Source organism: Callorhinus ursinus, unplaced genomic scaffold, assembly GCF_003265705.2.
Source record: "Callorhinus ursinus isolate GAN/ISIS: 27379988/994484 unplaced genomic scaffold, GSC_fseal_2.0 scaffold25, whole genome shotgun sequence".
In the NCBI taxonomy this organism is placed as follows: domain Eukaryota; kingdom Metazoa; phylum Chordata; class Mammalia; order Carnivora; family Otariidae; genus Callorhinus; species Callorhinus ursinus.
The window spans coordinates 29,999,185-30,127,363 of NW_027397087.1; the positions used below are offsets into that span (position 1 = coordinate 29,999,185).

General features: G+C 46.5%; 6 protein-coding genes and 1 long non-coding RNA gene across 15 annotated transcripts; 3 read left to right on the forward strand and 4 right to left on the reverse strand.

The window, feature by feature from the left end:
* Positions 1–5,609: 5,609 nt before the first annotated feature.
* Positions 5,610–28,250, reverse strand: MTFMT (mitochondrial methionyl-tRNA formyltransferase). The gene is given in 10 exon segments (XM_025884370.2): positions 5,610–6,269; positions 6,272–6,433; positions 7,594–7,676; positions 8,542–8,620; positions 15,788–15,879; positions 20,384–20,459; positions 21,615–21,717; positions 23,328–23,450; positions 25,537–25,746; positions 28,006–28,250. Coding segments are annotated over 10 exon segments (1,185 nt in total). The 5' UTR covers positions 28,227–28,250; the 3' UTR covers positions 5,610–6,233.
* Positions 28,251–31,039: 2,789 nt separating this feature from the next.
* Positions 31,040–62,085, reverse strand: RASL12 (RAS like family 12). Of its 3 annotated transcripts, none has more exons than XM_073877195.1 (5): positions 61,699–62,085; positions 59,531–59,587; positions 53,944–54,017; positions 53,055–53,245; positions 31,040–31,814 (listed from the first exon to the last, which is right to left on the reverse strand). In XM_073877195.1, the coding sequence occupies exons 1-5, from the start codon at positions 61,799–61,801 to the stop codon at positions 31,523–31,525; spliced, it is 717 nt and encodes a 238-aa protein (XP_073733296.1). In that variant the 5' UTR covers positions 61,802–62,085; the 3' UTR covers positions 31,040–31,522. The 3 variants fall into 3 exon arrangements, with proteins under 3 accessions (XP_073733296.1, XP_025739882.1, XP_073733295.1); XM_025884097.2 differs by lacking the exon at positions 31,040–31,814 and adding an exon at positions 48,201–50,407 and having other exon boundaries at positions 61,699–62,073; XM_073877194.1 differs by lacking the exons at positions 31,040–31,814; positions 59,531–59,587 and adding an exon at positions 48,201–50,407 and having other exon boundaries at positions 61,699–62,079.
* Positions 40,758–48,435, forward strand: SLC51B (SLC51 subunit beta). 2 transcript variants are annotated; one of them, XM_073877196.1, is made up of 5 exons: positions 40,758–40,895; positions 45,466–45,586; positions 45,673–45,885; positions 46,803–46,893; positions 48,222–48,435. In XM_073877196.1, the coding sequence occupies exons 2-5, from the start codon at positions 45,526–45,528 to the stop codon at positions 48,418–48,420; spliced, it is 564 nt and encodes a 187-aa protein (XP_073733297.1). In that variant the 5' UTR covers positions 40,758–40,895; positions 45,466–45,525; the 3' UTR covers positions 48,421–48,435. The 2 variants fall into 2 exon arrangements, with proteins under 2 accessions (XP_073733297.1, XP_025739884.1); XM_025884099.2 differs by lacking the exon at positions 45,466–45,586.
* On the forward strand, positions 50,945–55,346 carry LOC141370011 (uncharacterized). Its single transcript, XR_012373667.1, has 2 exons — positions 50,945–51,098; positions 51,636–55,346. It is a non-coding gene; the product is annotated as an uncharacterized lncRNA (long non-coding RNA).
* A 6,092-nt stretch (positions 62,086–68,177) lies between the features above and the next one.
* KBTBD13 (kelch repeat and BTB domain containing 13) lies at positions 68,178–71,201 on the forward strand. Its single transcript, XM_025883727.2, has one exon. It carries the CDS (start codon positions 68,178–68,180, stop codon positions 69,555–69,557), a length of 1,380 nt encoding a protein of 459 aa, XP_025739512.1. The 3' UTR covers positions 69,558–71,201.
* Positions 71,202–86,529: 15,328 nt separating this feature from the next.
* Positions 86,530–112,109, reverse strand: UBAP1L (ubiquitin associated protein 1 like). 4 transcript variants are annotated; one of them, XM_073877199.1, is made up of 6 exons: positions 112,035–112,109; positions 100,606–100,772; positions 94,596–95,195; positions 92,429–92,635; positions 87,810–87,911; positions 86,530–86,884 (listed from the first exon to the last, which is right to left on the reverse strand). In XM_073877199.1, exons 2-6 carry the CDS (start codon positions 100,723–100,725, stop codon positions 86,750–86,752), a joined length of 1,164 nt encoding a protein of 387 aa, XP_073733300.1. In that variant the 5' UTR covers positions 100,726–100,772; positions 112,035–112,109; the 3' UTR covers positions 86,530–86,749. The 4 variants fall into 4 exon arrangements, with proteins under 4 accessions (XP_073733300.1, XP_073733302.1, XP_073733303.1 ...); XM_073877201.1 differs by lacking the exon at positions 112,035–112,109 and adding an exon at positions 106,182–106,203 and having other exon boundaries at positions 100,606–100,769; XM_073877202.1 differs by lacking the exon at positions 112,035–112,109 and adding an exon at positions 101,445–106,149 and having other exon boundaries at positions 86,530–86,830; positions 100,606–100,773.
* PDCD7 (programmed cell death 7) lies at positions 101,445–121,362 on the reverse strand. 3 transcript variants are annotated; one of them, XM_073877197.1, is made up of 6 exons: positions 120,437–121,362; positions 118,397–118,535; positions 112,389–112,625; positions 112,036–112,123; positions 106,186–106,209; positions 101,445–101,559 (listed from the first exon to the last, which is right to left on the reverse strand). In XM_073877197.1, the coding sequence occupies exons 1-6, from the start codon at positions 121,307–121,309 to the stop codon at positions 101,535–101,537; spliced, it is 1,386 nt and encodes a 461-aa protein (XP_073733298.1). In that variant the 5' UTR covers positions 121,310–121,362; the 3' UTR covers positions 101,445–101,534. The 3 variants fall into 3 exon arrangements, with proteins under 3 accessions (XP_073733298.1, XP_025740180.1, XP_073733299.1); XM_025884395.2 differs by lacking the exons at positions 101,445–101,559; positions 106,186–106,209 and adding an exon at positions 109,193–110,324; XM_073877198.1 differs by lacking the exons at positions 101,445–101,559; positions 106,186–106,209; positions 112,389–112,625 and adding an exon at positions 109,193–110,324.
* Positions 121,363–128,179: the final 6,817 nt, after the last annotated feature.

A 128,179-nucleotide genomic window follows, 5' to 3' on the forward strand; every position in this document is an offset into this window, starting at 1 on the left:
AAATCACTGGTTGTATGTAAAGACCATTATGGATACTCATTATTTATGTCTCCCCAGGTGGGCTGTGAACTTTAATTTAGGGCAAGGGGAACAGAGTAATCAACCAGTGTCTTAGTACATGATTTGGCTCATAGTAGGTACTAAATGTATATTATTAATGAGAGAATAAATAAATCTATCCACACGTATACCTAACAGTGGATTCCTTATTTCCCACACCTCTTCACCTCGCTTTAGGAACAGCCCTAATGAGATTTAAGCTATGGATATGCCTAAATATGTATATTGTTAGTTTGGTAGTAATTTTTAACTTGACTGTTGATTTCATTACGTAGATTTTTTGTTGCATGTGAACTTTTATTACAATGTAAAAGATCAAACCCAAAGTCATGAAGGTTTTCTTTCCCTGAGAAAAGGACCCCGTGGTCATGTTTGGATCTTCAGTTGTCCTATAACACATGGCGGGCACATTATCCATTCCCTAATGTGAACAAAGAACATTTAATCTCTGTGAATTCCAGCTGTCCTGTAATTGCACAACTGCAGGGAGCAAACTTTTGACCCAGTGCAGGCAATGGTGCAGGCAGACCTGGCGGATATGGCTGTGAGGGTTTGCAGCTGTCATGGTCGGGGTCTTCCAGATGGTTCCCACAGCACCAATCCCTGTGTGAGAACCTCACTTAAAAGCTGGAATGTCCACAAAATACTCTGTGCACACCAGGCAAAGTAAACAGATAGCCAGCTGGTTCTCAGAATTGCCCAAACCCAAGCTCTATCCTTCAAACTGATCTTTCAATAGGATAATATTTGTTTTGAAACACACATGCAAGGGGGGCCTGGCTGGCTCAGTCGTTAGGCGACTGCCTTCGGCTCGGGTCATGATCCCGGAGTCCTGGGATCGAGTCCCGCATCAGGCTCCCTGCTCAGCGGGGAGCCTCCTTCGCTCTCTGACCCTCTCCCCTGTCATGCTGTTTCTCTCTCTGTCTCTCTCTCAAATAAATAAATAAAATCTATTAAAAAAACACACATGCAAAATAATCTTAGCTGTATCTCTTATGCGTGTACATACACCAAATGGAATAGCGGTTACCTCTGAGGAGAAACTGGAGGATGGAGGGCGGTGAAGAACTCTGGCTTTAGATTTAGTATTTGAATTTATATAAGAATGTATTCATATATTATTGTATGATTTAATAATTAAAAGCAACTAGGGCGCCTGGGTGGCTCAGTTGGTTAAGCGACTGCCTTCAGCTCAGGTCATGATCCTGGAGTCCCTGGATCGAGTCCCGCATCAGGCTCCCTACTCAGCAGGGAGTCTGCTTCTCCCTCTGACCCTAACCCCTCTCATGTGCTCTCATTCTCTCTCTCTCTCAAATAAATAAATAAATTCTTTAAAAATAAAAAAATAAATAAAAGCAACTATATTCATGCTCTAAACACTGCTCCTTCTTTACTAGCTCCCTACTGGGGGCGCCTCGGTGGCTCAGTCTGTTAAGCATCTGCCTTCAGCTCAGGTCATGATCCCAGGGTCCAGGGACGAAGCCTTCCCATCACTGGGCTCCCTGCTCAGCGGGGAGCCTGCTTCTCCCTCTCCCTTGGCCTGCTGCTCCCCCTGCTCTGCTTGTGTTCTCTCTCTCTCTGTCAAATGGATAGATGCAATCTTAAACAAACAAACAAAAAAATAGCTCCCTACTGCCTACAAGCTAAAGTCCCAGGTCCACAGGCAAGAGCAGATCCGGCTCTCTCAAAGGGCGCCCAATACTCTACGAGGTCTCAAACCTCTAAGTGTTTATATATACTCTTCCCTCCACTTAGAATGCCTCTTCCACCTGACCCACCAGAGTGAATTACCTCTATTTTACCCCCAGACACCATCGATGTGTGAAAAAGTGAAAGAGAAATGAAACACTTAGTTTTTCACAGTAATACCAGTTCTTGGAACACCATCCTTTAAAGCTGCCCGGGATACATTTGACTACGACATTATATATCAAAGTATGCTGAGACCCAAGACTGAAAATGAAGGCTGTTTCCTTACTGCCAGACCCAGTCTGTGTCACAGACATGCCACACTGGATTATAGGGATCAGACACAGAGGGGGGATTTTGGAACTGCCCAAGAAAGATGCTGACATGTGTATTCTGTAGCTTACTACCTATCAAACAAAGGTCCTATCAAACAAGTTATATAGTCATTTATTTTTTAGAACTTGTTCTGTTTTTTAAGATTTTTATTTATTTATTTGAGAGAGAGAGCTTGAACAGGACAGGGGAAGGGCAGAGGGCAAGGGAGAAGCAGACTCCCTGCTGAGCAGGGCCCCAGACATGGGTCTTAATCCCAGGACCCTGGGATCATGACCTGAGCTGAAGGCAGACACTTAACCAACTGAGCCACCCAGGCACCCCCCAATCAAACTTTAAAAGCAGCCTGCACACAAAAATGTCTCTCTATGGAAACAATATTTTACCTTCTTAGTTAAGTTAATGTTTATCCATTGTTAACTTTTTAATATAAAAGTTCCTAAGCAAAGGTAACACATCTTTTTTTATCATCTGACAATTTAGCATCTCATTAATGTTTCTTCTGTAAGTAACAATGTGATAATCTATCTTCTGGAAGAAAAATTACAATAAAGAATCCTGGAAAACAAGAACAGTTTATATTACAGTTTATATTACATACATACATATATACAGTTTATATTACAAAATAAAGCAGCTTTTCTCTGTAGGGTTCTAGAAAACTTTATGAATTCTTAGAGCTAATAAAGACCATGAATAAATAGTAACTGAAATGAGAAAATCTTTTTGAAAGAAATTGTGTAGCATAGTGCCTGCGTATTAAAAGGCACTCAATTAGCATGGGCTCCCACTTCTTTGTCTCTGAGCACCAAAGCCTAACACATTAAATTCCCTGATCAAGGATAAAAACATTTGCAAATAGAGGCAGGGTAGAAGTGGTTCGGCCCACAGACTGGTGTCAGACCAGTGGAGTGTGAACTCCATTATCTACCACTTACTAGCTATTTAATGTTCTTGGAAAATGAGGATGGAGAACAATATCTGCCTCACAAGGTTATTTGTAATGATAAAATGAGATAGTTCAGGTCAAGTCCTTGGAAATGTGGCTAGCACTCAGTAAATATTTAGCTAATAACAATGCTTTTGAGAACCTACTGTGTTCCTGGCACTGTGCAAGGTGCATTACATATATATATTCCTCATGACATCCCTTGCAAAGTAGGTACAATTTTCATTTCATAGATAAGGAAATGGATTTAGAGAGGGTGAGTAAGCAGCTTAGACTTAGGGTCAGTGGCAGGGCCAGGGCTCATGCCATGTTTGTTGAAATAAGTGTCCACTTTCAAAATCTTCTATCTTCACTTTGAAATTGTTTGATGAATATTAAGAAAAGTGGTGAAAAGTTTGTACTGTCTTAAATACAAAGTATAAAACAATAAACATCTTTCGGCAGCCATTCTCAAGAGCTCGACTTTATGCTCAGGCAAACTTTTGTCACCCAAACCAAACCACGAGTAAAATTCTTTTTTTTAACAGAATTTACTGTGGTCTTGAGGTTCTAATCCTAGTATTGTCACTAGCTAGCTTTTGCTAAGTCCCTGTTTCATCTCTTAAATGAAATTTTGAGTTACTAAAATCATAGGACCTTTCCTACTCTAAAATTCTTTTCTTCCCGTTGGTCTGAAGGCATCTCAGCAAGCTCTTGCTGCCATCCAGAGGAGAAAATATTGTTGCAGGCTCAAAGAAGGCATTTGAGCAATATTAGACTGTGCTGACAATAATGTCTAGGACTTACTGAGTATCTACTATGTGCCAGGCAGTTCCTTGGGCATATTCTATGTGTATTTCTATTCTGCAAGGTAGGTATTACCCATGTTTTAAATTGAGAAATAATTAAAGAATTTAAGTAACTTGTCATAGGTCACCCAAGTTTTAATAAGTAACTGAATTCCGTTTTGAGTCTGATTTTTTTCTGCAATGACAGGAACCAAAATAGAAGCATCTTGCCTAAGGAGGCAATGTTTTTGCAAATCCATCCTTTCAGCCAGAGCACAGAATAACCCGTGTTCCTGGGAGGACCCTGGACTTAGGGGTCAGCCCCGTAACTGTGGCTATAGTTCAGATCCTCAGATTCCTAACTTCCCACCAGTTTTTACCACTCTACCTTCCACCGCACTACCAAAGTTACCTCTCCGAAATGCCAGTCTGGTCGTGACTTCCCTGATTATTGCATGGAAGACAAAAGACCTAAAGTCTCATGGTTTTCCAAGTCCTTGGTGATGTGGCCCTCCTGTCTTGCTCTTCCAGTCTTGTCTCCATCCACCCTATTCCATACATGTCACTTCTTCCATTTGCTCCCAAACACTGCTCTTTTTCCCCATGTTTAACATACTGTTTGCTGCTCTTCAATGATCCACTGTTAGCTTTTTCCCAGCCAGGAGCATATATATCTGTAGGCATGTAACTAGCTCATATGTTGAAGAGAAAGCATAACAAATTTGTGGATTAAAGAATAATAAAAGGCTAACATGCTCCCACCATCCAGTTAAGAAACACATTTCCATAACCCCCTGTGAGATAGTGTTCTTTTATGCCTCTATGCCTGTGTACACGCTAGAATGCTTTAGTCTGCATGGTGAACTATCATCATTTGGAACCTCAGATTCAGCTTTACCTCCTCTAGAAAGCCTCCACTGAATCCCTTATGGGAGACTTAATGTTTCCATTATGGCATTCATAACAGTATTATATTTGCTTACATGTTTGCCTCCCCAGTAAATTGAAGATACCAAATATTATTTAATCTTTGAATCTCCAGCAAGCAGCATAAAGGCTGGTAGCACAGCAAGTGTTCAGTAAATAGGATAGATGTCTATACAACCTGGTTTGCCTGAGAGAGTCCTGTTTTGTTTTGTTTTTTAAGATTTTATTTATTTGAGAGAGAGAATGAGAGAGAGAGAGCACATGAGAGGAGGGAGGGTCAGAGGGAGAAGCAGACTGCCTGCTGAGCAGGGAGCCCGATGCAGGACCCGATCCTGGAACTCCAGGATCATGACCTGAGCCGAAGGCAGTTGCCCAACCAACTGAACCACCCAGGCGCCCTGTTTTTTTTTTGTTTTTTTTTTTAAGATTTTATTTATTTTTTTGACAGAGACACAGCAAGAGAGGGAACACAAGCAGGGGGAGTAGAAGAGAAGCAGGCTTCCTGCAGAGCAGGGAGCCCGATGCGGGGCTCGATCCCAGGACCCTGGGATCATGACCTGAGCTGAAGGCAGACGCTTAACGACTGAGCCACCCAGGTGCCCCAGAGAGTCCTGGTTTATGCCTGTTGTGCAGGAGTAATTATTATAAGTGCTTCCTTTACTCATGAATGTGCCTAATTTAGATGACCAATTATAAGATCACCCTATCAATAAATGTGGAGTGGATGAATTAATGAATGGAAAAAGATTTTTACTGATAGAATCTAGGAAGGAAGAGCCGATATGTAAAGATTTTCAAAAATTCAACAGCTGGCCACTAATGCCTTTCCTTCCCCAGAAGTGCTTGAGTCTCTTGGAGACAGAGATGAGTTTGCACAGACCAGATGCTCAATAACCTTTATTGCACAATTAAGTTGAAAAATGTTAGCATATCCCTACATTAAGAAAACCTAGATGTAAAATATGAATTTATAGTACAGATTCATGTGACAGAGATGATTAAATATTATGTATGTTTACTACTTTATGAGAACTAGATGGTAGATAAATTTAAGAGCTGACTTTACGGCTTGTTAAAAATCAGAAATGTAGATTAAATACTGCTGAAATGATAGCATAATCAATGGGGACATATGATCTAAAAACTTTCATAGATGCACTTTTTTAAAGGAACCTCTATTCAGTAGGGGTATGTGTGTGTGTGTGTCTACACACACACTAGTTACTAGTTAGTTGCATTTGCTTTTAGGGAAAGATAAAATCTCCTTGAGTTTCACATTATAAATAAAAAATTTATTTACAGTTCTTTTTGTTATTCAAATAAAAAAGTGGGTTTTAACTACTGTTAAACAAAAAATGGGAAGTGAGGTAATTCATCTTTTTGACAATAATCTTCTTTCCTGTCCCTCCAACAGTGTCATCTTCTTTGAAAGTCAAGGTAATTCCTTGTAAATGAGGCTTTTAATAAATTACAAATATGTAGTAGGTTCTTGTCCATCTACTTCCTAACTACTTAATGCACTGTTGCATAGCAACAATTTTTTTTTCTCCTGTTTCTTCTTTGTTGGAAGTCTGAGAGTCTGAAATCTGCACTGCCTTGGCTGAGCTTGGGAATCTTTCTGGTACCAAGGGTGCAGATAACCATTGTAGAAATCAGTAGCTGTTAGTGTTTTTTTGAGCATCACTGATCGAATACCAATCCAGCCATCCTAAGGGCAAAAGACAAACCGTGAACAGGCAGTGGTGGCAAAACTGGTGGTAAATTTTAACTTATACAACTTTTATCATGAAAACCTACAAATCTTTACCAAATGCCTAGCTGCAGATAGCACTGTACCAAGTGACATATATGATTCTTTGACTCTAAGTTTATTACTGAGTGATAACAAATGTACAGACCTGTATAAATTAAACCTATTTAAACATAAAGGGGGCAGAATAAAGAAGTGTGTCATACTGGCATGGTACTTTACAGTTTTCAGAATATGTCCCTGTATCTTATTATGACTGGTCATCAAAAATGTAACCATTCTAAAAGTAGGCAGATCCAATATCATCCCCAGCAGAAATTGATTTTAGAAGAGAAAACTGATGCCCAGGGAGGTGAGTGATTTGTCCGAGGTGACATAACTCGTGGGACTTAAACTCACATGTTCAGACAACCCCAGCTTCTTCTAGGACAGCAAACTGCAAATTTGCAATATAGACCCTATACCGTTTGAGAATAAGCTGAAGAAAGATGAAAAGAGGCTGATGTGGGAGCTCTTTATCTACAGTCTGTGTAGGTCAGATCACCCTATCACACATTTTAAACACGGCCTCTTGAGCACGAAACATCGCACATAAACACCATATGAAGGAAAATACCAGAAAATGGAAGAAATGTGGAACATTTCTCAGGCCATTGTCATAAAATAATAATGGTTCAAAAGTCATTTTAAATAGGTTAAAAAATCTCCTCTTTAACCACTATGGAACAATAAAAGCAAGTAGGATACGTGCACTGTAGTAGTTCAGCTAGATACTCCACTATGGCTATCTTCTATGATCATCATATTAACACGATGAGTTGCTAGTTAAACAAGACTTGCTAGTTATTAACAAGAACTTGCTAATTAAATTACTACTGAGAATATACAAGTTTCTTTTAAGAAAGCCTAAACTTACTGAATCTTCTTTCAGTAATAATGCCTTGGTAAAACTTCATCATTTTCAAAAATTACACTAGAGATTCTACTATTTCTTAAGAAAAATTAAACTGTCCAGTGGCTCACTCTGATGGATAAACAGTTGAGTGAAGTCTTAACTAAAAATGATAAACTATAAACTCAATAAAACGAGTATAATTTAAAACTAAAGGAAAATATACCTTGCAACAAACCAGCAGTATTTGTGACTGTTTGTGGTATATTACCGATCCTGGAATAACAGGTTGTTCTCTTAATTTTGAATCTAAAGAATTGGGGGGTGGGGAGAAGAAGAATATGAGAGAGAATAAATAATTAAGCAACTTCATGGTGCTTAAAAATAAAAAAACATCCCGGGAGGCAGTATTAATATTAGAGGACATACCTGCTGATGCCCTGACTCTGTAATCCAAACTTATGATGGAGCCACAGTGCTCTAATGCATCTCAAACCCAAAGGGAAGCTTTCCATACACATAGGAACTTACCTGTCCTTTACCCAGTCTCCCAAAGATCAACCTAAAAATGTCGAATTTAGAAGTTTTGACCATTTGGGGGAAATAACTAGCTACCAGTGGAGAGGTATACAGGAAGCTTAGGATCTAAGCTGGCCCTTCCATCCATGACCCAACAGATGAGATTCCTGGGGATCTCTGACTCCCTCTGAGCTGGACCAGCTCCTTCTGTGGCTCCCACTCCTTCAGCCCACCGTACTGGGAGGGCACTGATGCGCCTCAGAATGGACTGTGTCACGAAATGCTACACCCTGGCCTAGGATTTTCACTGAGCTGCCGAGGGATTTTCATTATGATATTCAGCAGAATGAAAATGACCAAGTCATTCTGCACTCCCTGAAAACCTTAGTGTAGGAAATCACAGAGCTTAAAATGGGATAGTAAGACTGCTTTGCCTACTTCCCACATTCTTAGGATGACTGAATGAAAAAAATATATGAGAATGGACACTGCAAAGAGTAAGATAATAAATGAGTATAAAGCATTATCATTACTGAACTGACACAAACTAAAAGAATCCTTATTTTTAGTAAATGTGACCTATGGTAAAACAGATACATTTTCAAATGGAGTAGAGTGAAAACATTTTCCACATCAGCTATTCAAAAGTTAGTACCAGTGAGGACTGAACTATTAACTTCTACCAAATCCAGAAGTTTAATGGTATTATCCATCCAGAGAGTCTGCAACGGAATCTGCAAATAAAATTAAAGAAGGTATGATAATGGAATACACTCAACCCCCAAACCCTTTTCAACTACTATTTTGCATTAATTTGGTCTGACTTCTCTCCCAGTTACAGAAGAATTGGGAACTGAGTCTCTAAATCTTATGCAACAGAACACAGATGCGACCCTCTACATCAGTCTCCAAGTTTGATAAGAACTTAAACACTATTTTAAAAATCAATGTTTATATCTTTATTAATATTTCTAATTTAAATTTATGCTCATTTAAAAAAATGCAAGCATTACAATTATGTTAAAAAAAATTTAGAAAGTAGGGATACCTGGCTGGCCCAGTCGGAGGAGGAGCTTGTGACTCTTGAACTCAGGGTTGTGAGTTTGAGTCCCATGTTGGGCATAGAGATACTTAAATTAATAAAACTTTTTAAAAAAGTTTTAAAAACAAACTGAGCGCTGCTGGAGTGGTGGGGGGTGGGAGGGATGGGGTGGCTGGGTGATAGACATTGGGTAGGGTATGTGCTATGGTGAGCTCTGTGAATTGTGCAAAACTGTTGAATCACAGATATGTACTTCTGAAACAATGCAACATATGTTAAGAAAAAAGAAAAAGAAGATAGCAGGAGGGGAAGAACGAAGGGGAGTAAGTCGGAGGGGGAGACGAACCAAGAGAGACGATGGACTCTGAAAAACAAACTGAGGGTTCTAGAGGGGAGGAGGGTGAGGGATGGGTTAGCCTGGTGATGGGTATTAAAGAGGGCACATTCTGCGTGGAGCACCGGGTGTTATGCACAAACAATGAATCATGGAACACTACATCAAAAACTAATGATGTGATGTATGGTGATTAACATAACAATAAAAAATTAAAAAAAAAAAAAAGAAGACCAGAAGAGGGGATTGTTCTCTTATGCCCTAAATTAACTAACCTCTTGCCAAGGTTTAAATAAACAGACATTTACTTCTTTTTGCTTTTAAGAGAGCAAATACAATTATTTCTTGCATAACTGAATGGCAATTTTAACTCTGAAATAAAATTTAGATCTGAATTGCAAAAAAAAAAAAAGTTTTAAAAAATTTAGAAATTATTCTGTATTCCCATCCTGAGAAGTAACCACTGTTAACAATTTGATGTGTATATCCTTGTATTTTTTTCCTGCAAATATTACAAAAATCTAGAACGTACTCTTACAAGGAACTTTTTTGCCTAACGACTGAAGCATGGACAACTTTCATCAGTGCATGCATGTCTATTTCCCTCTATATCTGTAGCACAGCACTTCCATCTTGACTATACCATAATTTGTGCAATCAATAGCTTTATGATGGACATTTCAATTATTTTCAATTTCTTGCTACTATTAATAGCCATTTTCGCCAGCGTATGGACTTTTAAACTAGAGTAATTTTTTTCCCGTGCATAAGTGTTTTTATTTTTATGGAGTAATATTAGCCAGTTTTTTTCTCTCCTGGCTCTAGTGGTTCACGTCAAGCTCAAAAAGGGCTATCCCACACTTTAAGATTATTAAATATTATAAAATTATTCAACTGTGCTTTTCCCTCTGTTCTTTGTGGTTTCACTCTTTTACATTTTAAATGCTTGATCCGTCTAGATATTATTGACTTTGAAAGGCAGGATTTGAGGGCCTCCCCCTCTAATATCTAACCAGTTCAGTTGTCCCAACCCTATTTACTGGATAATCCATCTCACCCTTCCCCACAATGTGAAATGCCACTTTCGTCACATTTTGATTTCAGACTAATAAAAATTAACATGTAACCAGGAAATAAGTTCTCTCAAATTTCTAAAGTAAATAAATTTATTTTCAGACTGTAGTTCAATCCTCTATTTCATAGACAAGGAAAAGTGAGGCCCAGAGAAATGCAGCTATCTTCCCAAGTTTAGACACAGGTAGAGCCTAGGACCAGAATCTAGGTTTTGTCCTTCTCGGCATTCAATGCTCTTTAGGACCTCCCCCAAAGAGGACATTTAATTTTTCAGAAGAGTTAGATTGTTTCAAAGATCTGAATGTGACATCAAAAAATTAAATAAATTTGAAGAAAAGTTCATAGACGTTCACGATCTTACATAAGATATGTTTTGGTACAATATCCTCTTCCATAATTTGCTGGCTTATTTTCCTTTCACCCATTTCCAGTAAAAGTTAGGAAACAATTTTCACATGTGTAACTTTTTTCTTTCAAAGAACTCAAAAGACTTTTGAAACATGCTGACTAAAGAAAGATTTGTATTTACTGAGAGTTATAAATATGCTAGGTATATAGTTCTTGTTCAGTATATATACTTCTTGTTCTTGAGGAAGGTAAAGCTCATCCTCACCTTATCATCACAGCATTGCAGAAAGGAAAGGGATGGTAACAATATAGTCATCTCAGTATCACCATCATTACTGTCAAAATCATATGTTTGCACGGATTTAATTCACAAGGTTTATCTCCTTTGATCTTGGCAGTTGTGGACATGGTTATTAACCCTGTTCTAGAAGTAAAAAAGCAGAAACCCAAAGATACGGATTTTGCTCTTGGGTGGTCATTGGCAGCTACAGGAATCAAATTTCACCTTCTGTTATAGCACAAGCTTTTTCTCAGTGAGGAGGAAAGGTGAATTGCAGAAGATAAGGATCATTTTATGTTAATGTGACTGTGTTTAACTTTTTCAAGATTTGATTTCTAAGTAATCTCTACACCCAGTGTGGGGACTGAACGCACAACCCCAAGATCAAGAGTTGCACGCTGTACCAACTGAACCAGCCAGGCACCCCTGTGTTTAACTTTTTGAGGAACTGTCGAACTGCTTTTCCATAGCAGCTGCACCAGCTTGCATTCCCACCAACGATGTATGAAGGTTCTAAATTTCTCCACATCCTTGTCAATACTTATTGTCTGTTTTTTAAATTATAGCTATCCTAGTGGGTGTGAAGTGGTATCTCTGTACAGTTTTGATTTGCATTTCCCTAATGACTAATGAAAATGATCATCTATTATTATAGATCTTCTTGGAAGAAATATCTATTTAGATGCTTTACCCATTTTCTAATCACATTTGTCTTTTCGTAGTAGAGTTGTAAGAGATGCTTATATATTCTAGATACTAGACCATTATCAGATATATGATTTGCAAATACTTTCTTCCCCTCTATAGGTTGTCTCTTTGTATTCTTGATAGTATTCTTTGAAGCCCCAACAGTTTTTGATTTTCAAGTCTAATTTCTGTATTTTTAGTTTGGTTGCTTAGGCTGTAGACAACATATCTAAGAACCATTGCCAAATTCAAGGTCATGAAGATTTACCCCTATGTTTTTTCTTCCAAGAGTCTTATCATTTAAGCTCTTATATTTAGGTCTCTGATCCATTTGGAGTTTGTAAGGTAGGAATCCAAAATCATTTCTTTTGATTGTGGATATCCAGCTGTCTAAGCACCATATGTTAAAAAAACTATTCTTTCCCCATCAAACTATGTTGGTACCCCTATCAAAAAGCGATTGACCGTAAACATGAAGGCTTATTTCTGGGCTCTCAATTCTATTCCACTGAGAAACAGGTCTATCCTTATGTCAGTATCCCACTGTCTTCATTACTGTAGCTTTGTAGTAAGTTTTGAAATTAGGAAGGGTGAGTTCTTTAACTCTGTCCTTTTTCAAGATTTTTTGGCAATTCGGGGTCTCTTGGGATTCCATATGAATTTTAGGATCAACTTGTCAATTTCTGCAAAGACGTCAACTGGGATTTTTATAGGAATTGTGTTGAATCTGTGGATCAATTTGGGGAATAGTGCCATCTTAACAACATTAAGTCTTTCAACCCATGAACAACAAGGTCTTTCCATTTACTTAGGTCTTCTTTACTGCTTATTAGCTCTAAAGTTTCTTTTGGATTCTTTATGATTTTCTGTATATAAGATCATGTCATCTGCACATAGAGTTTTACTTATTCCTTTGCAGTCTGATTCCGTATTCTTTCTTTTTTCTTGCCTAATAGCCCTGGCTAGAACTTCCAGCACAATGCTGAAGAGAACTGGTGAGAGTGGACATCTTTGTCTTGTTCCTGATCTTAGGTGGAAAGCTTTCAGGCTTTCACCATTAAATATGATGTTAGCTGTGGGTTTCTGTCAGGTTGAGGAAGTTCCTTTTTTTTTTTTTTTAAGATTTTATTTATTTGACAGAGAGATAGAGACAGCAAGAGAGGGAACACAAGCAGGGGGAGTGGGAGAGGGAGAAGCAGGCTTCCCACGGAGCAGGGAGCCTGATGTGGGGCTCGATCCCAGGATCCTGGCCGAAGGCAGACGCTTAACAACTGAGCCCCCCAGGCACCCCGAGGAAGTTCCCTTCTTAGTTTGTTGAACATTTTTATCATGAAAGGGTGTTGGATTTTTGTCAAGTGCTTTTTCTGCAACTACTGAGTAAATTATGTGGCTTTTGCCCTTTATTCTATTAATATGGCGTATTACATGGGTTGGTTTTTGTATGTTGATTCAACCTTGCATTCCTCATATAAACCCTACTTGGTCATGGTATATAATCCTTTTTTATATGTTGTTTAATATAGTTTGCTAATTCTGCTGAGAATTTTTGCCTCTCTATTCATAAGGGATACTGATGTGTGGCTTTTCTTTTCTTGTGAAGTCTTCATCTTGTTTAGTCCACCTTAGGTTTTGTACTAGCTGCTCCCTCTGCCTGGAATGCCATTTTCCTCATCTTGGCATGACTGGCTCCTTACTGTCTTTCAAATCAAAGCTGAAATGTCAGTTCAGAGATGCCTTCCCCATCTACCTAATCTAAAATAACGGCCAGTTAGTCTATCACGTTTTCCTATTTTAATTTTCATCAAAGAACTTACCACACTACCTGATATTTTTATTTATTTCCTTATTTGTTTCTGCCTTCTCACATCATCTTTATCTCTAATATCCGGTACAATGCCTGACACATAATAGGGCTCAGTCAGTTAAGCATCTGCCTTCGGCTCAGGTCATGATCCCAGGGTCCTGGGATCAAGCCTTGCGTTGGGCTCCCTGCTCAGCGGGGAGCCTGCTTCTCCCTCCACCTCTGCCTGCTGCTCCCCCTGCAGTACTCTGTCTCTCTGACAAATAAATAACATCTTTAAGAACAATTTTGCTTAATGAATGCATGAATAATAGCAGATAACATTTAATGAATACCAACTCTTTGCCAGATACTATACTAGATGCTTTATATACATTGTATCAACCCTAATTTTCAGATGAACAAACTAAAGCTCAGAGGTTAAATAATTTTCCCAAGTCTATCAAATTAGGAAGTGGCAGAGACATGAAACCCAGCTCTGCCTGGCTCTAAAGTCCATATTCCTTTCTCTATGCCATTCTGCTTTTCTGTGGGAAAAGTACCAGGTTTGAAGTCAGACAGATCTGGTTCAAAACCTGCCTCTCACTGACTGGCAATGTGACCTTTAGCAATATTCAGTAACCATGCATTCTCAAAGTATTAAGTCCAATTTCATCATCTTAAAATCAGATGATACCCACACATGAGGTTGAGATCCTCACTGAAGAACCTGGCATGCTAGAAATATGCAGTGGCAGGTCTCCATCTTAATCAATGTTAGTAATAGGTGGCCCATTAAAAACCCTACACTTGGTAGGCCCCAAGTTCAAACAACCCAAGAGGCTATCAAAATGAAGGGGAAAAAAACCCAATACATTTGTCAAAGAACTGAGAATTGAACTTGGGTTTTTTAATAAGTATCTTTTTTAATTTTTAAAAAAGATTTTAAGTAATCTCTACACCCTCAATGTGGGGCTTGAACTTACAACCCTGAGATCAAGAGTCATACGCTCCACCAACTGAGCCAGCCAGGTGCCCCAGGTATTTTAATAAGTATTTAATAAATACTAAAAGTATAAATAAAGAGCTATTTAATAAGTTACAGTTACAACTTCATTTTGTGTACCATCTGTAGAAATTGATGATTTAAGAGAATGCATGGTTACTGAATATTGCTAAAGGTCACACTGGCAGTTAGTGAGAGGCAGGTTTTGAACCAGATCTGTCTGACTTCAAACCTGGTACTTTTCCCACAGAAAAGCAGAATGGCATAGAGAAAGGAATATGGACTTTAGAGCCAGGCAGAGCTGGGTTTCATGTCTCTGCCACTTCCTAATTTGATAGACTTGGGAAAATTATTTAACCTCTGAGCTTTAGTTTGTTCATCTGAAAATTAGGGCTGATACAATGTATATTATAATTGTATACAATGTATATTGTATAAAAAATTGGCTACGGGCAGAAAGATATACTGGGAAAAGCACTGGATTAGGCATTTGAAAATTTAGATTCATTATTTTGTGATGGGGCACCCTGAAGTTCATTGCTTCACTTTCATTCCTCTCATCTATGAAATGGGTAATAAAACTTGGTTATTGGAAACTGCAGAATATATATGTATATTCAAAAATGCTTTGTGAATTCTAAGGCCCATATAAAAACTTGAAGTTTAAAGAATATTTAAAAAATGAATTTCATATACACAAAAGAATTTTTGAAAGGACTTCGAACATATTTGTACACCAGTGTTCACAGCAGCATTATTCACAATAGCCAAAAGGGGGAAATGACCCAAACCTCCGCTGACTGATAAACGGATAAACAAAATGTGGTATATACATACAATGGAATATTTTTCAGACTTAAAAAGAAATGACATTCTGATACATGGTACAGCATGGATGAACCTTAAGGACATTATGCTAGGTGAAATGAGCCAGACACAAAAGGACAAATATTGTATGATTCCACTTATATGAGGTACCTAGAATAAGCAAATTCTAAGAGGCAGAAAGTAGGATAGTGGTTACCAGGGACTGCGGGAAGGGGGATGGGGGAATTAGTGTTCAGTGGGTACAGAGTTTCAGTTTGGGATGATGAAAAAGTTCTGGAGATGGAGAGTAGCAATGGTTGCACAATGATATGAATGTACTGAATGCTACTTATTTATACACTTAAAAATTGTTAAAATGGTAAATTTATGTTATGTATATTTTATCTGATTAAAAGTTTTAAGAATAAAATGAATTTCAGGATTCTTAGGTTTAGTTCAGATTCATTCCTAAGTAAAAATATTTTGAAAATGAATTAAACACACACACAATTAGGTAAAACTGCAATCTGACTTCCAACTTACTATAGTTCCAATGGCACGATAAAGTCTGAATATTTGCTCTGAAGTTTGTTCCTCCCATTTTATACAGCTGGTACCAGCAGAAATCTTAGGGGCTACAAGATAAAGCCAAGAGCAAGACTAAATATCAGATTCTATGTCCATGAATTGATAACTATTTTTTTTAAGATTTTATTTATTTATTTGAGAGAGAGAGCACAAGCAGGGGGAGTGGGAGAGGGAGAAGCAGGCTTCCCACTGAGCAGGGAGCCTGATGTGGGGCTCGATACCAGGAGCCTGGGATCATGACCTGAGCTAAAGGTAGACGCTTAAGGACTGAGCCACCCAGGCGTCCCTGAACTGGCAACTACTGATGCTGAATGATACAAGAGAACTTGTATTATTTTTTCAACTTTTAAATATGTTTGAAATTTTCCATAATATAAAGTAAAAATAAATCAATCATACAAATACTAAAAGAAAAATGGGTGAATTTCTTTGTAACCTGGGAGTAGAAAAAGCCCTTCTAACAATGACTCAAAATCCAGAAGCAATTAAAGAATGACAAATATGACTACATAAAAATAAACTTTTAATAAAAATAAACTTTTAATAAAAATAAACTTCTGTAAGACAAAAAGAAAGGTCATAAATCAAGTCTAAAAACAAATGACAGGGGTGCCTGGCTGGCTCAGTTGGTAGAGCATGAGACTCTCAATATTGGGTTTGTAAATTCGAGCCCCATGCTGAGTGTAGAGATTACTTAAAAAACAACAACACAACAACAAAAAAACAAACCAGAAAGTATTTGTAATTTTTATCATAATACTTTAGATCTATTTATAACAAATATAAAATTTAGGGCGCCTGGGTGGCTCAGTTGGTTAAGCGACTGCCTTCGACTCAGGTCATGGTCCCGGAGTCCTGGGATCGAGTCCCACATTGGGCTCCCGGCTCAGCGGGGAGCCTGCTTCTCCCTCTGACCCTCTCCCCTCTCATGCTGTTTCTCTCTCTCTCTCTCAAATAAATAAATAAAATCTTTAAAAAAATTTTAAAAAAACAAATATAAAATTTATAATTACATGTTAATCTAAACATATATCTATGTAATAATAATGTAATATCTAGGACTACTTTATATCTATTATGTAGATTTATTTACATCTATCAAATAAAGTACTCCTAAAAACTGAGAAGAAAAAGCCCAAAAATGTGATAGAAAAATGGGCAAAAGATATAATGTTCCTTCCTGGAAAAAAGAAATGCCGAGCAGTCTTTAAACATACAAAAAGATCCTCAACCTCACTCACAGGAGTAATGTAAATTAAAACTACTCCAAGATGCAATTTCTCATCTATTGGATTTGGAAGTAACATATGCTTCAAGTTATTTATAATGGCATTATTTGAAATAGCAAAAGTTTGGAAACAAACAAAATGTCCATCAACAGGGGATCTGTTGAATTAGTTATGATACATCCACATAAGTAAGAACTATGCTGCCATCAAGAGGAACAAGGAAAATCTCTTTTTACTGATAGGAAAGGATTTCCAGGGTACACAGTTAAGTAAAAAAAACAAAAACAAAAACCAACCAACAAACCAACCCAAAAAACCAAAGGTACAAAAGAGTATATATTTTATGCCACCTTTTGTGACAGAATAAAGGAAAAATCAACTTAAAAATATGTGGTATTTGCTTATTTTGATAAAAGGAAACAACTGGAAGGCTAAAGCATAAACTCATAAAAATGACTCACTCATGGAGGGAAACAGGGAGGAGCAGCTAGGGATGGAAGTGAGACTTCTGTGAGTATACTTTTTCAAAAAGCTTAAATTTTTTAATCAAAGATGTTTTATATGATTCAAAAAATAAAGTTTAATCATAAAGAGAAAAAAAAGCAACTCTGAAAATTGAAAACAAACTGAAACAAATAAACCTAACTATATATCAAACTGGGTAACAAAACCACATGGGAAAAATAATCATCATCTCCAGTAAGTTTTGGACACAATACTCTGATTGCATACTCTTAGCAGGATATAGTCTATGGGCAAAAAAAACAAAAACAAAAAAAACCCTGCAGAGGAATATGAAATATTACTCAGCAATTTTACTGTTTTAATAACACTGGTGGTGTAATTTTGAAACTATTTTATGCCTAGCAATTAAATAAATAGGTCAGTATTAACTTTTGAAAAGATACTCAGTTTAAAAGAAAATATAAGAAAAACCCTGAAATTCAAAATTTGAATGGGGGGGGCTGGGTGGCTCAGTCAGCTGAGTGTCTGACCCTTGATTTCAGCTCAGGTCATGATCTCAGAGTTGTGGGATCGAGCTCTGCATTGGGCTCCATGCTCAGCCCAGAGTCTGCTTGTCCCTCTCCCTCTGCTCCTCCCCCTGCTCTCTCTCTCTCTCAAATAAATAAATAAAATCTTAAATAAATATTTGAATCAGTAATGGTATGAACTCAAATATTATTTAAAAAATATAATGCCTCACCTTGTCCACTGACACCTTATCTTGGTGCACACTGTTGTACCAGATGGCATCTAAATACCACCCCCCTCACTAAAACAAACAAGGGGGAGATGGTTCATTCCAACATGGGATGGAAAATTCATAAGGTGAGTCTGGGACATCTTATAAAAGAAAGCAAGGAAGCACTCAAAAACTAGTTAAGGTTGTCAAAAGGATTCAGGACCCAACTTTAGGGGGCTCCCACTGGCCAAATTTGGGATGACTTGAGCAGGACAAAGAATTATAATTAACTGTAAAACACAATAAGTGAAAATCCATGAGTCAAATCATAATTTAAAAAACTCATTTGCCACCATAACTGAAGGTGATTGTGGCACCAACTTCTTATCTAAAAATTGGTAGAGAAAGAATTAAGCATTGATCCTGCCATTTTAGGATGAACTAAGATTCATCTTCAATTAATGAGGAAAAGCTCTTCTTTACAGAATAATGCCAAATATTAAAGGTAAAAGGAGTTGGAAAATCACCATTTTGCAATCCCAAACGAAATAATTCATTCAGGGAAGAAGCACCAACCCATGCCAAAATCATTATGTGAAAGATTGTTAGAGAACAGGATGTTTGCATGGTGCCAAAGTGTTACCCCACAGATTACCTGCCAACTGCAAAGGGACAAACAAATCTTTACACTGGACTCAACCCAAGTGATCAAACTCAACTTCACCAGCCTTGATGCAACCTGGTATTATGGCTCACTGATGTGACATCCAAAGACTAGAGCAGAGAGAGGTGACACTTCTCTGAGTATATCCTTTTAAACAGTTTTGACTTTTGAATCATGTAAATGTTTTAAGTAGTCAAGAAATAAATCATAAGTAAAAATAAAAAGCAATCCTTAAAATTAAAAACAAACTGAAACAAATACCACTGGAACACAACATCATCTATGAAATACTCTTTCCAAAAACTTCAAGCCTAAGTCTCATCAAGCCTTTAGAATTTCCAATTCACAAGAAATATAAAGGCTAAAAAACAAGTTAAACAACACTGGAAGGAAATAGACAACTAGCCTATTCTCTTCAAAAAGTCAATGACATGAAGGGGGAAAATAATGGAGGAATTACTCTAGATTAAAGAAACATACCAACTAATTATAATTAGATACTAGTTTGAATAACTATACAGCTAAAAAATAAGTTTTTAGACAATTAGGAACATTTACGTACTGGATATTAGACACTATTAGGGAACTATTCATTTCTCTTAAGAGATACATGTTGAGGGATGCTTGGGTGGCTCAGTCAGGAAAGCATCGGCCTTCGGCTTGGGTCTTGATCTCAGGGTCCTGGGATCGAGTCCCGCACTGGGCTCCTTGCTGAGCAGGAGCCTGTTTCTCCCTCTGCCTGCGCTCCCCCTGCTTGTGCTCTCTCTCTCTCTCTCCCCCCCCGACAAATAAATAAATAAAATCTTAAAAAAAAAAAGAGATGCATGTTGAAGTATTTACGAATGAATGAAAGGTTATGATGCATACTTCCACAGGATTAAGCAGAAATTTAAAATATATATATATATACACTAAATATATACTAAACAAACACATACACAGAGAAACAGAAAATATGACCAAATGTTAATAATTAATAATTACTGAGTCTGGGTTAAACAGGTATTCATTTTTTTTAAATTAAAGATTTATTTATCTTATTACCTTAGAGATAGTGAGGGAGGGGCAAACGGAGAGGAAGAGAATCTTAAGCAGACTCCCCACTGAACGCAGAACCCGATGTGGGGTTCGATCTCACAACGCTGAGATCATGACCTGAGCCAAAACCAAGAGTCGGATGCTTAACTGACTGCGCCACCCAGGTGCCCTGGTATTCATCATCTTTTAACTTATCTCTGTGTTTGGTACTTTTCAATATAAAGAATAGGGAAAAAATTTCCAATCCTTCAAGAGACTACATGTTAAGAGGAGAAGGGAGATTATACCAGCCATTCTTTGGAAAGGGACATACAAATGGGCACTTGATCTTTAGTCAAAATGAAGGGCAATGTGCCAGTGAAGTCAGAGCGTTCAGGTGCTATCATGACAGACAAAAACCACATGAACGGATAAGGGTCTCTGCAGCCTTCACTCACCATGTGTCACTCCCTCAGTTGGCTGCTGCCTTCCATTGCTCAAACTCTCAGGCAAATTTTTCAAAACTGAAATAAGCTTAAAAAAAAAAAGGGAGAGCAACATATTCAAGATGAAAAGAACAAAAGCAGAGATACATTATAATTGAGTACCATGACATTATGGAAAGCTTTGAAGGAGCTGTGTGGGAGGGCAGGGTGGTAAACTAGAGCCTTAAGCTGTGACAAGACAGGTCTCCTCAATGGAGTCTCAGTGGTGATACTCTCTGCAGAGGACAGAGAGCAAAAATGTGCTTCCAGAGAAAGCTGAGCTCCATTGGCTATGCAAACTCTTCTTGTCAGGACAATGTGTGCTCAGGAATCCACACTCTAACTCCTAGGAGGGAAGGCAGTGGAGCCTCAAAGAAGGAAAGTGTACTCTGGAGCCACACAGTTCTGGGTTCAAATCCCAATTCCACCACCTACTCATGTGTCATTGTGGGAAAGTTATTTGACTTGTGTGGCCTTCAGTGTCATCATCTTTAAAAATTGGCGACAGTAACAGGCTACCTCAAGGTTTGTTTGTTGGGAAGGTAAAAAAAAAAAGAAATAAGTCTACAGAGGATCCAGAATAGTCCTGGCACACGAGCCCGTGCTCGAAAAACGAGAGCCACTATTATTACAATACCATTTCTGAGGCAAGTGCCCAGATTAGGAAGCACCACTAGATAGTTGGGGAAAAACTATCCTCTACAGAAAATTAACTAGTTCATATTAAGCACTGACTCAGACCTCCTGTATGCAGATTCGAGCTATACAAAGCCAAAGAGTTCATTTACAGTGAGGGGGTCAGCAGAACTCCAGGGCGTATGGAGGCGATGACCTCAGTGCAGGCGCAAAAGTGGAGGAATGCAGGGTCACTGAGGGGATGGCTGTTGGCCAGTTTGACAGGGGCGCCAGGCGAGTCTAGGAGCCGGAGGCTGAAACTGGGAAGCAGCATCTAATGGCCTCACTGGAACGTGGGGGGCCACAGAAGCTCGCGTGTTTCAGGAGAGCCTGTACTAAGTACCCACTCTGTACATTTCCCAAAGACTTACATGAGAAATGCCAACCTTGATTTTAGGAAGCAGGGAGAGAAATCAATTAAAAGAAACAAAAGCTGAAAATGACGCGTTGCCGAAGTGTTCTTTGCATCACTGACAGGCAGGAGACCCAGGAAATGAGCACAAAGCAGTGGGATGTTAGAGAACCATACCATGTTGGCCCCCAGTCTTGACAGCACTTCCTCCAGTTCCTTGGCAGTGCTCTTAGGTGGCACAGGAACCACCTCCTGTTTGAGAATTGGGCCGACATCAAACCTACCAAAAATCAAAAGCAAATAACAACATTACCGTTCCTTCAGATCAACAGGTTTATCTACATGAGTGTTTACATACCACAAAGATAGTTTAACCCTGGCTGTGGATTTGACTGTTTAGCAAAAGAGAAACGTCAGTTTAAGAGAAGGGAAAGCAAAATCTGGCCTGTACTCAGATTTTAAATCTATTTTTTTTCTAAAGGAGAAAAGTATGGGAGGTTGCATATCAGGGATTTAATTGCACCTGCAAATAATTCCACCTTTAGTAACAAACAGTATTATAAAAGCTTCTATTTATACAATGAGGGCATAGAGCAAAAAATTTATTTTCCAAGTAAGTACCATTAAAAAATTCATGATTTCTTTCTATATTTCCTTTCTCAAAGGACAAGAGGTTTTTTTAATTAATTAATTTATTTATTTATTTTTATAATGTATTATTTGTTTCAGGGGTACAGGTCTGTGATTCATCACTCTTACACAATTCACAGCGCTCACCATAGCACATACTCTCCCCAATAAAGGACAAGAGTTTTGCCTGGATTCTAATCATTGGTGATTATAAATAGGTACAAGTGTATTTGCATTCCCACAGTCTTACATTTTACATTAAGCTCCATAAATACTGGCTATCAGCTTTTATTAGAAATACGCTTCATTTTTTTTTATTTTTATTTTTTTAAAGATTTTTAATTTATTTATTTGACAGAGAGAGAGAGACAGTGAGAGAGGGAACACAAGCAGGGGGAATGGGAGAGGGAGAGGCAGGCTCCCCACTGAGCAGGGAGCCTGATGCAGGGCTTGATCCCAGGACCCCGGGATCATGACCGGAGCAGAAGGCAGACGCTTAACGACTAAGCCACTCAGGCGCCCCAGAAATACGCTTCATTTTAAATACTTAACTTTGTGGTTGTTAATTCTATTTCCAACCTAAGAGCTTGAATAAAATGCTTATTATTTTACAAACATCCACAAAAAACAGAGTGAATAGTCTCTTGAATCCCCATAACATCACCCAGAGTTTAGAATTATCAAAGTTTTACAACTCATTTCATCTGTCCCTCTTGTTTTCTGAAGTAAGTTAAAGCAAATCCCAGGTATGCAGTTGTTCTTGTGAAGTTGTGAATTATTTTCTATGGGGACATGAGGTGATAACAGATAGAAGCTTAATATAATCCTGTTTTAGACTATGGTAAGGATAAAAAAATCAAATGTTTAAGATAAATACACATTGGCATATACTGTAGTCTTCAGGTTCCAAAAATTTTTTGACCATAGAAACCAAGGCCAGCAGAACCACGATTCATTACAACTCATATACAAAAATCCATCTCTCATTTGCACAATGTTCTTTATAGAAATCCGGCTGTTAGTTATATAATTTACTCCAGTTAACAAGTCAAATATTTCACAAGGACTTACAGAGACACTACATAACGCCAAACCACATATAGTTTATATTAGAAACCAGGAAAAGACACAGAGGGAAGGCACTCTGGAGTTAGAGGAATTAGTGAGCACCATCCATTCATCCACTTTCACGTCTCCTCCAAACAGACTGACATCAACATTCAAAACTACAAAGTCTAGAGACAAGAAAATATCTTCTACCTTTTAGGCCTAATTTGCATAATCGTTACTCCAGTAACTGTGTCTCCGTGAAGCACGGTATGGATTATAGGGGCTGGACCACGCCACCTCGGGAGGCAACTGGGATGGACATTCAAGATGCCACTGAGTCAGAAAAGGCAGAAATTAGTGTGCAAGTGGGCTTTACCATTTAGTTCCTGCTACCTAAACAAATATGCGACTGTTCATCATTACACTTCCCTAGAAAGTTTGAAAAACAAAGTTGAATCTAGTCTTATACCACCTGTAAAAGGAGCCAGAGATTAAGTTTACTCTCTTATAAGAGACCAATGAAACTCAATTAAAAACAGAAAAAGAACAACTATTCACTGTCCCAAAGATGTTCCACAACATTCTGTGATATCTGGGAGTTTTTTAAAGATTTTATTTTTAAAGTAATCTCTACACCCAACATGGGGCTCAAATCCACAACCCCGAGATCAAGTCACACGCTCCACCAACTGAGCCAGCCAGGCATCCCTGGGGGTTTTTAAATAAAAGCAAAAAAATACCTTTTATACTGTAGGAGGAGAAGCACTCAAACCCTCCTGTGCATCTCATGGACAATGTGAATATTTATAGTTTAGTCCAATTACCCTGTTTCATTTAGTTTGCATAGAGAATGCCTAAAACAAGCTTCTTGAATCCCCATCCAATGATCTATTCACTTTTGCTGTTTATCCCAACACACCTATTGCCCATAGATGAGCAATTTAAATCATTTACTAAGTAAGCTGATTAGTTTGATGATGTCTCCACCGCAGGAATATGTACTTGAGAGTGCATGTATACGAGAGTCTTATATTCAAAATTCCACTGTTCAGACCCGCCTCATTCACCCAACAAATATTTACTGAGCACAGTCCATGTGCTGGGGATACAAGCGACACTGAACCAAAGGAGGAAAAATACTGCCCTCAGGGAGTTTACACGCCAAGAGCGGGAGATAAGCAATACAAACCTGTGTAAAAAGTTTCCCAGATGGTTCTAAGGGCTGTGGAGGAAAATAAAGCAGAGAAGGGGTAGGAGTTCTGGGTGGGAGACAAGAGTTTTCACAGGGGTCACAGAAAGTTTTACCAATAAGGAAACACTTGAACAAAGCCGTGGGGAGGTTAAGGGAATAAGCCATGCAGACATTCCAGGCAGAACAAACAGTAGTATCTTGAAGAAGATACAGCAAGTTCAAGGAATAGCAGAGAGGCTAGTGTGGCTGGAGTGGAGTGAACCTGAGGAGTAACACGAGGAGATGAGGCCAGACAGCCAGGAGGGGTCAAAACCCAGTAGGTAGGTCCTTATAGGCCCCTATAAGGACTTTGATGACTTCTGTGTAAGAACGTTGAGCAGAGTGACATGATCCAACCTCTGCTTTAAAAGGATCACTTTGGCTGCTGTGTTGGTAAAAGAACTGAGAAGGCCAAGGACAGCAGACATCAGGCAGGGGCTACTGCAGAACCTGACAGGTGAATTCTTTCTAGAATTCAAAGACAGAGCCAATAAGATTTCCTGATGGATTGGATGTATGGTGTGAGAGAAGGAATCATGAGCCACTGAAAGGTTTTGAGTCTGAACAACCAGAAGGGCAGAGTTGCCATTTACTGAGATTAAGATTTGGGGAGGTTTTGGGCAAAAGTTCAGGAATGTAGTTTAGGACATCTTAAATGTAAGGTGCCTATCAGACACCCAAGCAGAAGTGTGCAGGAGGTGGTGGGTATCAGGGGCCTGGATTTCAGGGAGAGATCTGAACTGGAGGGACACATTGGGGAACTGTCAGCATCTATACAGAATTTAAATGAGGGTGGGTGAGAGCCCAGAGATCAAGAGCATCACACATTTCAAAAATTCATGACACTAACAAAATTTTTCTATCTTAAGAGAAAATAGTAAAGAAAGCAGAATTAGAATTCAAATCTTGCACTTTAGACACCAGGCCCATATATAAAGACCAAGGCCTCTATACTGTATTCCCTTTAAAAAAAAAACTTACTAGGGGGCGCCTGGGTGGCTCAGTTGGTTAAGCGACTGCCTTCGGCTCAGGTCATGATCCTGGAGTCCCGGGATCGAGTCCCACATCGGGCTCCCTGCTCAGCGGGGAGTCTGCTTCTCCCTCTGACCCTCTTCCCTCTCGTGCTATCTCTCATTCTCTCTCTCTCAAATAAATAAAATCTTTAAAAAAGAATAAAAAAAAACTTACTAGGGAAATTTAAGAATAAGAGCCTCACTCAAAAGTCGGCCAAATGAAGCTACCACTCCAACGTCGTACTCTCCGGATCCCACATCTGGCCACTCATACACTGGAAGCTGAGACTGGACAGCATATTGCTTCACTGGTAGTCCTTTTGGGGATGGGGAGGGCAGTGTGACCACCTCCAATTTTTCGATTAACTCTTCCTCTTTGTTTTCTCTAAGTTGGAAAGATTAGAAGAAAATGGGAGTGTTAGGGCAATGACTCAAAGCTAAAGTACTTCACATACTTCCATAGTACTTTTATGGTTAAATTCATGAGACATTTAAGGGTAAATGATTGAAACTAGTACACTGAGAGGGCGCCTGGGTGGCTCAGTTGGTTAAGCGACTGCCTTCGGCTCAGGTCATGATCCCAGCGTCCTGGGATTGAGTCCCGCATCGGGCTCCCTGCTCAGCGGGGAGTCTGCTTCTCCCTCTGATCCTCTTCTCGCTTGTGCTATCTCTCATTCTCTCTCTCTCAAATAAATAAAATCTTAAAAAAAAAAAACTAGTACACTGAGAGACTGAGTTTTTGTTTTTTATTTAATTTTAATTATTTGTAATTTAAAGAGCCACATGTGGCTAATGGCTAGTTTGGATAGCATGGTTCTAGAAATTTCCTGCGCATACAGAAACATATGGTACATTATACACAAATAGGGTATTGCTTATACTGCTCTGCATTTTGGTTTTTCCCTCTTAACAACACTATATTACTATTATGTGAGTCTTTTTAAAAAGTGGGTCAAATATACATCTGCTTATATATCTAGCAAACATTTCTACAATAAGAAACTGAAAACAGTGGCTGTCTCTGAAGAGAGGAACTGGAAATGGAAGACAGAGGTGGAAGGAACTGACTTTTCACTGTATGTCCTTTGAACCTTTTGAATTTTGTACCACAACCATGTGTTAGCCAAACAAGAAATACTTTTATTTATTTTTAAAGATTATATTTATTAGAAAGAGAGAGAGAGAAAGAGTGCACACGTGAGGCAAGCAGGGAGGAGGGGCAGAGGGAGAGAGAGAAGCTGACTCCTCGCTGAGCAGAGAACCCAACATGGGGCTGGATCCCAGGATTCTGAGATCACAACCTGAGTAGAAGGCAGCCGCTTAACTGACTGAGCCACCCAGGCACCCCTCGATCCAATAAATACTTAAAAAAAAAAAAAAAAAAAATATATATATATATATATCTCCCATGGACATCGTTCCATAGCAGTACATGTAGTACTACCTCTTTCTTTTTACCTGCTGCATCGTAGTCCAGTGCCTAGAGGGTGTTAGTTTCTTTACCAGTTACTACATCACGTGTTGAGGAGTTATGAGAAAAGGAGTATATAGGAGGGCCCTAAAGACAAAGCACAGGAGTAATGGAGCTGCCAAGCAAAGCATCAGCAGAAAGGTCAGGACACATGCCATGAGATTCTGGAAACAATCTGCGGAAAGCATTTTGTGGAGAGTACATCATGGAGGGTGTGCAAAAAGAACATGTGTGAAGGGAGCGTTTCAGGGTGTGTGCACAGAGCAGAGTAGTGGAGGGAGGAATATGATAGGAGGGGATTGATGGGGTTGTCAATAGGAGGGGCTGCTGTGAAGAAGACTTGATAGAGACGACAAATAAGTGTTGGGGGTGCATCAGGAAAAAACGCTGTGGGAAAATAACAAATGGAGGTTGGGGGAAGGCAGACAGAGCAGTATAGCTGGGTCAAGCCACCATATAGCATGGACTCTCAGAACAGGTTGGATCTCAATTTCCCCCCCCAGTAAACGTCATTTGTTAAATCGTAGAAATACAAAATGAATACCTAAGAGTTCTGGTTTATGAATTTATTCAGTTGGAAATAGTTCGTTTTTGGACTGTGTCCTGATTTCAGGCCCAGAAAACTCGGTCCCGTTGTATACAGGGAGGAGATGGGGAGGAGAGCGGAGAAGTGAGACATGGGTCCGCATGTGCCCGGTGAGAAGGCCTGAGGATTGGAGGGTACAAATTAAATGAATAGGAGGCAGAAGGAGGAATTTGGAAGAGGAGGACTTCGAAGTCAGACCCCGTTTCAATGCCACACCTGCTCAGCTGATGACCCTGGACAATCGCTTAACCTCTCTGAGCTCCGGTTTCCTTACACACAAATGGGGCAAGGAGGTGGTAGCAGAGGACAGAGGTGATGTGTGCAAAGCGACTAGCGCCGGCTTGGCACGTGGGGCACGCGCTAGCGTTTGGAGAACCGAGAGACAGAGCCCGGAGAGGGAGTGCAGACCGGAGGGACCAGGCGGGTACCGTGCACCTTCCGGGCGCCTGGAGACGCGGAGATCTGGGCCCAGACCCTTCCGGCTCTGCTGCTTTCCCTGGCGAGGAGTGCAAACCCTCGGGGCCGGCCGCAGAGGCTCGGCATCAGCGCCTTGTGCAGCCGGGCCCCCCAAGCCCCGGCCCTGGTACCTGGCGGCGTGCAGCGCCCGCAGCGCCTCGCAGGCGAACTGGTCTGTGCCGAGGAAGAGCACCCGCCAGGGCGGCTTCTCGCGGACTCGGACGCCCCGGCCATCCTCCCCGGCAGGGGACCCGCCGAGCCCGGCCAGCGCTCGCCACTGGGGGCTCCGCTTACCGCCCGGACCGCCACCCACAGGCCGGGGCCCCCAGCAGTGCCGAACCAGCGCCCTCATGACCTCCGGGAGCGACCTATCCTGCGCAGGCGCGTCAGGGTAAAAGGGGGGTGCGCGTGCTCGGCCGGAGGGGCGGGGCCGGGGAGGAGAGCTGATGGGCGTGGTCTGCTAGCGACTTGAGGCGTGGTCTGTGTGGTTGGAGGTGTGGCCTGTGTGGTTGGAGGCGTGACCCGCCTATGTTGGAGCTCCGGTAGGAATTTGCTGGCGCGAGCCTCCCCATGATTTTTATTCCATTTGTTTGCACGATTTAGCCAATTTCCCCAAAAGAGCTCTCTTGGGAGCAAATCATGTGTTTTCAGACAATGAAATATCATTTATTACGTAATTATGATCATTAATATTTACTGAATATTTACTGTATGCCATGCTTTGACTAACCATTTTATTACTCATTATTTTAGTGAATCCTCATATCAAGCATACAAGGTAGATATTATCCAACCATTTTACTGAAGAGAATCCGAGGTTCAGTGAAGTGAAGGGAATTACCTACCTAAGGTCCTGACAGCTGGTTCATGTTGCTTCAAATCCTGCGATCCTTACCATTTGGTCTTCACGGCAATCTTTATGTACTAGGCAAGTCAAAGTTCCCATTTTGCACCGAGGAAACTGAGCTCAGTTATTTGCTCACAGTCATTCTGATGAATCTAAGGCCCCATTCTTGCCCCTATCTTGTGGGTTCCCTCCCACACAGAGGGATACCATAAGGGAGATTTTCAGGGGGAAAAAGCAGGGGAAGCTGTCCCCAAAAGAACTGCAAGGAACTTTAGTACTTAGATTCTGTATTCCAGAGACCCACACAATGACCTTCTCATGTATGGTCACACATCTTGTGTATGGTTACAGAGTGGAGACTAGATTTCCTTTCTAGTCTTACTCTTACCACATTTCCCCATCACACAGTCTTAGACCCAGTGACCACTGGGTCAGTACTTCTTCCCAAATTATGAGCTCTGCACATCCCTGCTTCTGTGCCTTTGCTTGCTGTTCTTTTCTTTTTTTAAAGATGTATTTATTTTTATCTTAGAGAGCGCGTGAACAGGGGGAGGGACAGAGGAGAGAGGGAGTCTCAAGCAGCCCATCATGGAGCCTGACACAGGTGCAGCTCCATCCCACCACCCAGAGATCATGACCTGAGCTGAAACCAGAGTCAGATGCTTAACCGACTGAGCCTCCTAGGCGCCCCTGCTTGCAGTTCTTTCTAGACTGTCCTCCTCATACCACTTCTCTAAATGATATCCCTTCTTCAGTGCCAAGTTCAGATATCTTCCCAGAAGCCTCGAGCTCTTGCCTGAATGGATTTAATGTGTTTTTCCATGTGGTGCCTCCTTAATGCTCTGTGGGAACTGCTGCTTCTCATAGTTTGGAATTATTGAGGAAAGTTGTCTGATTATGCATCGACATTGACAAATTCACCTGTGTGTTGAATAGAAAAGAGAGAGGCAAAGAGGAATTGAGAGACTGTATTTCAGTGATTCTGCTCATCTAAATGAAGAGGGGGAGATGAGACCCCAAACCTTCCATGCCTTCAATCAAGTTGTTCCATTATCCTCTGTAAGTAAGTGGAATAGGATTCTGATATATTTATTTATTTTAAAGACTTTATTTATTTATTTGAGAGAGACAGCACACACAGAGGGAGAGGGAGAGAGAGAAGCAGGCTCCCTACTGAGCAGGGAGCCTGACACGGGGCTCGATCCCAGGACCCCAGGATCATGACCTGAGCCGAAGGCAGACACTTAACCAATTGAACCACCCAGGCACCCCTGATTCTAATATATTTAAAAATGGTCATTTTCCATACAACGTGACCTATAAATGCAACCCAGTCATTTGAGTTTCCACCCTAGAGTCTGGCCACTGTCTAAAGTGTGACTCTTTATGTTTGTGTTTATGTCATTTCTCTCCTTGAGTTAGCCTGTGTTATACTGCATTTGATTTATTTTCAGCAGTCCACACCTCCACAGCTAGCCCAGCTCCCCAGAGCTGCTGGAGCTGCTCACAGCGCCCTCTGCCAACTGCTTCTTCTGAGGAGCCAAAGCCAATCTGTTTTCTTTCCTCCACAGGGTTGTCTCCTGCCATTGATGTCTTATTTTCTAGTGGATGGTCTTTTGATTTGCAGCACACTTCTTTTTAAAAAACTGAACATGATATTATTGTAACGGCTGAAGTTTTCCCAGGACGCTAAATAGGAAATATTTCTGAAGCTCATGGTAGTAAGTTAGGAATGTATGGGGAAGCCCATTTCCAAGCCCAGGAAGACCCATTACTGGAGCTACCACAAAACACACAGAGAGGATGAGGAAGCCAGCACCTCATGGCAAGGAGTTTTAGGTAATAAATTAAGAATGTCCAGAAAGCACATCCAAGAGGCCTATCATATTACTCTGGTGCTCCGGTTTCCAGAAATTTCTCTCTTCTGATGAATGGAATGTGTATGTATGCTGAATCCATGAACTTGCTCCAGGTTCTGAGTCTGGGTGACAAGACAAGAGCAGGGTCACTGACAGAGAGCAAGCCTGCTTGGTGGTAACTCTGATGATGTTTCAGCTTCAAATGCTTGGAAACTTAAAGTGCTGAGAATCAAGTGGAGATGTTCGGAGGAAATCTAGAATGTGGGAGTGACCTGAATGTCTGGAGGGTGAGAGAGCTGATCCAAAACGAGAGGAAGCAGGAAGCGTCTCCTCTCCCTGGTCCCCATCATCCCACCCTCACCCTGAATATGTGTGTATGATTTCTGAGGAACGCAGAGACCTGCCAGAGAGTCCATTTCCGTGTGTGTGTGTGTGTGTGTGTGTGTGTGTGTGTGTGTGTGTGAGCAGCTCTTTGGTGTTGAGAGTCAAAAAGATAGAGCAGCAAGAGCCCTGGGAAAGAGGGAGCAAGGGGCACAGGGAGGAAAATGGTCAGAGCTCTGATTGGTAAAATGCCCACTGCCTGAACCCACAAGAATTCCGGAATGTGGCCTGGGAGACAATGCCACATGTGACAGGAGAAGGTCTACCATAACCAGGTATTGGGCCAGGGCCAGGGTCAGGAACCGAACCACGGGGCGCCGCACAGGGAAATGTCTTTTGGGGTGGCGCACGTTGGTGGGAAGTTCCGTGTAGTACTATCTCCTGACTGTAGTTGCATCAGAAGTCCGCCAGGGTGTGCTGCTCACCAACATTTCCTGCCGTTGAGCGCGGTGGCCGATTCACCAGCTCCAGCACCTTTTGCTCGGAATGGGCTGTCAGTGTTGTTACTGCCTCATGTGGTCTCAGTAGATGTCCCTCCTTAAGCTGTCCAGCTGCTGCTCTCTAAAGCAGGACTGGGGCTGCAAGACCATCCGCTGGGGACAGACCGGGAGAGGCTGTCTCTCCACTAACCCATCCACCTCGTACAGGTGATGACACACAAATAGTTAGGAGGCTCTTCTGTGCAGCAGCCGACTGTCCCTCACTAGGAGCCCAGGTGTCTTCCCATCCCAGGTGAAAGCTTAGGAGGCAGCTTTCAGCCCGCAGGACTCGGTGTCCTTGAGGAGAGAGACTGGAGAGGTCAAATGTCATCTGATGGATGTCAGAGTCCCAGGAAGGGAAGGCAGATGTGGTACTACAGGAATGAGAAGCAGGAAGTTTTCCTTTGCTGCTGATAGTTAACCCCAGTAAACCAAGCGAAATATCAAAATGGATGTAAAGAGATCAAATCTTAAAATCTTTGGTTTCAGGCAAAAGAGCTGTACAATATTAACAAAGGGAAGGAATATTTCTTTTTTTAAATTTTTTATTGTTATGTTAATCACCATACATCATTAGTTTTTGATGTAGTGTTCCATGATTCACTGTTTGTGTACACATTGTGTACACATTGTTTGTGTACACATCCAGTGCTCCATGCAGAACGTGCCTTCTTTAATACCCATCACCAGGCTAACTCATCCCCCCACCCCCCTCCCCTCTAAGGAATATTTCTTTTTATAAAGTACATTTTCCTAGCTCTGCAAGGAAGTTGACAAGTAGTAATACCTTTCATGTTTAATGGAACTCATAATTTGACTGGTCTAGAGATTGGTAACCATTTACAAAAATTTAGAATAAGCGTCTCAAGAATTGCTGGGAAGGGGCACCTTCTGAGGGTGGCTCAGTCAGTTAAGCATGTGCCTTTGGCTCAGGACATGATCCCAGGATCCTGGCATCTGGCTCCCTCCCTCTGCCCCTTCCCCTGGCTCATTTTCTCACTCTCTCTCTCTCACAAATAAATAAAGTCTTAAAAAAAAAAAAAAATGCTGGGAAAATAAAAGGAGGAAAAAAGAAACAAGTGTTCAAAAGAGAACAATGGAGTTTTAGTTCATAGAAGGTGTCTGGTTACCAAGATAATGAAAGATATCAAAATAGATATTAGGGGGTGCCTGGGTGGCTCAGTCGTTAAGCGTCTGCCTTCGGCTCAGGTCATGATCCCAGTGTCCTGGGATCGAGCCCCGCATCGGGCTCCCTGCTCAGTGGGAAGCCTACTTCTCCCTCTCCCACTCCCCCTGCTTGTATTCTCTCTCTGGCTGTGTCTCTCTCTGTCAAATAAATAAACAAAATCTTTAAAAAAAAAATAGATATTAGGCCAGTCCTAAGAAATCTTTCTGTATATGACTTTTATTTTACTTTTTAAAAGATTTATTTATTTACTTATTTATTTGAGAGAGAGAGAGCAAGCACGGTGGGGAGGGGCAGAGGAAGAGGAGGAAAGAGTCTCAAGCGGACTCCGCACTGAGCGCAGAGCCCATGGGGCGGGGCTGGGGGCGCGGGGCTCAATCTCATGACCCTGAGATCGCAACTCCAGCTGAAACCAAGAGTGAGACGCTTAACTGATTGAGCCACCCAGGTGTCCCGGTATACTCCAATTTTTAAAAAGACTCTGATTTTTATCACAATGTGAATAAAATGCCAACGTAACATTTTAGCTCATGTAAGGCTTGGATTTATATTCTGATAAGCCTAATTAATTGAAATTTCCAAAGTCCTTATACTTGTCGTATAGGCCATTGAAATCATTACTTACACAAAAAAATAAGACTATGTAATATAACTATGGGGTCTCAACCAAATTTAATTATAATAATTAGTGTAAACTTCACACAATGTTGTAAACCATATGGAACCACAGAATTACGTTGCTTGCATTACTGAGTAAAATTTAGGGTGTGTATTTAATACCAACAGTGATTAATGTAATACTGAGTGTCAGTTTAAGTCATAATTCCAAGATAACCAATTAACTTTAAGAGTTTAGACATATTAATTTAAAATAATTAATAAATGACTTTGGTTATCTGAAAAAAAATTTAAGAAATTAAAAGGAGTAGTGTGAAACAGTACAAGTACCTGGAGATTGCACAATACTTTTTACAACCAGTCACAAAAGACCGCAAAAGACCAAATAAATGTAGGATTCCATCTATATGAAATGTCCATAATAGGCCAATCTATAGAGACAGAAAATAGGGCAGGGGTGTGTGTTGGTAAAAATGAGGGGTGCCTGGGGCGCCTGGGTGACTCAGTTGGTTAAGTGACCAACAATTTTGGCTCAGGTCATGATCTCAGGGTCATGGGATTGAGCCCCGCATGGAGCTCCACACTCAGTGGGGAATCTGCTTGAGATTCTCTTTCTCCCTCTCCGTCTCTGCCCCTCCCCCCCAACTTGTGCACGCACGCGCTTTCTGTCTCTCTCTCAAATAAATAAATAAATCTTAAAAAAAAAAAAAAAGAAAAAGAAATGAGGGGTGCTTGCCAATTGGCACAAAGTTCCTTTTGAAGTTGATGAAAATGCTCTGAAATTGATTGTGGTGATGTTTACATGACTCTATGAAGTGCATTTTAAATGACTGAATTGTATGTTATGTAAATTACGTCTCAATAAACCTGTTTAAAAGTTATGTTTTTAGTACTCTTATCCGTACAAAATGTACTTCTTTCCTCATATTCAAGTTACAAGAATAAAATTAATGCAGTAAAAAATGTCTTAAGGGGCGCCTGCGTGGCTCAGTTGTTAAGCATCTGCCTTCAGCTCAGGTCATGATCCCAGGGTCCTGGGATCAAGCCCCACATCAGGCTCCCTGCTCAGTGGGAAGCCTGCTTCTCCCTCTCCCACTTCCCCTGCTTGTGTTCTCTCTCTCGCTGTCTCTCTCTCTGTCAAATAAATAAATAAAATCTTTAAAAAAGAAAGAAAGAAAGAAAGAAAATAAAAAATGTCTTAAGATACACTTCACATGTCTAATTTTATTTTTTTATTTTTTAAATTTTATTTCTAAACCAAAATTCAAAGCTTTAAATCATGTTGTACCTATCATTATTTAGTATACTTATTTAAAATATATATGTAATGAGGTATATTCAAAATTAGTTAAGTAATTGGGAAGCATATGTATAATAGAGTATTAATAACCCCACTTAATACACTGATCACATGCCTGATTGAGTGTGTACAGTCTATAAGTCATTCTGAGGTAGTGAAATACATTTTTATTTTTCTTTTGCATAGATGACAGAAGTTTTTTGCTGTAACTTCCAAACTGTGGACTATTAAAAGAATCCATTAACTTCCAGGAAACTTTTGGAAATACATAATCTGCAAACAACTATAAGCAAATAAACAAAATGACAAGAGATTCCTCATTTCGTATACGCAAATACTACAAAGCCCTCCAAGGACACGGCTTATGGAATCATAGCCTTACAGGTAGAAAAGGCTGCTGCTTCCAGGCAGGCCAGAAACACTGACAAGTTTCAGGGAGCTGGAGAAGAGACTTGGAAATTGATGACCAAACCTGGTGAGGTGAATTAGATGGTGCTGGGTTTCTGGCCTCAGAGCGAACACACTGATAAGGTCAGTAGAAAGCATTTCTGGCACCATGGAAAGATTGGAAACTTTTCCCCAGGGCTTTATACAGTTTGCAGGGAAAAGTTAACTTTCTGCTTCTAATCTTATGGCTCTAATTTTGCTTACCGTTCCGCAAGGTCTTTGTGCAATTATACATGCCTCTTGTTGGACCTCTGAACTAAAACATGAGACATAGAATAACACTTACATGATTCAGGCTCATAAACTGCATGAAATTGTTACACCAGATTGAATCACCATATAATATTCGTTTGGAAATTCTTCCCAAATATAGGAAGCTGGTTGAAAGGAATACTATTAATGTGGGCATGACTCTTTCTGGTAATGATGATTGTGTATGTTTTGTATGTTAACTTGCTTCCCTTTAAAAAATGTAAAGGGTGCCTGGGTGGCTCGGTTGGTTAGGTGACTGCATTCGGCTCAGGTCATGATCCTGGAGTCCCTGAATCGAGTCTCGCGTTGGGCTCCCTGCTCGGCAGGGAGTCTGCTTCTCCCTTTGACCCTCCCCCCTCTCATGTGCTCTCTCTCTAGTTCTCTCTCTCTCAAATAAAGAAATAAAATCTTTAAAAAAATTAAAAAATAAAAAATAAAAAAATGTAAAAAGTGATCAACCAGGCAAGAAATTTAATCAACATAAAGAGAGAGCCCTATTTTTTTTTTGACCAAGACAGATCTTAAAAAAATAATCTGAACGAAAAGGAGAAGCTTCAAAAGAAAAATTGTCCCACACCTAATCAAGGACAGAACTTTTCTCCTTTTTCAATGATTTAATTCACAACTTCCTTCTGGAAAGAAATTATGATTCCTGGTCAAAATGCTTAGAAAAGTTTCTGCTAACATTAAGACAATTAAGACTTGTTCTAGAAAACTAGTCACCCACCCACCCAAATGACACTGGTCAAGAGTCTTAGTGACCTTTTAATCAAACATTCTTCTTTTAAAAAAATCTAGTCTAACATGATTATCTAACCTTTCACCAAAAGTGAATCTCTAAACTAGGACTGCCCAAGGCGTTTTCCCTCATAGCAAGATTGTAATAAAACTTAAATGGTCCTAACTAAATTGTCAGAAGTGTTTTCTTTAATGCTGGGGTCAGCTGTATGCTTCGGAGTTCCCCTCAAAGAATGCTTACTTGCTTGTGAAAGGTGATAACAACAAACTTCAGACAGATTAATACGAAATGCTGCCTTACCACGTGGTTAGATACTCCTCACGTTATTTGGCGATTCATCTTCAGAGGAAGCTACTCAGAGTGCTGTGTCTGGGCATGATTAAACGTCTTGTGTCTATTAAATTAAAATGAAAGGCTGAGAGACTCTGACTTGGTTCTACTCTTGGACTTTGATTTAGTCAGGAACTGAAGAAGATAATTGGTTATATTGTAACCAGGAGCAAAGGGTCAAAGACATAGAAGTGAGGATTATAAAGAAAGGTCAACAACATAGAAAGTCTCAAACGTGATAGCTAAGATGAAAGAGTGGTGGCAGAATGTCCTTTCTTGGAGAAAGTACATACTTTGTTCCATTGCTACCCACCAGTCTTCCAATACTTTGCAAAGTTCCTAAAATGCTTCCAGCAAGATGAGGGTCTGTTGAAAAAGGATTTGCTCCCTGAGATCATTTCATTTCAGCAAAAAGATGGTTTCCCTTTGGATACCCATCTCTCCTTTCAACTACCCTCTTGCAGATAGAGGCATCAAGTCAGTGCTTAAGCACCAATAATTTTGGACTTGATTGCCCCACCTTTTCCAAAAATGCCCCCACTGTCTCTACTCTGTGTTTCCATCCTCTGGGCTTAATATAAACATTGGCCCCTGGGAGGAATACGTGGTTCCGTTGGTACCATAATTTAACCCCTCCCCAGTTCTTGGACATTTATTTTTTTTATTAATTTTATTTATTTATTTGACAGAGAGAGAGAGCACAAGCAGGCAGAGAGGCAGGCAGAGGGAGAGGGAGAACCAGGCTCCCCGCTGAGCAGGGAGCCCGACGTGGGGCTCGATCCCAGGACCCTGGGATCATGACCTGAGCTGAAGGCAGGCGGTTGACCATCTGAGCCACCCAGGCGCCCCCAGTTCTTGGACATTTAGATATTCTTTTTTTACCATCTTAAGCAACGTTGCACTGTAGGTCCTCCTCCACCTATCTCTGCTCCCCTGTGTTGTCCTTTCCTTACATCACCACCTTTAGATTTCCTTTTGTTTTTTATGACGTTTTCTCTACTGAGAAGAGACTGTGCTATTGGGAACTTGCCAGAATTACTGTTCAAACTGAATTATTAAATTGGCTTCTGAGTGTAAGTGACATTTGTGAAAATGAAGGTAAGAACAGACGGCTAGCCAAGGGCTGGTCCGCCCCTCCTGGCATCAGCTGATGATGGACGGCCCACCCCAAGGCGCAGAAAAGCCTGAGCTGAAAGTCCGGAGCAGTCTCTGGAAGCCTCCCAGCAAGCACTGCGTCTTCAGTGTGGGAGGCAGGAGGCTGAGAAGCAGGAAGATGCTTATCCTTAGACCCTGGAGCTCAGGGCCAGGGACCCTACCTGGCACCTTAACCCCGAGCTGAGATTAAAGTGCCCTGAGCCGAGGGGTCAAGACCCTGGACAGCCCAGTGTCTATTTCCCTACCTTCATCACCCACTGCTCTTAGGAAAAGGGATCTCCCTCATGTTGGGATTTTTAACCCCCCGCCCCCTGTCTTCTTTTTTAAATAGGAAAACTAACTGGTTGAACCCAGGGGAATATCTCCTGAGCTTAAAGGGCCTGAGTTTTGTCAACACATAAATGGCCTCTCCTGATAATAATTTCTAAAATACCTTTCCTTTTTACTTCTCTTTGAAGCTTATATATAGTTGGATAAGAAAAAGAGGTCCAAGTGACTAGCTCAAAGGCATATGGCGGGTTGTAGCAAGGATGAAGAAGACTAGAACTTAGTTCTTCTGATGCTAGGTATTCCCTTATTCATCATACAAATAATGTATGTATCAGTTATAGTACTAGCTAAGTTTTTATAACAAAGAGATCCCAAACACAGTGCCTCGAATCATATCAAAGTTTACTTCTCTCACTTATAACGCTCCAGAGGTAGACAGCTGGTCCAGGGCAGATAGGCAGCTCTGCTCCATGAGGTCATTCAGGGACCCAGATTCCTTTATCTTGTTGCCGGGGTCACAAACTTTCTCCTTAAAGGGCCAAATAGTAAAAATTTAGGCTTTAGGTCTAAATTTCCAGGTCATTCAGATAAAGTATAAAAATAATCCAAACTAATCTATGGTATTAAAAGTCAGGCTAGTGATTGCCTTTGTGTGGGTTAGTGCCCAGAAGTGGACACAAGAGGACTTCTGAGTTCTGGGGATGTTCTATTTCTTGATCCTGGATGGTGTGGGTTTCACACATGGGTGTGTTCATGTGAAAATTCTCTAAGTCATAGCATAATATTCAAGTACTTTTCTGTATGTATGTTATACTTCAGTAAAAACATTTACATAAATTGCAAAAAAAAGCGATTCAGAAGTATCACACTATTTCTTCTCTCATTACTTGGGCTGGGGCAGGCTCTTCTTAAAGGGGACACAGTGCCCTTTAAGGGCCCCATGACACTCCTCTAAAGCAGACAGTGGGGATCAGGGAGGATTGGGGTCAAGGAGTCACTTCAGGGAACCCCACTGGAGTGGCTATCCAGTTCACAGCCATGGTTATCCCGTGGGCATGAGATTTGAGCCATCCATGGTACCTCACTTTCTGGCCATAATAACTGATCCAAAACATGGGTACATGATCCAGGCCAGGACAAATAGTCTTTTCCTAGGAATTGCCAAACTGGATCTGAGGAAAGGGACTCCTTTCCTTCCAGCTATAAAGATGTGAGCCTGGATTTCCTGCAGCCTGGTCCAGGTTCCTAGAAATGGCTAGCTTGTGGGAATGAGCCTGATACCCAGTGAGAAGCAGGGAGAGAGCAGGAGAGAGAAAGAGCTAAGGATCTTCAGGCTCTTGGTTCCAAACATCCCAAAGGTCAGCTCCACCCTGCTCTTCCCAGTTATATGAGCCAATAAATTCCTTTTGAATTCCTTTTGTGTTTAAAAGGACTAGTGTTGAGTTCCTCTCTCATGAAAACTATCAGCTGCCTTTCTCCTGCAAATGCACCCTGGATCAGACCACTTCTGATTATCTCCAGGGTCACAATCCCAACCCAACTACCACTGTCTCTTGCCTGGATGAATGCCTCTCTTCCTCTTTCACTATTCATTCTCCACACCAGCAAGCCAAGTGATCTTAGATAAATGTCAGTCAGACCCTGTCACTTCCTGCCTAGTGATTTTTCATTACATCCAAAATCATACTATTTTATAAGGCCCTGCATCATCTGCTTTTGTCCATCCTCCAATTTTCTCTCTTGTCACTTCCCCTTATCACTATCTTTTTCCCCCCAGATTTTATTTATTTATTTGCCAGAGAGAGAGAGAGTGAGAGAGCACACACACAAGCAGGGGGAATGGGAGAGGGAGAAGCAGGCTCCTCACCGAGCAGGGAGCGCAATGCGGAACTCGATGCCAGAATCTTGGGATCGTGACCCAAGCCGAAGGCAGATGCTTAACCGACTGAGCCACCCAGGCACCCCTCAAGTAATATTTATTGAGTGAATGAATAAGTTAACAAAATGAAAAGGGGCTGGAGTTCCATGCAGGACTTAGTTTCCCTGTGGGGTCTCCTTTCCTCTGCACCATAATGTCATCCACACTGTTAATTAGTATTAACTCATAGAGCAACTTGGACCTCTCACTTGACCTCCCTCAACCTGTTGGCTCCTTTGTGAAATGGGAACTCCTTGCTGACCCAACTCCAAAGGTTGCTGGAGATGCAAGGAGCCAGTAGGTGGAAAAGCCCAAAGCCCAGGAACAATCAGAATCGAATGAGTCTGGTCTTGCTCTGCTTCCCCACCAAGCCCTTCCCCCTACATGATCCCGTTCAACCTAGCCTAGCCCTTGAAAAGTCTTATTTTATAGCTCCTTGTAGAGAATTTACACAAGGCCATGACCTTCACTGTGAGAAACCACAGGCATTAAAGGCCAGGCTTGGCTCCCTGCTCTGTGGTTAAATATTGATAATAGCAGGAAATAGTGGCCTGGGATGGGCATACTGCATACCCCCCTGCAACAACGGAACACCCAGTCCAAGGGTCCTCCCCCACCCATTCCCTGGGGAGTCTAGATTTTTTTTTCTTTTTCTTTTTTTTAATATTTTATTTATTTATTTGACAGAGAGAGACACAGCGAGAGAGGGAACACAAGCAGGGGGAGTGGGAGAGGGAGAAGCAGGCTTCTCGCTGAGCAGGGAGCCCATTGAGGGGCTTGATCCCAGGACGCTGGGATCATGACCAGACCTGAAGGCAGACGCTTAACCCACTGAGCCACTCAGGCGCCCCTAGATATTTTTTCTTTACTCGAGGCCAACATATAAGAAGGAAAGCTTGGAGCTCCTGGTTCTTTGGGATCATGAAAGAAGGAAAGCATGGAGGTCCTGGTTCTTTCAGATCCTTAAAGTTAGGTGGAGCCAGTTTGCCATCCGGGGCCACTCATTCAAGAGGTCATTCACCCTGCAGTGACGGAGGAGGTTCCAGGCCTGGGCGTGTGCTAAGGGCAGAGCTCCCAGATGGGCCCCACTGCCACAGGCTCGTAGCACTGCCCCGCGGGTGACAGCTGTGTGGAGTGCTCAGGTGCAGAGACCATCGGGTGCTCCTTTGAGAGAAGAATCTAGAAACTAGTGCTTGCTCTCAACAGCAGATCAAGGTGGGACCCAGAAGCGGGATCCAGGGTGAGTGTCTTCCATCTTCCATGGGGATGGGTGGCTCAGGGTCTTTGGCAGGAGTGACAGTGCAGTGGCAGATGGTGAAGCCCTGTGTAAAAAGCAGGGGTGTCCCAGAGAGGCCTAAGGAGACAAGACAACTAAATGCAATGTGGTATCTTGGATGGGGGCCTGGGATAGGAAAAGGACATGAATGGGAAAACGAAAGCCAAATAAATCATGACGTTTGGTTAATAATTTTTTAAAAGCAAGTGTATTAATACGATGCTCACTCTAGAAGGAACCTGGATAAGTGCTCTGAAGGAAATGTGTCCTCTGTTCTTGTGGCATCTAACACAACCAGGGAGGGCCGACTCTCCGTTCAAGACTTGGATTCATGTTGTCATTTGGGTTTTTTGTTTGTTGGTATATGTTTATTATAACAATATTATACAATTTAAAACAATTAAACAATTTTTTTTTACCACTAATAGACAAGGATTTATTTGGAAATTTCCAAACCTGCCAGAAGTGGCACTTGCCAAGCCCTGGGGTCCACCCTTCTACCAAGCTCCAAAGGGCAAAAATGGTCCGCCACACCTCCCACCTCATGCCCTCCTGCCCTCCACCAAGCACGCACACCCATACCTCAGGCCCTGCCAGAGAACCAGAATCCCCTCCGAGGATGCTCTACCCACCTGGGCTCAAGAGGCAGCCCCCTGGCATCCGAGGGGATGATGGAGGCCAGAGCCACTTTGCATAGATTGAGGAAAGAAAATACAGAAGGATGCACCAAACAGGGCTCCCTGAAAACCCCAACTTATACCTGTACCAAAAACGTGGCTCCCCCATAGAAAAACCTGCTTCCCACATAGTGAAAATACCCAAAGGAAAGGAAAACCCAGCACCAAGGCTGGGCTGGTAGGCATGGCAAAGAACTTTGGTTTAGGAAGGCTAGGAAGAATGTGAGCTGTGTCTTCTTCCTCACCCAGCACCCCAGATCCAGCTCAGACACTGGCCCCAAGAGGTCGGTAAACAAAAAAGCCGGCAGGCCTGGTTCTGAAATGTCTCCGTGACAATGTCGAAGTACAGCCTCCAATGGACCTACTTGGGCCTGCCTCTGCCTGCAGGGGAGCTGGGGAGCATCTCTGGCGAACCCATTTAAAGCCAAAGTATAAAATAGGTATAAGGCTTTGGGGACCAAGCAACAAGGAATCCTATCACTACATTTATGAAACTATAGCTGGGGAGCAGAGGGTGACAGGAGACACCCCTCACCCCATCCTTAGCCTAGGTGTCTGTGGCCCCACATTCCACTGTGGACATCAGCCAACGTGCAAATTTGTACACACCTCTGATTAGTTTCAATTCCACTCTGTCTTGCTCACTCTAGCTTTTTTTTTTTTTTTTTTTTTTACTTTATTTATTTATTTGAGAGAGAAAGCAGGAACGGGCAGGAGAGGGAAAAGCAGACTCCCTGCTGAGCAGGGACACCCCCCCAATGTGGGGCTCGACCCCAGGACCCTGGGATCATGACCTGAGCTGAAGGCAGATGCTTAACAAACTGAGCCACCCAGGCGCCCTGCACTGCAGCTTTATAGGAAGTTTGAAGTTGGGTAGCATCGGTCCTCTAACTCTGCTCTTCTTCAATATTGTGTTGACTATTCTGGGTCTTTTGCCCCTGCGTATAAACTTTAGAATCAGTTTGTCCATATCCATAACATAACTTGCTGGGATTTTTGATTGGTACTGCATTGGATCTACAGATCAAGTTGGGAAGAACTGCGACATCTTATCAGTTCGATTATTAAATATCCAAAATTGGACGGTTGTCTCAAAAGGGAAATACAACATACACAAACATTTAAAAATACATGCAAATACATCAGATATATTTTCAAAATATACATACATTAAAAAATATAATTACATGTGTTGTTTCCATGAAGATAGTGTATACTCATGACAAATGTATACAATACAGAAATGTTCCAAGTGAACGTCCCACGTGTCTAGGCTCCATCCCACTTCCCCAGAGGGAGTCAGTGTTGGGTAGCTTGACCTTCACACTCTTTTCTCTGTGGATCTGGGTGGGGGGTTCTGCATATGTGACAGGAGTCTACGGCCAATGTTACTAATTAATCCAGATGCTCCGGCCTCTGAGACTGTACAGAAAATCACAACCCTTCTTAACAAGGGCTCTGGACAGACAGTTGGAGCTGGAATAGCAAATCACATAGATTAGCCATTCCCGAAACTTTGTCTTTCCATTATTCTACATATATTCGGTAAGTCATGAGTAAGTAGGTAGTATGCAGCCAAGTACCAGAAAGTCTAAAAAAGATCTTTCTCCCTGATCTTCCATCTCTATCTTGACACACAAATGATGATTCATATATAAAAAACTTAGCTCAGTATTATATTTGTGTTAACATATTTTCCCTCGGGGCTCCTGGGTGGCTCAGTCGTTAAGCGTCTGCCTTCTGCTCAGGTCATGATCCCGGGGTCCTGGGATCAAGCCCCACATCGGGCTCCCTGCTCCGCGGGAAGCCTGCTTCTCCCTCTCCCACTCCCCCTGCTTGTGTTCCCTCTCTCGCTGTGTCTCTCTCTGTCAAATAAATAAAATCTTTAAAAAAAAAAAAAAGAAAACAAATATTTTCCCTCAAAGTCTATAGATGCTTCTTCAGTTTTCTCAGAGCATTTAGAGTTGGGAAAACCTCTGATGTCAATCCTTCTATTAGTACTTTGCTTTTCTGTTTGGCTGTTTGCCACGCAGCTGTTTTGGGATGTTCCTGGCTGAGCCTCCAGAGGCTATTACAGAAGGCATGTCAGAGTAGGGGCCCTTGAGATCGTCTCGGGGACCCTCCTATTCTCTTTCTGCTTTTGTCATTGTTATTAGTGCCGTGACGTTTTCATGACTGATCTGCTCAAAACTCTTCTCCAGTTTTATTTCTTTAGTTACTCTCATTTCCATTCCTGCTCCCTTTTTCCTCTTTCCCCCAAGGTAACTATCCTAATGTGTGTAATGTGTATCTTTTTTAAAAACGTGTTTTTGTAAAATATGTATTATTTTGTGTGCCTATTTTGAATTTTCATAAATGGTATGGCATGCCCCCTTATGATCCTTGGGCATAATTTCTTTGGGATACACACACACACACACACACACACTCAGGAGCGTGTTGCTGTGTTGTGGGGTGTGCATACTTACTTTTGCGCTCGAGATGGCTGCCTGTCTACACTCCCTCTGTTAGTACCTAAGGCTATAGCCCCAGAGCCTCACCAACACACCGCATTATCTACCTTCCAAACCAAGTTCATCTAATAGATGCCAAGTACTATTTTTTTCTTTTAATTTGCATTCTTCTTTTTTTGTTTTTTTTTTTTAATTTTCATTCTTCTGATTATCAAAGAGATTGATCATTTCTTCATATGCTCACTAGCTTTGTGGGTTTCCTATTTTGTGAATTGCCTGTTTACATCCTTTATCTTTTATTAGGGTTCCTGTCTTTTTCTTGTTAATTTGCAAGAATTCTTTGTATACTCTAGATATCAGTCTTTTCTTGATTTTGAGTATCGTAAGTATCTTATCCCAACTGGAAATGTGTTTGTTACTTTATTAATGGTATTCTTCATTGAACAGATTCTCTTATTTTCCCTATTATTTCCTTTTTTGTTCTTCAGAGAACCCAGTGATTTGCTTAGACAAATTAACCAGAGGCAGAGCCAGATGAAGGGCCAGCTCCTTGGCTCTCAGCCCAAGGCTTACTCCCCATGGCCTGCTGTCCTCAAGCCGGGAGCCCAGAGCAGCTGGGAGAATCAGCTGCCACAGCCTGGCCCTGGCCTGGGCACAGACCTGGGCTGTATCATACAGTAGCCTCATGAGCCTACTGAGCACTTGAAATGTGACTAGTCAGAACTGAGATATGCAATACGTGTAAAATCTTCATCCAATTTCAGAGACTTGGTATGAAAAATGTAAAATATCTCAACCATTTTTATACTGATTATATTGAAATGAGAATATTTGGGTTATGTTGGATTAAAGGAAATATATTGCCAAAGTTAACTGCACCTATTTTCATTTGAATGTGGATAGTGGGATGTTTTAGGTTAAGTAAAAATAGTACAGGCAGTACGAAAATATGTCAAGATTTGTGGCTGTTTGGGGACGGACTGAGGTCTGGTAAACACCGCTGAACCGGCTTTATTTTATAGGAATGGGAACAGGCTCAAATTAAGGAAGGGATTTATCCAGGGAGCATGAGTTCAGGTTCTTGTGTGGCGCCCGGCTCTCTGGCAGGGTGCTAGCCAGTACCTCTCTCTGGCATTTTCCTATTCTCAGCTTCGGATCACAGGTGTGCCCGTGTCCAGGAGAGAGACTGACAGGCCTGGCCCTGGTGGGGACACAGGAGCCTGTGAGATTGGCTGCCACCGGAAAATCAATGGGGAGAGGTGGGACAAATTCGCTAAGGAACCAGGGTGACGGAGGGCACTGGGCTGCAGAAGCGGGCTGGGGATGCTGGGCGGGCAAAAAACGAACAATGGTCCCTGCAAGGGTCCCATAGCCTGTCAGTGACTCAATCCTCCTCACCCCCAGGTCAATGCTCTTCTCCACACCTAATGAATCTTACTAAAGACTTGAGTGACTCCTACTTCGATGGTTTCTGCCTCTCCAGATTCCACCTGCCCAGAGTCCCAGCCGTCTTGGTCCAGTAACTGTGTGCCAGAGGAGAGCTGGGTTTGGGCAGTAAGGGAGGTCAATCTGGGATGGGATATCGGGTCACGCTCTCTGCTTTGTTTCCAGGGCTCTTCAGGGCTTTGCCCAGAGGCCGGAACCTAGGAAACCAGGAGGGCACCTGGGGAGCCAAGAGACCTAAGGATTTCGTTGGCAGAAACATATCCCAACCAGGAGCAGGGGGCATGGACCACAGTGAGGGGTTCATCCAAGCCCCAGCCGGTACCACGGTGCCTCAGGAACTGCTGGAAGAAATGCTTTGGTTTTTTCGGGTGGAAGATGGTAAGTGGTGGGGCATCGGGGAGGGGGGGATATGCGCCTCAGCACAAAGAGTGGAATCTGGCTGAAATCCCCCTCCTCCAGTACCGGCTGCACATTTCCCCCCAAGGTGGGGATTGAGGCAGAGGGGGGGTCTTAATTCCCAGAGGGGTCTGGCCTCACCGCACCCTCTTCTCAGGGCATGGTCATTCATTTTCTTCATTTATTGGATCATTCACAAATATTCATTAAGTTCCTTCTGCGCACTGGGCACCATTCTCAGCAGTGGGCTTACAGTATGAATGAAGCACAAAAGTCTCTGCCCTCCGTGCAGCACACATTCTAATAATGAGAGAGAAAATCAACGAGACAAACGACTAAAATGCAGAGCATGTGGGTGATGAGCAATACGGAGAAAAATTAAGCACAGAGAGGGAAGAGAAGGGTAGGTACCACGGTCAAGGAAGGCCGCACCAAGAAGCTGACATTTGAATAAGGGCTTGCAGGAGATGAAATGATGAGCCCCACAGATTATGTGGGGGAAGAGCATTCCTGGTAAGGGGAAAAGCAAACGCAATGGCTCCGGGGCTGGATCCTGCCTCATTTTGGTACGGTGTGGACACATCTCAGCATCCAAATTCAGATTGGCCATTTTATGTATTCTCTGTTGGCAGTTGTTGGACACAGTTTCACTGCCACCCCTTCCCCCTCCCCTTAGATTAGGGCTTCTGCAGAGCAGAAATTGTCCCTCCCTCTCCCCCTCCCCCACACTGGAGGTCCCGCAGGGCAGGGGCTCATCTTCGTTAGTCTCTACAACACCTGGCTCACAGCAGGGGATGACTGATGCCATGAGCTGAGTCTGAGCCCGAGCCCCAACTGTTAGTGGGCCTGAGGGGCACCCAGGCTCTCCTCAAGGCTCTGTTCCGTGTGTCCTTCCCCAGCATCTCCTTGGAATTATTCCATCTTTGCCCTGGTGGGCGTGGTGGGCGTGATAAGCTTTGTCCTCCTGGGAAGGAGCATCCAGGCAAAGAGGTGAGGAGCTGGTCTGGGGGTGGTCTCTGGCGGGTGGGGGACCTGCCCTCCCAAGGGAAATCTAGGGAGCGGTCATCTAGGGGTCTTGGCCAGCCACCCTTTGGGACAGCAAAATGCAGCCTTATGGAATTTACACTTTGGTGGGGAGACAAGTGTAGTTTAGAGTGACAGATGCTCAGTGTGGGAGATACAGAGTGTGTGGGAGCACAGTGGTGGGATCTGGGGCCTTCTGGGCAAAAAGAGAAAGGGAGAGTGGGCTGAGGAAGCCTTCTAGACTGAGGGACAATAGGCACCAAACTTGAGGTGCTGGAGGAGGAGGCCCGGCCCATATGGCTGTGGAATGTGACGTGGCACGGGGGTGGAGGGAGGGAGGAGGAGGGAAGGACCCAGAATGTATGGGTCCCAAGGAATTCAGGTTCTAGCTCATGGGCATTGGGGAGCCAGAGAATGGCTTTGCACAGGGACATGAAAGGTCTGTTTTAGCAAGATTAGTCTGGATGTAGGCTATAAAATGAACCAAAGGGGTGTAGCTCCTAAAAATGTGACCTTGCCTTTCTTAACCTGTCAGGAAGCATCGCCCTCAGCAAGGTCAGCTCAGGGACAAAGGGGCTGTCCATGGGAGCAGCGGACACCGAGCAGATTCTCTGGGCGGTCAGCCGTTACCACAGTTGGGTTCCTCCACAATGGCCAGGAAGCCTAGGGGTACCTTAAGTAAGACCACCTTCGGAGGGAGGACACTTGGGGGAGTTACTGGAAGAAAGGTTGGGTCTTGAACACCAGCTTAAGGACATGGGCAGTGGGGAGCCACTAAAGGTGCTCGACCTGAGGAGTGATGTATGCACACTGAGGTTGTAGAAACATGACTGCTGTGTGTGGGCTGATTTGGAAAACCAAGCACCTAGAAGCAGGAAGATTAGTTAGGAACTTCCTGAAGTAGTTTGGGGATGAGGTGGATGAGGGTGGGAATGGGGTAGCAAGGACACAGAACCCAGAGCCAGGAGACTTAAATGCATGTCCAAGGTGCGTGCATCTTTGACCTTTTTGAACCCCGTTTCACCTGTAAGGGGCGCAAGGGGTGAGAATAGTTGAACTCATGGTGGCAATGAGGATTTGCTGAGATGATACACGGACGAGAATAAGCCATTTCTCTGCCAAAAGAACACCAAACTATCTTGGCTTTCTCCCCTAACAGTTCCCAGGACTGCCTGCTGGATTTCTTCCCCGCCCCCCCAACCCGCTAATCTACCTGGGAGCCCCAGTCTTGCCCCCAATCACTCAGTACCCCAGCTCAGAGAACCCAGATTCAACAGTGTTTTCTCTCCTCCCAGAAATCAAAAGCTCCTGGGGAAAAACAAACCAGAACTCCAAGACTTGGCTGAGGCTGAAACCAGAGATGACAATAACCTGAACATCCTAAAAGAGACTTTGCTCTCAGAAAAGCACAATTTAGCCCAGGTGGAAATTGAGTTAAAAGAGGGAGATGCGTCACTGGTTCTCCTTCCAGACCCACAAGAATCGGAGACCTAGTAAGAATTCAGAGCCCTGCCCCATGGTGCCAGCAGATAAGATGAACGAACTGCAATCAAACTAATATTCTGTTATGGGATGGGGGAGAAGAAACACTTTTATTAAAAGGCTTCTGGAAGTGGGCATTTAGAATTGCATAGTTTGTTCAAACGGCCGTGTCAGAACACACAAGCGGCTTGGAGCAGGAGCGAGAAATCCATAGCCAGCCTGTGGGTCAGGAAGCCTGGCTAGGACTCCTCGTGTGGTCTTGAGGAGTTCACAGCCTCCCTCTGCTCTGACCTCAGCTTCTCCATCCACAGAATGGGGCTGAAGGCCGGGTTAGAACTGTTGTTCTTAATCCAAGGTCCTAGAATTGCCAAGAACAGGATTCCGGGCTCAGAATCCCCTTCACACCCCTTTCCTCCTAGCAGAGCCCTCTCCTTCACCGGCATATCTACTGAGGGCCCACGAGAGACTTCCTTTGGGCCAGAGGCCCCAAGGTAAAGAGAGTTAGAAAACTATGGAACTCCCCGTGCTGATAATGGGATCCCAAGAGAGTGTCCTGATCCTGTGTCTGAGCCACAGTGTTGTTGTATCAGCTGCAGTGGTGACCCCAAATGATGTATGCAAAAAATTGCTTTCTGAACCCCAAATGCCTTCGCTTCTATCTTTCAGAAGTGGACTTAGAACACTCAGACCCACTGTCAAAGGTACTGGGTCCTGCTAGACTAGACTACAGATGGCCTACTGTGTTTCTACCTACGAGCCTCAGGCCGGCTAACCGTGCCCACTGGGTGTCTGATACCCCCAGGTGTAGGCTCCCGGGAGTCCTGGGCGCTGGTCACTAGAGAGAATGACTTTGTTCTGCAGCTCTGATCGTTAAACTTCAGGAGGCTGGTCCTGAGGGTCTGTGGAGAGAGTCCTGAATTTAAGATGGGAAAATAAGGGGGCACTGTCTCCTGGGGGAAGAAACATTGCAGGCTCCTTGTCTCAGATGATCCAGAGCTCCCAGTCCTCAGCGAAAGGTAAAGTACAGGAAATAGCCCTTCCTGGGAATTTTGCTTCTCACAGCCTGTCCCGTAGGATTATTTAAACCGTGGGGTTTGTTGCCTGGGGCATCTGTGAAGTCAGAGGACAACAGGAGGGCCAGGCTCAACGCCCCCCCACCCCCAACTTGTAGCCGCTCTCTGTCCTTCCTGCCCACCAGGTGGTGCTAGGACCTCAGGGTTGCTCCTCCTGCAGCGTGTTCTCGGGCCTACACTTAGGGACCATCCAGAGCTGTCCCCTAGGGGCCACATCTGGCCTGGCTGCAGCTGGAGCAGGAAGGAGTGATGGCACCACGATGGACACTGCAATTTCCTTCCACTTCAGGCTGACCCCAGGTCTCTGGGTTGCCTCAGTGGCTATTTCCCTTCAGGGTCAGGGAATGCAGTGGCTACCATGGAAACCAAGGCCTGGAGCGAGGAAGAGCAGCGTTCCAGCCTGTCCCTCCAGCTCACACAGTGAACTGGGTGTCCGGACATTACTTGGTGCTGGAAAAGGGGTCAACTGTCCGCCAGACGGCCAGGGCTATTGACCAGTCAGAGGGAAAGCCCCGCCCAGCTGCTGAGTCCAGGATCTGGAGGGGTGCCCTCAGAAGATCTTGAAGCCCTTCAACAGGGTCAGGGTGGGCGCCTTGCGCTTGCTCTGGGCCCGGGATGACTTCACAGTGACCAGCTTGGCCTGGGCCACGGCAGGCATCTCCTTCAGGCTGACGGTGGAAAGTGTGTTGAAGGTACAACTGGCCAGCCCATGCCGGGTGGTGAGCGGAGCCTGGTGGGGCAGGGCCCTCTCCTCAGAGATGAAGAGGGGCCGGGGCAGGGAATGCTTCTCCAGCTCCCGTCGTGCCTCCCGCACGGCCTCGTGGAAGACATGCTGCACGTGCTCAAAGTCCAGGCAGGCCGAGACCTCGAAAAACAGGCACCCGAACTTGCCCGCCAAGGCGGCGCCCTCTGCCTTGGTGACCTGCCTGGTGGGGAAGCAGGGCGAGGCAGGGTCAGGAGCGAGTGTCCAAGTCGGGGAGGCCCGCGCCTACACTCGTTTCCCCACTCACGGGCTTGGTGACCTGCAGCCATCTCGTGAGTACGATGGGATAATGACATCTGCCTCGCAGGGTTGTTAAAAGGATTAAGAAAGACCATTTGTATCGTGTGCCTGGTGTAGTACGTGGCACAGAGTCCGTGCTCAATAAATGGTGGCTGATGTCACCAAAGCAGAATTTAGGAACAAAGCGTGGGCAAGGGAGCAGCTTACTGGCTAGACCCTGCTTGTGGCTGGAAGAAGATGGTCATTCCCAGCCCTGCCTCCCTCTAGGCCAGCATGGGTCCTTGGTCAGGAAATGAGCCACCCTCAGCCCCAGCCCGTGGGACCAGTTCCAGAGAAAGGCAGTGGCCTGGATGGAGAAGTGTGAGACCACAGAGGAGGGGAGGGTGAGGCGCCTCAGGATGCCTGCGGTTGGCAGAGTTCTCAGGGCTCATGCGGAGAGTTGCCTGCTCGTCCGAGAGGAGAGCAAGGGTGACATTTCACGGGAAGGAGGAAGAGAAGGGGAGAGAGAACAACACCTATTGTCAGCTTCGTCCTATACCCTCTTTCCTGACGGGATCGACTATTTAACTGGGGAGGTCCTGGAAGCTTCTGGCCTGAAAGCCATGGGAATCAAGGTGAGAGGAAAAAGACTGGCTCTTGGGTGGGTCAGATGTCCAGAAGAAGGAAGGGGTGGGGGCACCTGAGGCTTTGAGGCCAAGGTTCCATTGGCTGAATCTTGGCGACCACCCTGCGCTACCATTCCCAGGGACAGTGGTACAGCCCATAAGACCAGTGGGTAGTGATGGGAAGAGGTTTCTGAGCCAAGGTCAATTTGGCAAGAGCAGGGGTGCTAGCAGTGGGCTGGCTGCCCGGGGGGAGTATCAGACAGAGAGTGACCGGGACAAAAAGGGCCAGGGGCAGAGTATCTAGACTCCCCACCCAGGGCTGGTGTCCTGCTTTCCTGAGGAAACCTAAGCTCACTGTTTCCTGAGGAACCGTTCTGAAGAAATACTTGATATTATTTGCTTTTATGGCAACCTTGCGTCTAAAAATTTCTCAGTGTGGGGGCTTGAATTCATGGATTTTCAGAAACTAGCACCCCATGCATGCATACATGTGTGTGAATGGGGGAACACAGGCATGTCACATGATCCTCTCTTGTTCTGTTGCAGCCTGGTGACAATTTTCTCAGTGATTTGGGAACCACTCTCACCCACAATTTACCATGTAGCTGCAAGACAGTCATAGGAGATACACCAATGCTCAGCTACAAGACTGACTGCGCATCAAATCCTGATCCACTACCAGACTGGATCAAAGAACAAAATGAGGGTAAATGGCCACAACTTTCCTTAGAGAATTGAAGCTGCTCTGGCTGAGCCCCATAATCTTTGTTATTTGCTCCCCAACCATTTTTAGACAATGCCTGTGGCAAAGACTAGGACCAAAACAGTGGTCTAGGTTTTCCCCTCATACTGAAGATAGATTTACCACAACTCAGTCTTCTGACCCCTGTTCCAGGCACCGTGGGCTCTACGATTCCTCAAAAACCACCTTTCGGTTTTAAGATCACACAACTTCCTTCATTCCCTGGGATGGAATTTGTCTTTGTCTGAGGGCTTGATGGCCTTTGAAGTCTCCTACCGTGGCCCCTCTTCATGAGACTGCACCTCCCTTTCCCACTGCCCATCTGATTTGTTCTGCACCAAAGGTCCCCTCCTGGCTTATCGCAGCCAATGGGCCTTTGGGGTCTGGGGAAGCAGGAGTGATTGGCCATGAACAGGGAGGGACAGATGGAAGATGGGTGGAAGGCGCCAGATGTTGAAGGTGGACAGGCCACATAGGACAAATGTCAGTGTTGGGACAAGGGCAGTGGGATTACTCATCAAGTGGGAGCATCGTGCTTTTGGGGGCCAGGCAAGCAACTCAAATGTATGGAGAGAGTGGAGGAAAGCCATGGGGAGTGGTAAGGCCTGAGTCAGCTGGAGAGGGCATACCCCTCCTCAAAGCATTCCAATTCCAGGTCTTTTAAAATACTGTGCTCGCCAAGCAAAATGCTGCAGTGTTTGCTGGTAATCTGCCCTCTGGCCCAGTCGGCTACCTCTAATTCAAGTCCAGCCCATTCTAAGAGAAGCTGCCCTCAGCACCGCCAATGGTTGGAGTGAGCGTGGGGCCATGCTTGGGTGAGGTGAGAGCTGGTTGGACCAGACCAGACACCTGACTCAAGGAGCCAATCACAGCCTTTCTTCTCAGAACTGGAATTGGGCACTGAATAATAACCAGCCAGCTATGGGGAGTGAGGACGGAACGTCATATAGACAGGCAAGAGAGGGTGAGGCTGAGAGAGACCACAAAGCCCCATGAGGATGGAAGGAGTGGCTTTCCTGCTTTTAGCGTCCAACTCCTGTGTGGGCCAGAAGCTCTTCCCTTCCTGCCCTGGCCTGTCTGGAAGGCCACGCACACTGTACCCTTTAACCTAAGTTTGCAGGGATTACTTTCCTTAGCAGCCCAATAATCCCCGATGATGACACGCAGCCTTTCCAAATGAGGACAGCGGGCTCCAGAGAGGAGGACACCCCGTCCGCGCTCACCTGTACTGGGCCATGTCCAGCTTGTTGCCCAGCAGCAGGGCAGGGGAGCTGCGCTGTGTCTCCTTGGCGTGCAAAGCCAGCAGCTCCAGGTAGCTGCTGCTGTCCTTGAAACTCTGGCGGCTGTCCATGCTGTACACCACCAGGAAGGCGTGGGCCCAGTTCAGGTAGCGCTCACAGTTCCTGGGGGTGTCCTGGGCGAAGGAGGGAAGCCTCGCTGGGGGTAAAGGCCTTCACCTGAGCTGCTCCATCCCACCTCCCCACTCCCTGGGTCTTTGTATATTGTTCCCCAGCAGGGCCCTTTTCAAAGGGGCACTTCAGTGTGGATTTGGCTTGGTGTGAAAGGAGGCATTGTCTCCGGAGCCTCACTCCCGCCACCCAGCCAGAGGCTTGGAGACCTTGGCCTCTGGGGCACAGAGCCAAGACTCTGGCATGGCTGCTACGAGACCCGGCTGTCCCTGGGCACTGCTGGTTTGGGGTCAGGTTGATGGTGCCCCTGGGCTTCTGAGAATAATTGGTATCCAGTCCTGGCAGGGCGTGGTGAGAACAAAGGGGGAATGTGTGTACTGAGGGGACCTGGGCCAGGGGGGGGGCCTCTGCGTAAAAGTGTGTGCCCCGTCACCGTATGTGCATGAGCATCAAATCCCAAAGCAGAGGATCTCAGAGCTGACGCCAGCAACCATCAGGTCTCCCCAGGCCCCGTCCCATCCCTCCTCCCTTGGCAAATGAAAAGATTCAGGTCCAGAGAGGTCAGTGCCTCATTCAGGGTCACATAGCAAACTAGAGCTTAACAAGTTTACAAATTCCCATCTGAGGCCTCCACTCTGGGAGCAGGACTTCTCAGGAGGGTGCACTGACTCTCAGCTCTCCATGGGTAATGGGGGTAATTTACCGGGTCTGCAGTATCCATGACCCTCAGGTGGACAGGCTGGTGGTCCACTGTCTCCTCGGAGCTGTAGGTGTCCTCTGCAACAGATGGTCAGCCAGGTCAGAGGCAGGCCAGCCAGAGCTCAGTGGCAGACTGGGTCTGAGTCCCAGCCTCCCTGTGCTAGGCCCTGGGGGATCTATTCTGGGGCTGGCTGAGTTGGGACAAACTGGAAAGGCCTTGGCTCTCACCCAAATGGAGGACACAGACAGAACCTCCCACCCAGGAGATGCTGCTCTACCTGTCAGGACTCAGAGCATAAGAGGTCAAGTCACAGAACACGCCACAGGGGATGGGACTGTGTTTTGGATCCACCCACCAAGCCTACAGGATGGAGTGTGTGGCCCACGGGCTTGGTTAGCAGCAGAGGCCTCTGGAGTCACACTGCCAGCCCATCCCTCCCAAACCCCAAGCTTCCCCACCCTCTTCCCTCTGACCACAGTACCTGGCCCGCAGGAAGCCCCCAGTGGGAGAAGGGATGGGGAAAGAAAAGCACACAACATATGGTGGTGTGTGTGTGTGTGTGTGTGTGTGTGCGCGCGCGCACGCGTGTGCGCGTGCGACTCCATTCAGAGGTCCCTAAGAAGGCTTACAAATAATTCTTATCAAAATAATAGCAGAGAACTCTAGTGTAGTCGAATATTTTAGGTTGGACATGTGGAATCACACCCAACTTCAGCTACCTTTTAGCCATATGACTTGGCCATGTCATTGCTGTTCTTTTGAGAATCTGTTTCCTCCCTTTACAATGGCCTGCCTCTGACCAGCTCTGTTTCCTGGGTGGCTCAGTCGGTTGAGCATCCAACTCTTGATTTCAGCTCAGGTCATGATCTCGGGGTCCTGGGATCGAGCCCCGCTTTGGGCTCCACGCTCAGTGCAGAGTCAGCTTATCCCGCTTCCTCTGCTCCTCCCCCCGCCCCCGCTCTCTCTCTTTCAAATAAATAAAGTCTTTTTTTAAAAAAAAAGTAAAATAGGGATAACATGATAACACTGGCCAAAAGTTTTCCAGATTTTACTCTGTGCCAGGCACTGTGCTAATGCTTGTCCCCGTACGCTCACAGGGCTGCGTGAGGACTGGATGGGCCCCTAGGCATGGGGCCTGGCCCACCATAAATGCCTGGTAAAGGACAGTGGGGATCGCGGTGCTCCGAAGTTTACAGGGCAGGTTCACATTCCTAGGTGATTTTTTTTTTTCTTTTGAAATCATTTTAGACTCATGTGGATATTGCAAAATAGTACAGAGAGTTCCTGTGCGCCTTTCCCTCTGCTCCCGGCAATGTTAACACCTTACATAACCATAGCACAGTGATCAAAAGCAGGAAATGGACATTGGTTATATACTATGAACTAAACTGCTGACCTTATTTGGATTTCATGAGTTTTCTTTTTCTTTTTTCTTTTTTTTTTTTGGTTCTTATGACCTCAAACCTGAGAAAGCGCAAGTGGCCAGGCATGCAAAGAGGACCTCATTGTCATATCGGCCATCATTCTCCCTATCTCCAACCTCCCCCTATGCCACTGGCCCATGTGTGTGAGTGCACTTGGCCGTCACCTTTCCCTGGGTGCCCCCGTGCCCCAAGTGACCCCAAAGAAGACCTCTCTGGGCAGAACTGGGGCTCTCTATGCCTTCCTCCACCACCCGCCCCCAACCCTGGCTGAGTTCACAACCACTTGTCTCTGAGAGCCCCTGGCAGTCAAGCCAGGCCTGGACACATGCCAGGTCTACTAGCAGCCAGCAGGAATCACAGACAGCTCCCATCCCCAGCCTGTTTGGGGACTTGGATAAATAGCTGCTCTTATTCAAAGACAAAAAAAAAAAAAAATCTAATGGAAAATATGCCCCAAACGTTTAACTATATTTGGTGCAAGAAGAGCTGCCCCTAGATGCCTACATCTTGTTCAAATTTTTCTTTATTTTTCTGCCAAAGTTGCCTGATGTACCCCTTTTAGTTGCTCCACACCCCCTTCCCCCACCCCCAAACAGGCACTGCATCCTCAGTCCAATGAAAAATATTAGCCCAACGTTGGTCTCCTGGGGTTCCTCACAGCAAACAGCCTTTCAAGGTTACTGTTAGCTCCGCTGTAGAGAGATGAAGCCCAGAGGAGGAGAGAACTTACCCACTGCCACACAGCACCCCATCAGTGGAAGGAATGTGAACTCGGGTCTTCTCACCTGGGCTACCTCTCCATGGGGACCCCCTCACCCTCTGCTCAGGGTACCAGCTGACCCTCTAGCTCTATGTCAGCAGAGTGCAGGGAAAGAGCAGAAGCTCCAGTCTAGGTGTGGCACATGCATGGGTGAGCTGGGGGAAGCCTCGCAGATCAGTTTTATCCAGCTGCCTCCCTCTTGGCAAGTGAGGTGACTGGGGATGGGGGGGTCCTTTCCAAGTTACAGGAATGTCCTGTCTTCTCATCACCAAGTCCTGCTCTCCAGGGCATTCTGGGGTCCTTAACCACATGGGTTTCATAGCTCCTACTTCTAAATAATATTCTGAGGACTTGCATGCTGAGAGAAGATACTTTTCATAAACTATTTTCCCGATTTATGCAATAATAATCTTTTTAAAGGTGGTAAAGGTGCTCTGATCAGAGTGTGTGTAGGATGATGCCTCAGAAATGGTGCCCATATCCTTGCTGGAGCAGGATGAGGGCAAGAGAGGTGAAAAGCTGTCATTCTGCCCTGGGCAAGCCAGGCGAGGTGCCCCCAGCTCCTCTGTGAGGGGATGCTCTCCTGGGGGCCCCTGCCCCTTCATGGAGCGCTCAGCACAGGCATAGACTTTCCATTGACACTGATTCTCTCAGCTACTACCAGCTCTCCCAGCCACAGCCCTTACTCAGAGCACAGGCTATTGGCCCCATCTTCCAGATGGGGAAATGGAGGCTCAGAGACACAGTGCCACACAGACTTCTGATTCCAGGCCCTCAAAGGCATAAGGCTGCCCTTATGGGAAACCTGCTGGAGTGGTACCCATCTTCCTTTGTACCTGAGGTTCTCCATAGGCAAATCACTGAGCCCTCTCTGCCTCAATATCTTTACCTGTAAAATGGGGATAAAAGCTGGAACTCTTCTTTAAAGGTTAATACTAAAACCAAAATTCAATCTCATGTTTAAGAGCATCTATGTTGTGCCTAGTATCGCACCCCATGCTAGAAATGGGAATGAATAACGCAGGTCTCCACACTCAAGAAGCTCACTCAGGGTTCAAAGAAGACCTTTTGAAAAGAGAAGGAGCTGTTTTATATGTCCCGGTAGCTAACTCTCCCCTTGGACGCTCAGACTTTTCTCCCCAGAAAGAAAGGCTCTGGACCCGGAGACCCCACTATTGCTGTGGCCAGCCATGGGATAGTGGCTGGAATGTTCAGACGGTAGGGCAGAACTCCCAAGGAGTGGCACTGGCCTCCCAGGATGCTGAAGGAGAGCGTCTGGTCATCTCTCCAGCTGACAGGCTCTCAGGCCAGGGCAACTGACCCCCGTGGAGCTCTTGCCCACCACCCCGAACCCCGGACAGCGTGACCACGCATTCCACTATCAGGTCAGAACTCCAAAATTACTCAATCAGGAAGCCCAAACCACCACTGCACTAGGCTATTCTGGGGGGACCCTGCAAGAAGGGCAGGGATTGGGGGTAGGGAGAAAGACACTTGGAGGCAGGCTGCCAGAGAAAATACAGGATGGCCATTTAAATTTGAATTTCAGAGAAACGGCTAATATTTTTTAGTGTAAGTATCCCCCACCTGAGCTAGGCAGAATTTGTCTTTTGAGGAACCATCCTTGGAAATCTCCATGTTTCCTTCCCCGACTCCCCTGCTTGTACGCCTCTCCTTCCCACCCCCTCCCCGTTTTCAATTCCCCCACTCCGTCTGATTTCATCTTCTGGCCTCTCCCAACGCCTCCTCTGGCCAGCACACAATTACACCCTGTGTCCCACTCCTGTGCTAATCAAATGGGGTCCCCTCAGACCTGCTGTATGACTCTGGCCTGGAAGCCTCAGCTCCTTGGGCCTAATTCTTCCTCTGTAGCACCAAGGGGCTGGGTTAGGGTACAGGTGGTCAAACCAGCTCTGAGAAACAAACTCCTTAGGGACTGTCAGTGAGTCAGCTGCCCTGTACTCTTGACTTAACCAGGGGACCCTCCCCCTCTGCTTTCTCTGCTTGACACCCTGGGGTTCTATTTAAGATCACCTGGGAAGAAGGGCTTCTGCTACTTAGGGAAAACATTCTAAATAGCCCTGAGGTCCCTTTCTGCTCAGACACTGGGATTCAATATTCCAGCCTGAACTGAGGGCCCCAACGGGCTCAGGGGAGGTGTCACAGTGCGTCCCATCAGAGGCCTACTGCAGGTAATGCTGTAGTGCGGAGTTTCCAGTCTGCGCCCCATAGCCCTGCGCTTCCTGGGAGGGTCCCCAGGGGTCCCACAAATGCTTTATTGGAAAAAAACAATCCGAGACTGTAACCCCCCTTTTCAAAAGGCTAAGCATATCCAGACACTCCTCCTCATTCATCCTACTGTTAGCTGTTTCTCTGAAATTCAAATTTAAATGGTCACCCTGTATTTTCTCTGGCAGCCTGCCTCCAGTATTTTTCTCAGGAACAGTTTACAATAAACAAATGTTATAAATGTAAACTTTAAGGAAAGAGGAAGGAGGGGCGCCTGGGGGGCTCAGTTGGTTGGGCCTCTGACTCTTGATTTCAGCTCAGGTCATGATCTCGGGGTCCTGGGATCGAGCCTCTAATCAGGCTCTGTGCTCAGCAGGGAGTCTGTTTCTCCCTCTGCCTTTCCCCCTGCTTGTTCGTTCTCTCTCTCTCAAATAAATAAAATCTGAAAAAAGAAAAAAAGAGGAAGGAAAACTGAACATGCATTGAGTGTCTACTGTAGATCAGATACTAGGATAAATTTTTTACATCCGTTATTTCTTTAATGCTCACAGTAATTTTCTGAGATAGGTATCTTTATGCCCATTTTACAGATGAGGAAACAGAAGCTCAGAGAGATTAAGTTATTGCTTCAAGGTTGCACAGGCAGTAACTAGCAGAGCTAGGGTTCAAACTTAGCTCTGATAACAGAGCATCCTTTCTTCCAGTATACCATGATATGGCTATTGAACGGGACAAGTTTTCTTGTGTGCTTCAAAAATGGGTCAGAAGCCAGTACCACTAGAGAATTTCTCTCAAGTGTTCTGTCCAGCTTTTTTGGAAAAGTATGAGTGACCATTTTGAAGAATAACACTTAATGGTTATAGACGTTCTGCTATGTTTTGTGTTTTGTTTTTTTTTTAAGTCTCACCATACCTCATATTTTAGTGCAAATCGGCCTCTCGGTTCTCTTAATTAAGCCACTCCCCCAACCCCAGTTGTCTGGAGTGGGCTGTGGAAGGATGTCTTTCTGGCACTTACACCATTTTGTCCCATGGGCTGAGTCATCCTGGTGGCACCTCCCCTTTGCCCTCAGATGATGGATCCTAGTCAGGCCTGGACCCACCACAGTGTAGGCATGTGTGTTGTGGGGGATCCAAGTGGGACACAGTAGGAGGAATGAGGAGGAGTGGTTCCTTACCCAAGTTGGGGTCGTATTCGCTGATAAACCTCCTGGTCAGAAACTTCACGGTCAGAGCTGCAGGAAGCAGAAAGAAGTTGGCTCAGTCTCCCCCTGCCGCATCTGGCTGCTGGCCCTGGAGGTTGCCCCTCTCATTTTAGGGAGGTCTTATCTAGCCTCTGTGACTGCTGGCTGACACTAAGCTTAGTTCTCTGGGGGAATGAGTCTGGGAGCTGAGGAGTTGGTTTGAGAAGCTCAGCAAAAACCAGAAATATGGGGAACCATGCCCCTCCAGTTGCATCCTAGCATTTTTTTTTTTTTTTACGGCAAGAAAAGCCATGAGAGGCAAGCCTAAGGGGTGTTTATAAAGACCTGAACTGGGGGTACCTGGGTGGCTCAGTCGGTTAAGTGTCTGCCTTCGGCTCAGGTCATGATCTCGGGTTCCTGGGATCGAGCCCTCAGTCGGGCTCAGCGGGGAGTCTGCTTCTCCCTTTGCTCTTCCCCCTGCTTATGCTCTCTCTCATTCTCTCTCAAATAAATAAATACAATCTTAAAAAAAAATACTCAAACTGAGGGGTCCAGGAGTCATGTTACCTTAGGGTCAGCCTGGTGAAACTCAAACTGAAGGGAGATATTCCCCACCCTGGTCAAGTCGTGAAGATTCTGAAATGCGGAGCATCTATTCCGGTTTTGGCTATAAGCCAAAGAGTAAGAGCTGAGTTGATCAGTCTGTGATCCCTGGGAGGAGTATGAACACTCACGTCCCAAGTAAACACCCTCCAGTCCTTGGCCCCCTTTGTCTCAAGTCTTGACTGTCTTGGGCCTCAGGGGTGTCCCGAAGAATGTAAAACCTAAAATGAAGTTCTCCCCAGGTGGAATTCATTAATAGGACTCTGATTTTGTTCAGAATTTAGCCACATAAAGCCCAGGGCCAGCCAACTATTATGCTGGACTCTTTAAAAAGTAATGTGACATTTTAAAGAAAATCCTTAAAATTCTTTCCCAGGGTTCCTAACAGTGTCATTTTGCAAACTACTACCCAGGGAATACATACTTTAAAATTTAAATTCCTCCATTCATGTAGTCACTGGCTAAACTGTACCAATGACAGAGCTACAGACACAATTTGATTTTCAAAGGGAAGAGGGCAAATCTTTTCTGTAGGAAAACATGATTCAGAGTCCCCTCTCTGAGTCAGGGGGCTGGTTTCAGAAGTGGAGAGTAGGATCCCAGCGAGTCTCAAAGAATACTCGGGGGGAGGAAACTCATAGCTAACAGCCCATGTTGGCCAGTCACTAATGGCAGTAACCGTAACACAGCCAGCCGAGGAGCCCCCTCTGCCCTCCTACCTTCAGCCCCCTGGGACTGTGAGTGGCCAGGGGGCAGGGGTGAACCCTTTCTCTGGGTCTCTGCCTGTGGTGACATCCTCCGCCCTACCCACCTGGGCTCCACCTGGGTGAGAGCTGCCAGGAGTGGTTATGGCAGAGTTCAGAGTTGGCAGAAAGGATCTCAGTGGCAACCCAAGATCTTGGTTCATCAAGAACAAGTCCCAGGCACCTGGGACCATAGTCCAATGTGTTTCCAGAAAGTCACGAGAGGGGTCTGATTTGAAACAAATACGTTTGATAAGAATGCACACTTTGTTCTATCCCGGGAATTGGGGTGAGCCCCTCCCTGGAAAATCCCAATAGTCCAGTGACCTCTACCACCTCCCTTCATCCCCAGCCTAAACCGAGGAATAACAAGGCTGTGACTAAGCTCAAAGGGGCCTGGGCTGAAGATTAGTGCCTAACAGGTCCCTTTGGTGCTAGTCACCAGAGCTGACTGCTGGCCCCAGGGAGAGGAAATGGAAGGTGCTGAACAGCAAGGGAGAGATCAGCAGAGGACCAGGAGACACAGAGACAGGCAGAGAGGAGAGATATCTAGTGTCACAGACACAGAAGGAAAGACAGGCGAGGAACCCAAGACAGATGAGAGATGGAGGAGCTGAGGACAAACTAGAGAGAGAGCCAAGCAACAGAGAAAATGAGGCAAAGAAAATCACGCTGTCTGACCCAACCCACCTGGGTGCAGGAAGCCCCCAAAGTCAGTGGGGGAGCCTGCCTGCAAGCAAGTCCACAGCGTCCACACCCGCTCCGTCTCTCGGGTCCCCGCCCAACCCCTTCCCTTCCGCCCCCCACTCAACTCACCGGACTTGCCGGCCCCACGACGCCCCAGGATGGCCAGATTAACTTCGAGGGGCGCGCTCTGCGGCCCGCTGCCCGCGCGGGGTTTCCCGAACACCAAGGACATGGCGACGCTGCTGAGAGGGACACCGGTTCTTGGGAGAAGGGCCCTGGGCAGCGTGCCTGCCCGTCGGGGCCCTGCCGAACGAGCCGTGGGCTTCCCCCGCGCTCGCGGACTCGGCCCCGTCGATGTCCGCGCCGGGGGCCGGCGTCGAGCGCCAAGCGGGCTGCGTTCCCGAGGCCCGGCCCAGCCCTGCGGGGAGGAGGAGCCCGTGGAGGCGGGCGGGAGGGGCCGCCCCCGAGAGCCGCCACACTCCTTGTAAGGGCTGCGGGAGCCCCCCGCGGGGCCCGCTCACCCCGCTCCCCACGCTGGGAGGGAGCTCCGGGCTGGCCGCGCACCCCACAGCTGGGCGCCGCCTCGAGGGCCGGACGCTGTCACCGCGCTGTCACCGTCCGGAGCGCCCCCGGACCCTGCAGGGAAGGACAAGGACGGGGAGAGGGAGGCCCGGGGTAGGGGACTAGAGGGGAAGGATGTTTCCAGCCTTGTCTGAGCCTCCGCTCAATCTCTTCGCCCCTGCAAGAAAATCCAATCCTTCCTTTGTTCTACCAAGCAGGCCCTGCCTCCTCCTCCGGGAAGCCTGCCTGGTTCAACTCCCAGGCTTGTCCTTTCTCTAGGTCACAGTCACAGCCAGCTCAGCCTTGGCACACAACTTCCCCCACCACATTACCCTGCCCTTCGGTATGGGGACTCTCAGGCATCATTGCAACCCCCAGGCAGAACCCTGGCTCCTGGGAAGGAGCCTTAACCAACATTGCACGGTCAGTATGGGTCCAGCTTCAAGAAACTTAACCCATCTTAGATTACTGTTTTCTCCTTGATGGGAACTAATGAGTTGCATGTGTTTGGCGCCTAGTGTGTAAATGGGGTATTTTATTCTAAACCCTGGCATTCTCTCTTGCCTATAATGATTCTAAGATTGGTGGATGAGCCTGGGAGGGGTCACCTGTCATTTCTTTTGGGACCCAGGGTAAATCTGGTCATGATGGACACAGAGCAAAGGGCCCATGTGGGAAACATGGACACTTAGGATCTAGTCCCAGCTCTTTCACGAGGTCACCCTGGGCAAGTCACCTCACTTCTTTGAGCATTGGTGTCCCCATCTATAGCACTAAAGGAAGGGAAGAATAAATCCAACTTTCCATGACGTGATTCAGGCCTAATAGAGAGTGACAGCATCAGGTCTGAGTACTGTCTAGAACCCAGTGGAGCCTCTCTTTTGAAATATACTCCAGGGCTAGAGTGGGGTAGGGCATGGGAGTCTCAGAGACCTCTCACTTCAGCCCTTCTCCCTCCAACACCCCCCAACTCCCCCTCCTTGCCCCAGTTAATCTACCCACCCACGTGAAAAAGAAACCATGGAAAGCCAGATCAACAAGCAGAGAGTCTGGGGGTCAGAGCCTGATGATACTAACTTCTCAACCAGGAAGGAAAATTATTTTCTGGGATAGGACGGGAATACTGACTCAGCCTAATTGTATTTGTAGGAGATAATGCTAAACCAGCTGTGTTATTAAGACTGTAAAGTGTTGGGAAAAATTTGTTTAGATTACACCCTCAGGCCAGAATCACTCACAGAGCTAATGCCCAAGGGTTTTCCTTTGAGTTGTAGGTGGGAAAAAAGTGGGAGTCAAGTTCCAGCCACCTTCGTGGGCTGGCCCCAGTCTTGTGAGGACAGACTGGTTCTGAATGGGGTTTATCGGGAGAGGACCAATCTCATCAGAGAATTCCTGGAGAGAGGGTAAACTGTGGAGCTCCACAGGCCCAGCTGGGTATAAACTTGGGCTCTGTTATGGCCCTGCTTGTGTGAGGCTTTAAAACTTTAAAACTCAGACCAGGGGCGCCTGGGTGGCTCAGTCGTTAAGCGTCTGCCTTCAGCTCAGGTCATGATCCCAGGGTCCTGGGATCGAGCCCCGCATCGGGCTCCCTGTTCCGCAGGAAGCCTGCTTCTCCCACTCCCCCTGCTTATATTCCCTCTCTCACCATCTCTCCCTGTCAAATAAATAAATAAAATCTTTAAAACTGAGCTGTCCCTAGTTACAAGGGACTGTTTTAGAGGAAGTGAGCCTCCCAACATTGAAGGCAACCAAGTGGGTGACCACTTCAAGGAGGCGTTGTAAGGAAACTCCATCATGACTTGCAGGAAGGGATGATGTAACCCTTAACTCTCGTCTAGGTCAGAGATTTAAACTAGTTACCAGCTGGTTACTCAGTCCCTCAGCCTTGACGGCTAAGTGTCCAACATCTGCTCCTCCTATGAGGCTTGGGAGGAAAACAGTGCCAACCTCACAACTGCAACCAGTCCCTTTCCCCATCCTCAGTCTCCTCATCTGGGCTGCCTGTCCACCCGGAAGTGCCCATTGTGGACCCGAAAGACCTTTGCAATCAGCCACTTATTGTCAGACCATGGAATAAGCTACTTTGCTCTTCTGGGCCTCAGTTCCTCATCTTTAAAATAGGGATAACATTAAGGGTTAGAAGAGAAGATATGAAAGTGTCCCACCCAGAGTTTGGTCCGTGGCCCAAAAAAGCAAAAGATAGTTTCCTCCACTCCCCCTGGACGTGAACAGCACATACTTCTCACTCATCTACCAAGAAGCTGCAATTGTTTAGCAACCAGTAGTTTGGACACTGAAGGTCAACAGAGAGGTCATTCTGCAAGGGCAAGTAGGCCAACCCTCCTTATCTCCTACCTCCAATCTTCAAGGCTCTTATAAGGGGCTCTGAGGTACTCAAAATGAAGAGGATGTGGCACCTGGCCCAGCAGTGAACTAGCAGCAGGTGTTCAATAGATGTGTCTGAAGTCGATGAGTGGGGTACGCACAGGTCTAAAGAGGTAGGGCCTGTGAAGATTTCCAGATGCCAGATCCTATCCTTGCCACCGCCCCCCCCAGAGCCACTTCCACATAAAGCTAAGCTTTTGGGAGCCCTTTGTGATAACGTCACTGCATTCCCTGGAGGCACAATATGACAAACACTTCTGTGGCTGTTCAGTGATAAATTCAGGTTTCAAAGCTGAACAGAGCCTTAGGAGTCAGATGCAAGCTCCACTTTACAGATGAACTGAGGTCTGGAGAGGTTGGGTAGCTTTTGCAAGTCTGCGGTAGTACCAGCATTAGAGCCCAGCAGGAATCCTGACTCCTAGTCCAGTGCTCTTCCTCGGGCCCAGGCAAGCTCACTATGCTGTGTGCAGAAACACTATCGTGGGTGGCAAGGCCAGGGGTCCACCATCAGGCTCAGGGCATCTCGGGGCTATGTCTCCTTTATCAGACTGCAGGCTCTTTTGGGATAGGGGTTGTGTCTCCTTCATCACACTGGGGACTCCCACTTAGATTAGAGCCCAGGAATCCACTTAACAGACCCCTTACTGTGTGCCAATCACTGTGGATAGAGAGACGAACAAAGCTGGGTATGCACTCTAGAAAGGCTCAGAGTCTGACACAGACACAGTTCCACTTTCCTTGCTCCCACCCTGAACCTCGCAAGGTATGGGGGCGCAAAGTGGAGAGAGGGAGGTTGGTGTGAGGTCGGGCAGAGCCTGGGAACTCCATGGGCTGCCCACAGCCAGCATAGTTCCTTGTTCTCTCCAAGTCCCAGAGGGACGCTCACTGTCTGGGTAGAGGAAAATCTCACCAGCTGCAGACGACACCCCACCGGGGCCTTGGGAGCAGGGCCAAAGGGCTGGTCCTCATCCCAGCCTTAGAACAACGAACCCCCACCTTGGGTGGCCCCCTCCCCAGTGCCTGGCTGCTGAGGGTCGGAGCTGGGGGTGTGCATAGTGTCCCAACCCACTGAAGCCAGGGCTGGACTTGTGAAAAATTGGCACTGGGAGCCAGCTTTAGCTGGGAAGAGTTGCTCTCCTTCCACTCCTCTCAGGAGAGGGCCAGGCAGTGGCTCTATCTGTTGTGTCTGCCAGTTACCAGGTGCCTGGAATAGACCGTTTGGGAGGAAATTGTTCCCCTGGGGGTCAGCCCTTCCCCAACCCTGTTCCTTGGCTTGGGCCTGGCAGGAGGCAGCTGTATCCCTGCCCTAAGGAAAGGCTAGTACTGGGCTGGGCGGCAGACGTGGTTCAATTCAGTCCCACATCTTTGTTCATAACAAGGAAAAGCCCATGCCCTCTGTGGGCCTCCTTTTCCTCACCTGTGAAATGGGAATAGTCAGACACTTTCTCCCTATCCCTGGGGCCACCAGCAAGGACAGAATCAGGACTGGGCACCGCAGAGTCCACTGACCTCCAAGACAGGGACTGTCATGCTTTCGGCCAAAATGTCTGGCCTCAGGGAAGGAGAGAGTCTGGCAGAGGGCCTGGGATAGTATTTGTGAGGACTCCTGCCCACCCCCTCTATCTCCTCCTACTCTTCCTGTCTAGTCCCTGGGGCAGAGTGTCCCGGATATTTCTGGCTGCCTCCTCCAGGCCTTTGGCTTCCCAGGCTCATGCAAGTGGTCCCCATATCCCAGCCTTGCTTTGATGGAGTGAACTGGATGGGCGTTCCTGGCAGAAGAGGCACATTTGTGTCGGGTCTGCAGATTCATATGCGAGGATCTGTGCATGTGTGTGTGTCCTAGGGGTGAAAGAAGTTCCCCTGCCCCCTCCCAACTCTGGCTCTGTCATTGGAAGCCACTGCATCCTCCTGAAGAAAGCCTGTAGTTGAACATGTCCTGAATGGCAGATACCATCCTACACGGGTCTGAGCCTCAGTTTCCCCGCCTGTACAATAAGGTGGCAGGAGAAAATAATCACTAAGCTCTCTTCCACCTGACATTTTGGAAACCAAAGTCTTAGCTGGTCACCCAGGAAAGTTCTTTGCAGTAGGGAAAATGCCCTGGGGTGGGCAGCAGGAGGCCTGGGGCTGTCTGCCCCAAGCTACGTGACCCTGAGCAATTCCCTTTTTGGTCCTCCACTGTAAATGAAGGGGTTAAACCATATGAGCCTGAAGTTCCTTCCAGTTGTGACCTCCTGGCAAGAGCTGAATACCCAGCGTTTGTAGCACAGACAGGCAGCAGAGCACGGTGGTTAGGGCCACATGCTCTACAGTCAGACTGGCTGCAAGCCAGTCCAGGCTCTGCCACTCTCTGACCATGTGACCTTGGGCGTGTGATTAAACTCTTGGTGCCTTCCTTAGTCTCTGCATCCATGAAATAGAAACTCATAGTTTCTGTAAGCAATACATGGGTAACTATGTAGTAAATGAAGCAAAATGATAGTATCTATTCGTAGGATTATTGTAAGGACTGTAGGAGTCAAAGTGCTTACAAAAGTGTCTGACACACAGTGCAAGTTCAGTGTTAACTATTATTATTTCAAGAAGCCCTTCCCCTTCCCATCTATAGACATACGATCCCCTCAGCAACCCCACTTACCTTTTCCCGAGGTCCAGAAAACAGCAATGGATGGATGAGCGGGGAGCAGACATCAGCTTCCCGTTCCCAAACCAAGTCAGGGAGTACTTCCACATTGAGAGGTTTATTGGACGCTCACCTGCTACCCTCCCATTTCCACAGAGAAGGAAATCAAGGCTGAAAAGGAGATTGAACTAGTTCAGAGTCAGGGGCAGAGGTTCAAGCTAAATGAGGTCCTGTTCCATGGGGCGCCTGGGTGGCTCAGTTGGTTAAACCACGGACTCTTGATTTTGGCTCCTGCAGGTCATGATCTCAGGGTCATGACATTGAGTCCCGCATTGGTCTCAGACCTCAGCACCAGTCTGCTTGAGCTAGCCATTCCCAAGCGCTCGCGTGCACTCTCTTTCTCCCTTAAATACATACATACATACCTACATACAATCTTTAGAACCTGCTCCAGACGTCAGTCTGGTCCACTCCATCTTGCTCCCCTTCTCCCTCTAGTGCCCAAGTACCTCGGCCCCCCACCAATCAATGGGGTGGGCTAGGTATGAATCCAGTCCTTGCTTCTTCCCAGCTGAATGACCTTGTACAAGTCATGCAATTTCTCTAAGCCTCAATTCAAACACTTTATGGCTATTGTCCCAATACCATGAGAGAGGTGTTATTATTGGTCACATTCTGAGGAAACAAGGTCAGAGTTAGGGTACTTGTACAAGAACATACAGCCGCTTTAGTGCAGGTTAAATAGTGGAACCTTTGTAAGCAGCCCTCACAGTGCTCCGCATGCGGTAGGTACTCAATATGTATGTAGTCACTATTGTTACTATTTCCCATCGGAAAGTGAGTGACCCTGCAGGTCTCCTGATGCCCGCGGGCTCACAGCCATCCAGCCTGCCGGCCACCACGTCACATGAGCCGCACTATCTTTAGCCAGGAAGATATTTATATCCCCCTGGAAGTTTTTTCCCTTCCAGGGGAGCCCCAGAGTCTGCGGCCGCTGAATCCAGGCCCCCGGCGGCGGCCCCCGCCCTTCCGGCTCGCCATGCCACGGGCCCCAGAGGTCCCCCCGGTGCAGGTGTGGGTGGGCGGCCAGCTCTTCCAGGCGGACCGGGCCCTGCTGGTGGAGCACTGTGGCTTCTTCCGCGGTCTCTTCCGCTCCGGCATGCGAGAGACGCGCGCGGCCGAGGTGCGCCTGGGCGCGCTGAGCGCTGGCGGCTTCCACACCACGCTGCAGGTGCTGCGCGGCGAGCGGCCGGCGCTGGCGGCCGACGAAGAGCTGCTGCAGGCCGTGGAGTGCGCCGCCTTCCTGCAGGCGCCCGCGCTGGCGCGCTTCTTGGAGCACAGCCTCACGTCGGACAACTGCGCGCTGCTGTGCGACGCGGCCGCGGTCTTCGGCCTACACGACGTGTTCCGCACCGCCGCGCTCTTCATCCGCGACGGCGGGCGCGGGCTGGCGGCCGAGCTGGCGCTGCCCGAGGCCCGCGCCTACGTGGCGGCGCTGCGGCCCAGCAGCTACGTGGCCGTGAGCACGCACACGCCGGCGCCCGGCTTCCTGGAGGACGCGTCGCGCACGGTGTGCTACCTGGACGAGGAGGAGGACGCGTGGCGCACGCTGGCCGCGCTGCCCCTGGAGGCCAGCACGCTGCTGGCGGGCGTGGCCACGCTGGGCAACAAGCTGTACATCGTGGGCGGCGTGCGGGGCGCCAGCAAGGAGGTGGTGGAGCTGGGCTTCTGCTACGACCCGGACGGCGGCACGTGGCGCGAATTCCCCAGCCCGCACCAGCCGCGCTATGACACGGCGCTGGCCGGCTTCGATGGCTGCCTGTATGCCATCGGCGGCGAGTTCCAGAGGACGCCCATGAGCTCTGTGGAGCGCTACGACCCGGCCGCAGGCTGCTGGAGCTTCGTGGCTGACCTGCCGCAGCCGGCCGCGGGCGTGCCCTGCGCCCAGGCGCGTGGTCGTCTCTTCGTGTGTCTATGGCGGCCGGCAGACACCACGGCTGTGGTGGAGTACGCTGTGCTGGCGGACACGTGGCTGCCGGTGGCCGAGCTGCGGCGTCCGCAGAGCTACGGCCACTGCATGGTGGCCCACCGCGACAGTCTCTACGTGGTGCGCAACGGACCTAAAGACGACTTCCTGCACTGCGCCATCGACTGCCTCAACCTGGCCACGGGCCAGTGGACGGCACTGCCTGGCCAGTTTGTCAACAGCAAGGGAGCGCTCTTCACGGCGGTGGTGCGCGGCGACACGGTCTATACGGTCAACCGCATGTTTACGCTGCTCTATGCCATCGAGGGTGGCACCTGGAGGCTGCTCAGGGAGAAGGCCGGCTTCCCACGGCCCGGCTCCTTGCAGACCTTCCTCCTTAGGCTGCCTCCTGGCGCCCCGGGGCCTGTGGCCTCAACGACACCAGAACTGTGATCCTGGGCTGGCCTTTAGGAGGGTCTATCCCGGAGTCTTCGCTGAGCCGTGGCTGGGTCTGCAAGGCTGGCCTTTGGAGCTGCATGGAACTTCTGTCTCCCGGGTTGGGACATGCAGGTCTTGGGCCTTGTGGTGATCAGTCCAAGAAATTCAGAGAGTAATAACGAGGCTGGGGTCTGAACCCTCAAATTACTTGGGCTCTGCTGAGAGGTGGTGGGTCACAATGCCAGTGGAATGTGTCGGGGGTAGGATTTCAATAATCCAGGCTTGGGTGTGAATGGGCCAATAATTGAGCATGGCTAGGAGGGAGTTAAGTGATGTTAATCCAACTGCCAGTCAGTTGGCAAGAATTAGGCACCTAGTGTGTGCCCAGTAGAGTGCTAGGCCTAATGTAGCTGTAGTTGCTAGAGGAGTCCAGAAAGCCTAGAGTCTAGCCCAAGACAATTAAAGGTTTACACGCACTTGTCTTGATCCCCTGAGGGCTAAAGGCAACATGCAAAACAAAAAACTCACAATGGAATAAAACAGTATCGAAGAAATCAGAGCAAAAGGAAAATAGGGAGAGGAAAAAATACATAACTCCAGGAAGGAGGTTAGATAATATACGAGGGGTATGAAGAAGACAGGCAGGGTAATTAGCTGCTGCAGGGGAGGTTCAGACGGTGGAGACAGAGCTCAGAAGAGGAGATGCGGGAAAGCTGGAACAGATGGGAAGAGGCTCTGCGAGCCCAAGCTTTAAGGCAGAACAGCTCGGGATGGAGGCATTTGGCGGGGTGGGGAGGCTGGCATGGCTTGTAGAGACAATAACTGAGCTGAATCTGGAATGACACCTGTAAGAGAGAAAGGGCTCCCCACACCCCCTCACAGGAAGCGGACCGGTAGGGAAGAAAGTTGCAAGCCCTTGCCCACTCCCTTTTTGGCCGTCACCCTGTGGGTGGTGGATTATTAACTTCCATGACTTTAGGTCATTCGAGGCAGGAGCCCAATCCTGGCCAGGTCTAACTGCCTCCTCCTCCTCATTCTGCAGGTTAATTCTCTCCTCCAAGCCTCTGCTGCCGCCATTCTCTAGGCCTGGAATGCCTTTCCTCTTCCCCCGCCCCTCTTTTGGCTCTGTACCCACCTCCTCTGTGCAGGGGTTGGCTGTTCCCGACCTTGGCCGTCTGCATTGCTCATTGGGCCCCTGACTGACATCGTTTAGCATATGTGTGAAACTGTGCACGTGTGTAGATAGCAAGGGCAGAGATCCTGCTTTGCTATCAACTGACCTGGGCACTTCCCCACCTACAGAATCAAATGATGAGGTCCTGAAACAAGCCAGGCCGTAGAGGCTGTCCTACTTAGGGACCTGGTGTAAGAGGAGGACTCTTGTCCCTCCTTTAGAATACTCCATCCTGATTTCTGGTCATGTGCCTACCCTAGTCCTTCAGCTTCTCCATGCCCTGAGTGTCCCAGATGGTTTCCATCCTCCAAGACCTGAGGCCCGTGGGAAATCCTAGCCTCATCAGAATTATAGAATGCAGCCTCAGCATGGAACCTAGTGTCAGGGCTGCCCCTAGCTGCCTTTTGCCCTGACCTATGTCCCAAGCCCTGCAGACTGCTGCCCTCAGAAACCCAGCATCTGCTAGCCCTGGAGTAGCCTAAATCACAGCAATAAATCCTGACTTTGGCATCCTGTGAATAATGTGCAAAGTACTTTCACATCCGTCTTCCCGCTCCAGCCCTGCCTCAGTCCTGATAGTTCGGTACCTTCTCTCCATGGCAGACATGTGAGATACGTGAGGCCCAGAGGCCAACTGATGTGCCCAAAGCCACCGTCCCCATGCCAAAGCACGACAGAGTCCCTCACTTTTTGATTCCGTCAAAGTATAATTGTTATCACATGTCAAAGGTTTATTTAATTCGTTAACAAAGGAACCAGAAGAATGGAAAGCTGGTTCAGAGGAACATTTGAGAGACAGAGATTTGTGTTTTTAGTTGGAAAAGACCTCCTGGAATAAGTTTAAGCTGGTTAATTTACAGGACAATAAAACCATAACTTTTGTGGTTCTGTACTGGACTAGAAACCTTTGCATCTTCACATCCAAGCACATACCTATTTATACACACTACAAGTGAGCATGTAGCTTCACAAAGTCAGGACACAAGTCAATAGTAAATTGTAAAATAGATATTTAATTTTTCCCGAGAGAATGAAATAACTCTTAGCTGTTCAACCTTGCCCCACAACGACATTGAAAAGACACGCAGTCCTTCCGCCCATGCCCAAGTTATGGATAGTTTTTTTCTTTCTTTTTTTTTTTAAGATTTTATTTATTTATTTGACAGAGAGAGACACGGCGAGAGAGGGAACACAAGCAGGGGGAGTGGGAGAGGGAGAAGCAGGCTCCCCCCGAGCAGGGAGCCTGATGTGGGGCTTGATCCCAGGACCCTGGGATCATGACCCGAGCCGAAGGCAGACACTTAACGACTGAGCCACCCAGGTACCCCTCGATAATTTTTCTTAACAGTTCAGAGCACTCTCTTCCTTGCTCACTCCCCCTGCCTAGTGCTCAACCCTGAGATTTGCAATTTGAAATTCATCAGCTCATCTGTTCTCATAACCCACAGAGCTTTGTGCATGTCAGCTTTTGCAGCTGGCTGTGTGGACCTGCCCAGACAGGGCCTGCTGGCTCCTGCGGTGGTGATATTCCTCGGTCCAGAGCAGCCTTTGCTGAGATGTCTTTTGTGCATAATAATAACACTACTCGCAGTGTGTTTTCCCACAGTTGACTTATTTAAGCTCTGTAAGAATTTTAAGTGGTAGGCAGCCTGGCAAAACCCCTACCCTTGAAGATTAAAAAAACCCAAACTCCTGAAGGTCACGTGATGGTAAGAGGCACAAGTAGGAAGTAGCAGAGCCCCAGCCTTGAACCCAGGGTCACATGCTTGTTTTCTGGGGCTGCCTTCCTGCTTCACTAACATTCGGAGATGGACGGTGTTTCTGCCAGTCTCCTTAACACTCCCCTCCCTGTTACTCTTCTCTCTGCACCACCTATTCTTGGGGCTCACCTGTTCCCCTAAACCCAGCCCTTTCCGTCCCCCTGTGATAGGAAAATTAGTTGTCCTGGGTTCTCTTGACTTAGGATCTAGCTGGGATTCTAATGGCTAGCTTCCTGAGGGTGCTAATGACTTATGAAGGCCCTGAGGAGGGTTTGCATTTTCACAGACTTCCCTCCCTCTCTTGAAGTGTGGGGGAGGTTTTCATAATACAGCCTACCTTCTCTGGCCTCACATGTCAGGCTCCGTGGTTCCTCCCACAGCCCACCATCCTCGGCAAGGGTGGTCACCATGTCTTTTTGCAGGTGAGGAAACCAGCAGAAAGCTGAAACGAGTCACCCAAAGTCACATAGCCAGTCAAGTGGAAGAGCAAGGACCTGGAACCAGGACTTAGGATTCTCAGCCTCTCATACCCTGGCACCTAGACTTGACCACTGAGTGGAAGGTGCGGTTTGGGAGGCCAAACCAGGTACGAGGCGGGGGCAGGGGGGGCAAATATACAGAGACACTTAAGGGTTACTAAACCCAGAAGGCAGGGTTTAAAAATCTCTCCATCCCAGCCCAGTGCAGCAAGGAACATTTTCCTGAGCCTCCATGGTAGCCCTGGCAGCCCAACTCTCTGGAGCTCCCTCCAGTCCTCCACACAATTTCTCCTTGACCCCGACTCTGGAAGCCTTGCACCCCAAGCTTTCTTATCCCTGGAAATTATCCTGTTGTGGTTATATAGCCTGCCTGACAGAGGCAGAAGGAGAAGCCAGAACTTCCCACACTCCACCCAGGACCTGCTTCCCTGCTTGCTTCCCTTTAGTCTGCTCATGTGGCAGCCAGAGCCATCCTAACGAAATGCCAGCCAGACCTCATTCCTTCTCCATTCGGGGCCTTGGTGGTTCCTCATTTCACTCGAGTGAAAGCCCAAGTCCTTTCAAGATCCCCTGCCCCGTTTCCTCCCTCAGTTCCTCTCTTACCACTCTCCCCCTGGCCTCATTGCTGTTCTTCAGACACACCAAGCACACTCCAACCTCAGGACCTTTGCACAGGTACCTGTGCCAGGCACACCTCCCTCACTTAGCCCCTTGGCTGACTCCTACAGGTCTTTGCTCAGATGTCACTTTCATTCTGAGGACTTTCCTGACCCCCCCCTTAAAATCTACCTTCCCCTTCTTTGCAGTTCCTACTCCCTTATTTTCCTCCATAGGTTCTAGCATCATCTACCATGCTATCCTTCTTTAGTGTCTATTTCCTCCTACTAAAACTTGAGCTACACAAAGGCAGAAATTTTAGTCTGTTTACCAGGACCCAGAACAGTGACTGGAACATAGTAGGGGCTTAATTATTTATTTTTCAAAAAGATTTTACTTTTTGACACAGAGAGAGGGAGAGAGCACAAGCAGGGTGCAGCGGCAGGCAGAGGGAGAAGCAGGCTCCCTGCTGAGCAGGGAGCCCAATGAGGTGGGGCTCCATCCCGGGACCCTGGGATCATGACCTGAGCTGAAGGCAGATGCCTAACCGACTGAGCCACCCAGGTGTCCTGAGGCTTAATTATTTAATGAATGAATGGTGCTCAATGATGTCAAAAGAATGAATGAATGAATGATCTATCAGAGGAAAAGTTCATTGAGGCTGTCAGATTTCAGAGGAAAGGGGTATCATTTCGGGCAGGGGGTGGGGCTGGGCAGGTGATTAGGGAAGACTTTCAGGGGGAGGTGATAAGCTCCGGGGGTCCATAGTACTTCCAGGGAAGAGTAGGATCTGAGAACAACAGCAGCTCATAGGTCACTTCTCTGCCTCTCCCTCAGAGGGGAGGAGACTGGAGTTGGAAGTGCTAATCACCCTGTGAAGAATCACTCCTCTTGGCGGTGGAATACGCACAGGGCCGTCTGTTTATTTTTCTTTTGGCCCCAAGCAGCTGGGCCTCTTTTTCACCCTAATTGCTTTGCTTCAGGTTGCTGTCATTTGCCAGGAATAGTGGCACGTTAATTGTGCCGGTGGGAGACAACAGATATCAGCAGACAGGCCTCTCTGAGCACCTGATCATGGGCATGGAATGTGGGACCCCTGTGGAAGGGTCCCTCAGGGCTCATCCCCGTGGTGTCCTCTGCAGCCCTCACGATTTGGCCCCAGCTGGAGTGGGAAGCATGAAAAGGAGGAGCCCCCCCCGCTCCCCGTCTCTGGTGACTCAGCAACTAGCAAAAGGTAGAGGAAGCCTTTCGTGGGGCTGCAGAGTCTTGGACCAGGGTATAAACATTTTGTGCAACCCCTCCTTTTACAGGGGGAAAGGGAAGTTCTGGGGGAGGGGAGGGCCAGTAACTTGCCTGGAGAGACACACAGCCATGCTGCACACCACCCTGAGCTAAAGCCCACATCTCTAGAATCCTCTTTTCATCACACCGTGCTGCATCTCTGTGCTGCCCGCCACGACACCTCCCTCACAGGTGACCCATTGGGCCTGCCTTCCCTGATTCCAGACCTTCATCCTTATTGTTCCCAGCAAGTCTCCCCACTCTGGCGTCACATTCTTTTCAGCGCTGTGCTTTCATTCAGCTGACAGAGACGAAGGAATTGAGCTCTAATGGTGGCATCTGGGTACCTGGGCCCTTCAAATCTCTCTCAAACCATTTGATAACCCTAAGCATGGCCTGATGCCATTGGGCTGGTATGCTTCTCTTTCCAGTAACATATTTTCATTCTAACAGCAGCCTTCCATAAATGTGCGTAACCCCAAACCCCACAGTCCTGACTAGAAGAGTCCTGACTGTAGGTGCTCAGGGAGGGAGCTCACTAGTGGGTCGGGGTGGAAGGAAGGGATTGAGGCTCTGCAGAGGGCCAGCTCTGTCTGCCAGGCAGCCAGCTCATCTTGGAGTCCAACCCTGGCCCTGACAGTAACTGCTCTGGGACCACAGTTGAGTACCTTGAGCTTGCTGAAATAAAAGCGTCTCAAGTCCAAACAAGGAGGACAGTTCCTGCCCCGGAGGATTGTTATGAGAGGGAAGTGAGAACCTAGGGGCCAGCATGCATTATGCCCACCTTCCACGTTCCTTTCTCCACCCCCTCGCTTTATCGGGACCCTTTCAGTGAGGCAGGCAGAGTTGGGACGAGCCGAATACTGTACAGAAGTCCGTGCACTTATCACTCAGTGAGGACGCAGGACGGCAGAACGCATCAGCATCGGCTTTGGCATCAGGGGACCTGGGCTCATACTCCAGCTCCATCACTTGCCAGCTGTATCATCTGGGCAAACTTGGTTTCTTTATAAAAGGTTCATCATGATAGGACTTACCGTACACAGAGTTGTCGTGCAGATAGATTATGGGAGGCCCTAATAGCTTTCCCATTAGGGAGGTAGGCTGGAACCTGCATGGAAAGAGCCTTGACTGCCAGGCTAACTTGGGCCTTATTCTGTAGGAAGTGCAGATCCACAGCAGGTGTTCGAGGTGGTGAATATGGAAGCCAGATATCCCGTTTCTTGAATGCCAGAACCAAGCCCCTCACCCTGCCCGGTGCTTCACCGCTCCTGTCTGCCCTTCCAGATCCGTTCTCCCTTTCTCGTGCTCTACAGCCCAGGAGGCTGCCGTTGGGGGTTGTATCACTGCGCTCTCGTGACTGCAGTTCAGATGGGAGACACTAGCAGAAGGTCGGGGTTGGGGGGGGGGAGTGGGAGGTCAGGGGACTTTGTTCCTGCCCCTCACTGATCTTTTCCCCTCTGCCGGCCAAAGTCACAGCTCCTCTCAGGTGACCGCCTCCCCTCATTCTCCGGGCCTAGGAGCGGTGAGAGTGTCTGTGTCATTGGCCTTGCACTATCCTTTTAGTAGCCTTTTCAGCCTTTGTAAACAGTCTCTGATGACCCCATGTGAATGTGCTGTCTCTTTCCTGCTGAGATACCTGCCCTATCCCCTCTGGCCCTCATCTTGATAAGAGAAATCTGCGTCCTAAGATGGCCGACCGAGCCAGCGAGAGAGTCCCAGTCCTTGCCCCGGGGCTCTTCCGGGTTCTTCTCCCTGCTCTGCTTCCCGTGCGCACCAGTCTGGGTCCTTCTCCCTGCCCCGCTTCGCGCACGTGCCCAAAGTGCCCAGTATGCGGACGTAGAAGTGTATAAATTACCCCCCTTGTTTGTGCTCGGGGCTCAGACCTTTGGAGATCACGCTCCTCTAGGCCCACTGGTGTTAAGTAAACCTCCTATCCTCCAAGATCTCCGAGTGCTGCTTGGTTCTTCCGCCGGGCCATCCAGTCCAGGTTCCGTAACAGTCTCTCTGGGCCTCTGTCACGGAGTGGCTAGGTTTGGGCACAGCAAAGGATACTGGAAAATGTCCATCTCAGTCCCTTGGCCTGATTACACAGTGATAGGAACCAGAAGAACATCTTACCAGAAGGGGTGGTGCTTCTGGTGTCTGGAAGCTAGGGCCTTGCCTCCTGGGCTACTCGAATTTGAGGGGAAAAAAGTGACCTTTAGAAGCTCTCTGAGGAGTGGCTGGGAACAGAAACAGAACCAGATGCATGAGCTTAAGGGAGCACAGCTTCTGTGGTCTCCTCCCAAGGGAGGGACCAGGTAGGTCCCCAGCTCCAGCCTCTAGGTAGGGCCTGGTTCTCTATGGCCCTGGCCAGACCTGACCTTTACCAGGTTTAACCAAGGTGTCCTGCAGGATACAGAAGGAGAGCCCTGGAGATCCTCACCCCAGGCCCAACCCTGCCACCTATTTGCTGGGTGATATTGGCCTGGTTGTATTACCTCTCTGAGCCCCACTTTGTATCTGTCATTGAAGACATTAGTCCATCTGGGGCACATGCTTGTTGTGTGGTGAGGTGAGGGAATGTGTGTGCCAGGCCCGTGGTGAGGAGAGCCCGGATACTCCAGCTTCTAGCTCAGACTTCCTGGATTCTAACTCTGGCACTAGTACCTTCTGACCATATGGCCTTGGGCAGCTGTTAACTTCTCTGAGCCTCAGGTGGCATCCATGGATGAGGACTGTTGGGAGGTGAGTGAGATAGGACACAGGAGGAGCTTAAGACAGTGAGAGGCTCCCAGCAGGTGTCAATAAACCAGAAAGCCCCCTGCCGTTAGGTAAGGGCAGTGGATTGTCTTGCCAGTAGTAGTTGGTGTGGCTTCAGGTGGAAAAGGTAATTAACGACTACATGGTGTGGTTGGGAGGGGCTTTGGGCCTTGAAAGCATCTGCCATCATTGTTTCTGGGATATAACCCTTTGACCCTGCACCATCTTAGGGACATAGGCCAGGGAAGGTGGAGGGGCAGGCAGGTGAGTCCTCTTAGCACATACTGAAACGTGTCAGCCCAATGATCCTTGGCCCCAGCACCTATAACTCGAGGCCCTGAACCCCTGGGGAAGGCCACACACTTAGCTTCAGAAACATTGACCTGGCTTGAACCCAGAAAATAGTCCTGGACTGATGCTAGGCCATCTCCTTGGTCACGGGTTCCCACCTAGCCTGGGGTTGGGATGGACTGAGACGGGGGTGGTGGCTTCCTTGACCCGTGGCACCCACTCCTCTCCTCAGAGCACAGCCTGGTCCACCAGAGAGAGCGTGGTCACTGCTTCTGGCCTGCAGTTGTCTCTGTTTGTCTCTGCTCAGCTCTGCTGCCATCTAAAAGGGGCCACGTGCTCCCCAAAAGAGCACATCAAGGGGTCATGAACCAACTTGGACCTCTGTTCCTTCCTGGGGGACTAGGGCCCTTGAACAGACTAGCACCAGGACCCTCCCAGCAGCACCAGGCCCCACATGTGGTCCCTCCAGGCTCTGAGAGGCAGGGCACTAAGGGATGGGCACTGGTTGCTTTTGTCCCTTGCAGTCGCTGCACTGATGGTGTTCTCCCAAGTACCCAGAGCTTCCCTCAATACTGTCCGGTGAGTACTTCACCTGGCAATTTGGTGAAACCTCCGTGGAAGCCAGATACCTTTCAGCAGGGGCCACCCCTCGGTGGGCTAACTTTCATGGGTTTCCCTCCTTTCCTTCCTCCCTCCCTCTTCATTCAGCAAATGCTTTGGAGCACATTCTCTAACCACTGGCTGTGCCAGGCATCGGGCTCAGAGAGACAAGCCAGGTTCAGCACCGGTGCCCACTTTCTCACAGAGGAACGAAGGAGGTAGCCCCTTCGGCAGTTAGAGGACCACGGGGTAAGCCCCCTGATGGAGATAAGCCCCCTCCGTGAGCACCATCCTCCCACTTCACAGTCTTAGACCTTTGTCCAGGTTCCCAGAGCGATGGGACACTCTCTGCCCTGTTTGCTGGCTGCCTTTACTCAGGTTCTCTCGTTGCATCCATGAGGATGCTGTGGCCGCCAGCAAGAGCACACACCCTCGGCCAAGTTCAGGAGGACAGGATTCTATCGGGAGGACTTGGGGTGGCCCCAGGCTCCCCGGGAAGGCCAGAGCACCTAGCTGGGGAAGGATAGGAGCCAAGCAGCAGCGAGGGGCACCCAGCAGCAGGAACTGCTTACGGCTGGCCCTCTGGAGGGGGTGCTCAAGCTTCTGAGGTCACACCACCGACTCCACCAGACCGGGCATCTTGACTGACAACAGATGGCCCACAGCTGGGGGAGGAAAGTCTTCCAAATTCACTGGGTGTCACTTAAGAAAAATGGGGGGGGGGTGGCCTTGTGGCCTTAGAATGGAGTAGGTGCAAGGGAATGGAGTAGGCGGCCGTCCAGAACACTGGAGCGACCACTGTGGTCTCTCTCCCAGCATCCTTGCAGGCTCCATTGTGTTCACGGCTGCTCCCTAGCTGCAGGAGCGTATCTAAACTCCTCCAGGCCCAGCCACAACCATCCAGGCACACTGAGGGGTTCCCCATTCCCCGCCAGCCCCAGGTTGTCCCGTGCCTGGGCGACTGTTGCTTGGAATGTCCCTCCTTCACTTCTCCATGGGAAGAACCCCACCCACCCCACCCCCAGCCCTGCCAGACCCAGCTCAGTTGTGCCCCCTCCCAGACCCCTCAGCTAGGCTCATGCTCCTGCAGCCTGGGGTCTCCCTTCCGCCTAGAGGCTGCCCACGCTGCCCCAGCACCAGTCCTCTTGGGGGAGCTCCCATCTCCCTTCTCTTCCTTGTGCTCAACACAGGGCCTGCTGAGGCTCATGGGATTGTTTGGCTGCTGGGGGTACTCAGAGTCTGGGATTAAGCCATGCCCTGGGGCTAGTCTGTCCTGGGTCCAGGGCCCCCTGGCTTCCATCCTTCTGCCTTCACCCAACACCCAGTTAATGTCTCTGCAAAGCCTCAAAACATTCTTTTAATGACAATAAATAAATAAATAAATAAAATCATAGGTTAAAGATCTTGAGCAGTAAAACAGCAGATGACGCTGCGTGGGCAACTTCCCAGAGGACACAGAACACACACGTCTCCTGAGCGGGTGGCCTTATAAGGACAGGTTCAGGAAGAGAATGGGCAGGAGGCAGGGCCACTAGCCAGGAGAGGAAGAGGCTGGGATGGGGGTGAGCGCCCCACTGCTGGGTTGGGAGCCAAGACAGCAGGGGTACTGGCTGGGACCCAGTTCCATGGGGGAGACCTCCAGAGGCCCTCACTGGTGCAAAGCCTGCCTGTCCTTCTGCCTTCACTGCCATTGTCACCAGCACAGGCGCTTACCTGCGCTCAGCCAACTGCCGTGCTGACCCGCACTGGCCGGCTTAGCATGGTCACCCTCCTGCCCCAGGACAGTCCATTTCTTATTCTTGCCACCTTTCCTGACTCGCGGGTCCTGCAGGGCCTGGCATCCAGCTGGTATGCGAGAAAGTTTTGTTGGGTGGAAGAATTAGTAAGTGAATGGTTCTTTGGTGGTAGTTTTAGCTGATCAACTGGGTGTAGCGCCTAGAAATAGGGGCTGTATCTTCTCAGAGACTAGCACAGGGCTAAATGCATGGGAGACACTTCTCCAAGGATCTGGTGGTTCTCTCAAGTAGAACCGAGTGATCAGGTCTTGCCCTACTCAGGATCACCCTTGTCCCCAGCATGCAGACATACACATCCCACAGACGCGCCACGTAATGCCTACGGTGGGGGTTTCACTCCCCCTCTGGGGACAGTGGGTGGGTGGGTGTGTGCGAGAGTTTCTAGGAGAGTCTAGCAACAAAGCCCTGGCTGTTAGGATGGAGAGTGAGGAGAGGTGTGGACCAGGAGGTCCCATGCTGGGGTGGGGGTGGGGGGCTCTAGAAGCCTCCCCATCCCGCATTAGCTCATTTCCAGAGCTCCCTAAAGCCCCAAATGCTCCTTGCAGCGAGTCTTACAAGAGCCCTGAGTTGACGGTCGAATGAAGTGAAGAGCTGGGAGGGTCACCCCCTTCCATTTGCCAGCTTTTACTGGGCCTCTAACCCCATCATTCAAGAGCCACTCTTCATGAGTTAAGCCTTGCCCGCTCCCTAAATCCTCTTTTAACAGGCAAAAAGTGTTCCCTGCTGGGGCCAACAAAGGAATTGTCTAATCACCAGATAAGACAGGAGGACAGGGCAGCTAGAGGTCAGCGTGGGGAGAGGGGCCTGGGAGGAAGTGTGGAGGGAAGGGGGCTAAGAGAGGAGGAGGGCCCAGGCAGGGGAAGCTCCTGACTTCTCCACTTGATCCTTGGAGGCCAAGTGTCACCTGAGGTACCCCCCCCCTCGCCCCGAGCGGAAGGGTCAGGACTGAGAGTTGGCTCTGGCAGCCCCTCAGCTGGCGCTGTTCCTGGTGCCAGGAGAATGTTGTCAGCTGCCGAAGGCTGACTCTTGAAGCAAGAGCCCCAGAGGCTCCTACCAGAGGCGGGAGAGGGGGAGAGGCGTGGAGCCAGCTGTGTCAGCCTGAGCCCGGTGAGCCCCCAGCCTTGCCTGAGACCCTGACCTCTGGGTAAGGTCTGCTCCGTGGCCCTTCTGTTCCAAAATAGAAATGTCCCTTGTATAAAGAGTAATGCAAAACACATCAAAACTTCTAAAGTGACTGCTTGAAATTCCACCATTAGTCACATATTATTTTGGGTTATGCATTGCCCCTCTGTGGTACATTGAATAATGGTCCCCTGAAGACATCCATGTCCTAATCCTTGGAATTATGTTACCTTACATGGTAAAAAGGACTTTGCACATGTATTAAGGATTTTTAGATGGGAGATTATCCTGGATTAGCCAGGTGGGTCTGATGCAATCGCAAAAGGTCCTTATAAGACAGAGGCAGAGGGTCAGCCAGCTAGAGGGCATTGTGCACATCCCCCAGGAATGGGAGCAAAGAACTTGAGATTTCAGCCTGAAATAGTTTATGAGACACTACCCCGACACCCCGCTCCTATCAGAGTCAGGAGGCCTTCTTCAGTCTATTGGCACTGAGCCTCTGAAGGAACATGGTGGGGACACAGTAGAGGAGACAGAGTATAGGGGAAAGAAATGACAGCAAGAACCAGGGCAGAACCTGCTTCCTTCTGCATCCTTGGGCCAGGCCTTGGTCTGTCTCCTGGTGCCCTGGCTCCACCATCCTCCTGGCCTCCTCTCCAAGGGCCATCTTGTTTAGACCCTGCCTTCAGGTAGCTAAGTGTGTCATTGCTGCTCTTTCAGGGGGGCCACCAATACAGTCACCTGACCCTTAGTATTAGCTGTAAGGATTGTCCTTCTCTTGGGATACTCCCAGAATCCTCTGCTCTGGCTTCCTTAAACCCTGCTGACCGGAGAGGCTGAGTCACGGGGGCGGGAGGGTGGGGAGGAAGGGGGAAATTCTCCCAGGTTTTCTGAGTTCGATTATAAATGCTAGAGATTTGTTAACCTTAACAACGATGAGGGGGATAAGAGGATGATCAGAGGAAAGGTAGCAGTGTTTATAGAACCAAGACAGGGTATAAATCTATATAAATAAGCAAATAGTTACTAGATACCACGCCACAAACATCCTGTGTCCTAGCTCATCCAGTCATCCCATTTGGGAAGTTTCAGTATCTGTATGTTATAGATAAGGAACAGAGGCACGGGGAGGATATGTGACTTTCAAAAGGTCACACACACACACACACACACACACACACACACACACACAGGTCACACAACCAGTTAATGATAAGGCTATAGTTTTAGCTCAGATCTAACTTCAGAGCCCAGGCCTTTAACTACCACACTGTTCTATCCTAAAAATATTTTAAATTTAGAACGTGCCATTGATGCGCCATTTTAAATCAAGCAATAGTTTCCTAGGAATGGGAAATTAGGCGCAGGTGGGAGAAGAATGGGAGGAGACGCATGGGGAAGAGCCTGCGAGGTGAGTGAGGGGCCTACCAACTGGTCGCCTCTAATCAAGGGGACATAATCAAGTGGCAGACCAAGGCCAGACTACCTTAATCAAAGCACACAGTGCTTTGGATTAAACACTGCTTTTTAAGAAATTGAACTTGAATTTTATTCTTTCTCAAGTGCAGTTTTATTTTTGACCAACTTTATGCCATCTTGCCAATGTTCTCAAATAGTTTTGCATTGCCTGCAAGTTATTCAAAGCAATTTTAGGGCCAAAGCATATTTTTTTGTGATTTCAAGTTGGCAGGCATCGAGGCTTAGTGGAAAGCACCCAGGGGCTGGACAGACCTGAGAGTCCCAGGTTCTGGTCCCAGACTTGCTGTTTAGGCCTGGATGGGCCTGCAGAAGTCCTCACTGCACATTCAAACAAGGTGTCTGGTTTGAAGCCATGAAAAACATGGAAGATTTTGGTTTTCTACAAGCCTCAGCTCCAGGTCCAGTCCTGCTCACTGGATGGGGAAGGTTGATAGGTCTTGATTCTGTGGCAATTTCTCTAGGTCTTTGCACAGGGCCAGCTGGGAAGGGCAAGGGCACTGGAGTCTTGGTTCTGGCCTCTGCTTGCCTGAGTCATGGGCAGCTCCCTCAACTGGTCCCCTCAATCTCTGGGGTCCTCCAGAGGGCAAGCCTCCGGTGACTGGAGACAATTCTGGTCCCAAACTGGTTTCCAGTCCCAGGAAAGACTGACAGGTTGTCAGAGCAAGAGGCCTAGATCTGCTGGCCCTGAGGGCCACACACACTGGCCATGGGCCCAATATATTGAATAAGAATCCCCAGAGGATGGGGCACTTGGGTGGCTCAGTAGGTTAAGCATCTGCCTTCGGCTCAGGTCATGATCCCAGGGTCCTGGGATCGAGTCCCGCATCGGGCTCCCTGCTCCATGGGGAGTCTGGCTTCTCCTTCTATCCCTCCTTCCCACTCCCTGCTCATGCACACACTGGCATAAAAACAGACACACAGGTCAATGGAACAGAACAGAGAGCCCAGACATAAACCCATGCATATATGGTCAATTAATTTACAACAAAGGAGCCAAGAATATACAATGGGGAAAGGACAGTCTCTTCAATAAATGGTATTAGGAAAATGGGACACCACATGCAGAAGAATGAAACTCGACTGCCATCTTACAGCATACAAAAACATTAACTGAAAATTGATTAAAGACTAGAATGGAAGACTAGAATAAAGACTAGAATGGAAGACCTGAAACCCTAAACATCCTAGAAGACAACGTAGGTGGTGGGCTCCTTGACATAGGTTTTGGTGATGATTTTTTGAATCTGACACCAAAAGCAAAAGCAACAAAAGCAAAAAAAACAAAAACAAAAAACAAGTGGAAAATAAAAAGGTTCTGCATAGCAAAAGAAACCATCAACAAAATGAAAAGGCAACTACTGAATGGGAGAAATATTTGTGAATCATATATGGGATAAGGGGCTAATATCCAAAAAATGTAAAGAACTCATGTAACCCAACAGCAAAAAAAATAAAAATGGGCAGATTTGAATAGACACTTTTTCTTTTCTTTCTTTTTTTAAAGATTTTATTTATTTGAGAGAGAGAGAGGTGTGAGCTTACACAAGTGGGGGGAGGGGCAGGAGGAGAGGGACACACAGACTCCCCACCAGGCTGGGAGCCCCTACACAGGGCTCCATCCCAGGACCCCAAGATCATGACCTGAGCTGAAGTCAAAGGCTTAACTGACTGAGCCACCCAGGTGCCCCAAATAGACATTTTTTCAAAGAAGACATATAGATAGCCAACATGTATATGAAAATATGCTCAAGAGCATTAATTATCAGGGAAATGCAAATCAAAACCACAAGGAGCTATCACCTCACACCTGTTAGACTGACTATCATCAAAAAGACAAGAGATAACAAGTGTTGGCGAGGATGTGGAGAAAAGGAAACCTTGTCCAGTGTTGGTGGGAATGTAAACTGGTGCAGCCACTGTGGAAAACAGTAGGGAGGGGCCTCAAAAAATTGAAAATAGACCTACCATATGACCTAGCAATTCCACTTCTGGGTGTTTATTCAAAGAAAACAAAAACACTAACTCAAAACGATAGATGCACCCCCATGTTCACTGCAGCATTATTTACAACAGCCAAGACACGGAAACAACCTAAATGTCCACAGATGGATGAATCGATAAAGAAACTGTGGTATATATACACAATGGAATATTACCCAGCCATAAAAGGAATGAAATCTTGCCATTTGAGACAACATGGATGGACCTCAAGGGTGTTATGCTAAGTGAAATAAGTCCGACAGAGAAAGACATACCATATGATTTCTCTTATATGTGGTATCTGAAAAGCAAAAACAAAAACACAAAAACCCAAGCTGATAGATAAAAGAGAACAGAGAACAGATTAGTGGTTAGGAGAAATGGGTGAAGGAGATCAACAACAACAAAAGCAATTAAAAAACAACAACAACAGGTTTTTAAAAATCCCCAGAGAGCTGCTTATAAAAACAAAATAGATCCCTGGGGCTGCCAAGCTGGACTTTCTAAATCAGATCACCCAGGACATGGGCCTCTTTAACAAACTCTTCAGGGGATTCTTAGGGATAGCAGCCAGGTCCAGTCTCTCCACTTTTCCTGGTGAAACTGAGGCCCAAAGAGGCCTTGAGCCAGTCAGCAGCAGAAACAAAATAAGAAATTAAGTCTTCTGAACCACAGTTAGATGTTCTTCCCACACTAAGACCAGGAGCCCACGGGACTGAAAAAAACTGCCCACCATTTATTTGTTTTAATATTCTTAAAATCAAAGTTAATAGTGCATATAGTTTAAAGAGTCAAATACAGGTAGTTTTACAAGGCTTGGATGAAAAAACATAGTTCCTTGTCCATGCTCCCTCATCTGCCCCTCCCCAGAGGCAATGACCTTCAACTTTTCCAGCTGATTGTTTTAGTACTGGAGACCAGAATGTCACTCCAAAATATGCCTGCGTGACATAAAAATTATTTTGAGTTGAAGGTAATTAAGAAGTAGCAAATGCAGGAAAAAAAGCTCTCTCTACCCTTCCCCCAATTTTGCCTAAAGGCAAAGTATAAATTCTCCTTTTCTGGAGACAGATTCTTATCAGTCCAGACATGCTCCAGAGGAACCAGCCAACAAACCTACTCAGTTGGTTTGCTTCCTGTTATTTACACCGCCCCCTTTCCCCAACAACTTGCCATCCCTGGAAGCCCAAAACCGGTTTCCTTTGTCCTGTCATTTCTCTACAAATTTATTGTTCTTTGTTGAAGCTGCTATACAAGCCAGAGTTCTAACTGCTGCTTTGAGTTACTTTTCATTGAGGTTTCTCCCACATGATGTGTGCTACATGCATTAATAAACTGTTTCTCTCTCTCTCTTTTTTTAAAGATTTTTATTTATTTGCCAGAAAGACACAGTGAGAGAGGGAACACAAGCAGGGGGGTTGGGAGAGGGAGAAGCAGGCTTCCCACGGAGCAGGGAGCCCAACGTGGGGCTCCATCCCAGGACCCGGAGATCATGACCTGAGCCGAAGGCATACGCTTAACAACTAAGCCACCCAGGAGCCCCTGTTTTTCTCTTCTTATTCGGTCTTTTCCTTGTAGAGCCCCAGCTGAAAACCTAAAATGGGTAAAGTTTGGCCTCCCCTACAGTATTACCCCCACCTTCGGAACCGTTTGCATTTTTACAATGAGCATGTGTCACTCTCGTGTAAAAAAATTTTTTTAAGTTTATTTATTTATTTATTTTTAAGTAATCTCAACACCCAACGGGGGGTTCAAATTCACAACGCTGAGATCAAGAGCCACATGCTCCTCCGACTGAGCCAGCCGGGTGCCCCTCTTACGTAGTCTTAATAATCCAGTTACAGTGGCTTGCCAGGTCTGGCACAGGACTGGGATGCACAGGCATTGTGGAATGCACCAGTGCTCACTGGGTGCAGGCTACCAGCTCCTCCAGTGCTTGCTCACTGCGGTTGCCGTGGACCAGCAGCACTTCCTTGATCCGGTCCTGCTGGAAGCCCATGTCGCTGAACTGTGCCCAGAGGCGCAGGAACTCCCCTGCCTGAGGAAGGGGACTCTGCCAGGCCAGCCACCTCCCTGTGGAGCCCTCTCCCTGGTACCTACTGTATCTACTCCCACAAAGCTATGGACTCCCCAAGCCAGGTAAGTCTGATCCTGGGCAGCACCTGTTTTTCTTCCTGTACCTTGGGGTGACATGGGCTTGGACCTCCCTTCCTGAGCCAGGGAAGGCCTGGCCACTGGCTCCATCCTGGCTTTACTCCCTCACTCCAGCTCATTCCTGACTCCCTGTGCTCAGGAACTGGGGTAGAAAGCAGGAGGCAACATACTGGGGCCCAGAGGATGCACAGCCTGGGGTCTCTGCCCGAGCCCCAAACCCTGCCCAAGCTTCACGCAGTGCAGCCTCTGCCCTCCTTCCTCCTCTGGCCCCAGTGCCTGAAAAGTCCCTGCTTCTCCTCCCTCCTTTCTCCTTGGCATCCCTCCCAGCCCCCTGTCCTTGCCTCAGCCTCTGTGGAGAAGTGCTCAGCAGAGCCTGGGCCAACAGCACGCTGTGGACAGATCATGTACGCTGGGCACTCAGAATGTACCACTGGGCCCACAGCTGTCTGCCTTCTGGGTTTCCAGGTAGGCAGCAAACTCCCTGAGTAGAGTTTGTGCATCTCTGTGCTGTGCATGGCTCCTCTCTGGGTGTCTGACAGAGTGGGCATCCAATAATATTTGTGTGTTAATTCGGCTAAATAAAGCAAAAGCCTTGCCTCCTGTTTGCCTCCCCACCTCATCCCCTCCCCTTCCCCACGCTTCACCTCCCTGCACTGTCTCGTCCTCTGCAGGGCTCAGCAAGCAGGCTCTATCCTGACGGCCCCCAAACTCTGGTCCCGGCACGAGTGTGCCCCCCGCACACTAGGCTCGTGTGTGCACCCCCACTGCTCCCCTCCCCTCCCCCCCCCCGGGCAGGCGGCCCTGCTGACCTGGCTCTCGGAGAACTGGAACATCTCCATGGCCTCCTCCACCAGCCTCTCCTCGTAGCCCTGCTGCAGCAGTCGGTCACAGGCACGAAGGTAGCTGAGAAACTGGGCCACAACGGGCCCGCAGCGGGGGGTGGTAAGGGCATTGGCAGGGGCAGCAGATGGGCTAAAGGAGGCACCCTGGGGGTCTCAGCGAGGCCTGGGCTCAGACCAGGCTGACGAGTCAACCCACCACACAAAGAAACGGCCCCAGAGACCCTGTGAGCTAACAGAAGAGGGGCAGCGGCCTCCCCTGGGGACCTGGGGGTGGGTGGACAGCACGTTCTTACCAAATGTCCCCAACTGGGGGCTGTGATCCAGAAAAAGGGCTGTCAGGGTGAGCTAAGTGTTCCCAGACCCTAAGTGGGGGGTGGGACTGGCTGGAAGCACAGGCGCCTCCCCCACCACCCGTCCCCGTCTGTCCACCCTCCCTCATGGGCACCCACCGGTGTGAAGCAGCCTCCTCAGCACCCACACCTGGGCAGCCCCACCCTGTCCCCAGACACGTGCATGTCTGCCATCCAGGCCCACGTGAGCCCCGGGGCTGGAAAGGGGAGGAGGACAGAGGAAGGTACCACAGGGCTGGGAACCTGTTCAGGTCACTCTGTGCTTCGTCACCAGGAGCTGCTTTTGCCTGCAGGAGGAGGTACTGCTCCTTACCGGGGCCCCAAGGCCTGCCCCCCTGCCCCTGTCAGTGGCCTCAGCTCCCACCTCGGAAGCCCCAGGCCTCGGCACATCTGACTCCTTCGGCCAAGGCCAGCCTCACCCCTCTTCCCTGGGGAGCCTCTGCCCCCGTCTCCATTGGGGGTGGCTTGCCTGTGGCTCCAAAAGCACTGTGCTACCCTGTCCCAGCACGTACGACTCTGTAGTTGCTCTCCTCTCTCAGCGAGGGAAGGGCCGTTTCAGTCTTGGTCACCACTGTGTCCCCAGCACCCCCAGAAGGAGCTCAATAAATGTATGCCGTGTTCCTAAGATGAATTAAGAACTACCGTCAAGGAGCTCACAACCTAGGGGGAGATGAACCAGGTATGGGAAATCCTGAGTGCCAGGCAAATCAAGGCAAGACTTAATAGAGAGTCAATGCCAAATGAAGGCTCCAGACCATAGGAATTATGGGTATAGGTGGAGAAGCAACAGGGAGGTTCCTGCAGACCTTCAGAGCATGGATCATACAGATGAATGCTTTTCAAACTGCTTTACCTTCTGAGCTGTCCAAGCAACAATAACAATAACGGGAAGGTTGAGCTGCTCTGGGAGAACCGGGGGCAGGAGCAGGGAAGCCAGGGGTCCAGTGCTCCTGCCTCAGGATGCCTAGATCTTGCTCTGAGCATATTTTGTAAACCACTCAGCCAAGCCCGCCTTGTGCAGTGGAAGAAACAGGTCCAAGCAGTATAGGCAGCTTGCCCAGGGACCCAGGACGAGGGCCTAGGTCATCTGACCTCTCAGTTTTGTCCATCCGGGGCCCAGTGCTGGAGGAGGGGCTCTGAGCTGCCTTGAAAGTAGACAGGATTTCCAAAGGTGAAAACAAGAGCAAGTCAAGAATGGATGGTGGCTGCTCCTTTGGCCTCTTGGTTCAAACACAGCAAAGGTTCTTGGCCTTGGTACCGACTGCAGTTACGTGGGAGCTTTAACACGACTACCCATAAACCACTGATGCTTGCCTCCAGAGGCTCTGATATAATTGGTCTGGGAGGCGGTCTGGGCACTGGGATTTTCATAGCTCTCCAGGTAAGTCTGTGCAACCACGGCTGAGAACCACTGACTCAAAGGACAGCTGACCTCAATCCATACCAATAGCCCCATGGCAGGCTACATTTCAGAACCACCTTCAGATCCTTAACACGATAGGCCCTTGGACACACTCCAGATCCACCGACTGGGATCCTCCAGAGTAGGTCCTGGGACCTGCAGTTGTGGAGACTCTGCTGCTTGGTCAGCTCTTGGGCCTACGGGACTGTAGAAGCCACCAGGCCCGCCTCAGGCCACAGGGTGGGGAAAGATGTCATCTTCACACCCCAGGATGGGGCCCTCAGCAGTCCCTGATTATAAACACATATTCCCCCCTCCATTCTGTGAAAAGGGAAAGTGAGGTTCAAAGAGGGGCCCTGAGGTGCCTGGAGTCCCATACCAAGTCTGGGCCTGGCCTGTGGATGCTCACACATGTCACCCATGATATCCTGAAGGCAGCCAGTGGGCACATCAATCCTTGTGGAAGGAAGGAAGGAATGATGGACAAAGCTTATCTTTTGTATCTCCTCCTTTCTCCCTGGCTCTTCTAACTGTTCTGTCTCTGTCACCTGATGCTCACCTTCCTGGGCCATCTGTCAATAATTTCTGGCCAGAAAGGTTTACTATAGTGTATATCCTTTAAGGTGGGGGTGGGGGGGGAAGGAATCTGAACCCAAAGGAGTTGCTCACTTAATGGTGGAACTTCACAGAATAGAGGGAAATAATCACTTGGTGGGGGAAGACAGATGGAGTCATCCAATGGCTCTTCGGGCCCACACCTCAGGGCTTGGCTCCTGACTGACCACCATGGAAGAAGGCCACCCAGAGATCCAGCTGGCCAGGCAGGTGGTCAGTGCATATCTGGAAACACAATGTTCCTGATGCAGTGGGTTTCCTCCAGCCCACCCACGGGTAGGCCAGTGACCCGTGCTGGCTCTGACTAAATCTTCAGACCCCCACAGTGATGGCCTGAGAGCTCAGCCTTGTCACAGAAGCTAAAGGGACTGGGGGGCATGTCAGAGCCCCCACTGTGGCCGTGGTCCCTCAGAGTCCTCCTGGCCAGCTTCTTGGCCCAGGTTCTGGCTTTCAGCAGCGGCCAAAGGTGGGGACAACCTTAGACCTACTCTTAAATCTCAGATCGGCCTGGGGTGCTTCCCTGGAAGGTTCTCACACAGAAAATGAGAGAAAAGTACCATGCAACAAAGATTCAGAGTCAAACCAGCCTGGCCTCTACCCTGGCTCTTCCATTGATTTGGTTATATGAACCTCCCTGGACTCGGTTTTCTCATCTGCAAAGTGCGGAGGGACAGTAGTAGCAACCTTGCAGAACAGAGAAGACCTAATCGAATATTCTCAGATTGAGGGCCTGGCACAAAGAAGGTGTTCGATGAATGTCAGCAACCATATTGGAGGTTTTCCTCCAGGACAAGGCATGGACTGATGAAGCCAGAGGAGAGCAGAAGCAGGAGTGGGTGGGAAAGGCGGCCAGGTGCATTTGCCCACCTCCTCAACCTGGCAGCAGCACATCCTGCTTCTGCTCCAGGATGAGAGTCACTCTCCTTCTTTCCCTCCCTTATCCAGGAGCAGGCAGCTCTGGACCTCAGGGACCCAACATATGACAGTCATCAGTGATTACGGAGAGAGTATCCAAGCCCTCTGATGGTGATGGGGCAGAGACAGAAGAAAGGGAGAAGTGCCAACTGCCCTGGGGCCTTTTGATACCTGCAGCTCAGCTTTCCAACCAAAAGAGTCCGCACGTTCAGAAAACAATAGGAAGCCCGATGTGACCTTCAGGTGGGGGAAGGGCATTCAATGTTGCCTCCTGCCCCTACTCATAATCCTTCCATGCCTTCCTTTTGTTAGTGGGTCATTTGTAAACTTCTCAGCCCAGCCCTCAAGCTACCCTCAATCCCCCTTCCCTGTCCTATCTCCCACCAGCCTGCATCATGCACCCTGTACTCCAGTGAGACCGGTCGGTTCAGGGCCTCCTGAACCCTTCCCTGCTGCTTCCACTCCTTTGCTCACACTGTTCCTCCTGCTTGGAATATCATCCCTTCTCCTTCCTTCAAATTCAGATTCATCCTTAAAGTCCAGCTCAAGATGTGGCACCTCCCTGAAGCCTTTGCTGATCACTGGAACGTCCTTGTGTTTGGTTAAGAATGGCCATACATTCCTCCCAGCCCCTTCCACCAAGAGGAGGTTTCCTCCATATCTGCGCGCTGCATCTGAACACCTAGGAAGTGCCTTGTAAATACTGTGGACTAGATGGAATGGACGGATGGGTAGATCAAAAGAGAAAGAGATGGATATGAACAGGGATAAACTGCTCATTGAGGGAAGTAGTTAGTGCTCTGCCATCCCTACGGTAGCCAGCAGCCACATGTGGCTATTTTAATTTAAATTAATTACAATTAAGTAAAACCAAAAATTCAGTTTCTTAGTCACAGTAGCCATATTTCAAGTAGCCACATAAGGCCAGTGTCTACTGTATTGGACAACCCAGGTATAAAACATCTCTCTCATTGCAAAAAGTTCTTTTGGGTATCTCTGGAGAGATTATCGGCTGCCCAAAGCTCCAGTCCCTTGTGCTTGGGGCAGAGACTGGAACAGGAGTAAAATATTTAAACTCTCCAAATGGGCATGGGCATTCCTGAGAAACCCGTATGGAGAAAATAGCATTAGGGTCTAGAAACTTGCTCATAACCCTCAATAATTAATGTCAGGCTAAGGTTCTGCTTCTAAAGAGAAGGAAACAAAACTTCTTCAAGTTAAAGATAAAAACTACTTGGCTGCTTGGCTACTCATCTGGTTCTAGACCCACAGCCCCCCCAGCTCGGGGTCCCTCCTTCACCTACCTGGCTCAGGCTCTGCCGCCCCGTCTTCTGCAGAGCCCCGATGGCCCTATGCAGGGGATACCCCAGGGCGACCACTGGCCCGATGAGGTCTTGCTCCTCCTGGCTCAGGGCAGACAGCAGGTCAGCAGAAGCAGGGTGTGATCTGCAGGCACTGAGATGCTGGGGCATCCCCCCAAGAGGTGGCAGACAGGTGTACGGGCTGAGGGACTGAAATACAGACAGGCTGGATGTGTCAGTTACCACTGGAGGTGTGACCTGCTGGGCAGGACATTTTTCCACAAGAGAAATATGATAGGTCCATCCTATTATCCCATTTCACAGACATTGAAACTGAGGTTCAGAGAAGTTAATGACTGGGGAAGCAACACACATTTGGGACCTGAGCCCTACTCAGAATCACATTCAGTGTTTTTTACCCCACACCTTAGTGAGGGGAGGAGTAGGGGTGGATCTTCCTCCTTCTTCAGGTTGGCTGGGGCTGGGCTGGGGCTGGGCTGGGGCTGGGCAGGGGCTGGGGCGGGGCTGGGGCTGGGGTGGGGCTGGGGTGGGGGCGGGGGCTGGGCAGGGACTGGGCACAGCTGTGTGCTGAGGAGACCACACTGGCCCTAGAGTAAGGAGGGTGGCTCAAAGGTATTTCAGTCAGTTTGACCAGCATCACCCCTAACCCATTCCCCATAAAGAAGCACCCATCTGGCAACCCTGACCAGACCGCCCTGGCCCCTCTTCCCCAGGGAAAGCCCAGCTGCTGCCCTGGCTCCTGGGGCAGATGTATATGTGTGACATGAATTGTCCACCCATCCCTATCTTTTCAGGGGTTTTCCTGCCATGACCTTACCCTAGGTTCTGCCCTTGACCCCCAAACTGGAAAATATCCAAATCTTAGGATCTGAGTCTACTCTTGTGACCTTAAAAATGATTCTTAGCTCTTCTCCGCCTCAATTTTCTCCTCTGTAGAACAGGGGCCCCATTGCCCCCACAGGGTTGTTGCTAGAGTTAAATTTAATCTGGACCAGGAAAGAGCCATCCTGGCATCAACATCTGGCCCTTGATGTGGTGTGCCTATCCAGGTTACAGCCTCTTCTCTGTGTTTGCTCTAAGCAACTGTGTGAGGTAAAGTGGCCCAGGGATAGTTCAGAGCAGTTCAGTGACTTGCCAAAGGTCATACAACCATGAGTGGAAAGAGCCAGACCTCTAGTTTGTTTTTGGATTTAAATTTCACCTGGGCCTTATTCTGTTGCATCTCCTGGCCTGACTGTAGGGCAGCTAGGGGGCAGAAAGCTGTGCCCAACTGTCACCTTTGGCTCTCAATCCTGACCCACTCCATCTGCTCCAGATCCAGCTTTTATGGAGTTTGGTACTTACATAATTTGGATGTCTTTAAAAAGGCACACAATTATGAATATAAAATTAGATATAAGGCCTTGGAAGAGGCCAAGTGAGGGGTCTGAGGCTTAAGCTTCACTGGTTTCACTTTAAGTTCACTTCTGCTCCCGGTTCTTCCACGTGCACATCCTCTGCCCTGAAGCCTTCCCAGTCTGCAAAAACTGTCCCCTCTCCCTCAACAGCTGATCCCTCCCACTACACAGTGCTGCCTTGTCCCACAGCCCCTTGGCCAACTCTCCTTGTCCTGTGGTTTTGACCTTGTCTCTTCCAACTCAGTGCCCAGCAGGAAATAACTGCTCAGGGAGTATCCTTTGATTGAGCCTCCAGCTCACCCATCCTACCGGAAGCCTCGATCTGTGGGAAGCCCTTGATTTGAGTCACATTCATTCATTCAAGGGACATTCATTGAGCACCCCCTAGGGGCCAATCTGCTGCTGGGTGCCCTGGAAACAAAACTGAAGGCCCTCCAATCCCTGCCCTAAAAGAATTAATATTGCACGGGAAGAGACAGCAGATACCAGATAATTACAATTGTGACACGTACCCTAATAGAAGCAAAACAGACACAGCGGAGAACAGGGAATGGGGGCCTCTGAGCAGGGACTAGTCTAGGCCAAGGGCCACAGGAAGGACAGCATGGTAGAGGGCCAGATGAGAAGAGGAAAATGCAGGGAGGAGGAGAGCAGAGAAGAGGGAACGAGGGCTGCGGACCAGGCGGGGAACCCAGACTACTGGGGGCCTTGCAGCTGGGCTGCGGCCTTGGCGGAGCGAGCAGGTTCCTTACCGCGACCGTGGGCTTGTGGCTTCGCAGCGGGGGCATGGCACCGGCAGTGCATGGCCGCGGGGGCGGCGCGGCGGCGCTGGGGAGCGGGGGCGCGGGGTCCGCGGGCGGCATGGAGCCCAGACGCGGCGCGGGGCTGGGGCAGAGGCTCAGCGCCCGGTGGCGGACGCGGTGCAGGAGGGCGCGGGAGCAGGCGGAGAGCGGGCCCTCGGAGAGCCGCCGCCGCGCCCCGGCCAGCTCCGACCTCACGCCGCGCAGCAAGTCCAGCGAGCAGCGGGGATGGCCGGGGCCGGGGCTCGCAGGGGAGCTGGATGGGGGGCTGCAGTGACCTGGCTCTTCCTCGTTGGCAGAGGTGGCTTCTTCGTCGTCGTGGTCCTCGCCCTGGTTCTCTTCCTCCTCCTCCTGGTCAAGCCGCTGCTGGGGTCTGGCCTCAGGGCCCGTGTCTGCGGCGGGTGCAGGCAGTAGCTCGCATTCAGGGCTGACCAGCAAGAGCCAGGCGGGAGGGGCTGATGCCATTCCCGCGGCGTCGCATTGGAAGGGGCAGGATCCCCGGACCACAGCCTCCGCCCAGAAGAGCGCTCTCCTCTCCAAGCTGAAGTCGTGCTGCCAGGAGAAGGCGGCGTGAGGCTCTCCGGGCGCAAACCAGGCCCAAGGGGCGCACCCCTACCCCCTGGCCTCCAGGGAAACTGTTTGTCCAAAAACTTGACAGGCCTGGGCAGCTTCCGATTCTAAACTCCAGGCATCCATTAACCCACCCCCAGCCCCCGTTTTAGCTAGCACTGGGGTCGATGGATAGCCATAAAATTGAATGGTTAACTCGGCCTGAAGGACATAATGAGGAATAGGTTAATAGAATGAAATGTAGTGAAATCCAATATCTAAATCCCTTTGCCTTTCAGTATGTAATTGAACCGATAGCAGCTTTAAAAATGTCTCCAGGAAACCTTGTTCTTAGCAAAGAAACTTTCACTTGAGCCCAGCACCATTTGCCAGTGAGCACTCAGCCATAGAGGCCCACTCAGGCACACAAACCTCTCTATGGAATAATACCTGCCCCCTTCCCCTTTGACGCCATCAGAGGTTACTCTGAAGCCCAGGAAATGTAAAAATCACTAATCTCTGTTAAACTCTACTTAGTACGTTCTAGTGTTATTTCTATTTCCAGACTATGAAAATGAGGCTCAGAATCTTTAATTTGCTGGAGGTCAGATTGGTGTTGAGTGGCTTGAGCTGGGATTCCTCGGGCCACCCAACAGTAGTACTTTCTCGACTACATTGTCAGGCCACCTGAAAAAACAATCGGAGCTCACATAAATAATCTAACTTGAGAGTTTAGAAATGAGTAAAAAAAATATTCATCTGTTGCCTACCTTTATTTATTTATTTATTTTTTGTTGCCTACCTTTAAAAATAAGATCCAGAAATACAAAACTCTGTTAAAAAATGTAAAATTGTCTAAACAGCATTTTCAACGCTCTGTGATGGCCAATGAAGGAAGAACGAAGGTGGGGGAAGTGGTATTTGTGGGGGGAAGGAGAAGCAGGAAGACAGATATTCAAACACTTAGATCACAGGCATTGTCCCCTCCTCTCCTGACATGACCCTAGTGGGGAGAGGAGCCTAACGTGGCTGTTCCAGCATAGCTCCCTGACTGAGGTCAGTGGCTGCATCTTATTCCTCTCTGCATCCTCAGGGCACAGGCAGGCCTGGCACAGAGGGGATGCTTGTAAGTATGTGCAGAATAAACGGTTAGAGGAAGAGATTGGAGCAAAACAGGCAGGTTGTGAAGGACAGAAGAGGGAAAAAGACCATGTGAGGGGTGATGAGGCAGATGTGGAGAGAAAGAGACTAGGGGGGTTTCAAGACAGCCAGCGGGACTCAGGGGATGAAAATGTACTGAGACCCAACACAAATACCAACATGTACGATTTATGGAACTAAGCAAGATGATTCTAAAGTCGGTATGAAAAACAAACAAATCAGAACAGTCAGAAAAACTCTGGACACAAAAAGATAAATAGGGGGGACTGGCCCTACTAGCCATTAAAATATATTATAAAATGACAATAATTAAAACTATGGTGTTGGCACAGATGCAGGTAGAGAATAGGAAGTCCAGAAATAGACTTTAATATCTATGGGGCTTTAGTAAATAATAAAGGTGGCATCTCAAGCAATGGGAAGAAGAGAGACTAGTTAATAAATGGTGTTAGCTAGCTGGAAGAAAATAAAGTTGGATCCATTCTCATACACAAGGATGAATTCCAAAAGGATCAAACATTCAAATGTATGATATGAAACCATAAAAGTACTAGGAAAAAACCAGAAGAGACATGCTTTATAACCTCAAGTGGGGAAAGCCTTTCCAGAAGCCATAAAAGTACAGACACACGTGCAAAATCTGCACGGCAAATATACCACAAGAAGCAAGGTCAAAGACAGATGACAACCTGGGGAGAAAACAGCACTCGCAGCAGAGACGAAGGGCTAAATTTACTAATACAGCAAGTGCTAGAAATAGATTGGAAAAAGACCAACAGTTCAGTGGGAACACGAGCAAAAGATATGGACAGTCCACAGAAGAGAGCCACACAGATGGCTTCTAAACATATGAAGAGTTGCTCAACTTCACTCATGATAAGAGAAAGGCAAATCAAAACTACCCTGAGATACCATCCGCCTATCCCTCAGCAAAGATCCAACGTCTGAGGACACTCTGTTGGGAGAGTGTGCGGGGGACAGGCCTCTTGTAGAGTGCTGGCTGGGATGGAAATCAGTATGACCCCTATGGAGGGCAATTTGGAAAAATACTTAAATTCAAAAGGACATGTGCATATCGTCATTCCCTGCAGCATTGTTTGTCATGGCAGAAGCCTGGGAAGAACCCAAGTGTCCATTCAAGAAAGTACAATATATCCATGTAATGCAAAGCTACACAGTGAAAAATGAAACTGAAGAAGCTTTTTATGTACCGATATAGAAAGATCTTAAAATATATGAGGTAGAAAAGTCAGGAATAACAGTATATATAAAACACTATCTTTGGGGTAAAAAGGGAGGAAATAGCTGTACTTGCATGTTTCTACACACATAAGCATCCCTGGAAGAATACATAGAAAATGAGAAACAGATATCCCCTGTGAGGGTTGGAGCTGGGGAGCTGGATAAATGGGAAGGTGTCAGTGGGAGGCTATTTGCTCTCCCAAGGCCTTCAAGCTGCCTGTGGGCCACACTGCCCAGCCCCCTTGCTTTTGTAGATGAAGTGTTACTGGAACACGGCCCTATCCACCCTCTCCTTTCCAGAACTATGGCTTTTTCCCTACAGCAACAGAGTTGAGTAATTGCCAGTTTTTACTACCTGGTCTTTTACAGAAAATGTTTGTCAACCCCTGCTCTATAGCCTTTTGTAAGCCTTTTCTTTCTTTTTATTTTCATTTTTAAACTACGCGAATGTATTTTTTCTCTAAAAATATTTTTTTGTTAGGGCAATTCACTCTAATTAAAGGGAAACTATGAAACAATCAAACGCAGACTTGCCAAGGCTTTAAGTATGGAAGGAAGGGTGAAGGCAGCAGGATGGGTGGGGTGGACATGGGCTTTGGGGTCTGACAGACATGTGTGGGAATCCTGCATGTGTCACTCACAAGTACATCAGTTGGGTGAGAGCTTTGGTTCCCTGTGCCGTGGGGGTAGGAACACATGCCTGCTAAAAGGGTTATCATAAATATGAGAGAGAACAGTGAATGTACACAGAGCACCTAAGCACGGGCCTAGTGCACAGCAGGTGCTCAATAACGGTAGCTGTGATTATTACTTTCTCCCTTTAGACCACTGTTCTAAACTGTCCTAGGTTCACCTGGTAATCTAACCACTATCTATAACATCGTTGTTATGGGAAAATGTATTCCAGGTTCCAAACACTGGGAATACAGCCCAATGAACTCAAGAGGACTTACCAGGAGAGGCTGTAAATCATACTTGGGAGTCTTATGCTTCTTTGTTTGTTAGATTGGCCCAGCAGTGAAAGAAATGGAGGCCCAGGAAGGGAAACAGGCTCCAGGGAATACAGATACCCTCGCTGAGAGTAGGGGGCAGAGCCAGGGTCAGCAGACAGACATGGACTTGGCAGAAAGTGCCCAATTCTGCTTCTAAGAGAACTAACTTTCAGGATAGCCTCTTCCTGGCTTGGCCTGAGCTCAGCGGGGAGGGAAAAGCTGTGATAATCTACCTCCACTGAAGCTTAGCCAAGCGAATTCCTCTGCCCAACGACACAGGCCCACAGCGCAGGCTGCCTGGGAAAAGTGACTATGGGCCCCTGGACACTGTGCTCTGGGTTTTACAGAGCTGATTTCCCTTCTGGAGACCTTGGTCCTAAGGGTCTGCAGATAAAGCAAAATGGCACTGAGTCTCCTGCTCCTGGGCCCCCGAGCCACTCAAGCCCCTTCCTCCTTCGTGGATTGTACTTTCTGCACCTGACTTCCTGCAACCCGGTTTTCTGCCGAGGAACCTCACCTGTCCAGTGTTTCATGCTCCCATCCTGCTCTGAGCTAATATGCAACGATTTGGAGTTAAGACCTGGGTTTTAGTCTTGCCATTGCCACTAACGTTGGACAAATCATTTCCCTTCTCTGAACTTCAGGTTCCTCGTGTGCAAAATGAGTGAGGGCATGGGACGCCTGGGTGGCTCGTTTGGTTAAGTGTCTGCCTTCAGCTCAGGTCCTGATCCCAGGGTCCTGGGATCGAGCCCCACGTCGGGCTCCCTGCTCCATGGGGAGCCTGCTTCTCCCTCTCCCTCTGCTTGTGCTCTCTCTCGCTATCTCTGTCACTATCAAATAAATAAATAATCTTTAAAAAAATTAAAAAAAAAACGAGTGAGGGCCGACCTAGATCCTCAGAACTTTTTACAAAGTACCCTGCAGACGGTGGAGGAGCACATAAGACTCTGAGAGGCCCGACACCAGTTCCACAGTTTTTGGCAATCTTGTTCCTTCATTTGTAAAAATTCATGTGAATTCTGCATCCTATCTCATGATCTGTGTTATAATACAAATGTAATAGGTTCCCCCCTAAACCTCCAAGTAAACTTGACTCTCGTGTTTATCTTGAGGGTGTGCGATACCACTGCATACATTGGGTGCATATCCCAGTGTGTGAGCTATGGGGCATGAGGTGTTTCAAGGGCGCCTCTAGGGCAGATGTGCTTTGGGTCTGTGGAACAGTAATACCTTCTAATGTGTCTCATCTAACTGTCTGCATTTTAACAGAGGATTCTGGAGATAGTGTCTTAGTTCACAGGAGTGATTCTAAATGGTAGAATTTTGTTTTTTTATTTTTTTTAAATTTTATTTATTTATTTGAGAGAGAGGGACACAGCGAGAGAGGGAACACAAGCGGGGGAGTGGGGGAGGGAGAAGCAGGCTTTCCGCTGAGCAGGGAGCCCGATGCGGGGCTCGATCCCAGGACCCTGAGATCATGACCTGAGCCAAAGGCAGACGCTTAACAACTGAGCCACCCAGGCGCCCCTAAATGGTAGAATTTTAGACACGGCAGTAGGCTGGCAGGGAAAAGAAGAATTGGAGTATCCTTGCAATGACTCTCAGTCACTTCCTATAGGCAGCTTCCTGTTATCCTAAGCATTTTTAAAATAAGATCCATCAAATAATCCCCATCACGAGGCCACCAGCCTTCTTCATGAAACACCTTTTTCCCCTTGGGTTATTTCCAAAACTTTCTAGAATATACCACAGATGGACTTGCTCCCATCGCCATGTACGTATGTAGGTACGTATGTATGTATGTATGCATGTAGGCTCCATACCCAGCGTGGGGCCCAACGAGGGGCTTGAACTCACAGCCCTGAGCTGAGATCAAGAGTCGGATACTTTAACTGACTGAGCCACGCAGGTACCCTGGCCTTGTTGCCCTTTAAAATCAAGGAACAAGGCCTATGAGTCTCAGCATCAGATCTACAGACCCAGAGACAAGAGATAGATGGACAGAGAGATACACTTACCATAGAACCCAGCAGAAGCTCCCTGCAGGCTGGGACACTGAGCTCTGGCCCAGGAAGGGGCTCTGTGCCTATCACAAAGCCACTGGGCACCTTGAAGGGGACGCCATCGAGGGCATTCATTCTGTCAGAGGAGTGTGGAGATGGCTGAGCAGGGCTGTGGCAGGCTGCGTGGTGGCAAGGAGAGAGAGGAGACCTGAGGACCAGGCTTGGTCTCATATGGCCTCACCACTTTCCTGTGTGCTGACTTAGCTGAGCCCACACAGCCAGGAAAGAAAAGGTAAAATGGCTGGTCCTGCATAGGGAGGAAATAAATAAAAACGAGAGCATTTACTATTTCATGTTTAAGTTTTGTTCTAGACCACTGTTTCCCAAAGTGTGGCCTACAAAACTGGTTCTAAAGTATGTTATCAAAAGAGTTTCCAGCCAAACATGTAAGGGAAAAAATGTCGAATTACACAAACTATTCCAGAAAAGAAGTATTTCCTGATTTGATTTCAGCACCACCTTGATACCAAATCTGACAAAATTAAAGGCCAATCTCTCATGAACATACCTGCAAAAATCTCAATAAAAATAATTATGGATAGAAAAATACAACACTGCTGGCTTGAGGGTTGAGTTTATTTCAGGAATGAGAGACGGCTTAATATTCCAAAATCAATCAGTGGGAATAAAGATAAATGTCAACAGAATAAAAGTGAAAAATTATATGATTATTTTTGTAGATGCAGAAAAAGCACTTGATAAAATCAATACCCATTCATGATTTTAAGAAAAAAAACAATTAGCAACTTAGAAAGAGAAAGGAGTTTCCTTAATCAAGAATATCACTAAAATATCTAAAGCAAACATCCCACTTAATGGTGAAATACCGAAAGACATCCCCAAGGTTGGAACTGACACAAGGATGTCCCCATCATCTCTTCTGTTCAACATTGTACTGGAGGTACTAGCCTATGCAAAAAGAAAAGGAAAAAAATAAAAATATAAGGATTGGAAAGAAAAAATAAAACTACCATTATTTGTAGATGACATATGTAGAAAATCCAAAGGAATCTATGAATAAAACTCTTAGAATTAGTAAGTTGATTTAGCAAGGTCATTGGATACAAGGTCGATATATAAGAATCAACTATATCTCTATATGTAAACAACAAACAATGTAAATGTTGTCTTTTAAAAAGGTCATTAGAGGGGCGCCTGGGTGGCTCAGTTAAGCGTCTGCCTTGTCTGCCTTCGGCTTAGGTCAGGTCATGAATTTGGGGTCCTGAGATCAAGCCCCGTGTCAGGCTCCCTGCTCAGCGGGGAGCCTGCTTCTCCCTCTCCCACTCCCCCAGGTTGTGTTCCCTCTTTGCCTGTGTCTCTGTGTCAAATAAATAAATAAAATCTTTTTTAAAAAATGTCATTAGAGGGGCGCCTGGTGGCTCAGTTGTTAAGCGTCTGCCTTCGGCTGGGGTCCCGGGGTCCTGGGACGGGCTCCCTGCTCCGCGGGAAGCCGGCTTCTCCCTCCCCCACCCCCCCTGCTTGTGTTCCCTCTCTCGCTGTGTTTCTCTCTGTCAAATAAATAAATAAAATCGTTAGAAAAAAATTAAAATTAAAAATTTTTTAAATGTCATTAGAGAATAAAATTTTAAATAAGATACCATTTCATATTATCAATCAAACACCTAGGACTCGACAAATTGGGTTACATTAAAGAACTTCCATTCATCAGAAGATATCATTAAGCGAGTAAAACAACAATGAAACAAAACAAAAACAAACAACAAAAGACATAAATCAGAGTGGGGAGAAGATACTTGCAGCACATGTATCTGACCAAGGATTCATACCAGATATATACAAAGAACTACAAAGCAATAAGAAAAAGACCTAGTACAAAAATAGTCAAGAGATGTTAACAGGCACTTCATGAAAGAGGATATCCAATAAACCTCAAAGTTGTTTAACCCCATTAGCCACCAGGAAAATGCAAAACAAAACAATGAGATACAAACACACACACACACACACACACACACACACATGCACAAATTGTTAAAATTTAAAAAAAAAAAAAAGCCTGACAATATCAAGGGTTGATGAGGATGTGGACATCTGGAACTCTCCTGCATTGATGGTGAGAAAGTCAATTAGCATTAGTCAACAGTACTACTAAAGCTGAAATCTAAGAATTAAAAATTAATTCACACATAGCTTCTGGGCCTTTTGGCTAAGAGCAAGTATGTATCTGCTAGTTTAATAATATTCACAACAACCAGGGATTTTATTTGTTAATGTATTCTAAACCAGATTAAAGAAAGATTCTGACCACCGTCTGGCATTTTGCAAACAACCAGGGCTTATCAGGGAGCTGCACCAGGGAGTATCTCTGGCTTAATACAATGTCATCCCTACCAGGATGTTGCAAAGCCCTGTTGCGAGGGGTCACTGGGGTCATCCCCATGCCTACAGGCGAACATCATGTGAAGAGGCAGAGTAAGTAATCTAAGTGCAGAGAGGTCAAATGGGGCCAGATGGGAAAATCCTTTAATTCCCTCATCTCTGCTGTCTGCCCACTCTTGTTTGTGTTTTACTGTATGTAAGACTCAAAAGGCTTCTCCATCCTGTGCCAGGAGAGAGTTTCCCAGCACACTGGGAGTGGCTCTCTACGCTACAGGATCAGCCAAGTCCCAGTGTGATCAGTAAGTTGTCTGCCCCATCAGCCTGTTCCAACAGGGGACCTCTGAAGCACAGGGAGTTGTAGGGTCATAGGAAAGTTAGCAAGTTTTGGCATTCTCAGATTGATCATTCACATTCTCAGCCATCTTTAGAATTCTGAGCTATGGGGGAGGACCACAGTTCTATTGAGACCCACGTGTGAATTGCCTGTCCACTGAGCAGGTACAGGGCCACCCTCTTCCTCCCTCACCTCTGACCCAGCATCTGCATCCTAATAGATAATCTCTACTCAGCTCTACACTTGTTCCTGGAGTCATTTAAGAGTTTGAGGATTCTGGAAACACCTCTCTTAAGAATAACAAGGGCTACAGTGTAAGACATAATCTAGTTAGAACATACTCTAAAATGACAGTCATCTCTGCTAAACAGAAAATGAGAGGTAGAAATCATGAAGTGATGATATTCTTCAAAGGAAAGAAAGTATTCTAGGCCTTATGGGGATTAGGGAAGCTTCAGCAAGGATGGGACCTTCAGGGTAGGGGAATGGCCTTTGAGCAGGAAAAAGGTAGAGTGGAGAGCATAACTCCTGCTTGAGATAAGGAGCAGAGGCAGGGCAGAGTGAGGCGGAGACCAGCTGTGACTCAAGTAGATAGTTTGTGCTGGGAAGCAAGCCTGGAATAAGACTGAGATTGGGGTAGAGCTGGGGAGGGCCCTGAGTACTGACTCCATTCAGTAGACGGTGGAGAAAGCCCCGAAGGATCTGAAGGTGTGGGCTGAGGGTAGGGGAGTAGGGATATTGGCAAAGCCAGTCTGTGCATGCTTCAGCAGGCTGCATAATCCAGGACCTCTCCATGGGTCTCTGCTCATTTGGCTGAATCAGAGCCTAGGGGTGAGAGGCAGGGCAAGTGGGGGTGGTGGTAACTGGTCTACATGGAGCCCAGGCACTGACATTAGTACTATTTTTTAAAGATCTCCACTGTACTCTCTAAATGACTTCATCCTTGTCCATAGCGTCAGTAATCTATGTGCCGATGACTCATGTATTAAATTCTCCAGTTCTTCTCTGAGATCAAACTCCTAAACACAACTGCCTACAAGGCATCTCTTCTAAGATTGTCCTCAAGAGTGCCTCAGACGCTACATATCCAAAGTGAATTCCTGATTTTCCCCTCCCCCAAACTGTTCCTCCTCCTCCAGGATTCCTTGTCTCAAGGGATGTCTAAGGTATACAGAGGACTCATGCCCGACACTTTCTTCTTTCACCACTGCCCATCTCAAATCCCTACCACATTTTCTCTCTTAAATCTCTGGAATCCAGGCATTTCATGCTACCTCCACTGCTAACATGGGAGTCCAAGCCCCCATTATCTCTCACTTGGACAACTGGTGTCCACGTATCCTCTTACATCCTAATACTATAATTCTGTTTCATATACTGGGACAAAAGTGATCCTTTCAAAACAGCAAACTAAGCCAGTTTCCTGCTTAAAAGCCTCCAATGGTTCCCAGCTGCTCTCAGAATAAAAACCAAACTCTTGATAAAGGCTTCCAAAGCCTTGCAGTGTCTGGCCCCTACTACCTCCCCTCCTGTCTTACTCTAGCCATGCTAGTCTTCAATTGCCTTGGTCTCTTGGACCAACACAGGCCCTTTGCGTATGCTATTCCAAATTTTTGCTACCTTCTTATTGTCTCTTCTGTACTAGTTTATAGCTGTTCATTTTTCACAGCTCAGCTGAAACATCATTTCCTCAAAAAAGCCTTTCCCGATCCAACCCCTAAACTTGGGTGGATCTACCGAGTACAGTGGCTTTTAAGATTTTTTTATTGTGACCCATAGTATGAAATACATTTGACTTTGTGACCTAGCATAGACATATGTAAACTGAGTAACAATTCTTACCTCTACTATATGACATACAGATATTTTCCATTTCACCTAAATGCATTACAGAACTCAATTTGGAAAAAAAGAGGGGGGTCTTATAGAACCATACTTTTCCTTCAAAGCACTCAGCACATTTTTTACGACTGTTGGATTAATTAACTGGGTATTAATCTATCCTCCTCAAAAACCTGTATGAGGGAGTATTTGGTATTTTGCTCACCATTATAGCCCTCATACTTAGCAAATTAATCTGAGCCTTAACAGGCATTTAATAAATATTTGAACAATGGAAAATATCAATCATGACTAATCACTTTTTCTTTGTAGTACGTATCACAATTATAACTATCCGTATAATTAAGCTTCTCTACTCTAGATTCTACCTCCAGGAGAGCAGGAATCCTCTTTCTGCTCCTTTTTATGTCTCCAGCATTTAATATCGTTCCTGGCAAATGGTAAAAACAACTTCTCAAGAACACAGTTCAAGTCCTGGTATCCACATTCTGGCAAGCACTGAGTTAATGAAGTTGAGAAGTACCTACTGCTCTGCACAGTCATGCACTCTAGCACCAACTGCCGCAGAGACTGATCCTTGCTTCAGAGACTATGAGAAACTCAGTTTATTCCAACAGGCAAATGGAACGTACACTGGAAACAAATTCTTCATCAATAGCCCGATGTGCTAAGTCAGGAATTACTGTATGGGCGTATCCAAAAGTTAACAGTTAGGGGTGCCTGGCTGGCTCAATCAGAAGAGCATGCAACTCTTGTTGATCTCGGGGGTATGAGTTTGAGCCCCGTGTCAGTGTAGTGATTACTCAAATAAGAAACTTAAAAAAAAGTTAACAGTTAATTATACAGGAATAGTTTATTGGTTGTAAGCATTAAAAGAAAAAAAAAAAGATTTGGTTGGAAATGCCTCATGTAATCTCTAGTCCCTAAAATATATCACTGCTCATACTTCATAGCACTCACATTCCTTCTATATATTCTATATTATTATCTGAATGGAACAAAACATACTTTGTACTTACCTTGTGACTCCCAGGATAGCTTCCCTGTGGACAAAACATGTAAAAGTAAATTGCTACAACCGATGATATAATCCCAGCTAAGCTTCTTGATACACTCTTGCACAAGTCACATGGACACAGGAACATGAATGGGTTTAGAGCAATTACCTTGATTGGCTTGTGGCAAATCCTTTGACGTCATAAACTCAGCCACTCGGGCTGAACACTCTTAGTATTTAACATATAAACTAATCTCTTTATTTCATTTTCTAGCGTTTCTTGTACTTCTTAAAAACAAATGCTTTGTGTTACAGAGTATCTCACAAATCCAGGGTCTCCTCTACTGGGAAATAAGACAAACAATATTCTTATATACAGGACATGATGAATCAACATATTTCTTGTTAATCTTTGAACGAGTTTCTCTATTTTCATTATGTTCAATATAAAAATATAGGTATAAAAAAGACATGATTTAGGAAAGGTCTGCCAGCTCAAAAGGACCGTAGTTCCTAGTTCTGACTGAAAAGCATAAAAACCAACTAACAAGAACCAGCAAGAACGATGACCACCCCTATCATGCAGAATGTGGTGTATAAATACCTTTTCCACTGAACAGGAACCAGGGGTCATTGAGAAATGACTGCTTCCAGGTTTGGGATAGGAAATGTGCAAGACAAACTTAGAATACTGGAATTGAGTGGGAATTCAGGAACTGAGTTAAATGGGCTCCCACTGACCAAAGGTGAGGCAATTGACGAAGAAAATACTAGCAATGGGTTGGAAGACAAATATGTTTAGATCTGAGTTCATAAGGATACTTAAATTTCACTGGTCACCTTTGGAGGATGCTAGGGGTCCAGCTCATTACTTTGAAAACTAGTATAAAAAGGAAATACTTATTTGCCTTTCCTGTACAAACTGTACCCTAGGGTAACCAAATGATTGATGAGGGGATGTTTCTCTTTTTAGAAGTATTCCAGCTGGGGCGCCTGGGTGGCTCAGTCGGCTAAGGGTCTGCTTTCCGCTCAGGTCATGATCCTGCGGTCCTGGGATGGAGGCCCGCATCAGGCTCCTTGCTCAGCAGGGTGCCTGCTTCTCCCTCTGCCTGCCGCTCCCCCCTGCTTGTGTGCTCTCTGACAAATAAAATCTTTAAAATAAAAAAAAAATCTCATAGGCCCTATGAAATACTTTCAGAAAATTCCAATCTATATGTGGTCAAGAAATGTGTGCACTCTTGATCAGTGCTGTCCAGTAGAAATATGTGATCCATGCACGCAACTGTACATCTCAATTCAAACTCAATTTCCAATTCAAACTCTCAATTTCGATGTAGACATGTATGGCATTTAACCCCAGGTTTTTGGAAAAAAACCATTCCCTCTTTCCTTGTGCCCAATAGCCATATATGTCTACCCTTCTGGACAGTACGGCTCTAACCACTAAATCATAGGAAATACGGAGAAAGAGGAACATGCTGTCACAAGAATGCAATTAGTAAAATCCAGAGTGGAAACTCTTCAGGAAAAAATGGCCCAATTTCTTCAAGTAATAAATTGTAAGGGAGAGACAGAGTACAAGAGTGCAGAGGAAGAAGAAAGACCTACGGATTATCAAAATTTGAGACATCATCAACCAGTAACAATGTATGGATTGCATCTAGAACTTAATTTGAACAAAATGTAAAACACATTTATGAGATACGGAGATCTGAATACTGACTGGGTATTTGATGATATTAAGGAATCATTCATTTCTTCCAGTGCAATAATGGCACTATGGTTAAGTTTTAAAAATATCTTTTGAGCTACACATACTAAATACTTATGAATATAATGTCTGGGATTTGCTTCAAAATAATCCAGAGTGGTGGGGATACAGATAAAACAAGATTGGCTGAGTTGACAGTTATTTGGGGACTCCTGGGTGGCTCAGTCATTAAGTGTCTGCCTTCGGCTCAGGTCATGATCCCAGGGTCCTGGGATCAAGACCCGCATTGGGCTCCCTGCTCTGCGGGGAGCCTGCTTCTCCCTCTCCCACTCCCCCTGCTTGTGTTCCCTCTCTCGCTGTGTCTCTGTCAAATAAGTAAATAAAACCTTAAAAAAAAAAAAAAAGAGTTGACAGTTATTTGAAGCCAGATGATGGGTATATGGAAAAAATTATACTATTCTCTTTACTATTCAATGTTGGAAATTTTCCATGATAAATTAAAAAAGACTGTGGTTAAAGATTACGACACTGTCCGTATTCTCAGAAGTACAATTCATTAAAGACACTATGTCTTTCTTTCCAAACCCATTAAGAACCAGCAGCTGCTGCCCCTACCGCCACGCAAGGCAATAAACCAGGAAAAACTTCTAAAACAAAACCAAATGACAAAAGTAATGTTTACTTTATTAAAACTTTGCAGAAGCTGAACGAGGAAAGAGGGAATTTTTTTTTCCACCTGGGGTTAAATGCCCCTTGGGTTCTGAGTTTTCCTGAATCTCTGCTTCACACTCGTGCTCCCATCAATGCAGATGTCTTAGTGACAAGGCTGCCTGGATACTGAAAACATCATACAATTCATCTTTTATTTCTACTCTTTCTGCAGCTCATCAGAGAGTAAATGGTGGAGATTTGTAACAAAAGGACACACAGGCTTATGGGGTTATGTGAGGCTAATCACATTAGATTTTAAGGTTTATGAGCTTAGGCATACACTTTGGAGTGCTGGCCCTCATATCCTATCCGTTAACTCTGAAACGCAGAATATATAAATTTAACAGTGCAGATTCAACAGAAAAAGAACAAAGGTGTTAGCATGCTACACCCCAGAGCTTCCAACCACATGAAATCGTTTCCAAAGTTGGTGTCCTTTCCTGCTTACCCAGAGTTAGATTCCACAAAGTTTGGTGCTTGAGGTTCACCTCCCTATAGCAAATGTCTATTTCACAAATTTGCATTTTGGAGTGAAAATGTGTTTCATCAGTGTGAAAGTGTGTGCAGTGATTTGGTAAGGAACAAATTTGGGGGCAAAGGCTCAAGCTAAAAAATAAAAATGGTATTTATTCAGCTTTTTGGAAATATAAATAACACAACAGATGACAAAGAGCAAAACAAAACAAACCCCTGACATGTTATATGATCAATCATTTCCAGGCACAACAGCATTTATTAATGAATATAAAAAAATAAATTTGATTTTATTTTTATCTGCTTTCCTCCCAGCTTTAACTACACAGGTGTTTTTGGAAGCTTGAGTTTCTAAGAAAATTCCACAGCTATACCGGCCCCTACAATGTGACTGAGTGAGGTTACGGTCCCACTCCCATAGGGAAATAAATGTCTATCACTGGGGATTCTGAACATCTAAGACCTCCAGGAACTTAAAAAACAGGTGTTTTTGTTAGGATCCTTCTCACACGGGAAAATGCAGCCATTATCCATTAAACCACAATCCAATGTTCTCTGCAGGACTACCAGACTAGGTCACTGAGCTTTTCTGGCAGCCTAGCCTGCAGCCTCTCAAGTTGCACCAAAAGTGCGAGTCACAAAACCAAAGATAAGGCATTTCTGACCTTTCCTCCTAGAAGTCAGAGAGTTCTCTGGGTAGGGAGGGTAAGGAGGTTTTGTATCAAGCCTGCCTTCACACTCAGTACTGGGGGAAGGGCTGCTAAGTCTACCCAGTGCACACTTGCGTTGAGTGTATGGAGTGTACTTACCCATCACCACACAAGGCAGTTAAGAGTAAATTAGCAAGTCACTCTGTACCAAGCCCCTTCAAAACAGAGGCAAATTTGGTGAACCAAGGCCACTGCCTGTGGTAATAACCCCAGTTCACCTAGGTCCTTCCCTGAAGAACCATATTAATCTCCTGATTCAAGAGGCATCTCCGGCCAGGACAGAGCACGCAAGGAAAACGTAACTTCTGGGTAGGGCAATGCCACACGGAGTTTAGAGGTTGTGGTTTAGTCTACAGCACAAGAAGATGGTGGCATCACTAGTATTTAGAGCTGGAAAGAGCCTTGGCCGGACCACTCCTGGAGCATCTTTACTAATGCAGCTTAATGGCCGTTGCCCAGATGTCGTTGCTGGGGAGCGGGGGAAGGACCCATCCTTGGGGAACGGAGTTGCCTTTGGGATGATCAGATGGCACCAGGTACTGATCCCAATCATGCCTTAATAAGAACATTGTAGAACAACTGTTTATTTCTGTTTTATTCCAAGCAAGATGTTTAGCAACTAAATATTCTATTTCAGGACTTAGCTTTCAAATGACTGATGTACTACTAGTTCACTAAAGAACTTGACTTCTAGGCATTATGCAAAAGACCGTATTTCTTAAATGTACATATGAAGGGCAAATAACTGCAAAGAACTTACAATCTTATGGATAACCAAATAATATACAGTTGATCCTCATTATTTGCAGGTTCCATGTTTGCAAATTTGCCTATTCACGAAAATTCGTTTGTAACCCCACAATCATTACTTGTGGTGCTTTCGTGGCCACTTGACAACATGCACAGAGCAATGAAAAATCTGAGTCCCTGACAGGCACATTCCCAGCTGAGGTTGAATAAGGTGACACTGTCTTCTTGTTTTCAGCCTCATACTGTGTGTCCTTTCTACAGTCTATTTAGTACCACATTTTCCTCATATTTGTGCTCTTACTGGTGCCTTTGCTTTGTAAGATGGCCCCCAGGTATATTGCTGCAGTGCTAGCTAGCATGAGAAGGCTGGGGTATGTCTTATGGAGAATACATGCTTGCTAGAGAAGCTATGTTGAAGGAGTTACAATGCTGTTAGCTAGGAGTTCAATGTTAATGAATCGACAATATATATTAAGTAAGGTGTTTTTAAAAAGAAATCCATGTAAAACGATGTTATATATTGATCGGTTGATGAAAACATTGTGGCTTCAGGCTCACAGGAACCTAACCCTGTATTTCTTTGAGGGGTAGCAGTCCAGTATTCTCTAATTCAGTACCTGCAGCTTTATAGAACATAGCTACTGTGAATAATGAGAATCGACTGTACTTATGTTTAAAAGCTAAAACTTGTATGTTAGCCAGAAATATACTTTTCCCAGAACACAAACTTGGTATGCTAAAAAGCATCATTAGAGCTATGGAAGGAACCTGAGCGATCACTTAGTCCAGTGATTTTCAAACCAGGCTTTCAAGACCGCTAGGCCCCAAGCAGATGTTCTGGGGAAATGTAGGAAACAACAAAGTGCTTCCACTCAATAACAGATTTGAACTGCCTACGGAACCCAGTCATTCCAACTATTTTACAAATGGATTTTTCAGAAGACTGTCTTTGGGAAGAACGCTACTGCTGAAGTTTGAAGGCCACCTTCTAGTCTACCATTTACATTTTGTAGGTGAGGAAAGTGAGACCCAGACAGCTGAAAACCTGGCCCAACTCATTAGTAACTGCAGATTAAGATGAGATTCCTTGTTCCTAGCTCTCCTGGCTTTGACCTGTAGGAACTCACAGCTCGTATGGGCCTTAAACAGCCTCTACAGGCAAGGAGGCAGGGAGGGTTTCCTTCCCTTGGTCTGTTTCGCAGCAGAAGAGAATTAGGAAGAGGAAGCCAATCCTTTAAGTCAGTACAAGAGCTATAGCATGAGCCAATACTTGTTGGGCAAATCACAACCTGAGTTTCAGTTTCTTCACCTGTTAAAACAGAGACATCTACTACTTCTCAAGGACTGAGGACTAAAGGCATGTGTGGCATCCTTAGTACCTAGAAACCTTACATAAACCAGTAAGAAATTAAAAAAAAAAAGAGAGAGAGAGATAGCAATAGACCTCAACAACACAAGCACCTCAAGTACTTCTTGCTACCCAAGGGGAAGGAAACATGGAGAGTGCCCCTCTGACCTTATCTGGATGAGTGCTGGCAGGGAGTGCTCGGCTTGGAGGTAATACTGTCGGAAGGGTTGCAAGAGGTGAGCGAGTGGGAACTCATCTGAAAAAGAAAAGGCACGTTACCACATCATCACACTTCTTATCTAGAGTGTATTTCTCAATGCAAGCTGACTGAGCTTAGTACTATGACGATATGACAATGTGATCAAATATTTCATCTTTATCCATGATTTCTAGTACACAGTTTAGAATTTCAAATCTTGAAGGTGCCATTTGCTGCTTAGCTTAGGTTGAGATCATCCATGAGGAAAAAGAGCTGCCAATCTAGTATTTTCCTTTTCTCCCCTGGTTACAGAGGAACTTACCTGGATCCCCAAATAACTTGGACTCAATTTCACGCTTCTGAAGTAAAAATTTCTCTTTTTCTTTCCTCTGTTTCTTTTCTAATTCTCTTTTCCTCTCTTCCTCTTGTTCTCCTTCCAACATGACTCTGAGGGCTCTCTCTTCAGCTTCATATAATTCAGAGCGTTTTTTAATGAGTTTTCTTAGTCGCTGAAGATGATGCTCAAAAGTCTCATCTGCTGAGGCTGGAGGACAGACCCCTAGGCAGAGATCCAAATGGCATTTTAGATAAAACTTTTTATCCCCAAATCTGTGTTCTAGTAAGAGACTCAAAGTCCTACTTACATTATGAATTTGCAAGGCTCAATTTGATCTTGAGTCTCCAATTAATCTGACCCCACCCTGACTTTCCCTAACTCCTCTCTCTGGACCTTACCACTTAACCTGAGTTTATTTCTAATGGCTTTGATCCTTTGGGCTGTGAGCTCACTAGAGAGAAATATCTTATACTTCTTCACTCTGATACGCCCACAGCACAGGCTCCCAGGCTCAACTAATAAACAATTCTGCTAACAGAGTTTGAAGTTCTGGGAGAACACACTTGGATAATGAGGAAGAAATACATACAACCAACCACACTCACCTCACAGTCTGCTGCTTAGTGTAGAGTGACCAAATATTTCAGTTTGCCCAGTTTTAGTAGTGAAAGCACAGCATCCTGGGAAACCTGGGATGGTTAGTCACCCTGATTTAAATGTGAGGTCAGCTAATAGGATAGGCAACATAGCTAGTGCCACAATTGGGAACATTTGATTATAGACTAGTTAGTAGGTGATATCAAAGGATTATTACTAATTTTGTTATGTGTGATAATGGCATCATAGTTGACTATGTGTATTTTATTTAGATGTTCTATTTTTGTGCATGAGTGAAATTTTTTTAAAACATTTTTTATGTATTCATTTGAGAGAGAAAGAAAGAGAGAAGGAGCCGGAGGGGGGGGGGTCAGAGGGAGAGGGAGAAGCAGACTCCGCACTGAGCAGGGTGCCCAATGCAGGGCTCGATCCTAGGACTCCAGGACCACAACCTGAGCCGAAGGCAGACGCATAACCGACTCTTGATTTCGGCTCAGGTCGTAATCTCAGGATCAGGAGATCAAGCCCCGAGTCAGTCTCCACACTGAGTGTGCTTCTCCCTTTCCTTCTTCTCCTCCCCTGGCTTGTGCTCTCTCCCAAATAAATAAACAAACAAACAAAATCTTTAAAAAAATTTCATAAGAAAAATGTTTTAAAATTTAATGAACACTTGAGTGGGGCGCAGCTGTGCACTCACTACCACACGGCCCTGCGATAGAAAAGCTGCTGAAGCTGCTGGTGATTCATCCTGGAGTGATGTGGGTGTTGGCCATCCTGTTAGTCCTCAAAGATTTTAAAGGTAAATGTACTTATTATGGAAGCATCTTAACAATACCAGATACAAGGAAGAAAAAAATTCGAACACCATGAACATAATCAACCATTTTTATTTCCCCCTGTTGAGCCTGCAGTCATTCTGTTCATCCATACATTAGCAGTGTCACATAGTTCAACATAATATGTGGAATTTCTACATCTCCATTTCAATTCTCTACATTCTTCTCCAGTCTTTATAATTAATGAATGGCTCTATTCCTCTTTCATCAAATCAATGTACCATAATTTGCTTAACAAACTCCCTACTCCTGGACACTTAGGCTGTTCCAAATGTCCTATTATGATATACTGTTATTGGGTATGTTACTTTTTTCCTTCTATAGATTATTTCTGTAAGATAAATCCTCAAGAGAAGAAATGTTTATGAGTACTTCCAGGATCGCCTAAATGTGCTACTAAACTGCTTCCTAAAAGAGCTGATCAAGGTCTTTGGAGGTCTGATTCTTTTCTCCTTCAACCATCCCCACTGGGTGGTTGTGGAATTCGCTCTCCTATCCTCACCTCCAAGGCTAACATTTCCCCAGGTCATTTTCTCATGACTGCTTTGCTTGGACAGGTTTCCAATCACTCAGTCCCAACTATAGAAACTCTACAACTCAAATCCATCTTCTACTAAGTTGCCAACTATTTTCCAAATACACACAAAATTCTTATGCACTGAGAAACTCAAGCTGTCACTACCCTGTTTAGTAATAATTTCATGATTGTTTAATTTTTTACCTAGACCAGGAATTGGCGAACTTTTTCTGTAAAGGGCCAGATAGTACTAAAATCTGCCAGTACAGCCAAAATACAGACACTCCACAGCCCCAAAGTGCCCCCCCAAAACCCCAAGAGGAATGGTGGCCTGCCCCCATCTCAGGCTGCTGGGCCTGCACCACGAACCCACGCCTCCACCAACCTTTCATTGATCACTTCTGATCTCCATGACACATTTCCTCAGAAATGGCAATCCTCACCCAGTCTTTCTCTTGACCCCAAGTACTGACATGGTTTAGGTTCCCTCCACCTCTCCCACTCACTCCTCCAGCTCCTGCAGCTCCTACATACCAATGCCTTCTTTTCCCTTCAGCCCCCCACACCTTAGGGCTTTGTCCGGTCTTTGAACCTTGGCCATAGTGAGAAAAAATCTGCTACCTCTAAAGTCTTAAGCATGATTCTTCTCTGACTAGGACCTTCTACCCTTCCAGTGCACTCATCTCCTCCCTGGAGACTGTCAGCTTCACTAATACCTCCAAGCGAATGTATCCAAATCCACCCCCCTTCTACTCATCCTCACCACAACTTATGGTCACTCTTAAAGCAAAACCCTAACAGCCCTGTGCTCGCCTGCCAGTCGCAGAGCATTCCTGGGAGAAGTCATCTGATTATGTATGATCTAGTGCCAGTACACAACGACATCAGCTGTGCCCACAGCACCTCCCTACAACCATACTCCCATGGGTCTCTAGTTGGCTCGTACTCATTCTTCACAGCAGTTATCTCAAACCTTTACTGCTCTCCTAAAGCCTTCCTTCTCTACTGTCTCTGAAGCAAACCGTCTAACCGATCTCAGAGAAAACAGGCTAGTAGGCAGGACATCTCTTTAACTTTCGGCCCCTAATTTCACTCTTTCACATGACTACCCATCCTTGTCTCCTTCATTTTCATTCCAGTGTTAGATGGATCATTCTAGGGGCGCCTGAGTGGCTCAGTCATTAAGCGTCTGCCTTCGGCTCAGGTCATGTTCCCGGGGTCCTGGGATTGAGGCCCTCATCGGGCTCCCTGCTCAGCGGGAAGCCTGCTTCTTCCTCTCCCACTCCCCCTGTTTGTACTCTCTCTCTTCATCAAATAAATGGAGAAATAAAATCTTAAAAAAAAAAAAAAAAAAAGGTGGATCCTTCTACACTTAGGTTAATCCCTCCACCACCTGGGATCAGGAGTCTCCCTACCTCCTGTAGGACCCTGAGCCATCAACTAACCCTCCTGCTTCTCTCTGACCCTCTCCCTCTACTCACTCTTTTGCTCGGCAATTAAACACGTTCAAATTTTCCCCATGATCCTAAGATTACCACCCCGCCCCTTTACACTGTCAGATACTGATCTTGCTCTCTCCTTTTTTCCCAGGCAAATGTTAGTAAGTTCAACTCACTGTTTGCTTTTCTTACCTCCTATTCTCTCTTTAATCTAGTCTATTCTGGTTTCTACCCATACCAATCTGCTGAAATGCACCCAGCATAGTTCACTGATGATCTGTTGGGTACTAACTGCCATAGAAGTTCCTCAGTCTTTAGGTACTATCATTATTCCCTTCTTATAGATGAGGAAACCAAGGCAAAGAGATGTTTGGGTAACCTGCCCAAGATAACATAATTTCTCTGAGCATTTGCCACTTTTCAGAAGGAGGGAGGGGACCTACCTTCTCCTTTTACTTCTCTGACCTCTCTTGTGGCCACCCCTTTATCCAACTGGATTTTGACATTCGCCAGATTTTGTCTTTTTGGCCCTCACCTTGTACTATACAACCTCCTTAAGGTCATGCCTACTTGTGGCTACATGCTGATGACCTCTTAACCAGGATGCACCACAGGCACCTCAAACTTACCGTGTTCCAAACTGAACTCACCAACCCCAAATCTGTTCCTCCTCCCATTGCTGAGTTCCCCAAATTATTTACTTATACACTCTCTCTCTCCCCTTTATTCCTCTTTCTTAAATCCATTTTCTCTTCTCCAACTCATCCTCTGACCCTTAGTTCACACTCCCGTATTATCCATGCCCAGACCACTGAACAGCCTTCTCAGTCTCTCCTTTTCTCCCTCCCTCCTAGATGCTCCAAACCGTTCTCTGCTCCACCAGCACTGATCATTGCTGTCATTTCACTTTCTGCTTACAATCCTTCAATGGTTCCCCTCAGCTTTAAGCATAGGTGAGAAGTCTAGTCTGGCCCCGAAGACACTTTGCAATGTGGCCCTGCTTACACATCCAGCCTCATTCTCTCAGCCTTTACTTGGAAGTACACACACCTTGAGGGAAAAGTTTTAAGCATATAATGCAATTAGCAGCTAGTTACCAAATCATTTTACATTCAAGTCCATTAACTCTACAGAAGCTACTTATTTTTATATATCACAATTCCTCCAAATTTCCTCCTTCTTCTGGACCAAAGTAAGAAAGACTAATAGTGAGAAATTATGCTAAGAAATCTACTTGGCAAAAGTTCACTGACCACACACCTCACAGAGGACATGAAGTAGGAGAATATTAAATAATAGCCCTCAGGTTTTCATTCCCTAAGGAAGAGATAACGGTAGACACTGTAGATGCAAACTCCCCTTGGACTCATGTGCTATGGGGTCATCTGCTTCCAAGGCCTGAATCTGAATCAGCCACTCTAAAGGCTGGCCCGCAGAAGCTCATCACTTAGCTAGTGAATGAGCTTGGCTGAATACACAATGGTCACATCCCAGTGAAACTTTATTAAGGGTCTGACTCACAAGTTTCATTTATATGTTAAACCACACAGGGGAAGTCATTTGCTATCATGGTAATTGCTAATTTGTGTGTTCTCAAATATCCCTGGTGAATATCAATGGCCTATAGCCCACTAAATAAGGCAGCACGTGGTCCAAACCAGGTGCAAGTGAGAAGGAGGTCCCCTCAGCCCAGATGAGGGAAGGATGGACAATGTTGAATCTGTATTTAGTTTTGAAGGATAGTGAGAACTTAAAATGAACTTAAGATGAAACTGAGGGCCCTCCACACGAATAGACTGGCAAGAGTAAAGATTAAGACAGGCAAATGTTGGGGCGCCTGGGTGGCTCAGTTGGTTAAGCGGCTGCCTTCAGCTCAGGTCATGATCCCAGGGTGCTGGGATCGAGCCCCGCACTGGGCTCCCTCCTCCTTGGGGAGCGAGCCTGCTTCTCCCTCTCCCTTGGCCTGCCGCTCCCCCTGCTTGTGCTCTTTCTCTGTCAAATAAATAAATAAAATCTTAAAAAAAAAAAAAGGCAAATGTTGAAAGCACAACTGGGGATCTTCTAGAAAACCAATGCTCCCTCTAGAGGCAAGAGGAGATGACTAAGGTTTTCTGATCCAAAAGCATGTAAGCTGAGGACATCCAAGCAGTCTGCAAGGTACTCCCTGTCCTGTCCAACCATTCACACCTCTTATAAATATCATGTTTCAGGTTGGAAACCTATCTGAACGGGCATGCCAAGTTTTCAACACCTTCTGAAATACCTAGTAAAGGTAGAATAGCTTTTGCCTTGGTACTTGGGCAAAGGTGACCAGCCCTGCAAACCTCACTCAGAGAAGCGTAGCCAGGAATGCCTGGGGTGGGAATGATGAATCAAAGGAAAGACAGCATAGTGGGTTCCCACACCTGCCCCTCTTTTCAACCTTGTCAACAAAGGGGTAAACAAAGTCTGAGGCTTCTGCTTCAAAAGTTCTGAGGTACTGCTGACAAGCTTTATTACTCTATTGGGTGAAAAACATTATGAAACATTTTTCCTTCAAAAATTTTGGGAAGGAGCAGGGCAATCAAGGAATAAATACAAGTAGAAATGCAAAGCCATGGTTACCTTTCCTTGCTGCTGCCTCTTTCCTGAGCTTCCTCAATTTCTCCAAGGCCCGAAGAATGTCCACCATTCTTTTGGTGTCTGCTTGCTTTTTCCTCACTTCAGATAAGACACCATCAGCAGCAGCTTTAAGTTCCTGCTCCTGGAAAAGAGAGTCCATGAGAAAGACCCTAGTATTAGGAACAGCAAAGAACAGCTGCATAGAAGGTAGATTTCAGATCAGACAGTTGCAGGGTTGAGAGTTTCTACTGGATCTCCATCTCAATTTCCTAGGCTGGACGAAATTCCTCTCCTACACTGGTCCAGCCAAGGGATTATCTTCTCTGCAGTTTCCATGCGGGTGCTGATCTTTGTTTCTTCCTTGGAATTTCTTCAAGTGTAGTCCAAGGAACATCTGCATCAACTTTAAGTTGGGGCTCTCTTATTAAAAATGTAGACTCCCGGACCTAAAGATTCAGACTAGGAGGGAAGATAAGGAATGGGTTGGAAGGGCCCAGGACTCTACAATTCTGTCAGTGACACACAACACGTGTGGCTTGTACTCCACTGTTCTTAAGTGCCTAGGATCTTTTGACATGACAGCCTTTCAAACACGGAAGACCCTATCCTACTCTTAAGTTGGTTTACATGTAGACAAAATGACTCTGGTTCCTCATGTGGATGGTAAGAAAGATCCTTTTGCCTAAAACTCTCTTCCCATCTTCAAATAATGCCTGTAATTCCACCATTACAACCATACCATGCTGTTTCCCTCTTCTGCTTCTATTACCCTCTCTGCCTGGAACTGCACCTGTTGCTTTCACTTGGCTTTGACATCTCCTTTAAGACTCAGTTCAGATGTCACAATATCATCCACAAAGTCTGCCCTTACACCATCCCCCAAAGGGCTGGATATTCCTTCTCTGGATTCTATAGCACCTACAGTTGAAACCCTAACACATACCATGCTGGACAGACATGGTCCCCCTGAGGCTCTAAGCCCCTCAAGGACAAGCACTACATCCTATTCATCCCTATCACCAGCAATGGGTCTGGCACATAATGAATGGGTCCTTATTAAATGTCTGTGGAACTGATGCTAACTCCCTTAGAATATGGTGCTGCCTCCAAGCACAGATATTCCTGGAGGTGTGAAAACAAATCTTGCCATCACATTTCAGTGGGGAGTTATATCAGATTCTAGGGCAGTAACAGACACAAGGAGGAAGAGGAGGGAGGAAACCCTAGCTGGTTGTAGAGTGAAGGGAGGGCGGCAGGCACCTAGAGGCACTCAGAAATAATGAGAATGCCTTCAACAACTATCTGATCAATTTCCATTTTCACCCTGGCCCCTACGTAAGATCAAAAGACTTTGGAATCAGCCAACCTGGGCTCAGATCAGGAGTAAAACTGCTACAAACCAGCATGTGATTGTTGGCAAGTTAGCTTCTCTAAGCCTCAATTTCCTAATCTGTAAAATGGCGAGAATATGGTTTACCTCTCAGCGTTGTTACAGGGATTAAAGATCTGGCATATGCAAAGGCTTTAGCATAGTGTCTAGTATGCAGCAAGTGCTCAAAAACACCACTGTTAAACCTGGGGATATGTGGTTTAAAATTCCTAAACAAAGGAATCCTGGGAAAGTCATCACTACTGCCCCATCAGCCAATTAGGGTAAGGCACCAAGTGCTCTATATTTTGTATTAAAATCAGCGGACCAATACAAGAAACAAGGACCCAGATTTTTGTTCGCCTTGAACGTTAGTAAGTGGACAAAACATTGTAGCAGGAGACAGGGCGTCTGTAAACCCTGCAACGCCACTGTGTAATCCTATACTTTGTATTTACAGGACCCGCAGTTCACCTAGAGCATTTGTGTTTTGTACTATGCGTCATTTACACGCAATCAACATAAAGACGAGGTCGGAAAGCCTGGCTACCTTTTTATTTTACGAATGAGTAAAAGGAGGCTTAAACATGGGAAACGACAGCGCAAAGCCTCACGGCCCTTACGGTTCCAAACATCACTACCTCCAGTCCCGGCGCATCTGCTGCTGCTCTTACCCGCTTCTTCTCCTCCACCTCCTGCACGCACTTGACCCTCCAAAGGTCAATCTCCTGCTCGCGCTCCGCTGCTCGCGCGGCCTCAGCCTCCCGCTCGGCTTCGCGTTCCCGGGCCCTCTCGCGAAGCCGCAGGCGGCGGCGCCGGACCCTCTCCAACCTCCGCCGCGCCTCACCCACATAGGCGGCCTGGGTCAGCAGCTGTAGTCTCTCGGCCAGCTGGGCGCGCAGCGGCGCGGCCTGGGCATGCAGCAGTACCCAAGCCGCGCCATCGGCCTCGGCCTCGCGCAGGGCCTGGCCCAGGTCGCGCAGCCGCCGCACCAGGCGCAGAGCCCCGCGCAACCGCGCGCGCACTTCGCCCAGGCTGGGCCCGGCGGGCGCGCGCGGAAGCACCGGGCAGCCGGCCCGCCGCGGGGTTCCGAACACCGCCTCTAGCCACTGCCGGTCGCGCAGGCGCTGCAGGGCCGCGTCCCCGAGTACGTCGGACGGCGGCGGTGCCTCAAGCCAGTGCGAGCTCCAGGGCGGCCCCGGGCCGGGCGGTGGCGGTCGCGGCCGCTCGCCACCGTCGGTCCCCGGGAAGGGCCGGCACTGGGGCGGCGGCGGGGGCAGCGGTGGTGGCGGCACCGGGTAGAAGACGCCACCGCCGCTACCGCCGCCGCCTCGAGAGGCTTCCCCGGAGGCCCGGGGCTGCAGAGCCAGCGGGGGCTGGAGGAAGGGGGCGGAGGCCCCCGGAAAGGGGCCGGGCCGCTGGGGAAGAGGCGGCGGGAAAGCCGGCGAGGGCAGCGGCGGTGGCGGACAGCCGAAGGGAGCGGGAGGCGGCGGCTGCGGAGGCGGCGGGCCTGGGCGACCCGGGACGAAGAAGGGCGGCAGAGCCATATCCACGACGGAGGGAGTCTGAACAGTGACAGAATTTGAGCGGTTCCCCTAGAAAGGGTGTCTTCCGGGGAGGAAGTGACGTAGTACACGCGCGACGCCAATGGGACGCGCCGGCCCGAGAGCCCCCCGCATTTGTGGGCATTCATTCAGTTCTTCAATTTCTAAATACTGCTCTTATTGAGCGTTCTATGTGCGGAGCCAGCTGCCTTGCAAACATTGTAACTAACAGATACAGTTTCCCTCGTAAAACTACCTGTCTAGTAAAAAAACACATTAATCAAGTAATCGTGCAGACAAATGCAGAAGTGCAGCGGCGAATGGAAGTTCTAACAAAGAGGAAAACACTGGGCAAGAATAGCTTATAGGAGATTTCGACTTAGTCAAATTAGGAGAGACTGTCCTAAGAATTTCAGCCTTCTGGTAAGTAGGAGATAAATAGAAGAGAGAGAAGCACAGTTCAGATAGGAACAGCATTTGCAAAAACTCCAGTAGATAGTAGGTCTAGTCTGGGAACGAAAGAGTACCCATATGGAAAGGATGTGATGCTGGGGTCCTGAAGCTAACAGTCGAGAAAAAGAATTCTTGAGAGGTTCTGGATGCATAAAATGTGGTTTCATTAAAGCACAGGGACAGGACCCATGGGCAGAAAGAGCTGCGCTGGGATTGGTTATATACTTTTAAGTTGGGGTGGGGGTAGAAACAAAAGGAAATTTCCAAAAGGATTTTCATATGTTAAAGAAGACTTACAGGATCCTGGAGGTCTGGCTATGGTCAAGCTAAGGTTGCTTTTTGCCTCTCGCAAAGCATTAACTTAAAGATAATTGGGAGTTCCTGGAGGAATGTCCTACTCTCCTGTCTCGAGTATTTGTCAATGGGCTGCAAATTTTAAGGAAATTAATTTGATCTACCTTTCCTTTTGCCTTTGTTCTCCATGTCTGATGGAGCCCAGAAAGCCTGGAGGGAGCCTGGGAGGACAGATCATAGCATTCCAGGATCTACTATCTTAAAAACAATGGGAAACCACTGGAGGGTTTTAAGCTGGAGAGGAAGTAAAGGCCCTGCCACAAGATTAGTTATTTAAAATTAAACTATTTTGAGATAATGTAGATTCATGTGCAGTTGTAAGAAATAATACAGGGAGGGCGCCTGGGTGGCTCAGTTGGTTAAGCGACTGCCTTCGGCTCAGGTCATGATCCTGGAGTCCCCGGATCGAGTCCCACATCGGGCTCCCTGCTCAGCAGGGAGTCTGCTTCTCCCTCTGACCCTCTTCCCTCTCGTGCTCTCTCTCTCTCATTCTCTCTCTCTCTCAAATTAAAAAAAAAAAAAAGAAAGAAAGAAATAATACAGGGAGATCTTGTGTACTTTTCACCCAGTTCCTCCCAATGGAAATATCTTGCAAAAGTGTAGTAGAATATTACGACTGAGACACTGACATTGATACAGTCAAGAAACAGAACATTTCCCTATCATTGCTTCCAGGATCCCTTTATAGCGACACCCACTTCCCTTCCTTAACCTCTGGCAACAACTAACCTGTACTCCTTTATATAACTTGGTCGTTTCAAGAATGTTATATAGGGGCGCCTGGGTGGCTCAGTCGGTTAAGCAGCTGCCTTTGGCTCAGGTCTTGATCCCAGGGTCCTGGCATCGAGCCCCGCATCGAATCGCATTGGGCTCCTTGCTCAGCGGGAAGCCTACTTCTTCCTCTTCCTCTGCCTGCCGCTTCCCCTGCTTATGCTATCTCTGTCTGTGTCAGATAAAAAGTAAAATCTTAAAAAAAAATTATAAATGGAATCATACAGTACATAACCTTTTGGGATTCTGTTTTTACTCAGCATAATTTTCTGAAGATTCATTCAGGTTGCATCAATAGTGTTCCTTTTTATTGCAATAGAAGTATGCAAAAAAGGTGTGAATAAAATGAAACCACTTTTTAAAACCATTCACATATTGAAGGATATTTGGGTTGTTTCCACTTTGGGATTATCATGAATAAAGCTGCTATAAACATTTGTATACAGGTTTTTATGTGAACATAAATCTCCGTTTCTTTGGGATAAATGCCCAGGAGTGCAACTGCAGGGTCATATTGTTGCAGGATTTTTTCTCTGTTGGTGCCTTGTGATTCTTGGTCACGCTGCTGATGCAGTTTTGGAATATAGGTAAGGTTCAGTGGGGTGGAGTCCGGAGCCAACGACCAAGAAAGAATTCTTGAGGCATCTTTGGTGCAAAATGGTGGTTTATTAAATAAAGCATGGGGACAGGACCCGTGGGCAGAAAGAGCTGCTGCCCTGTGGTCTTGAGGAGTGGCCGATTATATACTCAGGAGTTGGGGAGGTGAGGACAAAGGAGTTGTCCAGAAGGACTGTCATATGCTAAAGACTCAGGATACTGGAGGCCTAGTTGTTTCCTGGAGGAATGTTACATTCCTATCACATGTCTTTGTCAATGGGCTTCAGGTTCAAAAGAAATTCAATTTTATTTACATTTCCTTCTGCCTCAGCCTCCCTTAATTTTATGGAGGGGAGGGTGATGTTAGGGCTTCAGGTAACTGTTAACGGGTCTCTGGAAGTTAGGCCATTGATAAGAAAGCTTCTTCCTTCTAAATCACTAGGACATTTGTAAACTGAGGGAGACTCCTGTCCTGCAGGACTGTGATCTCTATCAATTAACCATTTGTTTTTCCTTTAGGGCAGCCAGGAGTGCCTGAGGAATGTCTTATCTCAAAGTGGGGGCGGGGGGCAGGGTGCCAGCTTTGGCTTTTTCCTCAGCTTGCCTTCTGTTCCCTCATCACTGCTTCAAAGAATAAAGAGGTAGACTAGACAGTGGTGGGCAGCAAAGCAAGGTTTATTGAGAGATAGCAAAGTAATAGCACAAAACACCCAAGGAGGAAGGGGACCTAAGAGGGTTGCCCCTGGAGTTTCTAAGTCTAGGGGGATTTTGTGGACTTTGTTGACAGGCTGTTTAATCTGATTAACCCTCCCTGTGCCTGTCATCCAATCAGGTTTTTGTCACTTATCATATAGGAAAGGGTGGAGGACTCCTTTATAAGGGTGGTTTCCTCTGGTGGGGGGGGGCCTCATCCCTGCCTTCCAATTATCCTTCGTCATGTTTAGTTTTTATTTATTTATTTATTTTAAAGATTTTATTTATTTATTTGACAGAGAGACACAGCGAGAGAGGGAACACAAGCAGGAAGTGTGGGAGAGGGAGAAGCAGGATTCCCGCTGAGCAGGGAGCCCGAGGCGGGGCTCGATCCCACGACCCTGGGATCATGACCTGAGCCGAAGGCAGACGCTTAATGACTGAGCCACCCAGGCGCCCCTTCTGTTGGTATTTTAGAGTTGTCTTCTAGATATGAGTCCTTTGATATGTGGCCTACAAATATTTTCTTACAGTTTATAGCTTGTCTTTTAATCCTCTTAACAGGGTTGGGGTTTTTTTGTTTTTGCTTTTTTTTTTTTTTAAAGATTTTATTTTTGACAGAAAGACAGCGAGGGAACACAAGCAGGGGGAGTGGGAGAGGGAGAAGCAGACTCCCCGCGGAGCAGGGAGCCCGGTGCGGGGCTCGATCCCAGGACCCTGGGATCATGACCCGAGCCGTAGGCAGCCGCTTAATGACTGCACCACCCAGGCGCCCCTGTTTTTGCTTTTAAATAGAACATAAGTTCTTAATTTTAGTGAAGTCCAAATTAGCAGTGTTTCTTTTTATGGATCATGCTTTTGGAGTCAGATCAAGAACTCTTAGCTCTATTTAAATCCTGAAGACTTTCTCCTGTGCTTTTTCTAAAAGTTTTGTAGGTTTACATTTAACTCTGTGATCCATTTTGAGTTAATTTTTGTATAAGGTGTGAAACTTAGGTTGAGGTTCTCCCCCACCCTCCCCACTTTGGATGTCCAATTGCTGCAGCATCACATTAGATCTTTACTTTTCAAAGCAATAATAGAGGACCCCTTGGGTAAGAGTCCATATCTATACTGATGAGGATCAGAAGGCAAGCTGAGGACAAAGCACAACTGACACCCCACAAACACAACCCCCCCCCCCCGTGGGACTTGTGTGACATTCCTCAGGCACTGCTGGCTGCCCTAAAACTAAGGGAAGGGAAAAACAAATGGCTAACTAAGAGACCACAGTCCTGCAAGACATGGATTCTCTGTCAGTTCACCAGTGTCTTAGTGATTTACAAGGAAAAAGCATTATTAGCCTAACTTTTGGAAACCCACAGACTCAATTTCCTGGAGCCCTAACATCACCCTCCCCTCTATAGTGATGAAGAAAACAAAGGTAGAAGGGAATGTAAATAAAATGAAATTTCCCTATAACCTGAAGCCCACTGACAAATACTTGAGGCAGGCAGAGTATAACATTCCTCCAGGAAACTCCCAACTATCTTATTTTTTTTATTAACATATAATGTATTATTTGTTTCAGGGGTACAGGTCTGTGATTCATCAGTCTTACACAATTCACAGTGCTCACTATACCATATACCCTCCCCAATATCCATCACCCAGCCATCCCTTCCACCCCCCTCCACCCCAGCAACCCTGTTTCCTAAGAGTTTCTTATGGTTTGTCTCCCTCTGGTTTCATCATTTCATTTTTTCCTCTTCCCTTATGATCCTCTGGCTTCTTCTCAAATTCCACGTAACAGTGAGATCATATAATTGTTTTTCTAATTATTTCGCTTAGCATAATACCCTCTAGTTCTATCCATGTTGTTGCAAATGGCAAGATTTCATTTTGATGGCTGCATAATATTCCTGTGTGTGTGTGTGTGTGTGTGTGTGTGTGTGTCTCACATCTTTACCCATTCATCTGTCGATGGACATCTATCTAGGCTCTTTCCATAGTTTGGCTGTTATGGACATTGCCGCTATAAACACTGGGGTGCATATGCCCCTTTGGATCACATTTTTATCTTTGGGGTAAATACCCAGTAGTGCAATTGCTGGGTCGTAGGGTAGCTCTACTTTCAACTTTTTGAGAAACCTCCATACTGTTTTCCAGAGTGGCTGCACCAGCTTGCATTCCCACCAAGTTTCTCCGCATCCTTGCCAACAACTATTGAGGAAACGCCCAACTATCTTAATGCTAATGCTTTGCTAGAGGGAAAAACCACCTTAGTTTTACAATAGCCCTGCCTCCAGTATCCTGGGAGTCTTTAGCATATCAAAGTCCTTTTGGACACTTCTCTTTCCTCACCTCCCCCAACTCCCAAGTATTTAGCCATTCCCCACAACCCCAAGTGCAGCAGCTCTTTCTGCCCATGGGTCCTATCCCCGTGCTTTAATAAAATCACCTTTTTGCATCAAAGATGTCTCAAGAATTCTCTTCGCCGTTGGCTCCGGACCTCACCAGCATTCCAAAACTACATCATATACCATAGAACCGATCAATGCATGACCTCTCATCCCAAGGGCCCTCTAATATTTCTCAGAAATTTTTAGTAACATTCATTTTACTTATATCATTTTAAAAACTAAAGGCTTCAATTTTTATCTTAAATTTATTATGTAAGATAACGTATCATTTCTAGATTACTCAGTTGTCAATACCGATGTGGGAAAATAGGCAAAAGAAAAGTGAAATTTCCTTACTACCTAAGCCCACTGACAAGTCCTTAAAACAGGCAGAGTGACATTCCTCTAGGAACTCAGCTGCCTCCATGTTAATACTTCACTAAGGACAAAAGGTAATTTTGGCCTGACCCCCCAGGATCCTCTAAGTCTACTTTAACATATAAAAAATACCTTTGGAAATTTCCTTTATCTCTACTCCCGAAGGTACATGTTGGCAAACGTCCTCCAACCATATGACTTACTGATACACATCTGAAGGGTCTCATGACTAAGGCTTTATTAGACAGTAAAAAATGACTTTTCCTAACAATAGCTAGCCCCCCTCAAGGTCCTGAAAACCTTGCTTCAAATTCTTAGACTTCCCCTATCCCTTACCCTCCCAACTTTAAAGCACATAATGGGCCACGCCTCATGACCTCAGTACAGCTTTTTCTGCCCATGGGTCCTGTCCCCAAGCTTTTATAAAACGACCTTTTTGCACCAAAGATGTCTCAAGAGTTTTCTTACCATTGGCTTCGAACCCTAACATCTTTCCTACATCAAATACCATTTATTACCAAATATTCTTTTTCTAATTTGAAGTATCACCTTTTCCAATACTAAACTATATTTGGCTTCATTCTTTTTCAATACTAAATTCTCATATATTTCTGGCTTTCCTTTTCCATTGGTCTCTTCATTCATGCGCTGGTACACACTTAAGTTTTTAAAGTTTTATAATACTTATATTTTTAATAATTTCTTTTAAATAGAAGTGGCAGCCCCCCCCTTTTTTAAGATTTTATTTATTTGAGAGGAGGGAGAGAGCGAGCGAGCATGGGGGAGGGCAGAGAGGGAGAGGGAGAAGCAGACTCCTTCCTCACTGAGTCCGGAGCCCCATGCAGGGCTCGATACCAGGACCCTGAGATCATGACCTGAGCTGAAGGCAGATGCTTAACCGACTGAGCCACCCAGGTGCGCCCCCCTCCTCATTCTTCTTTCAGTGTGGTTAAGTGGAGAGGTTATGGAACCAGTCTACTTGGGGTTAAATCCTGGCTGTTGTTTACTAGTTGTGTGACCTTGGGAAAGCTACTTAAGCACTCTCAGCTTCAGTTTATCTGTAAGAAGGGTTGATAATAGCATCTACCTCAGAGTTGTTGCACTAAATGAACATAGTGACACAGAGTAAGCACTATATGAGTGCATATATGAGCACTATATGAGCACATTATCATTTTGCTTTTCATTCTTATTTTTCCATATTTACTTTAGAATCCATTTGCCTACTTTTTTTTTTTTTAAGATT

Bases quoted from the DNA above. Each gene is read 5' to 3' on its own strand.
- UBAP1L (XM_073877199.1), bottom strand. From the start codon at position 100,725: ATGAATGCCCTCGATGGCGTCCCCTTCAAGGTGCCCAGTGGCTTTGTG. The intron at 95,196-100,605 runs GTAAGTGTATCT...TTCTCCTGGCAG, and splicing joins AGCTTCTGCTGGGTTCTATG to CACGACTTCAGCTTGGAGAG. The intron at 86,885-87,809 runs GTCAGCAGGGCC...CCCCTTCCTCAG, and splicing joins TCCAGTTCTCCGAGAGCCAG to GCAGGGGAGTTCCTGCGCCT.
- PDCD7 (XM_025884395.2), bottom strand. From the start codon at position 121,309: ATGGCTCTGCCGCCCTTCTTCGTCCCGGGTCGCCCAGGCCCGCCGCCT. The intron at 112,626-118,396 runs GTAACCATGGCT...ATCTCTGCCTAG, and splicing joins AGAGGCAGCAGCAAGGAAAG to GGGTCTGTCCTCCAGCCTCA. The intron at 110,325-112,035 runs GTCAGAGGGGCA...GTTCTTATTAAG, and splicing joins CCAGCACTCATCCAGATAAG to GCATGATTGGGATCAGTACC.
- SLC51B (XM_073877196.1), top strand. From the start codon at position 45,526: ATGGTTTCTGCCTCTCCAGATTCCACCTGCCCAGAGTCCCAGCCGTCT. The intron at 45,886-46,802 runs GTAAGTGGTGGG...GTCCTTCCCCAG, and splicing joins GTTTTTTCGGGTGGAAGATG to CATCTCCTTGGAATTATTCC. The intron at 46,894-48,221 runs GTGAGGAGCTGG...CTCTCCTCCCAG, and splicing joins AGGAGCATCCAGGCAAAGAG to AAATCAAAAGCTCCTGGGGA.
- KBTBD13 (XM_025883727.2), top strand. From the start codon at position 68,178: ATGCCACGGGCCCCAGAGGTCCCCCCGGTGCAGGTGTGGGTGGGCGGC.
- RASL12 (XM_025884097.2), bottom strand. From the start codon at position 61,801: ATGTCCTTGGTGTTCGGGAAACCCCGCGCGGGCAGCGGGCCGCAGAGC. The intron at 59,588-61,698 runs GTGAGTTGAGTG...TGCTTCCTGCAG, and splicing joins TCGTGGGGCCGGCAAGTCCG to CTCTGACCGTGAAGTTTCTG. The intron at 50,408-53,054 runs GTGAGCGCGGAC...CTTCCCCACCAG, and splicing joins CTGGACATGGCCCAGTACAG to GCAGGTCACCAAGGCAGAGG.